Raw genomic sequence first — 125,264 nt, 5'->3', positions numbered from 1 at the left:
CTCCAAAGCCAAACCTGCATCTGTGCTCCTGAACAAGACAGATTGCTATCATTAATGCAAAACACACACAAAAAAAAAATGGATGCACGGATGTCACTCAAGCTGCTTAAAAAAAACCACCTCCAACAACGGTGAGTCATCATGTCAAACTCTCAGCCTCTGGGGAAGATCGTGAGAGAGGAGAAGAAGAAGAAGAAGAAAGACAGACTGTCACATCATCATCCACACACTCAACTCCAACACAAGATTTAGATTATTATTTATATTAACACACTCAAAGCTACTTTCTGTGCTTTGAAGTCAGAGCTTTGGCCGTGAATTCTGAAGCAGCATCTGAGTGTAAATTTTCCTGACATGAACACCCGGGGGGGAAATGCAATCCATGAGCTGAGAGAAGAAGCTTCAGTCCTCTCAGAGAAACCCAAACAGCAGAGATGTTACATCTTGTTTTATGCTGCTCGAGTCAACACTTGGCATATTTTTCATTTAGGGGTACCAGCCTAAAAAACAGAATTCATCCTGCCTGACTGTGAAGACCCACACTGTCTCAGCTGGACAGTACATAAGCGTGTGTAAGCAGAGCTTTATTTTCAACAGCATGCTGTTATGAAATGCTAATTCACAATCCCAGCTTGTGTTTGTGTATCCATGTATTCATTATTAGCAGAGGGCAGGCGGAGTTCTGGATCATAAATGTGTGCAACCACTGGCAAATGATTTCAGGAGGAGCTTTCCTCTTCAGTCGAGTGGAGCTGAGTTGCCACAATGCAGTATTGTTCGGCTATCTGCTGATATGAGCTTTCCTGTTATCCTTTTTCACCTCAGCAATAATAAAATATGGAGGGGTCGCAGGGAGGAATCAATAATATGTTTCTAGTGGGAATCAGAGTCTGTGATGAGAGAGGTTTATATTTCACCAGGCCAGACCCGGGATGAAACTCCAGCCCCGGCCTGGTCTCTGTGGGAATGAGGCAAAGGCAGAGCTGAATACTCCCTATTCATAGATGATGGCCTCTCTCTGTCTCTCTCTCTCTCTCTCTCTCTCTCTCTCTCTCCCTCTCTCTCCCTCTCTGACATGTTAACTGTCTGATGCCTGGGCCATACTTTGAATGCTTTTTGGGGGGAAAAGTTCAGAGCATTGAGATAGTTGGCATTTGTTGACTGAACTTGAAAGCGTTCGGACCTGTCACACTTAGAAGTGAAGTCTGGGGGCTCTGATTAAGATTTGGCACAGACATAAGAAGCAAAGAAGAAGAAGAAGAAATAGAAGAAGAAGAAGAAGAAGAACTGATGAAATAGATGAGAAAGAGGTCATTGAAAAGTCAAATTGACTTATTTGGACTCAAAGCAGTCGTCTTCTAGGACATGCTTCTAGTGTTGAAGTACATAAAATTGGTCTTGGTCTGTAGACCACTTTTTGAAGATCTCTGTCCCGTCTCTGAAATCAAAAGCATTTTAACTTAGTCTTGTCTCGGTCTCTGACTGGGCGGACTCTGGATTTTAAATCAAGACAGGTCAATAGCACCACTCATTGACTATTTTCCCACATTAGTATGTTTAGAAAGAAAACGCCCCTTTCTAAAAAAAACAAATAACTTACTCTCGGAGCACTCTGGTCTCAGGTATGGCTTGGTCTCAGTTAGTGTGGTCTTGACTACAACACTACTGGCTACACACTCAATGGTAGGCCCGATTTTGTGGATACACTTGCTTAGATTACATTAACTGCATCAGTGGATATATCATTTTAAGTCATTAAATGTGGCTGTCCACATTTACCCTTACAAATCTGTAAAAATAGTTGAATGCACAAACATATTAATTTATTGATCATTCAACAAGCAGACAATAAAAACAGAATCTTACTAGGAGAAATGTTTATTCGATGGACTATAATCTGGCATTCTGGGCAACTGACAAGGATAGTTTCCAGCTGTGAGGAGCATATGTGAACAGCCAGGTCGGGAGAATATAGACATTTTCCGGAGTGCAAATGTGAAAACGGCTTAAATTACTTACCACATATCTTCCTGGGAGCTCTTGAGCTCACTTGTCTCATAGGTTGCTCTGGATCGTTGGTGGGGAGGGCCTGCTGCTATGCCCCCCTCTGTTTGTCCCTATCCTTCTTCCTGCATGTCCCTCTATCCCATTTTTCAAGCCCTGCACAGTTTCGGCAGATGGCTGTTCTAACTTTGCTAAACGTGGCTTTGTGCTGTGCTGATGATGGATTAACGCTGGGTCTTTGAAACATAACAATGAGGAAGGATATTATGAACTTCATACTCAACTCTGATCACCAAGGAGTCAAGCAAAGAGAGTAAATAAACATTGGTACATGTGTCTGTGGTACTTACTTCTCAGCTTCTCTAATAGTTTGGAAGAATATATTTAAGGGGGTCACAGTGTCATGAAAGAAGCTCAGAACATAAAACCACAGTTATATCTCATGTTGGGGATTTTGTCTTTGCTTGTGTGGTGCCATCCCACTGCACATGTGGATTTGTGACTCCAGGAGTTGCCCACCCAACTCAATGAAATTATAGAACACATTAACATCGCATCTTTGTGTTTCAAACAACGTGATCTCGATCGGATTTTTGTCCCATCCAAATAGTGAGGGAACTTTCTGGGCTGAGTTCACAGTGTGCAGGGGGGCATTGAAACGCTTTTTAACATAACAGCAGGTTGATCGAAGCTTGATGAGTGTGCAAAGATGAGCAAGTTGCAGGTCAAACCAAACATTAAGTTGCTAGTATTTTGTCAGGTTTGTCATGATGTATCTTTTTTGTTTCCAAGTGCTGCAAACAGGGCCTCACTTGTGTCTTCGAGAGTTATCTAAAGAGCTTATGACAAAAATCTCAAGGGTTGAGAGAATGAGGGTGCATTCACATCTAAGCCGTTTGGTCCGTTTGAAATTAACTCAGGTGCGCTTTGTCAGATGCTTTGTTTGGTTTGGGGTGGAGTGAACACTCAAACGAACTCTGGTGCGAACCGAAGAACCGCTTAAAAACGAGGTTCTCGGTTCACTTCCAAGTGCATCAGATTTCAGTTCACCTTAGGGAAAAACTTGTTCCAGACCAAACAAGGGAACTAAAATGCAGTGCCATGAGGGCTGAATATGGCCGTCTGACATATAACTTTATCTTCATTTATTAATCAAAATACTGTCAACTTGCGCCACGCTACAGGATGCCATTCTTCCACGGTCCTGTTACTTTCGGATCATAGTGCAGCATTAGGCCGGAGGGCAGTATCCACTGACCAGAGCTACAGCCCCAACTAGTGGCAGATGGCTACGGTACACAACATTTAAAATGCTTTGATTCCCCTGACTAAGTGCAGTATGAAAGCAAACTGAACCAAATGAAAAATGTAACAATGTCGCACCGAGTCCACCGGCCTTCATATGTGAAAGGGACCTAAGACACACCATCTGCATACCAATCTGTAGTTGTTTGTGTGTCTGTGCCTCTATGTATGTGTGTGCATTGTGTACTGTATGTGTATGGCCTCGGCATGAGACACTGGCTACCTACTGCGTCCCTCTTTAGTTTCCACCCTGTGCTCAGTTTCACTCTATTTCAGAGTTGGCTAATTAATCATGCATTATTGAGAGACAGAACCAGGGAGTGTAATAGCCTTCACTGCAGTCCCAGCACAATACAGAACCAGGTCTTAATGGCTCCATCGTGTGCATGGCAGAGTGTGTGTGTGTGTGTGTGTGTGTGTGCGTGTTTGGGGTGGGGGTGGGGGGCACTCAAGGTCAGGCTGACAGTAACTTTGAGTGTGTGTGCTGTGTTCATGTGTTTAAAGGTGAGTTCCACCAAACATCTCTAATATTGGACCGCTGGATTGTTAACATGTTTTCTATTAGTCTTAGTCTTGATGCTGCTCTTTATTTCATGTGTTTACAGTTGTTCTTGCTCACACACATTTTCCTGTGATTGTAGTGACTGAAAAGAGAGTTCTGTAATCCCTCTTCCTTGTCTTCCAGGGGAACTAGTTAGTCTGTCAGCGCTACAGGTCACCTGCACTTTCTGTTTCATAGTTCCTCCCTCTTTTCTGTTTTTCTCTCACACTACACTGACTGACAGACTGACCGCCAGTGTCCTCTACACACACACACACACACACACACACACACACACACACATCTCCACCCACACACTTCCCTCCCCTCCTCTCTCCACTGGTGGATAACATGGGGCAGCGTACACGTGCAGACAAAGCTACTCCGTGACCACCCACCCCCACCCCTCTCTCTCTCTCTCTCTCTCTCTGTCTCCTCCTGTGCACACACATGGGTTCTTGCCAGGATGAAGACCTTGCTTCAAGGGTTTAATCAGAAGCAAAGGGACTCTCGTCAACGAGCAGCAGCTCTGAGAAATAACAGAAGTGGAAAGAGTTACAGCCACTCACTTTATAATCAGACAACATTTTGAATACTAATCAAACATGAGGCAGAGAATTTGAAGAAGCCATCTGCCCATTGATTAGTACGACACTAAGGAGATCATTCTGGGCTCGGATGGTGTACATGACATGCATATCAGAATCTATACTGATATGGCTGTAAGACTTTTTTATGAATCCTTTGAAATACCTTGATAACATTTTTGTTTTTGTCTGGCTGGACCTTATATACTGTAGTTCTATTAATTTCTTTCACTCTAAAAAGTCCTAAAATTCTCTAAAAATATTCAAGAGTGCAATATGTGAAAACAGCTAAGGAGAAATTGTTTAAGATATAGACAAAAAGATTTAGCAAAGAGTGGCTTATGCAGGGTCAGAGTCTTCAAGGTCCTAAACTTGATTCCTGTAGAGACGACTTCTCGTACGCTTTACACGAATAACCAACCAACACTGGAGGAGAAACAGAAGCAGCTTTTGCCACAGCTACCTCTGGTTGTACAGCAGTGTTTGTTTTTGTTTGTGATGATGATGAAGATGGTTTTTGTATTATTGATGATGATGGTAATGACGATGGTTTTTTTGATAACGACGATTTTAAGATGGTTTCTATACTGATTAGAGCTCTCAAGAACTGCCGTCAATGTTGTGCTTTGCCTCTGGTCACTTCCTGTCAGCACCTGTGTGTCCAATCAGACTCAAAGCTGATCGTTTGCACTCACTGACATTGTTCCCTTTTTTCTAGATCCTTGCTGGTGTTGTACTTACTCTCTGATGTACGTCGCTTTGGAAGCGTCTGCTAAGTGAATTGTAGAATTGTAGAATCTGCAGTGAAATAAGCCTTATGAGTTTTTTTTCCAAGCATTTCTTCCCTCCCTTTTTTAAACAATTAATACTGGCTCTATCCACTGACACTAGCATCCAATTTTCCCATCTTATTAGGTAAGGTCACAGTAACAGCAGTCATCCTCGGGGCTGCTGTGACTCAGTTGGTAGAGTTGTTTGTCTCTCAACCTGAAGGTCAGGGGTTCAATCCCCAGCTCCTGCAGCCACATGTTCAATGTGTCCTTGGGCAAGAAACTAAATCCCAAGTTTCTCCCGCTGCTTTGTCGGTGGTGTATGTGTATGCATTGGATTAGTTAATTCTGATGGTCACTTTACATTGCAGCCTCTGCCATCAGTGTGTGAATGGGTAGGTGGGACATGCGGCGTAAAAGTGCTTCAAGTAGTAGCTATGCAAGCTCAAGCCCATTTCTCATCCTTGAATGCCCTTCCAAATTTACTGTCTGTTTCCAGTTTGATGCTTTAGATTTTGGTTTATTGGCAATGTAAATGCCAATAAACGCTCCAACTTTACAATGACCAGCAATGGCAAATGTAATGCTCAACGAACAACAACAGGCGGCAGATTAATAAAGAATTAAAATTAAGAAACACTTGAGGTTATAAAAAACTGACCAAGCATTTCATTGCATTGTTCCCACGTGCAGGATGAGTCATAAACAATTCTCAATGATTTCTAGGAAATAGCAATGTCTTAAACGTCATCAAGACATTGATGTCATGTGATTAGAAATCTTTAATGTTTATTAGAATTTCATGGAAACTTGAATATCTTTCAAAGTTTGCCAATTTGCAGGTTTAACTTCTGAATTAAATGATAATAATAAATAAACAACAATAATTATACTGTTATTTATCTCTTAGGGTAACAAAGTGTGAAAAATCTTTGGTTAATAATAATTATTACCAAGTAATTCAAACATTTCTTTCACTCTCAGTTATTATTTTTACTTTAAAAGAGTGCTTAAATTAATTAAATAAGGTTACCAGCTGCTTTAGTGTTTGGTTTCTTGTGTTGTTCTTTATTGATATTTCAGGATGTTATTGTGTTTTTATTAACTTACAGAACAGTTTTATCATGAACGGGAAAAAAATCCAACTTTTAAAAAATGTCTAAATAAGTCTGTTCTAATATTTCATTTTTATTTTATTTATTTTATTTTAAATGTATTTAACCAGGAGAAACTCATTGAGATTAAGAATCTCATTTACAAGAGTGTCCTGGCTTGAATATCTTTCAAAGTTTGCCAATTTGCAGGTTTAACTTCTGAATTAAATAAAAACAACCCCAGACAATTCTAATCAACTAGAATTGTCATTTCATTATGACTCTTACAACACTATTTCCTTCATGTTAGCTGGTATCAGCTTACTCTCCATGTTCACTTCCTGTTTTTTTCCCAGAGGCTTAATCAGTTGACCTTTGACCTCTGATGCACATGATCCTTCGAAGCTAAAGTCCATGCTCTATTTCAAACTCTCCTCTCTGGTTGTTTTATTTTTCTTCCATTTGAACATTTCGACGTACGTATGAACGAGAGGTCAGGATAGTATTTAGAGAAATGCTGTGAAAGCCTCACCTGACCTCAGAGCACGTTGAAGGCACGCAGGCCCGCTCAGCCGCGGATAATCTGCAGTCAGGAGCCAAAATGGAACAAAGTCAAGCTCACAGAGCGAAGCAGTTCGACTCATCTATATGTCAGGCTCCGGTTACATGAGAGGTGAGCGCTCTTCACAGTATTTCTGCCTCGCTGCTCTTCATCTCTGGAAGTGGTCAAACGGATCGCTGACAGGGGGGGGGGGGAGTGAGTGACCTGGAAAACGTGACTCGCTAATAAACACGCTCGGGTGTTTGGCACACTAATGACCTGAGTGTGTAATGTGATACACCGTTGTTTTCTGCCGTGACTAATTGTAACCTCTGTTGTCCAGCTGAGGAAATCCGTCATTTGAGAGGAATTCATGTTGGGACCAATGGATTGTTCGAAGCGTGAGGGAGGTGCTTTTCTGTCTTTTAATAGCTCAGAATGAACGGGGAATCCTATTCTTGCCAGTGATGCCTTAGGTCATGGCACAAGTTACCCAAAACCTTCTGCTGACATACACACATCAGACAGCGTCGCCCTCAACCGGCCTCTTCTGCAAGAAAGATGGATTACAAGGACTTGAGGAACAAAGCTATTTAAGTTGGAAGCCTCAGTCATAATCGGCCCCGCACAGCTGTAGGCCACGCTTTAGACATTAATGAGAATATGACTGATCACATGTGGAGTAATTGAAATTGATTTATCATTTGGGAGTTGGAAGTTAATGGTTACAGGAGTTATAGAGGTTATGAGCGAACACCGGTGAGATTGTGCATTATCACGGAGGCCTTAGGTAGCCCAACAGGCCAACGGAGCAGACCGTGATCAATAGTAGCAGAGACGGACGTGAGAGGCCCTGACAGCTGATTTCAATCCACCAGAGGATGGACGAGTGGAGAGTGCTGAGGCGTTTGTTGACATTCTTGGATTAGACCTACAGGGGAGGTTTGAATTGATGGTAAACATGCGTACTATGGACAGAACAATCTCTGTTAAAAGTTGCATAATTTGATGTTGCATGCCAAAAACTTGAAGATTTGAGTGATAGATACACACAGCCATCACATCTGGCTCATCTGGCTCGGGCTACAAACTCTGACAGGAAGTGGATTATAGCGCCGGTTGGCCCCGATGAGGACAAACCCACAGAGAATATCTATAATCTGCACATCCACAGATCTAATGGGGATCATGGCAGCAGCCTGGAGCAGCACTAAGAGATCTGAATGAGGCAGCCAGCTGTTGTAGAGACCCGGCCAGGGAGCCTAGCCCTGCTAAAGACCTGAGTTTATTGAGCACACTCATGCACTCATGGCTCATGCAGAACTTCTCTCTGCACAGCATTAAGCTCTCATGACAGAATTTTCACAGAACACTATATGACAACATTACCTGTGTGCAAACTGTAATAACAGGCAGCAGTGTTTGATGGCCGCTTGGATTGCTGGAGCATGCATTTGTGTTTTTAAAGTTGCAGTGTTTTCCTCAGTCCCAGTCTGCTGGCACACCATCATAGCACGGCTAAAATAAACCATCTGAAAGCTCTGAGGCTTATAACCCGTCTGTCGCTTACATATTAGGTGGGCAGAGGAAGCATGACTTTTAAGGATAATTCCTCTCTAATAGAACTCAAGCAAAACCTCTAACATGAACTATGTTTTAGGTAGAAAGGGAGATGGAGAGAAAGTGTGAAATAGCCAAAGAAGGTCAGGTTAGCCAATCGTATACTGTGATTAGCAGAGAGGATGTTCAGCGTTTTACATTTGAATTACAATGAAAGGACCTCTACAACCCTTTAGGTTGATTACAATTAAGGTTTAAATTAGTAGCTACAATAAAAAAGGGAGACTTGTGAATTCTGTGATGTTGCTCTCTACTTTTAAAAGTAAAAGGCTTACAACTTTCCTTTTTCGTAAAGCTTATGGTGATGGCTCAGGCTCAGCTCCTAGTTATGCTGCTTTAGGCTTAAAATCTTCTTCTGGTCTTATGTTAAAATGTTCGTTTTTACAGCAGAAATAAACATGTAGTACCAATAGCTCACAATGCAGCACAAACTGAAATTTGGTGGAATAAAGCTACTGTGACTACTGAGGCCAGAGAGGAACATTTAACCTAACAGTACTTGTTCTTACACACTGGAATAACCCAGTGTGAAGGTCTAGACAGGCCTGGGGCTTGTCTTCATGGTGAACCACAGTATCAGATCACAAACATTAAAGCAAAAAATAGTTTTTCTTTCTCTCATATTTTTTGCAGCGCCACAAAAGGGCCCTAAATTCTTAAAACAATATCCTACAGCTGTCACCTCCTCATGTAAGTAACAGTGACGATCTGTTCTTGTCATTTCCCTGCAGCATGTTCCTCAGAAATCACATCCTTCCCAAAATCTTGCTCATGTCCCAGTTTCAGTGTTGTTTCTGTTGCTTGGTTTTAGCCTCAAACCTCAGCCTCACACTCCAGTCTGCTGCTCAAGAGCTAAACCCACCATATGCACTGAAATGTTGCAACCAAAAAGACATCCAATAACATCTTCAAAAAATATGGTTGAACAGAGGGCGCAGTAGTTCAGAAAACCTCTACTTCAAACTTTCAGTGCCTTCTTCCACCAGCTCACAAACATATCTAAATCAGTCAAATATGGTTGGACTGAAATAGATCAAATATGTAGCTGGAGTCCCAAGGACAGGGAATGACTTTGAGAACATGCATTTTATAACTCCAATGCGCCAAGTCATGCTAATTTCTACTGGTTTCATTTTCATGCAAAGCACCACTGTCCCAATTAAAGAGCTCTTGCTATTAAACAGCGCGAGCAGTCAGGCATGTGGCTCATTAGACCTATAAAATTAGCTGTTGTAATTGATCCCTCCTAAGTCCCACCCCCCTAACTTTATGTTGCATGGTAACATTGCTTCGCTGGTTCTGTTTTGCTTGGTTCAACATCGACTAAATGCCTTTTTTTATAAACAAGACAGAAAAATGTTTCTAGTCACAGCTGAAACACAGAAGCAACTTTTCTTTTGTTTAGCAAACAAGCATGGCAAGACTATCGGTCCAAATAACTCCTGCATTGAGTTTGTTCCACATTTTTCTCATCCAGAGCTGTTACGATCAAACACTGCAGCAACCGGATCAAATAAAAAACAAAAAAACAAATTAAGCAGCTCACTATGTGTCATACTTTTCAATTTTGGTAAAAATAATCAAAACAATGGCTTCCACATGGTCCGGATATCTTTTACTTTTATAGGCCCCCTAATAACATCTTTTGCCTGTTTGAAAACAATATTTTCATCGTAGACGAGCCTAGCACTTTACATATCTTGCTAAATCTAACAGGACGGCGGACAGCTTAACAAGATGCAGCAGTCTGCTTATTGGAGCATGGAGGAAAAGAAAGCAGCTACCCAGGAGTTGTTCTCATTTGTTTTTTTTTCACCTCCTTCAACTATAAAAAGGGTCTTATAGGCTATCACACTTGCAGAAATCTCCTGAAAAACTCCTGATATTTGCAGAAGGAACGCAAACAGCCAAATTGTTTCACTCAGACTTCTCCTGCTAGACCCCTAGTATTTTACAGCAAGTCACAGTGAGCTGATGTGAGAATGCAGCAGGATATTATCTGGAGAATTAACCTTGAGCGACCGTCTGACAGGGATAGTCTCCAGCTGTGAAGAGCATATGTAAACAACCAGGTCAGGAGAATGTCCGGAGCAGTCCTCCTGAAATTATCTAGATATTATCAGGAAGGCATATATGAAAACGGCTTTAGAAACATGTTTACTGTCTTTTACGTCTTTCCTCACTAGCTCAGTATTCTACTTAATTTGCGGTTATGGAAGCTAAAAGGCATCAGAATGCTTCAAACTCTATTTCAAGATAAAGCTTTCAAAATAAATTAAGCACTTCATACTTAACTTTTAGTTGGTGAATTCTCCGAGGTGTTTTTTTTTTTTTTTTTAGTTTCTCCAGGCCTGGACTCCAGAGGAGTGTGAGTCTGGAACTGTTATGGCAGAGAAGTTTGGACTGACTGTTGCGTGCGTGTCTGAATACATGAAAGATGTTGAAGGCAGCCTCTGGTGACTTGGTAGTCATCAATAATTTTTTTTTAGTTTTCAAGTTCAAGTTTCATCCATCAGCTCTGAAATGTTGTGAGAGAGGGTGAGGCAGGCTGAGAAATTCTAACGTAGAGATACAAGATCGGGTTAGGTTTGTTTATGACATTTTTAAACTTTGAGCTTGCCTTAATTTTATTTTTCATGTAGTAGAATCTCTTTATGATGACGTAATATATCAGCTGACCGAGCTGAAATCGAACAAAAAAGGCATCATTTCAAACAGAGCCATCAGAAGTCCAATCCCCCTCTGTGGTATTATCTTCAGTGTCACAAAATAAATCAGTTCACTGTCTAAGTGCCACCTCCAAACAACCCAAATAAATATCTGCTAGCTCTTGGTTTGATAAACAAAACAGTGCTGGTCTCCTCAGAGAGTTGAGCTCCCGGAGGCTCACAGAGCGTCTGATGGAGGCTGACAGCCTTCTGACGGAATGGTCCCAGAAAAAAATAGCGCAGCAACAAGGTGAATCACAAATGTGACGGAGCCCTGTACGGATGATGATGAAATCGCAGTATTCCCTTTTCCCCCATGCTGCCTGTCTGTGGAGGCCCTGCTGTAATTGGATGAGCAGAACGCATTTCAAGAAATGTTCCTTCGTGATAGAAATGTGGAGGGTGACTTCAAAGAGCTGTCGCTTCATTTCGACTGTGTGTCAGCAGCGGACACAAAACAAAGGCGGATTATTCTATGCCTCCCAAATTTTTGTGACAGTTGTCTTTCCAGCCGCCAAAACTAATGAAACCAGCTTCTTTTAAGTTTTTTTTACACATATGTAAATATTTTTGATCCACAAAGAGCAAATTGATCCATGAATAAAGTCCTGTAACAGAATGATGTGTTTCCAGCATCATCACTACTCTTCTGATCTCATCCAATATATCTCTTATTCGTTCTTTTACCTGAAGAACTCTTTTTGAAAGGGAAGTATCATGATGTTTAATATAACAAGTGACGAGTTCAGCCCTCACATCTGTCAACTTCAAGGATTTGATTTACAAGAAATCAGCCACTTACAATAAAATAAAGCCTCCAAAACTGAAGTGTTTAACGCACAGTATGTCAAATCCACGGCAGGGGGCTGTCAATCAAAACAATAACAACAGATAATGTCGAGGCTAGCGGGGAATCATGGGAGTGATTCCCTCTGCTACTCCGACCGCCTTCCCGACCCCCCGGTGAAAACGAACTCTGTGTTGTCCGTAGTCAAGACGAACGGGCGAAACCGCCCTGACAAAATGAATATGTTTACCGACGATGGACCTGATTATAATCTACATGACATTTTTTTATCAGAGCAGCACATACAGCAACAGTTCAGCAGCTTTCACCAGCTTAATTAAGACCAGCAGTATTAGCTCACAACCACGAGTAAACTACAGGATTTACATTTAGTAAAAAATAACTCTTTAAATTGTAGACTAATTCACAAATAACATTTGTGAATTCTAACTCATCATTTTAATAAAGTTGTTCAAATCTGTATCGCCAAATCACAGATACTGCCTTCGATGTTATGAACAATGGAACTCTAACTGGCAATAGACTGTTTGGAGCATAGACTATATAAATGTGGACGTAGTCTCAGTGACGCCCTGTGATTGATAGCGTACAGACAGTCCAGGGTGAACCCCACCTTGCGTCCATTGGCAGCTGGGATCGGCTCCAGCCAGACCCAACACCAAATGGGAAAAAGCGGTGTAGATGATGGATGGATGGATGGACTCAGTGACATCTGCCATTGGTTTCAGCAGAGGCATTTTAAAGCAGAACGATGCTGGTCACCATATTAGACATGATTACTCTACTGTATGTAACTTCTGGTCAATAGTAACAAAGACAAGTAGAGTTTGTATCCTACTGGCAAGCAGCTACAACTCGCCCACCTATCAGTCAACTCAGCAGCGCCCCTTATTATGAAGATTTCAGTGGCTCAGTGGGAAAGTGGATCTTGTCTCAAAAGGAAGGTCAAAGGTTGGATACCCAGCTCCTACAGTCACATGTCAAAGTGTCCTTGGGCACTGAATCAAATCGCTCCCACTGCTGCATCAGCAGCGTGTGAGGGCGCGGTCACACTGGCCATCCGTACCATGCTGTACCCAAGCACGATTGCCCCCCCGCAGCGCCATTCCCCCGCTGGCCGGCACGGCCTGCGGTCACACTACACAGGACTATCCGTGCCTAAGCACGATTACCTCTTGTACATAACGTCATAATACAACACATGCACGCTTTATGTTATTATGAAAGCGTGCTCAGTTTACAAACAAGCGGACGAGAGAGAGAGAGAGAGAGAGAGAAAAATAGACGCACAGTCGAGTCCGCAGCCGCACATTGGAGAATAACACAGAGCATGACAGCTACTTTACTGACTTTACAGCTTATTTTAAGCCATTTTAATCAGACACAGCCATAAATAAATTTAAAAATAAAATAGGCCGAGTCCGCGCGCGAGTCCGTGCGTGAGTCTGCGTGGACGCCCGCACATCAGAGAACAACACAAAGATCATGACAGCTACTTTGTGGCTTATATTGTGTCATTTTAGTCAGATACAGCCATGAAACTCTGGATTTCTCCATAATGAAGGCTGTCAGCATTGTTTACCCGCGGGCTTGTGCTCGTGCATGAAGTGTACTGTGACGGAGCATACCTCTCTGAAGTGTGCCAAAGCCAAGGAAGTGTACCTTGCCTGAGCACGATACGGAACGGTCACACTGACCAAACTAACTGGACTTTAGCGTTGAAGCGTGCTTGGGCACGGTACGGATGGCCAGTGTGACCGTGCCCTGAATGTGTATGAATGGATTAGTTAATACTGATGGTCACTTTACAAAGCAGCTTCTGCAATCAGTGTGTGAATGTGTAGGTGTGTAATATAAAGGCGAGAAAAGCGCCTTTCAAGCTAAAGTCCAATTACCATTTCTAGAATTTTTAACCCAGCCAATCAAAGAAAACACCAGCAGGAGGAGCCTCCATTGTCTGTTTTGAAAGAAGTTTAGCTGACTTCACTAAAAGTAATCGCCTGAGCAGAAGGTTTTGTAAAAGTAAAAAGATTGACCAAACAGGGTGAGGCTGAATAAGAGCCTGACTGTCATAATTGGAATTTCAAACATGCAATTAAAAATGTGATTAATCGAGATTAACAACTGAAATTTAGGGATTAATCATGATTTTAAAAATGTAATCATTTGACCGCCCTAAAATAAACAGTTGTTTAAATGAGTGGCGGTGCATTCATTTTAAAACTATGACCGTCCAGTTTCTCAGTGTTGGATAACTGACCCAGAAATCTTTCACCTCGCTGACGTTGTGTCTTTGAAGAAGATGTGCAAAAGTGGGTCAGTCATTTTTAGAGTCACAGATGTTCTCCTGTCCTTTGACTTGCGTGTCCATGTGTCAGAGTCTTTATGCATAAATCACATGAAGCTGGAAACCCAAAACGGTGACCACTCACTGGGGTTCACTGCGCGAGTGAACATTGGGTCACACAAAAACGTGTGAACACAGAAATGTGACCTGATACTTGTTTGCTTGTCAGCTCTTGAAATCCATGAGCCTTCAAGGCCAAAACAAGCCCGTAATGGAAAAGTTATTACCACTCGTGCAGCAAAACTCTCAATAATTGATATTACATGGACACAAACAGACACAGGAGCCTGATGCAGCCACTCACAATTCCCCTCTCTCTCCCTCACTCACGCACACGGCCTGTTTGTGTAAACACTGTACACCTCATCACTGTGGCAATACATCCATAAAAGACCACATTAGCACATGAAAGGGCATCAAAACAGGTGAATTAGAGCCCCCCCATGCTTTCAACACTTCATCTTTCTTCTGTCTCTTCAATCCACAAACTCAAGGCCTTTCCCAGCTCCCACCTCTCCCTGTTTGAAATGAAAGCAGAAAAAGGGATGAAGGGAAAAAAGTGAAAGCTATTCCAGTCAGAGAAGAAGCAGGTACGCCTCAATGAGGAGGAGTGTGCGCTGTGTGTCACAGGTGTTTGTGCTCTTGTCATGTTTCTCCTTGACTGTGCAAGGACGAGATTTGACTGCGTTTTGATTTTACTACCAACTATGCAGAGAGTACTTGTGGCCTCGGGGCCGCAGTGTTCAGTGGAACAAGAAGGGAGGAACAGAATTGCAAACTAGCGAAATAGGGAAGGGGGGGGCATGTTGAATGAGAACATAAATCATCTGAATATCTGAATAAGACATATGGGTCTGTAAGCAGAACTGTGCTCTGAATCTTACAATCAGCAACTTAGCATAGTTGTTAGAGGAGCTGCTCCACATGAGAGAGGAGGGTACCATCAGAGTCTTCAATGTTTCCTGACACAAAGCCGAGAGAAAGCGGATGGATTATTCTAATCTCATACAACCTGCGTTTCTTTCTCTTTTTTTCAAGTTTCAGCCATCATATTTAAGTTATCACATTTTATTAATTAATAGCTGAATATCAGAATGCAGTGACATCACGCGGAATAGATGTGTGAGGTACGGCTTGTGTAAATGGGCTAGTAAACGGTGAATGGACTTGAGCTTGTAAAGCGCTTTTCTAGTCTTCTGACTACTCAAAGCGCTTTTACACCTCCAGTGATTAGTTTGGCATGTGAAGTAGGTGTTTAAGATAGTAAGCATACAAAATATTCAGAATCTGAATCGGCTTTATTGGCCAGATATGCTTACACACACACACAAGGAATTTAACTTTGGTGAACTGTGCTCTCTTTGTACAAAGGTATATAACATTAGAAAAAGTATGAGAGAGCGCAGTACCATCCGCAGCGCCATCTTGGCACATCATTGCATATCACAGCATTTACGTATTTATGTGTCACACATTACCACTGAAATCTGTTTTTGTCCAAACAGGCTGGTGGCTTTAAGAAAGGGCTGCAACATTTGGGGAACTCACATTTTCCTTCAGTTAGCAAAAGGGGCGTGGCTTCAACGCTGTGGATCCACTACTAAGCTCCAATCTGCGCATGTCGAAGCTCCAAATTACGCCCCCAGCGTGATCACCTATCACGGGAGTATTTTGGCTTCCATATTAATAGAGAATCAATGGGTGAAGTTGATTTAAATTGGAGCAGACTTGGTCCATAAAGTCAGAGAACATTAGTTTCAGAGACAAACAGATGGTTTTATTGTTTAGGTTGAAGGACTTGCTGACTTTGTCTCAGCGATTAATTTCATACAATGTGAAAACAATTCCTGAACTGTAATTATTTCAAATTGTCCTTTAAAGAAAGATAAAGAGAGTAGAAGATTTAAGTGGAATGGAGGGCAGAATAAGGCTACATGTGTGTGTTTGTGTGTGTGTGTGTGTGTGTGTGTGTGTGTGTTTGTGTGTAGAAGGGTAATTCAGTCAACCATGTCTGACCCTTAACAACTGTCCCCACCAGAGACAAGTCCCCTCGCTGTCAGCCAGTGTAATCCTCAGCCAGTGGGAAGAGTACGATACAGCGTTCACCCCAACGTCATAACTTTGTGACCTGGAACTTTTTGATTGACCTCGGAGGGATTTGAGATGAAAGTGTGGGGATAATGTGTGTTGGAAGGCTGAGAAGGATGTGTGCATGTTTGTGCGTTTCTGTAATTGTGTGTGAGGGGTGATCTGGGTGTTAAGGTAATCCTGCGGGAATCTGTATCTAAAGCCCCGTTGGATACACACTGATGGCCAAGCAGAGACACCGAGAGAGACAGAGAGAGAGAGAGAGAGAGATGATTGTGGAAATATTAAGTCTGAAGTTATGTAAGAGATACATGGACATCCACAGCATCCCACTACCACTACCTCATGCTTTCTTTCTCCCCCTCTCTCTCACACTCCTACATGTGCAGAGTGCACAGGACCTGAAGCGCAGAGAGAGGTTAATATATTATGACCGATCGCCATTCCAACCTACACATAAACCTCAAATAGACTCTGGACTTCTAGTATGTTCCGAGAATCACAGCAGATGGACGTTAAAGCCACAGAGAGATATGATATTATGGCAGCCTCTGGCATAAGAGCACTGTTGAACTATTCATCAGATTTAGGATTTCTCGCATGAAAAATCTTTTGATCAGTGGAACTCACCGAATATGGAGACTGGCAGGTTGACGGACGTGAGGGGAACAGGCGAATGGTTGGAGCATTATATCATATGACACAGTGAAATGTCATTATTACCTCGAATAAATTGTTGAATGCTAATATTTAGTTGTTGTCTTAACAGTAGCCAGTGGCTGTCAAATATGTTGCTTTAACTTTAAATTTGCTCCCACCCAGTTTTCCTCTTTAATGTGTAAATTATGGATCCACAGGGAGAAATGAAACCAATTAACCCAACAAGCATGTCTTTGGACTGTGGGAGGAAGCCGGAGTACCCGGAGAGAACCCAACGCATGCGCGGGGAGAACATGCAAACTCCACACAGAGAGGCGCCTGTCCGACGGGGATTCGAACCAGGAACCCCCTTGCCGTGGTACAACAGCACCACTGTGCAGCCCCTCATTTAATTCATTGATTTAAAATGTAGTTTTGGTCTTTCTTTCCCTCTCTGTTCATTCAAGGCACTAACTTCTCTGTCAGAAAAGTAACCAACAGGTTTAGCTTCTCCTCCTGTTTTGATCTCTCTGCAAGACTGTGTGTGTGTGTGGGGGGGAGGGGAGGGAAGGTGGGGTGTTACATGCTACTTAGCACAGTAGCCCAGTGACGCTCTGAGCCTCTTGCACAAGTCCATTAGCGAGTCACAAACACAGACATATACGGATTAGGTGTCGTCACACCAAGAGGCAACCGTCATGGCTGCTGGAATGTGGACAGGGTTTCCTCATTATGAGTCGGCTCAAATTAGGGAAGGAAATAAGAGGGGGCGTCAGGTGGTGCTTGGCCCAAAAGGTCGATGATACGGGAGAAGGACCCCCCCACCCCCCAACACTCACAGAGCAGCTGTGCATCATAAACAAGCCAGTGAGCTGAACCTGGAGAGGTCAAGTCAGAAAAAGGGTTGGCACACAGACATGCAGGGGGACAGACTTTAAATCATATCTGTGTTTCTTTAATCATGGGCTTTAGTGATGTCGCTTTGTAAGCAGAGTGTCATTTCTGTCCGAGCTGTTAACAGATTGATTTGCTTTTCCTCTGCATGATATCTGTTTGAGTATTCAGCAGCTGCTCCTCTCAGTGTCTTTGACCAAGGTGAACCATGACTAGATGGGATTTTTTCTGTCTGTCTGTCTGTGTTGGACTCGGAGATCTTTCAGGAGTCAGCTTGTTGGTTCAGCTGTGCAAGAGGAAGTAGCTCTGTGTATGAGGAGACACTGAGCACATGAGCAGGGACGACGCCTGTAGCAGCAGGTGGAATTTAGTCTCTCAAACTCTGTGTCGGATGATAAAGTAAAAATCTACGCTGCACTTTCCACACCGCCATCCCTGTGATTTACTGCGTTCACCTTTGGGTGCTATACAGTCATTCTGTCATCGGCTGAACCCCTGCTCAAAAAATACCTCACGTCTCCTTCTTCTTACAGAAAAATGACTCCTCTCTTCTCACTCGGCTTGTTCTCTCAAACTCTGAAATAAATAACCTTCATGTTTCTTTTCCAACACACTGTTCTTTCATACTTTTCATGGGATTTCATATTTTCGGGTATTATGACCCATGATCCTTTACTAGTTAAGCCTTGTAATGTAGCTGATCTGGGTATCAGATCTTATTTAATGTTGCATTCATTCAAAGTTGCCACACATAGGGGTATTAGCTTATAAAGCCACTAAGCTGCCTGTTTAGACTGTTTTTGGTTTTTTGAAACTCCAAGCAAGCAAATCAAAAAGTTTACGATTTGTCATATGACTTTATGAGAGGTGTGTCTGTGGATTTTACAACAGTCTGCATAAAACAACAACAACAAGGGAAATTGGAGGAAAGCCTATCGGTTTTGACGCGCCCCACGTTTGGAGGCAAAAGTCCATAAAACTTTTTTTATACAGTCCAGGTTCAAACAGCACAAGATAACATGAGATAACATAAGATAGGATAGAATAAGATAATACTTTATTGATCGCCAGAGGGGAAATTCAAGTGTTGCTGCAGTTAAAAGACAAGAAGAAGAGCATGGGGGTGTTGGTGGTGCGGGGGTTGGCGCGTGCGCCCCATGTGTGGCGGCTATGGTCCTCTGGGCGGCCCGGGTTCGAGTCCAACCTGAGGCTTCTTTCCCGCAAGTCATTCCCCACTCTCTCTCTCTCTCTCCCTGATTTCCGACTCAGGCAGTATCTCAGTCTGTAGGGACTTGGGTTGGGAACCGGAGGGTCACCGGTTCATGTCCCGGTGCGGACCAAATCTGGACGTTGGTCTGGTTTCTGGAGAGGTGCCAGATCACTTCCTGAGCACTGCCGAGGTGCCCTTGAGCAAGGTACCAAACCTCCCCCCACCACCAGCTCAGGAGTGCCCACAGTGGTCAGCCCCCTCACCATGACATCCCTCCATTAGTGCATGTCCATATGATCCTGTTTGTGCATGTGTGTATTTCAGCCTATGTGTGTGTTGCGTGACTCATTAACAGAGTGTAAAAACAGAATGTCCCCTTGTGGAGATCAATAAAGTAAATCTTCTTCTTCTTATATCCGCTGTCCTGTCTCTCCAATAACGGCAGAAAATGCCCAAAAACAAAATCTTTAAAAAAGAAAGAAAGAAGAAGAGCATGCATATGAGTGCATATAAAATACAACATATTTAAGACTTTTAACTAGTAAGCATAAAATAAACTTTATAACTGTTATCTGCCATACTATACGAGAGATTCAGACAACTTAGTGTAGTGTGCATGAAATGATTCAGGGACTCATTGACGGGTGAGAGTGATACGAGTTCTACAAAACTTATGAACTGGGTTTGACACTTCAGGATACTGTAGTGTAAAGGAGGCCTGCACAGGACAGTGTGTCTGTTTTGCCCTGTTTTCTCTGACCTGCTATATAAACAGAACGGTTGTTGGAGGCGAGGCGGGCCCCTAATGCCAGAAGGAGGGGGGGGAGTCGGGATGCTGCAGCAGACTGCCTTCTCCTGGAGGACTGCACGAGTCCATCTCATCTCTTAATTACTGTCGTCCCTGAGACCCAGCCCGCTAATAAGTGCCCCGCTACTGCAGCGGGCTGGAGACTCCGCTGAGCTCGAGCAGATGGAGAGAGAGAGACGCCCTCTGCTTCATCGCCAGGCAGAACGCAGAGGGCTCAACTAGGCCTTTCTTGACCATCTGGACTAATACTGAAAGCACATCCCGTACGTACAAACACACACACACACTTTATTTTTGTAATAACACAGGCCATGCTACACCCTGTTCTCGGTCACAGCTGATTTGTAATAACATTTGTCATCATCATCAGCCCTGAGCACCTTCATTAGAGACGCCAGCAGCGTGGGTACCTGGAAGAAAAAGTACAGTACATATGCTGCTGTAGGCTCGACTAAACATGGGCCAGTATTAGTGTTAGGCCTATTACTGTACCCTGCCATACAAGGCTGGCCAGATAAAGTAGCATCCACACTGTAAATAGCAGTGCATCACTGTAAATACTCACAGCTTTAACCTGGTCAGTGTACGTAACTGCCTCTGCGCTCCCCTTTCTGAGAACATATGGGCTAATGAGGATCAATGGCAGATATGGGCCAGCATTAGCACAGACACTAACGCGGCTAATCGCTCTAACTTTCTAAGATGTTCCTCTCTCCGCTGTGGACACAAACACACACACAGGCTGACCTCAATCATCCCTCTCAGGACCTGTGGATCCAAGGGCACAGGTTTTATTTCAAGGCACTTTTGATTAAAGTCAGGCTAGCGCACAACGGCCAAAAGAGTTTTGGTTTATAGTGAACTAATGACCCTTTCCTCTCCTGTCGTTGGCGAGACTGCAACAAAAGAAACACATTTATGAGAGGAGAGTCTGCAGGTGAGCCAGAGTTACTGCAACCCTGCTGTGACCCCCCTGCACTGAGAAATGTAATCTCAGCCAAAACACAAAAAATATTTACAATATGTAAACTTGATCCAAACTCTGAAAGGGAACAGCTGTTAGAACACAGTCAAACTGGAGTTTGCAGAAAGTTAAGTGAGCATAAATGCATCGCCTCAGAAAAATCAATTAGGTCTGATTAATCCTCTCAGTAAAATCAAGAGAGGATTTTTTTTCTGTATTCTCTGCAAGTATGCACTAGATCAATAAATATGAATACAAAAAAAGACACAAGGCTAGAGTAGTTTTGAGTTTGTCATTTGGACAGAAAGAGGAAATAGGAGGGATATTTTCTTCATCCATAAAATTGGATGAACATTTGCACTGTATTTTTTTAATGTCCAGCTACCTGCAAATTGTATAAGGACAAACATCAAAGATTCGGAACATTTTCTTCTTGATGTTATTTCTTTTATCGTGTAAGGAAAGTTTCATTCCTGAAAATTAGTAGATTTTTGCTGACACGGCAAAACAGGTTAATATCATAACAGATGAGATAGACTTTTGGATGAGGTAAAAAATAATGGAAATGATTGACTGTAATGTAATTATTTCATTATTTGCTTATGTTAAAATGTAAAGGTTTTGCAGATTAATGTAATGTGTCGTACAGTTGAGCAGCAGAAGCATTGATTGTTCATTGCACTCTGTAAACGGGACAATAAGTCGGCCCCGCACTTCAGTAATGCTGTGGTCAGCTAACAGCCAATTGTCAAATCCCTTAAGCTCATATAGCCGATGTAACTAGTGATCCAATAGTCTTAAAGGAAACAGGGACAGAAATATGGTTAACTTAAAAATTAATCATAATAAATAGACTTGTGTAAGTATGTTTCAAACCATGTGATATGTTTCTAAAATATCCAGCACGATTATTCACAAGAATACAACTTAAAATACAAAACTCATGTTGTCAATATTTGTTTCATATTAGTACATTTCCTTGTTTGCCCGAATGCGAAGAGGTTAAAAAAAGATTTTTTAACAACTTTAACTTCATAGCAGCAAGCTAATAATCAGGTTTACAGTATGTTAAAGGCACAGTACGTTAATTCTGCCGCCAGGGGGTTCACTCAAAACAATAACAAGAGCTAATGTATTCTAGTACAATTTACATTAAGACTTTTATCACAGCAGCACATTCAGGAACAGTACAGCAGCTTTCAGCAGCTGTTCCCACTTTCTTAAGTAGCGGTCTTTGACGTAACATCCGGTGTTTCCACGGCAACAATAAACATGCTGTGTCTGTTATGGCGGCTCTGTCATGGCAGTCGCCAGGAAAGACACAGGAATGAAGGATTTCTCTGGCTTTGATAACTGTTGGAAATATTTGAGTCGAGGCGAGTTTCAATCCTCCAGACAAACCGTTACATCACGCCCACCTTTCAATCATGTCAGCTATACACGCCTTTCTATAGATAACGTATCGTTCATAAAATCAAAGCGCGGCTGTGTAATAAAAAAAATAAAAAATACCCCCGTACAGTGTGTGCCCATGATGAAAATCACTAATCAGATCTATATCGTTTTTTGTACCAGGCTGTAAATACGTTAATTTCTGTTGTAAAAACGGGGATTTTTGAATGGGGTGTGTATGTGACTTCCGGGGCTCTTGGAGCAGGACTCAAGCGAGCCCAAAAGCACTTCTGCATTAGCATAATTTTTCAACACCGGAGGTTGCCGCTTGTTGTGAAGCAGGAAACACCTAAGCTACTGTCTTATCTGTTTTTATTGACTTTATTGAAAACATATTTAGCTTAAACAAAGTTATGTCTCCTTTGCATTTGCCTTGTTGAAGGTGAGCCAAATTCAACCAACCCTCTTCGGTACATTTTTTTTAAAGAACTCTAGACAAGCTAAAAACAAAAACACCACAGCCTCGGAGCCATCTTTTCTTATTTCTGCTCAGTCTTTGAAAAAGTAAACCACTTCTGCTCTCTGTGCAGGTTCATCTCTGCTTGTTGTGCTCAAACCTGATCAAACTTTCAAAATAATTTAGAAGAACCCGGCAATCTGAGAAACAGTTGCACAGAGAGAGCAGCTTTTATTTTTGTGTGCGAATCCCACCTTCTGAGGAATTTTCCACTGGTGTAAGTTCAAGTCATCTGTCAGTCTGCAGCGACTCCTCAAACTCCCTGTGTCCACCTGTCTGTTGCCACATTGGATCCAATCGTGTGTTTATTGTGGGAGCTGCAGGTTGGTTGAGTGCATTCACTGTAATGTGTTTTTTCTATAGTCTATACTCAGGGGGAAAACTCATTTACATGTGCATGGTCATGTTTTCTGACTCGTATTACTGGGTCTGATTTTCCCATATAACCCTCCTGCAGGTCTGATTGCCTGATGAGAGTATGAAAAACATGCTGCCAGCTGCTGTGCTGTGCTGTAAAGCTTGCCAGCATCTCTCAGTTATATTGGAGTGAACAGCTGCTGCAGACTGGACAGAACAGAAGCATCACTGGTGACAGAAACTCGATTTCAGCTCACCTCAACCCACCTCGCGCACACAAACAATGTCCCGTAAAAACAACAGCAGCTCAGAGTTAATGCAGATAAGTCCCATTAACCTTTGTGAGCTCGTTCCGCTCATCTCTGCCTGTCTTTCTGTATCCCTGGGTCTACGCTGTCCTTCACAGTCTTCCCATCTCTCTCATGAATGTTTGATGGCGCTGCCAGCTGCTCTCTAAGTCTGAGGGCGGCACGTGTTCTTGCTAACAAACACAGGCATTGTTTTTGCCCTCTGTGGAATTTGAAAAACAACAGCACTATTTCATGTTTTTGTAAGAAGTCCAAAAAGACAGGGGTTTTGTTAAGGCAGAATAGAATCAGGCATGCAATGACAGTGCTTTTTTATGTAAAAGAAACTCACTGTTATGTTGTCAAAATACTGCAAACAGCAGCGCCTCAGTCATTTCAAAAACTTTCACAAATGAAGAGTAGGCAACTCTACCTCCCACTCAAATCACCCTGGCTGTGTTTTTGTGTACAGACATTTCATTTTCTGCAGTCTCTGTCTCTCTTTTACCATGTGAGATTTTTTTCAGCAACAGAAGCATCCTTAATCATTCATTTCAGGGCATCTGTTTGCCAATACAAATCGGTTGACGACGGTGTATGTCCTCCTACAAACACAAAGATTTATTTTGTGCGTCAGCGAGTTCAGCTACATAGAAAGACCACAACATCTCCCTCACTCTGTTTTTCCAACCTCGCACAGACCTGCCCACTCAGCGAGAGTTTCCACCTATCCTGACACCCTGAGGAAAGAGCCATATGTCTCCTCTGCGTCGTCACAGCAACAATCTCAGGTCCATCATGCAATTCTCTCCTATCATGCAAATGAGGCAGGGATCCTGACCAGCAGCCTGCAGGAACACAGTCAACACAGCAAAGACTCCATTATAACACAGAACCAGTGGCCTAATGGGTGCACCTGTACGGGCACACTTTGGTTACAACTCTGCAAAATATCCTATATTTCTATATCAACTATCTGAAAGGGTACAATAAATTATACAGCTGCACAAAGCTGCAGAGACACTGTTCATGTTACTTTGAAATGTTAAAGCCAGCGTTAATAGAGATTCATTTAAAGCCATTCTTTGTCTTTTCTTGGAATTTGAGGTAAATTTGACATTTACAATTTTAATGAAATAAAACTTGAAGTATTTTTTTGTCTATTATGTTTATGCATATCATCATGTAAGTGTTAACACTATCATAAAGCATCTGAAAAACTTCTGCATGATATGATCAGGGTTATTTAAAAAGAAGAGAAGTGGGCCGAAGACAAAACCCTGAGGAATGCAACCCTTTGTTTCTCTTCTCTAGTTTAAATCCCTGCCCTCTAGAAATGGATTTGAACCATTTTTGAAAATAAAGGCTTTGTTATCAATTTGAAAACCGTCCTCTAATAATATTACATACAGCCCTCGAAATATAAGGATAAAGAACTCAACTAGGATTACCTCCAACCCGTGGCTGTTTTGTTTTTTTCTACAATTGTCCTCTTTTTGTCCTCTTTCACTAAGCTGGATTAGATGTGAAATGTCCAAAAAACCCTCAGAATCTCCAGGTGGAAAAGTATTCTGTTTTATTTACAAAGAGGGAATGAGACACTGACGATGGCTCCCCGATCAGTTTCAGGAGAGGAAACTGCTATCCTCGTTTATAGAGCCAGACAGCAGAGGCTGCAACTTAGAGGAAAAGTAATGAATTATCAGCTGCAAAAGTCTCACTGACTTGACTTCTTTTGAAGGAGTTATGCAAGAGATTTGTAGATTACTACTCCTCATAGTGCTGTAACATGTTTGTTGTTGCCAAACAATATGAGAAAGAAGAATCAGGCTGGTGTGAATTGAAACCAGAAAAAGTCCACAGTCCACTCAAGTTTCCCTTCTCCTCAGTCTCAACCAGTCGCCCATCGGCCTCCTCTCCAGTCGTCCTCCTCTGTTCTGACATTGTCCAGGGAACATATAGACAGATCTGGGTCATGGAGAACCTGAGGCCAGCAGCTCCCATTACTTTACCTCCAGAGTCGGGACCTCGAGGCCTTGAATGGGATTCAAGCATCAGACTTTGGCTCAGACAGTTTTTCACCGTCAGCAGAGCTGATCAGCAGAGCTGCTCCCAACTAACACAGCAGTTAATATAAATGATGACTTCTGGACACACTCGTGGGTCAATAACACATTTTTCCAACTCAGTGCAAAGAATTACGCAGTGGCTAAAAATGCTTATTTGAGTTCAGTGTGTTTATGTGGGTCACAGCGGTGCAAAGCTTTTACTCTTGGCTGTAGATTTTGTTGGTGCTGGATTCAAAGGGCCAAACTTTTTACAGCTTCAAAGCCTGTAAAGACTTTTATCGAAAAGTACAAAAAGAAACTCTTTCACAACTTAACTCCTGTAACAAAGTAAAGCATGGCTGTTCTCGAACCAGTAATCCCCTCAAAGTTATTGATCCAACTGATACAGCAGCTCTTTGTTACAGTTACAACCTCTGAGTCTCAATGGCTTCTCATTTGGCTCACTTTCTAGAAGACTCAATGTCATGGGTGGGAAGAGTAATACGTTCAATACACACAAGAAAAAATGGTGATACTTGATTATTATTTTTGTTTTGGGCCACTCAGTGGAAGTAGAACAGGAAAATAAATCACCTTACAAATGCGTTACAGTGAATATGTTAGCAAGCAGTGAACACAAAGCAACATTAACATCAGTTTAAGTCATGTTTCTCCAAAAAATAACAATATTCAATAAATGTCTGGCTCTTCAGACACTAAATGTTTGGGGCAAAAAATAATTCCATCAGCTCGTTGTTAACTTATCTGTAAGGCTAATTGTGATGCTGGTCAAGAAGTAGGAGAAGTTTAGCTGACCTTTTTCACAGAAATCAGATGTCTGCTGATTGAAACGTTCAACACTGTTGGGTTTTATTTAACAAAAGTTAGGATAACTGCAAAGCCAATGCTATTTATCTTTGGGTTGTTACTATAAGCTGCTGTTTACAATATTAGTGATTGTCTTTTATACCATGTTCTCATCACCAACCTGCCAAATACCGCAGCTGGGTGAGTGGAAGTATGCTTCAAAACAAAGCAGTCAGTGATAATATGAGATGTTTTTTGGTTAGATCTTTGAAATAAGTTTCCTGGGTAAGAAACATTTCACATTTTCACGCGTGTTATGACTGTTCACAGCAGTGCTGCTCGTCAACAGGAAAGGCAGACAATAGCATGGGCTGACAAACGTTAAACCACAGCAGTGGCTCAATATGTGTCAATATGAGTTTTCAATGACATTAGGAAATCCCTAAGGGGGCCCCATCTGACTACTCTAGTATATAGAGAAGTAAATGACTGAATGTTGCTCGCCTAGCCTTAGATATATGGGAGAGACACTTGACATCACTTCCTGCTAGCGTTGTATCACTGTGTTTGTTCTTTGACATTTTAAATATTCTTTATATTTATATTTGAAATGAAAAAAAAAAATGAAAAAATAGTTTGCATCTCACATTTTTTTGTTGTAGTCAGGTTATTGTTAACATAATGCTGATTGCTTTAAGGGGCCCCATGTGATTTTTTTTGGCCAAGGACCCCTACAGACTCCAGAATCGCCTCTGACTGTGCAACAATAATAAACACTTAGTTGACTTTATAGACCTGTTGTTGTAATGTTGAGGAGCTGAACAGTTTGAATAGGTGCCAACATTATGTACATGAATTATGTAACAAGCTAACATACCTTTTCTTCATTAAGTACCTTAAAGATGTAACCAGTGTACGTATACATACTTCACTTCAGCTTGTTACGTATAACTTAGAATAAAATACATTTCTTCACAGAAGGTTTCACAGAGGGATCCGAACCAGTCTCCACCATTGAACACCATCCATCTTTACCGCTTCTCCTGTTTCTCCCGAGGATTCTTCTCGCCTTGAGGGGGGCTGCAGCCGATACCAGCTGTCGTTGGGCTGTTTGCTGGTCGATCACAGGGCTGAGATATAGAGACAGACAACCAGCCACACTAACATTCATGTAGTCATTCATTTAAATAAGGAGCATGTCTTTGGACTGGTGGAGGAAGCCGGAGTGCCTGGAGGGAACTCGTGCCAACTCCGAACAGAAAGGCTCCTGTCAGATGGGGATTCGAACCAGGAACCTCCCCGCTGTGAGGCAACAGCGCTAACCACGGCACCACCGTGCAGCCCATTAAACAACAGTGTACCATAATATTTATCAATGCAGAATCCGAATCACTTTAAAAATAAGTTGTGATAAGAGATTGTTTTCAGTCTGAAATGAGACTCTGAGTGTAGTCTGTTATTAGTCTGTATTGTTTGTTTGTAGAATAACAGACACTGTGATTATGTATCCTGTAACACTGAAGCTAAATTAACATGTAAATGTGTTTTTCCACAACCTTTAGGTTTATGACTTCTGTACAGTTTTACATTGTAAAGCCTATAATCCAAAGAGTCTTAGTAGGATTCTTCCTCGATGACTGAAGAATTAACAGTTGTTTAATTGTGTATGTAAAACATGTGTAATTTATTCATCTTATTCATGGTGACAATAAGGAAAGAAAAACCCCTTTCCATCCTTTGGAGCTTAACCCTTTATAGATTGCTATCAGGTCTTAAGCTCCCCAGTGCATGCTGGGATAGCCTGCTGCTTCCATAAATAGCAATAAGTACGTGAAAGAATGGAGGTGTTGTAGAGATCATGCAAATGTATAACAGCTCATAAGACAGTTACAAAATGTGATGCATCATGCAACCGTGTGAGAGAACTCCACATGCTTGGCGGTATATAGTGCACATTAAATGCAACAAACACTCATAAGAGGCTTAAAGTCAGGAGCTCTTAGTAATCTGAACTGCCAGCATTGCTTAAAATAAGGTGATTGGTCTGAAAACTCCCAATCAGGTAAGTGATGCTTCACTGTGACTCAGCAGGGAAATGCACTGAAATCAGGGTCTGCATACCTCCATGTGCAAAAAACTGGAATCCAGACTCCACTCTTGTTTTTTTTATGTACAGTTTATGTAAGAATGTGCAAGGCATTAAAATCAGTCTCTCCGAGCGTCTTTAAAAATCTGTATTCGTACACATGCCCTCCAGGCATACTGAAAAAAGGAGCACATCCTGAACACCCCCCTCCTGCATTATAGTATCTACAATGTCATGCAGTCTTCCTCATCTTACGGGAATCGCTGGTGGAGGATAGAGACTTACCTCAGACAACCTTTAGAAATGTCTCTCTGTGATGACACACTCAGAGGAGATTTATCGAAAAGGTTGCACGTGTTTTCTAAAACAAATGCTTTGTTTTCGACCTTGGGACTTATCAAAGCCAGAGAAATCTGTAATTTTATATTTGTAATGGACCATGTCGCAAAATGTTTATCGTTGCCAAGGAAACAGCAGATGTTACGTCAAAGACCTCAGCATAAGGAAGCGAGAGCTGCTACTGAAAGCTGTATGGTAAAAATGGCTGCTGTCTTAAAGTTGATGATTTCGAATGTTCAATCCAGAAGACCACTAGAGTTTTTGTTTGCCAATTTTCTGCAACTCTTTTCACTTTCAAAATGATCCTAAAGTAGGGGCGCTGCATAGCATAGCGGTTATGTGGGGCGCCCAATGTATGGAGGCTATTGTCCTCAATGCAGTGGCCGTGGGCTCAAACCTGACCTCAGCCCTTTGCTGCATGTCATCCCCCACTCTCTCCTCCTCAGCTGTCCTTTCTAATTAAAAACAAACAAAAAACACAAAAAAATTATCCTCACGTTTTTGTCACAGGACAGATCAGTGGGCTTCATTCACCAACCGTTCGTCAGCACAAATTTGTTCTTAAATCCTACTTAGGAACTTTTTAAGAACATTTTGGGACTGCAGGATGGAACTGGTGATTAAACCCCATCCTTCCACTTGAGGGACGGCCGATTACCACTGAGCCACAGCCGCTAGTGCACAGCTCCAAGGAAACGTTCAAATTGAGACTTGATAAATTCATCATAAATTCTGTTATTCAATATAAATGTTGATTTTTTTTTTTGGACATCCGGAAGTAAGGGTACATCCATTCTTTCCTCCCTGATATTAGCCGGTGTTCACCATGGCCTCAGGGCAGAATCACTTCCTCGGCCTCTCCGGCCAATCCAGGTGCAGGATGTTGGGATCCTTGGTGATACTTATTAGCCTTATTATTGCAGAGTCGTGTTTAAAATATCCTTTAGGCTGGTGAGTGCACAGAAAAATGTTCAGCCAAATGATCTACTTTCTGAAGAGTCTTATATCTTAGAGCGATAGATAATGTATGGATGGACAATAATTAGTGCATTCCATAACTTACTGTGATGAAATATGTGGTAAAAGTGCATTAGAATATCTAAAAAGGCAACTGCTGGCACTAAGTGAGCATTATTAACACTTTATGGACATTGATTCTTGTGCATCCCTTTCACTAACCAATAGGCTACATTTGAAAAATGTAACACTGCTGTTTGTTTTATTTCCCCAATTTAAACACAGAGTTCATCCAGTCACAGCTTCCACACAGTGGTGACAAATAAAGAAATAACCATGAACTTAGCTCATGTTCAGTTTCCTGTAAACATACAGATCTAACAGAGTAACTTATTTATATGGTCATAGGTTGTAGCAGTACTGCGATGGCAAAGGCTGCTTTCATATTTTGATGGATATTATTGAAAGATACAAAGTGGACAGTCACTGTTCAAGGGTGGGGCTTAGTGATGGGGAGGGGCTTAGTGTTGGGTCAAAGGTTAACATTTTTATGGTATTTGTACATCTGTCGACTGATTGGTCATATCTTAATATTCTCTGTCCTGAAGGAGACTTAACAAGGACACAGTAAGTTAAAGCAGTGGGCGGGAGAATTGAGGGCAAAGGACCGGGTACACACACACACAGACACCCACACACACACACACACACACACACACACACACACACACACACACACACACACACACACAAAATCACACAAATAACAGAAAGAGAATTTTTGGCTGGGTAGAGTGTGTCTCCTGGGTCTGCAGGCTGAGGTAAAGAGAGAGCTTGTTTTCTTCTCTTCTATCCATACTTGCACACAGCAGTGCTCCCTGCAGGCTGCAGCTACACCTCAGTGTGAAGGCAAAGACCATAAAAAACACACACCAGCCTGAGAGAGATTTACAGACACAGAGTCCCAAACAAAGCAGAAAGTAAAGAGTAGATTTGAATATTTCCCCCCCCTGTTCCATAACGTTTTCAAAGTCAGGCGTTTGTGGGTCACTGCGCTGTATCTGACCAGCCTTCTGAATCTGATGTGTGGATCAGAGAGAACGTACGGCGCTGGCTGCACGGGTCATTGAGCAGCTAAAAACATGGTGACTGCATGCAGGGTTCAAATGAGTGGAAACATTTCTGACTCTTTTCTGAACCTGAGCCTGAGGACTGTCTGTGTTCAGTACATTTATCGCCGTACCTCGACATCTTCCTCGTGAGGGCACACGGCCCCGCATGTGATGTAAGACTACTGTCTGGGATAGATTTGTAAAGAGAAATAGAGGGATGATTGTGCGTGCTGCGTGTGCGTTATGTAACTTGCAGCCAAAAATTCTCCCCGAGGATTAGACTCAATAGAATGATATTCACGGTTTAATGTGTCTGAAAATGGAAGCTGCAAGGATGGGAGCGGCTCATTTTTTGATTATCAAAGCGACTCAGGCAGATGTAATATTTTTTGCTGCATGGTCATGTAGCGCCTCATTAGATTACATTTGGTTACACTTTGGATGACGACTATGACGAGCACCACAAAAGCACTTTGTGCAGTTGACAGGTTGAGTGCAGCTCTTGTTGGTTTAAGCGTGTGTACCCATGCATGGATGAAAGTTGGAGTGCAGTGTAGAGCAAGGGTGCAAGGACAGTGTTTTTGGGAGGTTGGACGGATGTGTGCGTGTGTGTGTGTGTGTGTAACTGTAGGCTGTGTGAGACCCCATTGAGCATAGTTCATTTGGGAGGGCAGGGTGACTCATGTCGCCCGCTGACTCTGCTTCTCAAAATACATTTCTTTCACTTCTCCTTTCTCACCTTTATTCCCGCCTGCTCATCTCACCTCAAAGGCCCTCTTCATGTGACGTTAGTACGGGAACCAATTTTGAAATAATCTTTTCTGCCTCACAATGTTTGTAATAATGACATACAGACGGGCTGACAGACGAGCAGCTGCAAGGGCAAATACAAAAGATTCATTCTGAAAGTGTTCACGGCACCAGACAGAGGAGCCATAAGAAAAGAAAACGAACGCACAGACAATGCCAACCCACTGACTATCATCACCTCCGCTGTGCAGACAGCAGGCGAGCTTAGCAGGCCACTTGGCTGTACAAATATTGCACTCTATACAAGGACCCTCGTGTGTGGCCTGTCAGTCATTTTATCCAATTTTCCAAATGAGGATTTGTACTAACATCTCAGTAGTGTGGCAGTAATTCAGTGTTTGTTTATGTTTAACATGTGAATGTCCTGTGCAGCCCTGACTGGAAAACTGTTAATCAACGGACCCCTCATCTCACCCAATGACAGCTGGGATCAGATCCAGCCCCCCACCGACCCCAAACTGGAAAAGTGGTATACTTAAAGGATGGATGGATGGACGGACGGACGGAAGGATGGATGAATGATGGATGGATGAATGGATGGATGAATGGATGGACGGATGGATGGATGGATGAATGGATGAATGGATGGATGATGAATGGATGGACGGATGGATGGATGGATGAATGGATGAATGGATGGATGATGGATGGATGGACGGATGGATGGATTGATGGATGGATGGACGGAAGGATGGATGAATGATGGATGGATGAATGGATGGATGGATGAATGGATGGACAGATGAATGGATGGACGGATGGATGAATGGATGGATGGACGGATGGATGGATGGATGAATGGATGACTGGATGGATGATGGATGGATGGATGGATGGATGATGGACGGATTGATGGACGGATGGATGGATGGATGAATGGATGAATGGATGGATGATGGATGGATGGATGGATTGATGGATGGACAGATGGATGGATGGATTGATGGATGGACAGATGGATGGATGGAGGTCCTATGTGGTTTGACATTGCTCTTGATTTTCCTTAGAGGGAATAGAGCGTCATTATTTTTGTCTCAATATTACTTTATTATTTTTTCAACGTGTGTCTTTGTGTAATAAAAATGGTTTGCATTGCTCATTTGGTGTCTCAGGGAGTAAATTAGCATATATTTAGTGTTGTTTTATCTTCTGCACAATTTTTAAATTGCTTCATTTTCAGTCTGAACACCACTTTAGACGTAGTTGGGGTTTTTTAATCAACACACATTCTTGATTCGAATTTCTTTAACTTTTATAGGTTTAAAAAAAAGTCTCAATAGCCGTGGATACTAGCAGTGGTCTAATCAGACAAATAAATCTGTGTTCATGTGTAGTGACTTTAACATGATGAGTCTCTCTTATCTGTGTGCTCTGTTAATTACACAGGTGAGATGTTAGAGAATGACTTTAATTCAAACATCTGTTATCATGAGGATTTGTGGATCCATGACATTTGTTGATTATGAATAACTATGTACCGCTGCTGTACATGGGCTTTGATTTAATCCCCTCTTTCATCTCTTCACATGGAATAACTATCTTTTCATTTCCTTTCTAACAACTCCTGTCTGTCCAGTTATTGTCTTTGCTTGCATCCAATCAGATGTATCTACTTAAAGCAATGCTCTCTCTCATGTTTTTTGAAATCCTTTGCAGGTAATACGGTCACCCCTTTCTTTCAAAAGAAGTCACAGCACTTGTATTTACCTTCCCTTAACCCATCTTTAATTTTTAACTGTCAAACCTCTGAAACCTCTGAAAAATCATACTCCCTCTCTTATCACCTGTAACAATTTATTCTGATGTTTCTTATACCGACTTAATTGTGCTTTTTTAAATCAGCGCACTTTTGAGTCAGCAAAGGCATCCTTTTACAGAATATCATTTAGATAACACGTCCTTACTGAAGCTCTTTGGCTGTAATTAAAAGCATCGTATTCTGTTTTATGTAACAATCACACTAAATAATACATTTAGCCCACACTGCCTGACCACATAACCCATATTAACAGTTTATTTACCACCTTGACTGTACAGGGATGGAATAGATATAAACTCCTCATGTTAGTCTTTTATTATCTTGGCAGGCAGATAAGAGGACTGACCCTGCTCTCTTTTTTGTCTCCATCTCTCATCAACATGATGCTAGAAGCAAGTATCAGTTGACTTTTCATAGAGACTAAAATCAGGTCGATATGACTGAGAGTCATAATTGTATTAAAATGTTTGGTTATTTTTGGGTATGCCTTGTGTTCTGTGTTTCATTTGTGCGTCTGTCTCTGTGCTCTGTTGAAGGTGTCCATCCTTGATCGGGGGAAACGCTGACGGTGCGCGGCAGCCTCTGATTGGAGGGAAGCTGGTACTGCGCCCGTATTGGATGATACCTGAGGGCGCCCTGTTTTAAAAAGAGAGCTGAAGAAGCTGAACGTAGCCCTCCGTCTTCTTCACCTCCAACGAGAGACAGTAGTTAACTGTGTTGGTGTGAGATTATTGTTTATGTTGTGCAGTCCTGATTCTGTAGGGGAGAGTAGCCTTTTTCTTTTGATTAACATTTTCTGATGTTTTTCTGTGAGGGAGCTAAACAAGATGCTTGTGTTTTCTCTTTTTTTCCTTTATTTCATTCGTTTAATTCGTTGTTTTGTGGTTAATCATTGGGAGCGAGGAAGGAGAGGGTCACTTTTATGATAAGGCTGGTTTCCCCTAGGCTGGTCGTAACAAGGTGTAGATACATTTGGGATGCCAGCAGCTCACTCTGTAAGGACTCGGGTTGGGAACCTGAGGGTTACATTTTGGGATTCTAAAGAATTTCAGGGAATATGCTTTTAGATTCTTGCCTGATAAAAAAAAGTGTTTTAAGAATTGACTGATTAATTTCCATATTTGCAAAAATTTTGAAAAGAAGCTCATCAAATTGTTTGACAACTAAGCAAATAAAAATAATTCCTAAATATTCCTTCAACACTACATGCAGTGTCTTGAAGCTAAGAGATCGCCTTTAGGGCCCATATGAAAATGTTGATTTTTGATGGTTCTTGAGAAAGAAAAGGTCAGAAAGCACTCACTGGTAATCAGTCTGTGATTTAAAAACTCATGCTTTATTACTTATAAATCAAAATGTTTTATTTAATTGAATCATTAAAAAAATATTAACACATTAAAGGCAGGGTTGGTCATTTTTGAAAACTAGCATGGTCCTTGTTGTTGTCAGAGCCGTGTTCACATCATGTTTACATGGAAGGGACGACCTTGTGTGTAAAGCTGTTTAAGTCAAGGACTAGAGAAAAGAAGAAAAACAAACTCACTGCTTATTTGAATGTCACGTAAGCGTCTTTAGATCACAGTTATTCTGTGTCAATTTATTTGCAATATAAAGCTACGAGTTAACCAAAGAGTGCTAACATTAGCCTGCTAACACAAGAATCCAGGTCACAGGTGATTGCAGCTCAAGCAAAGGACAATTTTGTTCATCACTTGTGCTTAATGGTGTTTAATTATGGAGCTTTCTATTTGATAACTCCTTGCGAACTTGAGTAGGGTTTGGAGGTGTGTCGCTGGAGGAGAGCGGAGGCTTCAGAATATCAGAGGTGTCACCAAACATCAGTTTGTTTTGATTTGGTGCTGGTGCTCAAAGGCGACATCTACTGATCAAAAAGTCGCACATTCTTCCTTTAACTTATTTATATAACTTTGACTTTATGAGAAATAAAAGCAAGAAAAAATGTGTTTGTATATTTTACTCTAGTTTTTAAAAATTCTCATATGTTGGATCAATGTAGGCCAAATAGTTATGTGTGCTGAAGGTGGCGTTTTAGGATTCTTAACAGCTTCACATATTCTGTCAGCTCGGTTCTAAGAGATCTAAGAGACACACACTCTCGCACAAAGAGACACAAACCCCTCTGGTGACAGAGATGATCGTCAGAGGACGGGGGTCCTTGCATCATGTGAGGAAAACAAACAGAGGGGAATGACAAAGAGGAAGCAGGAGGGTGGAACGTGAAAAAAATGATGAGAAATAATGAGAGGACAGAAATAGTTCTGTAGATGCGTTTGTTTGTGTGTGTGTGTGTGTGTGTGTGTGTGTGTCTGAGGGGACTCCAGCTGTGTGTTTATCCTGCACCAGGGAAGACTGTGTCAAGCCAGCTGAGATGACAGAGCAGACGAGGGCTGTGACACACAACGCAGGCGACATCACTCAAAGGTGTGTGTTGTTTTACCCTCTCTGAAGTGTGTGAGCATTTGTGCGTTACCCATGATTCATGCTGAATAGACGCATCGCAGCAAATCTGTCTTGAGGAGAGGGAGAATTTCTGCGAGCAGCTATTTCTACCTCGTGCCTGCTCGTGGTGAAAATGTGGCATTAGGCAAAGTCAGCACCCAACTCATTACACCCGTGTGACCTTCTGTGAAATATATACACACAAACACAAACACACACACACACACACACACACACACACACACACACACACACACACACCCCTTTTACAGCATTTACCTCAGAGCTGTGTTACTGTAAACAGACATTTGCAGACGTATTAGTAGGCCAGTTCACCTGGAGCATCCTTGGCAGCCGTTTCCTCTACAGGATCAAGAGGTTATGGTTGTTGTGGGACCCGGGTAACCCCCCTCCCACCCCTCCCACCGCCACCACCCCACCCCTCCACCCCCATGTACGACCCTGGAGCTGCCATCTGGCTTGCTTACATAACAGCAGAGTCTGTGAAATGGTTCCATTAGGGTTATGTAAACTAGCCGAGGATATTTTTCTCATGTTAGTTAGAGTGGTATAAATGATTGTGACCTTTCTAAACTTGTTTGGAAGTCATCAAAAAATCTGAAGACATGAGCAGGAGTTAACGCTCTGGGTTTTTGAACGTGGGCAGTTCAGTCTCATAAGTATGATTATTGTTTAATAGCTTTTTAAATGCTATTTGTTTGACAAAATCATCTGAATGGGAGACTCAGTTATTTTATACTTCAACTTTTTCTCTGGACCGTTTTAATGAGAAAAACGAATCTCATACATGAAATATTTATAAATATAAAAACACAGCCTTGATCAACACTCAGAGACTTTCACATGTCTTACTTATCTGGTGACCAGGCTAAGCTAATAGTGGCTAATGTAAGCTAATTTAGCAACTTTAGTCTTTACGTTTTTTAGACTTTCTTTCACTTTTTCTGCTGCTACTTAGTTCACTGTTGATGTTTTGAATGTGTGTCAGAGAAGTTAAGGAAACAGTTTGTTATTAATATGTGTAAATATGTTCGTTACCCTGTTTTTGTTTATTTTATTTCAATTAATTGCCATCTTAATGAATTATCTTAACAAATTCTATTCATTTTTATTTACACTTGGAGAGAGTTGGTCTGTGTAAGGTGACCCAGCAGGGGGTCTCTGGAAGTCTGAGTACGCCTGTGAGCTGTGACTCCAAACATAATGATCTTGCGCGCACAAGTTAGATGATAACTTGTGCGAACAAGACAGTGATCTTGTGCACATAAGATAATAATGTGTGTGCACAATATTTATTCATTTTTTTACTTTTTGGGACATCAGGGGCTCCATCGTACTGCAGTTTAGAACACACAGGTTTACAAAGTGATTTGACATACATGCAGCATACACTCTCACCCACCTTTAGATAAGCCTGGGCAAGCTGTATCCTACTCTCCTTGTCTTAATACTTAATGCTATCAACTTGTGCTCACAAGGTATTATCTTGTGCACATCAGATACCATCTAACTTGTGCACACAGGATATTCAGGGGCTCCTTAGTCTACAGATAAAGTTATTATCGTAATTATTGTAAAAAGTCTCACATTTTTATCATTTTGAATCTCTTCAATCTGTGCAAAAATAATTGTGGAACAGTGAAAAAATCTTAGAAACGATTTAACATAAAACCACAAATACTTGTTTAGTCTAAATGTCTGATGGTTAATCGATAATGTGATACAACATGGGGTAACAACAGGTAATCAAGTGACATCTCTGCCGTGCAAACTGCACAACACAGACACACCACTCGGTGATCTGTCGTGTTACTTAACCTCTTTGTCTACCATCATCACTGTGATCCATGACAGCCAGGTGTTCAGCTAAGAGCTTGGGATGAGGTTAAAGCCCCTCTGTTTGTCTGTCAGCCTGCTAAGCACTCGTTCAGCCTCATTCAACAGGCTGAAACCACGGCCCTGAATAGAACAGTGGTGGACCAATCATAGGCGGGGGAGGGGTGCTTTTGTCCTTCTAATGAACTCGCTGGCTAAAGACTACTGCTATGTAGTTCAAACACGCCACCTAGTGTTGATCAAGAACACTTGTGTAGGTGTGTGTGCATCAAACCTGGGATGTGATGCATGATGGGGTTTGGAGGGGAAGCCACATCTACACGTGATGACAAAAAAAAAACATGGTAAAAGAAAAGCAGGATTTTTGTTATGTACCTGTGTCAGACCAAGCTCTGTTTAATAAACCACTTTTAAACACCTTCAGATCAGCTGTGCTATCCTCTCATGTTTGAAATAAATTACTGATTATTTGCCTCTTTAATTTTTAAAAACGACATTTCAAGTATCTAATTCAGCTTATTCTGAAGTCATGCCATGGGACAGATTTAATTTATGATGCTTCCACACCAACACCAGAAATACAAATAAATATTGAAATATCAAATGGACAAACTCTTTTGAATTTGATGGTAAAAGTTCACTATGATCCCTCCAAAAGCATGTTCAGCTTGCTATGACACCATTTCACACAAGAGGGACTAAATCTGTTTTCCTGCGCAAAACTCAGAAAAATCTTCTGACATTTTTGGGTTGAGCTGCATGTGTGAATGCACACAGCCAATTTCGATGTGCGAAAGCAGCAACAAATATTCATGAAAAACAAGTGAGTGAGTGGGCTGGTGTGACGACGTTTATATCACATACTTGTGCACATTGTGAAGCTGCTTCATACTTTCTCCAGCATGTTCTTTTTTTCACTTGTTTGTTGCAACAACCCCCCCCCCCCCTCCCCTTACACTTTTTAAGCTTTTTCAGGAGTGTATGTGTCAATACAGCTCAATAATATAAAATTACGATTTTCTTGCTCAGAAATATCAAAGATCAACGTCATTGTGTCAATATGACGTCCTGAAAAAATACTTTTCTAGCCATCACGTTCCTGTGAACATTTCAGCAGCCTCTGAAGGTAATATCTGGACATTTGGCACACGTGCTACTTTGACACAAAGTATAACTGATTACATTTTGGGGGGGTCAAACATTAAAAGGTCAAGGTCACCTGGACCTCATCTTGGTCCCACTCCAAAGGACTTGATAATTCAGCGAAGCTCAGAGGGAATTCTCATGCAACTGGTTTCCATTTTCTCATCCAGCTGACAGAATATTTTCTACCCTTCACATAAGTTCATGCTCGGTCCACTGTTCCTAGAGGGGTCTTGTGGCGATCACATGCTCTGCAGAGACACAGAGAGAGAGAGAGAGAGAGAGAGGACATTCTCTCATTTTATGTCCCTCCTGTCAATGATTGATTCGGGACATTTCCTGTTTAGTTGAATGTATTCTTGTAATTGTTTTTCAACACTGTGGGATTGTACTGTACTGGTTGATGGAGGTAAATAACTCTGAGTAAATCTAGTTAGTGTTTTATTTGTAAATGACAGAATGAGAAAAAAACCACAATGTGACTCTTGTTCACGTTGCAGCTGTAGCACTTTTGAGAAAATTCAGTTTGACTTGGATTGATTGTATTTGTGGTTTGGCCGTGGTTTTAAAGGACGCATATTCTCCTCCTTTTCAACAACTTTAAATAATTCTCAGAGCTCCCCAAAACAAGTCTGTGAAGTTTCTTTATAAAAATCTACTCTGAATATTTTGCGTAAAATGTGACCTTAAAATGGTAATCTTGTTTACTGTGGTTCTACAATATTGAAAATCAAGCTGTGATAAAGATAAATAAACATTGACAAGCAGACAAAAGTGTCCCACAAAAATTGCTTTAATTTCCTGTTAAAAATAAGGCTAGAGATGCAGCAGAAGTACAAGATGCTGTGTGTACTTCTCGCTTGAACAGAGGAAGTCTTTGCCAAGTTAATGACATTTCTGCAGATAAGAGGGGATGACGGGGACCTGTGGAGGAGGATGAGACTCCATCATGCTGTGGTGGGATGAAGTCGCTCACTGCACTCAGAACTCCTACATTATATAAAACTGATTAATTCAGGCTGTGGACAGGCTGCAGAGTTAACAGGTCTGAAGCCCCCTCCCCTCACAGACATTGTGCATAGCTGAGTCAGGTTATCCTTTACAAAACAAATTCATAATAATGCAACAGCAGTTAACTGTTGTCAAAACTTTAAACCCAAGCCATTTTCATGTTTCATACATAATTCATCATATATATAATTCATATTCAATGTACAAAGTTACATTCTGAATTGCAAAGGCTCAATCGTTGGAAATAAATACTGTAATGGCTAAACTGCAACGATATTTCACTCCTCTCTTGGAGAGAAGACAGACACATACACACACGTGCACACATACACACGATGAGGAAACGCCTCCTCTGACACTGTTCAATACAAAGAGGACAAAAACAAAAACATACCAGTGCAGTGTACTGGTACAGAGGCCAGAAACACACTCTCATGTTGCAAACAGTTCGAACATTTTGTGCACTCTAAAGACATCAGAATGAAAAAAAGTTCATAAAAAATAGACTTAAAACTATTGTTCTGAAAAATCAGATTGCAAATCAAGAGGAGATATTGTCAAATAAACTTCATCATTCTGTACAAACGGGGCAGCCAGAAGCAGCGCTGCAAAACCGGAAATGTCAAAGTTACAATTGTGACCCCTAAATGTCAAGAGGAGGATTAGAGGGGGCGGGGTTTATGCAACCCTCAGAGTGGCTTTCTTTTTTATAATCTTCTCATAGAAACAGGTCCTGCACTTTCTCTTCTCTCGCTCCATGAAAAATATTTTCATGTCCTAATATGAAAGTTTAAAAATATATCTTATCTTTACACGAGGATTTCTTTTACAAAAGCTTGTTTTCCTATCTACATGGAGGCAGACTCAAACATGCTGCTCTAAAAGTGCCATTCCAGAGGAGACACTGGTAAAGTGTTTCAGCATGTGCCAAACTATCGGTCTTTATCCTTTGGTAACAAACACATTCTTCTGAGGAAAAATAAATACTTTTTCACACTTGAGATAGTCAGATAGTCCTTCCAACCCCTGATACATAAGGCAGATTTTTTTTTTTTGAGTGTCTACAAGCGGGAGCTGCTGAGCAAACTAAGAGCAGAGGATGGACAGAAGACAGGAACCTTAAATGATATTTCATTAAATAGTCTGTTGTCTGTCAGTCTTTCAGCACTGGGACCAAAGATAACTCAATGGAAAATAGGGTTTACATTATAGTTCTAAATAAAGAAGGCGCTGCTGCTTCTAATGTTATATTTGATGTTCGTGAACATATTCTTGAGTTCTTTAGCCCACAGTTTGTGCCTCTGATGTTTTATCATTATGTTCAACACGGTCACACATCTTATTTAATGAAAGATAATTACCTGCTCATCTTTGAACACAAGTCTACTGTCACGCTCTCCACTCTTTGAGGCTATACTTAGCTTTAAGCTAAATTCTAAGGTCAGCATGCTACCATGTTCACAACAGTGCCAACATTTTGATGTTCAACATGTATAATGTAAACATCTGCTCATTAGGAATAATAAAGCACAGATGAAGCTGGTGGTAATGTCGTAGTTCAGCTGGTAAAGTGTTGGAGTAAGTGATATTTTGACCTGACAATTAGAGCTCGACGATTAATCTGCCGGCCGATATTAGCATATCCAGTGACTATCGGTATCGGCTAATTTTATCAAAGATATGCACCGATTCTACATTTCTCTACCAGTACAACAGAATTTAATTTTGAGTTTCATCGGATTACACTAGTGGTTCTCTTTCACCAGCAGAGGGCGCTATATGGATTACAAACATTATCACTCTCCAGAGTGTCAAGCGGTGTGCACATACATGAACAGTTACTTTCCAGTTGAGTGACCATCTTATGTTATTTATCTTTTCCACAAGTTTTTGATAACTGCACGTAAGGGATCAACGCAACAAATGAGTTTACATATAAATATATATCTATCTCTAAAGATCGAACATAGATCTAAGTAAGATATCGGCCAATATATCGGTATTGGATTATTTATTCCTCCCCAATACCAATATCGGTATCTGCACCAAAAATTGCTTATCGGTCAGGACCTACTGACAATAATTTCATGATTTAAGTCTGAGGTGGACTGAGTTACAGACGCTGACACTGACAGCCATGCTAATAGTCAGCCTAAAGACCATGACTGTAAGTTAATGCATTAACACAGATAGAATATTTCTGCATCAGGATGGTCAGAAGTGTCTTCAAAGATTCTGGGAAAAGCTTCAGATCAGTGCAATCATATTAAATAATCCTTTGTGATTTTTCAAAACACTGCAAAGCAGATATTCTGTTTCTGGAATTGAACTGGTTACATACACATGAGAGGCATAAACTGGGCATATTTCTGTCATCTTGTACATTTAGATACGTTTTGTGCCATCCTCTGCGCCAACGGGTGCTACCTATAAATCTGATGTACTGCACTGGACTTAAATCAAATCCGGACCTACAGTAGAGACAACCGGCAATCTATTAAATATATATTACATACAATCAAAAGCCAAGTTCTCAAATGAACTAAAACAACATGAAACATTATTAAGAGTGAAACCTGACTGGCTCCCAGACATGACTGCCCCACTTTGACTTGACTTAAAGGGCAACATGGAGCTCACGAATGATTATTTCATGTTTTGACCAGCTGATTCAGAATCAAGTCAAGTCCAGTATGAGCATGCATCGAATTGACTGAAGGGAACCTGAAGATGTCAGGAGGAAAATTCATTCTGTGCTGAACAAAATGAAAAAACAAAATTTCTGTTTTCATAAGAGCTTAAATAATATTAAAAGGAGATAGAGGTGTTATGACGGGGTGAAATCATAAAGTAAAAAACAAACAAAACAAAAGACAAAACAAGTCAAAAATAAATCCATATCATGCAGTTTTTGTGTCTTTCTGTTTGCACTGCACCAGTCCATTTTAGGACTGATAGCTCTGAGAGAAGCTTTTGCTTGTTTCTTTTTTGTTCAGGTTTGAGGAAGAAAAAAAGTGCTGATTAAACTCGTGCCAGCAGAGCAGAGTCGTCCACATGAACTCATCCCTCCACAGCAAGAGAAAAAGGCAAATCAGGCCTCAGGGGTCTGGGGTCAGAGTTCAGCCCTCGCTGGCCATGATCTGCCAGACGATGAGGTGGCTGCGCTCGGCTTTAGCCAGGGAGGGCTGCAGTTTCATGCGGGGGGCCTCTCCGTCCTCCGCCTCGCCATCCTCATCACCTAAAGACAAACAGACATCACGTTGGTCTCCACACCTGCTGGAGGGTAGTTAGCGGGGTGTTTTCCTCAGTTACATGTATTAAACATACCCATCCTGAAGTCGATGTAGCCTTCTCCTCCGCTCATTACCAACACAGACTTGGTTTCTTCCTGAGTTGCGGCATCTGTCGCTTTGTCACCAACTGTTTCCCCTCCACAGGACGCAGATGGGAGCGCATGACCTGAGAGCACAGAGCCACAAACTGAACAACAAACAAGTCCAGATTGTGTTTTTCTAGTGGAGACTTCTGAGCGTAATACTGTATTAGAATGAGATCCCTGCTCTATGGTCCATTAGTTCTAAAGAGTTATTAAATAATCTGATATGCAAACAGGTCATTACAATTAATACACACCCAGGGCCTGCTGATAAGAGGAGTCTCATTTGCCACTACTCAACAATAATTCCCTTCCTATATTAGTGATTGGGAGGAAAACGTAAAAGCACAACTCTTTTGTGTCCAACAGAAAGTACAAAGATTTGTTTAAAGGGGACATAATGTAAAAAACCCACCTTGACAGTGTTTTTGAACATATATTTGGGTAACCTGAGTGCCTACTGACCCACAAAATGTGAAATGAACCCATCCAGTCCTTTGTTTGTGGTCTGCATAAGTCTTTCCGTTTCAAATTTGCTCTCCTTGTGATGTCACAGTGGGATTCTGGTAAAAAAATGACCCTCCCCTCCCCTGGTATCTCCACCTATGGACTCCACCCCCAGCTTAGAACAAAACTTTTGTGCAGTTCCGCCATTTTTATTCTCGCTACAGAGGAGTGATGTCTACTGGGAAAACTCAGGGGGGGGCTCATTGCATTTAAAGAGACACACACACAAAAACAGAGCGTTCTGAGAGAGCTGGTTTATACAGGGTCACAAACCTCCTCTGGTGCTTGATTCATGTTATATTTTGACCAAAGCACAGCACAGATGTTTCATTTAGACCACAGGGGGACTGTTTGAAAAGGTAGAAAAAGGGGTATAACATGTCCTCTTTAAATTGTAAATGGTAAATTTTGAAATGCACATGAGCTTCTGACTATTCTAAACGCTTTTTTCACCGCAGGTCACACCTACCAGATTCACACCCATTCACACTGAGGCTGCCTTGTAAAGTGACCATCAGTATTAACTAATCCAGTTGTACACATTCATCACCGTCTTCAGCCCTTCGATAGGCATCTCCACAACTTTATTTGTGGCTACCAGCATGTGTTTCTGTGTCTGCAGGATGCTGCACTCATGTCCTTTTATGGGCATTAGTGGGCGGGAATCTACAGGAACGCACTTTAACGAACACAAGGAGATGAGAACACAGCTGCTAACAAGTCAGTCCTTTAAGAACGGAGAGTCTTCTTGGAAATCTTCTGAAGTACAACTTAGAAAAAACCTAAGAACATTTTTGAGAAGATATCAGTGAATGAGTCCCAGTGTCTCTCTGATGCTCTTCTACGACTTTGAGCTTAGTTTTTCACACAGACTGAAGTTCTTTCATACTGAAGTCAAATCAAATTGGTCTCGCCGAGTCGGGCATAGATGTTATAGAGACATTGTAGACCTAGACTTGTAAATGACTTATGAATAAAAAGGGACAACTGAGCATCCAGCCTGGCTTTCTTTTTACCTGGGACAGCAGTGAAGAACTTGACGGCATCTCTGTGACCATGGAAACAGAGCTGAGCGTGAGCCATGGAGCAGTAAGGAACGAACGTCCCAGCTGTCACTTTGTCCGTCATGTCGTCACCATAGACACGAACTACACTTCCCGGTTGGTTTCCTGCTGCCTGGGTTGTCTTGTTGGCTGCAAATGGAAATTAGTAAGTTTGAGAAAAGAGAAGGACAGGCGTGGAAGAGTCGAACCATAATTCTCAGTTAAGGTGTTTGAAGCACTTTGAAGAGCATAGCGTGAAAAATAAATCAAGGTCGCTCCTACACTCACTGTCTGTCAGGGGGATGGAGATGATGACACCATTCCCAGTGCCGATCCACAGACGATTAGATGACACCATTAGAGCTGTAATCCTCACAAATGAAAAGCCCAGTTTCCCCGTACCTGAAAAAAAAAATTGTATAAAAGAACACGTTCAAAAAACTAAATCTCAGAAAATGAACAACAGTCTGTCAGCTCCTGATGAGAATCTTTGTGTTTAGTAAAGGATAGATAACATTGAAAGAGTCAACAGACCGAGCATCTTGCTGACGTAGGGCTCGATGTCGACGTCCTGAAGGTGCTGGAAGGTGTGAGCGTGGAACAGCCTGAGAGTGGAGTCCAGTCTGATGGAAACCCAGATACCGTCCCCGTCCCAGGCCAGCTGACGTACCTGACTTTCCTTACGAGGGTGGGCATCAAATGATTTCTGAGAAGAAGCAGATATGACAAAGTGTAAGACAACAAGAAGATATTTCTGATTTAATTGACTTTTCATGGACTAAAAAAAAAAAAAAAAAAAAAAAAAATAGTGGGTTTTTGATCTGATTGTGTGCGGGGAAGGGGGGTGAAGAAGGTGCCTGATACGAATCCCCATCAGACGGGGACTGTCTGCATGGAGCTTGCATGTTCTCCCCGTGCATGCCTGGGTTCCCTCCAGGTACACCGGTTTCCTCCCACAGTCACTAGGTTAATTGTTAATTGGCTCTAATTTGCCCGTAGGTGTGGATGTAAGTGTGCCTGGATCTGTGTCTGTACGTCCGCCGTGATTGATTGGCAATCAGTCCAGAGTGTACCCTGCCGCTCGCCTAATATCGACTGTGATTGGGGGGGCTGGATGGATTGTTATTTAAAGGAGTTTTGTAAATGGCAGGTGTGGATCTATGTTTTCTCGCCCTGCTGAACTCTGCATTGAACACACTAATGTGCATAAGAAGATTTGAGCCAAAATCCACTTTTCCTTTACCTCTATCTTCATTGCTTTGGGCTGAACCACGTAGATCTTGTTCCTGTAGCCGCACCACACCTTGTCATGCACTACAGTCATGCAGCGGATGGAGTGGTGAGGTCTGCCCAGGTCTAACAGGTGGTAGTTGGTCAGGTCCCACTGTCCATCTGATCGAAACAAAGATAAGAAATACATTTACAGATCAGGTTGATTTGACTTGTTTAATGTGAACAGAACACAACATAAGTCCTCACCCTCTCCTCTGTGGAAGATTGCTAAAGTGCCGTCAGAGAGGCCGACCAGCACGCGCCCTTTCACATGTCTGTTGGAGACAAATGAATGTATTCAAACATCAAAGCATGAAGCAAAACGAGAGTGAGATTGAAGTTATGTATAAATCATTCTATGTACTTACACTATACCCAGCACAGAGTCCTTCAGCTTTATGGAGTGCAGGCACTTCTTCCACTGAGCCACAGAGGAGTGGACGTACACACTAGAATCACAGCAGGTTTTTCTCAATCATCTGAATTACTTGAACACTGTCCATACATCTCAGTATTGCAGGGCAGAAGAAACATATGACGCTCACCATCCGTTCTGTGCACCCAGCCACATCGTGGGCTGAACGCTGCTCATTTTCTGAGCCTCTTCTCTCATCAGGTCCTGCTCCTCGGCACTGGAGTTTGAACTCACTCCGTCTTTCAGCAGGTCGCTCTCTCTGGTCAGCAGAGACAACAAGAATTATTATTACAGCTACTGTTTGTACCACTGTTACAATTCTCTGTTAACAACACACCTCCAGTCAGTGGTAATGACGAGAGATTGTTTGTTTTAGTCCTTATCCTTTTCAATAAGTGAACAAATTAAATTCAACCAGCTAGAGCAGGCATCTCCAAACGGCAGACCGCGGTCCGGGACCGGACCAAGTCACGGTCCTATCCGGACCTGTGACCAATTTAAAATAACATGATTTTGAATGAAGTTAAATTTTCATTTTTTTATATTTCATTACACAAAGCATAATTATATTAATAAAGACATTTCTCACTGAAATACAATTTGAAAACTGAGTCAGTAGTACAGCATGAGAAAAAGTAATGATCTTCACAGAGCGAAGATCATGCACTCCTCCACTCCCCCCCTCCCTCCGACAGTCGCGGCACGTGCGTAATAGCGTCACTCAAAAATAGCCAATCAAATCGTTTGTCTACCGGAAGAGCGATGTGGAATGTGGAATGAGAAAATGGCTTGCTCGAAAATTAGGAAAGTTGACCACGAAAACAGAAATTTTAAAAATGAATGGACTGACCAATACCTGTTCATTCTCCCGCAAGGCAGTACTAAACCTTTATGTCTTGTATGTGTTGAAACCGTGGCGCTGATAAAAAGAGGGAATGTTAAGCGGCATTACGAATCCAAACACAGATCCTTTGAGGAAATGTATCCCCAGAAGTCAGAAGTAAATATCCGAGCTGAGAGCTCAGTATGAGAGGTCTACGCGACTCTTCACACACTCATTTACAGGCCAGCAACATGCAAATGAATGCTCACTTAAGATTGCATGGATTTTGGGGCAACATAAAAAAACTTTCAGTGACTGTTGTGAAGGAGTGCTTGAACGCCGCTGCCGAGACGTTACTTGAAGGTAAACAAAGGGATGAATTGTGTGAAAAAATAAAGCAAATCCCAATGTCAGCTTCAACGACAACCAGAAAATCCGAAATATTATCAGATGATGCACTGTCACAGCTTGATGCGGCTGTTCAGAGTGCCCCATGCATATCCTTAGCCATTGATGAGTTCTCAGATGTAACGGATAATGCCCGGCTTTTGGTTTTATTCAGAGGATTAGGTGCCTGTTTATGTTAAATGAAATGCAGACCTAATGCACTTTTAATGTTTACTTCAAATGCAGGCCTTTGATGCCTGTTTTGTTTACTCGAAATGTAGGCCTAATGTACCTGTTTTGTTTACTTGAAATGTTAATATTTGTTACTATTTGTCTTACTTGTTTTCCATGTTTAAAAGTAAGCTATTTGGAAATTGAAAACAAATATTTTTGAAATGATAAGGAAATATGCCGTGCTGATGACAAAGGTAGGCTATTAGGAGGTAGACGTTATGAGGTTCGGACCTTTGTTGGAAGGAATCTTTAGTAACTGGACCTCGTTCAATTTTAGTTAAAGACCCCTGAGCTAGAGTCTTTATTCTTTGTTTATTAGAAAGGTAAGTCTGCAGTCCTACACATCAAACTTGTTTTGTTTTTCTCAATGATGGCCTTTTGTCACTTTAGGGTTTTGAATCTGATTAAAAGAATAATTACTAAGAGTAACTTTTGAGTGTTTTTGTTGCATTACCTCACGGAACAGTCATAACATTTCACTGCACATCTGTATGAGCATGTGACAAATAAAAATCATGAATCTTGAAAAAGCCTGAGCAGCAGGGAGTGACTGCAATATGGGCGAAGGACATCATGGTTTGTATCCTGGTAATTCTTTAAAGTGATTAAAAAGATGTTGCAAACTCCATGTCTGTATACAACAGCTTACATAGGTTACATAACTGAATGTTGTACAGATTTGACGGATATGGGGCACTACATACTTAAATCAGGAGGCCTTTTTTAATAAGCTAATTTGAATAAAAAAATCTCAAATACAGGAAAAATGCACAATTTAAATGAAAGAAATTAGAAATATGTTGTCCATTTTTCTATAATTATAATAATAATTATAATAATTTATCCTTTATTTATCCCGTGAGGGGAAATTCAATTATTATTATTTTTTTAAACATACATTTTGGTTTGGCTCATTATTTTGTGGGTGTTCATTTTCAGAAAATAATGTCAAATTGTTTAAATTAAAGAATTGTAGTGCTCCTGTCATCGTTTGTGGTTTATTTACTTACACAACTCTTTACTGTTGCTTAGGTTTTACAGATCTGGAATCACTTGTTCCAAAGACTTTGCTAGCCTGCAGAACACATTAGTCCATCGATGTAACAGGGTTTAATGTATTGTAATTAAGATTTACAAACCAACAAACATCAGCATGACTTTCATGACCTGACGATAAACAGTGTTACAGCGACTTGATGCTGTTGCTTAGTGTGTATTTTTTAATGGGTTGCTCTAATAAAATGGGCCACTTTATTGAACCGGCTGTAGAGTAACGACATGGTGCTGGATAATGGGCTTCATGATGTTACCTCTGAGAGTAGTTGGCTGGAGCTTCTGCTGTCAGCTGAGCTCCGAGAGGGTCGGTGAAGACGTGCTCTGTGTAGACTCCCCTCAGGCTCTCTCTTTGGTCTGCACAGCCTGAACTGGCCTCTGTCGCCTCGGTGGCTTCCTCTGCTGTTTTGGATTCTGTAGAAGGGATCATCTATCAGTTAAAAGGGCCAGAACATAAATGTAGGTAACAATGGATTCTGACCATTCTGCTTGTTTCTAGTTAAGGTATCAAATGTTGTGAATAAGAAGTGTGGTCATGTTCTGATGTATCCTTGTATTAAACTTCTCTTAGGTTCCGTAAATGTGACAGTGATCACATATCTTACCTTTCCTCGTCAATTTGATCCAACAAACTGTTCAGTATTTATCAAGCTTTGAAATGTTGGAAAATGGCTCAAAGTTCGCAAGAGCGGCAGATGTTCGGTCCTGCTTTTAGACTGTGTAATAAAATCATAAAAAAAGACCAGAAACTTTCTGCACTTATGAGTACTCAGACCTTAGACCTCAGATCTTTCTCTGCTGATGTTCAGGAAAGATCCAGAGATTTTGACCAGCAGATGGCAGTCATGCACACATATTCTGTAGGAGAAGCTGTGTTCATTGCTGACAATGACTTTGTCAAAATAAAATAATACTTAAAATAAAGATAAGGAGCCTCTCTAAACCTGTTAGCAGTTAGCAAAATGTCTCACTGAATTCAACTTTTTCAGCAGTAATATCTTAAATTTTATTTTTTTTAGGTAAGAATAAATAATTAATACAAAATTGTGTTATTTCCAGCATAAATATGTATGTTCATGATTTTTGGACACTTAGAACCTTAATGAGGTTCTTGATGAATTGGATCAGATTATTTAGTAAAGTCCTCAGTTTGTTTACAATGTTACTTCCAATACAGACTGTACATTTGAGCAGCAGATCCCTGTGACATACAAAGTGTGTATTAGCCTCACAGACAGAACTACTGCAACTCCATAATGATCTCAGAAGTGCCCAAACCCCTTTCAAATAAGTTTGAAACTCTGTTGCGTTTCTTTGATTGTCATATCAATGTTGGACTATGGACAACGTATATTATATAACAGCAAAATATTTAAACAATCTTTTCACTTTTGATTGATTGGATTTTTTTTTATTTCATCCTAATGGTTTGTATTTATTATGTGAAGCATTTAGTATATTCTCTGAGTTATAAATCTGCTGTGAGCTGATTTGCTTTAGATTTTAACCTGCGACTATCAAAGCCGTAATATATACTGCTTAAGGTAGTGTGTTGTAGTTTTCTGAGTGTCATAAAACAGCACCATCTTCTTCAGCGCGGTTAGCATAACTAAGTAGAGGGTGTTATTAATATACCCCTCATTAATAACTCTCAAGCAGTGTTTTTTTTAGGCCCAGGGTTAGGGTTATCTCTGAATGCATGCTAGTGTTGAGAGAAATGGAATTAAAAGATAAATATCTCTATCCAGTTTCTTTATCTTTTACCTGGACTGTCTGCGGTCTGAGGAACAGCTGATGCCCCCTCAGTGTCACAGCCAACCACAGTGATGCCTCCCAGCACGTCGTCTGCTCCTGCTGAGATGCTATTGGTCGATTGTGAGCTGCCTTCTCCTGCTGGTTCTGCCTCAGAGTCTGGAGGTACTTCCTCACCAGCAGGGTAGTCTGTCTCTCTTGCTCCTAAATGAAATCACACACAGAAGTTTAAGGAGACGTGGACATGAAAAGATTATTTGCTTGCAAAGAGATGTCAATAAAAACTCTCTCTTCCTACATGTGGACTCTGATACCCATATTAATCTGCTGACCTGGTACACTGGCGATGCAGAGGACGTGGGAGTTGCATACAAAAAAGCTCTCCAGAATGTGTCCAGGCTGGTTTGCATCGATTACAACAGCTTTCGTTGTGGACTGGGTGCTGGTGCAGATCCAAACCAGGGACGACAACTCTTCCTGCTGCCGCAACTCCTTCTGCTGCTCCTGTAACAGCAAAATAAAACATTGTGCGTGTAGCTTACTAAATACTGTATCATCATCTTTTATCACCATGAGTGTCTGTGATACTGAAAGAATAATCTGCGTGTGTGTACCTTGAGTTCCTGATCTAGTTTGTCCAGGCTGCTCTGAGATCCTATTTTCTTTTTAGGGCTCTCTGGTCCGGGTACGTCACTGTAAAACACGCTGGCTCCCACGATAGAACCTCCGTCTCTGGTTTTCCCTCCAGAGAGGTTCACACCAGCAGCACACCACAGCTGAAGCACAGACAAACAGAGATATTCAGAATATATTTGATCTACCAGAAGGTCCTTACTGTATTTCAAAATAAAACAACAAGTAAAGTACTATCAGATTAGTACTAAATAAAATACTTTATAATTTGTGACTATTTCACAGACTTCATCCAGACAGGTTGTATCAAACTACTTTGACAAATCTACAACAGCTATCCAGAGAGACGTTACAGAGCAGAAACACGTTCAAAGAAAAGGCAACAAAAAGTAAATCATTCTTGCAATGCAGATTTTAGAGTAGCTGTCCTTGTGTTACTGGCTAAAACTGAGTTTTTCAGTGGACAGTTTCGGTGTGAACATGCAAACACTGGTCTGCTTGGATTTTAAATTTATAAGATTTAAGGTTAAAATTTATATTTGTATGTATTCATGCAGCTGGAGTAAATACCTTCATAGAAGCATCTTTCTCATCCAGAGGTCGGAGGAAGACAGGAACAGGTAGATTCTTCAGCTTACCCTCAGCCTGACCACCATTAGTCTGAAAACAAAAATACACAACCCAACCATTAGTTTCAGTAAAGAACACCTTGCTATAGATCTACCATCAACTAAGAGGAGCAGACAATCCATAGTTAATAAAAAGGAAAAACAGAGGAGCTGATTCAGGTTTGAGTCATTTTCATACTTTGTATTTTTTAGGGAGACTCCAGCCGTAAGCCTGAACTCTGCCGTCCTCCTTCTGCACATGGGCTTTGACCTGCTGGTACTGAGCCCTCTTCTGCTCTCGTCTGGACACCACATTGTCTGCCGCCACTCTGTGGAAAAAAAAAACAGCTCACTGTAAAGGTTGGTTTTATTGGAAGGCTGGGTTTCCCCAAACAATATAGAAGAAACTCATAGTTGCTGTCAGCAATTTCAATTAAGTTGTCAAAGAATATGTTTAAAAATGCGGCCTGTCACACCACTTCTACATTTCAGTGGTTCAGAAAAAGATTGTTTTGTTGTTCTGAAGTTCTCATTAGTACATCGAACTAGTGATACAGTCTATGGTAAATAGCGGGGAAATTTGAGTGACTCCCAGCTGGACATGCTGCAGTTTAATGTGACGTTTCTCTTTAGTTAAAAACAGACATCAAAGAAGACATCATTGTGCTGTTTTATCTTTGAATAAGTATATCTTAAGTTAAGACTGTAAACAGATCCTCAGCACGAGGAGGAAACAACAGCATGTGTTAAAAGTGTCTCGGACTGACTCACTCCTCATTGAGGAAATCGAAGGCTTTGCTCTTGTCACTGGGCAGCTGCTGCAGAGTGCTGCTCCTCTTCTTGACGGACGGCTGAATCTGAGAGGTCGGTGCGTTGTACTTGACGTTCACTGGGGCTTCCACCGCTGGCTTCTTGGCTGCCGCGCCCGACGAGCTAAACAAACGGCTGAAACTGGAGGTGTAAGGGCGGGGAAGTGGGAAGGGAAAGAGGGGGAGAAAGCACACAAACAAACATATAGTGGGGTGGACACAAGCAGTAGCTCCGGCAGCAGAGGTTGGGTCAAACGATTAAGGACACCAAACTGTCCCATGCTTACACACCATACCAGCTTTCACACGGGTAGCAATCAGAAACTGAAATACACGTTCCTGTTAACTTGTAAAGACCCGACTGGCAGTTTGAATGCTGGAGAGCAGGGAGTGCAGGGTTAATGTGGTGCATCGACTGGGACGTTAGTCAACAACACGCAGCAAAACAGGCCTGGACAATAACACTTTCTGTTTCCCCACTAAGTCTAAAGTAGCACACAAGATTTAACATACCTGGTATGTATGGTACAGCTGACATTTATTATATAAGTCTGTTTCCAACTAACCAGTTAGAGGAAGAATATGCAACATTTTACACATAAATATAGCAGAAATCAAGTATACCTCTGTACATGTCTCTGAGTCATGACTGTCTACAATGAGTGAGAAGCCTGAGTCTCGCTGGCTGTTTTGTTGTCGGAGTCGTGTTTACATCATGTTTTCATGGACAGGACGGCCTTGTGTATAAAGCTGTTTTAGTCAAGGACTAGAGAAAAGAAGAATAACATACTCACTGATTATTTGGATGTCATGTAAGTGTGTTTAGATCACAGTTATTCTGTGTCAATATATGTGGAATGTGAAGCTACAAGTTAACCAAAGTGTGCTAACATTAGCCTGCTAACACAACAATGCAGGACACAGGCAATTACAGCTCGAGCACATGACACTTTTGTCCACCACTTGCGCTTAACGGTGCTTAATTATAGTGCGTTCTAATTCATAACTCCTTTGTGTAACTCGAGTGGAGGGGGGTTGGAGGTGTGACGCTGGAGGAGAGCGGAGGTGTCGCCAAACAGCAGTTTGTTTTGGTTTCATGCTGGTGCTCAAGGGCGACGTCTACGGGATCAAAAAGTTGCACATTCTTCCTTTAATAGTGGACAGTATAACTTTTTTTTAAAGATAATTGAGTGTAGCCACATAAGCACATTTGCTTTGTTTAGACCGAGACACCCCACCCTTATCCTGCCTCCCTCCCTCCCTCCCTAAAGAAATCCTCTCAACACACCTCCTGCACACAGACATCACAACATCAGGCACAGTGAAGAGGGACAAACAGAAACAGGGCAGGAGAGATGTTGGATTGATCAGATTGTGTTTCCATTTTACAAACAACTGTCCCAAACCCATGGCCATAAACCTGCTCCAAGTTATCCCTCAATGTATAATCACACTCATTCCTTATGACACTCAACAAAGGAGAGCCTGGATCACGTTTAGTTTGTCTGTGAGCTAACAGGTGCATTCTCAGCTCTCACTTAAGCTCCTATCGTGACTCAATCGTTTCATAAAGATTTAAAGACAGTTGTGAAAGTAAAGCAGTTCAGATCTGAGATCAGAGTCTTTGTTTACTGGCTCGCTCTCCTCTGTTAAGAGTGTGTTGTCAAGATGAAAACATTGAAAAACCGAGTCACCATGTTAACATGTCAACGATTTACCTACATCCTGGAGAATAAATAAAAACATACAACATGGAATACAAAAGAAAAGCAAGATGAAACATAGAAAACAAAGACATCACGCTGCGGTTGGTATTTCAGAGATGAAGTGAAAAGAAAAGAGGAGCTTACAACTGCCAGAGGCTGGATTTCTTCTTCTCTGGTAGAGACGGGTTCTCCTTCGAAGCCCTGAGAGAGACAGTTCACTTTGAATCAAACTGAAAGCTTCGGATAAGAGATGACAGTTAAGATGTAAAAAAATTAAATTACCAGTCGTTTGTCATCACTACTGTTAGTGGAACATTATGCAGCTGTGATATGAGACCACTATTGAATTATGTGATCGTTAAAGTATCATCAAGTTAGGCCAGCTAACGATGAGATAACAAAGTTAATCTGCGCATTATTCAATCATGTTCACTTATTTAGCCTTTGACCTCTGCAGCATGGTAATGCAGGGGTTAGGACCCCTCCCTCCTCCACACACAGGGTCAAAAAGGCTTTTGTGACTAGAGTTCTTTCCTCTTCACATATTGGCTGCAGCCTTTAAGACATACAGATGTGATTGTCAGTTTCAGCAGATGTCTGTTCATCATGAGTTTGGTTTTGCCAATGATTTCTGCCTCTTAAAGGAAAGTTATTTCTTGCCACTGTAACTTTGCTAAGTGTTGCTCAATGCTCATGATGGATTAACGCTGGGTCTTTGTAATATAGCAAAGAGTAAGGTCTTTTTACCTGCTTTTTGTAAAGTGCCTTGACATAATACTTGCTATGAATTGGGGCTATTCAAATAAAGATAGATTGATTGATTGGCAAGCATAGATAAAGTTGAGCTGAGATACAGATGTGCAGATTGTTTTGTTTAGGGTTTATTCAAATGGCTAGAGTACTGTACACTTAGCCTTTTTATGAATTATTTGATCTTTCATCATTTTGTCTTTGATATTATCATACAAATACAATAGTTATCATACATGTGCTAAAAAGGATGTGTACAGGAACAGGCAACCTGTTTGTCATTCAACCCTGCTCTCAGCCAACTTTGTATGTAACTGGGATCTGCATCAGTGCTCTGCTAACCTCCAAGGACACACGTCATTATGACTGATGCAGTCCTATATTGTTTATGCAGACCTAAAGATTGGCTTATAGAAAATAATCACTCATCAAAATGGAAGAAAAATGTTTTCTAACCAACATTTTCAACTGGTTGAGCATTGCTTTAAGTCCACTGCCTCCGGCCTCACCTGATCATCTCTGTCCACCTGACAGCCTCCTGCAGCTCCATCAGCCTCTCCTTATACTGGTTCCTCTCCATTAGCACCCTGGCCATCTCCACCCTGGTGAAGCGCTTCCTCTGTGCTGTGGGCACATCGCTCTGCAGGTACAAAACCAAAACGTTAATGGATAACACAGAAAGCTTAAGTGTAAATCAGAAGATCATTATGATGGACTCGCTTTTTAATAAACACACTTAAAGCTTTACCAGGCTTTACTGGAATCATGCAGCATTTACATTGTAATAATTGAAAATATTAAAATTACTTCAACATTTAGGTAGCCTACCTCAATAAGCTATATAATTTTTATCAAAAACGATGTATGACACAGTGAGAAACACAAGGACTCACATCATCCTCATTGTCGTTCTTGACCTTATGTTTGGCTTCTTCAAGCTCTGCTCGAATCCTGCAAGCAGGGAAACACATTTTAGGTCTTCAGCATGCATCTTTTTACAGTATGAACTCCAATGTATGATGATGAACAAGACGGCAGTGCACATCAACTCACTTCTTGAGTTCTTCTTCCAACTCTTTGTTCTTCTCTTCTAGTTTGGTCTTGGACTGAGTGACAGCTTCCAGCTCCCCACGCAGACCCTCCTTCTCACAGGACAGCTCATCCACACGCGCTATCAAGTCGTTTTTCACCACATTCAAAGCATTTCTGAGGACGAAATATCAAATTAGATACATTCCAATGTAATTATAGCTTTTGACACAAGGTGGCAGCACTGCCTTGCTGCTCCAATATGCACCAGGGAGAAAATTGCTTTCTTCATGTATTTATGAAAGAGTTTCAAGAGCGTATTCTAAATGGCATCTTTAGAAGTGGTTTAAGTCACCACAATATTACTCTCAGCAGATTTGAGGTTTGCTATTCACTGACAGTGAGGTAGAGCTTCATCTGATTGGCTTAATGGTGTGAATGCTAAGCCCCTGTGTTTCTGTATGAAGTGAAGCAGCTGAGCTGATACTTTAGCTTCTGGCATGCTGAGTGTTAATGCATTATGTGTGCACATTAATTGGAAGTCCTATTCATACCATGTCAGGTATTCTTACTTGGTGTGTTTATTGGACATGTTCATATAACAAATACAATAAAATGAAATGCATAAGTCAGCTGTTACTTATACACAAATGGCAGAGAGCTTTAAAAAGGAAATAAACTACAGATGTAATAGTGAATACTAACTTGGTCTCCAGCAGTTGAGTGTTCTCTTGGATAAGATGTTCAACTTCCCGACCCATACCTGCAAAATGACCACCAATAATGTAAGAACAAAGCGAGGGATATCACCCAGCACTCCAGAAGAAAAAGTGAAATATTGAAGAATCACATAAAAAGAAGTGTTTATGTCTATCCTATACACCAACAGTTCTCACAGTCTTACCTAGAAAGTTGTAGTCTGAGGATCATGCAAGAGACAATTAAAGATGCTTCATAAGTTACATGGTCTCATTTTAATATCTCTATTCAAAAGTATTACTGCTCTACACATCACAGGAGTGTCGTTCTAATCTACTCTTTAGAACTAAAGAAAGTCACAAAAGGAAATGAAACTGAGCTGAGAATCAGAAGCCCTTTTCAGAGTGCGATTAAGGAATGAAACTATGCCGTCATTTTGTCTATTCTTATTGATTCTGCAAACGCTTAAAATTGGCCTCCCAGTCTGTGAATTTACATTGTGTTATGGATGACGAGGCACGCTGTGTAGAGAAACATCAGGAGCTTCACATATACATAAACTCAGACATGCACACACACAGCTCTGTTTCCTCCCACTGGATCTGCCGATAAGGTCTCGCCCCCGTTACTATCTCTGAAGGCGGTACAGAGGGGGAATCATTTCATCCCCCACTTTTCGCCTCCTAGACATTCATAATGAAGGAGAGACATCACAGAGGAGTAAATATCACGCTTTCAATGGGCAGTCTGAATAGGGCTAGTGATACAAAGGAGGAGGAGAAGAAGGAGCTAGCAAAGAGATATCTGGACATACACACCAGAAAAATCATCTGAGAGAATATAAAGCCCGACAGCCAAAGAAAAAAATAATAATTCAGAGAAGGTTGCAGGGGAAGAATAAAGAAGAGACTGTGACAAGATGACAGTATTAGAGGATGCGAGGCTGAGGCAGTTTGAGGATTCTTACCCAGAAGATCCGCCCCCTCGTCCATGTCTCCAATCAGGTCGTTTCCTGCAGACGACAGCTCCTCAAACAGCGAGTCAGTGTTTCGGTCAAACGCTAAATTCTCGATTCCACCTTTAGTTGGAGTGCTGGATGGACAGACACGGGGAGAAAAGAGAGGGATCAAACTGGTTTTACAATGAAGTCATGATATTGAATTCATGTCAAACAAGACTTTTACTACTTCAACTTTGATACAAACACGTTTCACTTAAAATCCCATTAAAAGGCACAATCTTTCCAGTCGAGTCACCATCTTTAAAAAAAAAAATGTATATATCTATATCTACGGATGAAAGATAGATGTAAGAAAGATATCAGCCTGTATATCGGTATCAGATTTCTTTCTCTTTCTAATATCGAGATCGTATCAGCACCAAAAATCTCTTATCGGTCGGGCCCTACTTTCAACATACACAAAGCTGGCCACATGCTGTTCAAAGCGTTGGCTAGAAATACTATTTAAAACTGGTTATATTCATGTCACCAGAAACACAGCAGCAGAATGGGTCCCAGAAAATTAACTAAATTTTCAGACAGGTGAGGGGGAGGGCAAATCTGACAGAGTATGATCCATTTTTGCAGCAAATCTTTTCTTTTCATAAGATTAGTCGTAAGGATGAAACAAATGAACCCATCCTGCCTAATGATTATCCTATAAAAGAGAAATAATGAGAATTGTACCTTGTTCCTCGGCAGCCATCAAGGTCCATGTCCAGCTCGGGAGTGGACTCTATGATGGCCTGCACCTCAGACTTCTCCAGGTCATCAGCTCCATCTGGTTTAACCATCAGAGATACAAAACAAGAGAGTAAGCAAGCTTGTGCACTCCAGCAGGGGGTTGAAATGTCTCGTGGTTAACTCTACCAACTATCCCCTTTGAGGGGTGAAGGACCTGACCATCATGCTCAAGCTTACCCTGCTGTCCTTCTTGCACCGCTGTAATGTTCTTACTGCTCTCTGGTTTCCCGCTGGTCCTATCCAGGTTCTTATTGAGTCCTTCTGAAACTCCCTGTTCCTGCAGGGGCGTGTCCACTGACTCCATGGCGACATCAGAAGCATCAGTAGACTCTCCGCTATGAGGAGACTGTGGTGTGGTTGACTGAGAGTTAGCGCTGAAAGTAGACGACGAGGTGTTGGATTTAGAGGTGCCGCCCTGAGAGGCCATGTTGGATTTGGATTCTCCACTTTTGGAGACACTTCCCTGGTTGGTTTGGGTGCCGGACTTGGCACCTCCACGGTTAACACCTGCCAACTCATCCTAAAGATGGAGGAAGAGGAAAGCAAAGACAGAACATTAAAAAAAAATGTACAGGAATAGCAATGCATATCCATCTCACATCCATATATGGTCACTTCATTCTCTGAAAAAACATGTCAGCAGCCAAATTACAAACCAAAGGTTTAAAAACTGCATTCTTCAAAAACAATTAGTAACGTGAGTGTAGTTTTCTTATTAACAGTCTGTGAATAACAATATGATCGATGTGATTTTAACATACTAATTTATATGTATTTGTTATACTCTCACACACTTAGCTGTATATACAGGCACTGTGAGAACAATTAATAACAGAAAAATAAAATCTCTCCATCCCGTCAAAGCAATGGCAGGAAACACTTTATCAAGGTGATGATCAAGGTTAACTTATTGTTATTTGATTTAGAGCTCGACCGATTAATCGGCCGATATGAGTTTATCCAGTGAGCATCCGTATCGGCTAATTTTATTGCAAATATGCGGCGATATTAATGGATTTACTTACCAGTTAAATAGCATTTAATTTGAGTATAGATGGTTTACACAAGCAGTTCTCTTTCACCAGCAGAGGGCGCTATATGGAGTACAACAAACATTATCACTCTCCAAAGTGTCAAGCGGTGATGCACAAACATGGACAGTTACGTTCCAGTTGAGTGACCAGCTTGTCTACGTTATATATTTTGTTGTGTTTGAGGGATCAACACAATAAATGTGTAAATTATATCTTTCTCTACAGATTTCATAGATCTAAGAAAGATATCGGCTGATATATCGGTATCTGATTTTTTCCCCCGGATATCGGTATTAGTCAGGCCCTAGTTTGATTACATTGTTTTTGAGCAGAGCCATCCTCTGTCCTGCTCCACTTGCTGGCTTTTTCCAAATTTTTCATCCATGAGCTTCTAGAATGGCCTTATATGACAACTTTGAAAATACAATCACTAGCTCAGGAGAAGTAATTAAAGGAACCTGTGCTTTTTGTCTTTCAAATGTATTGCAAGACTATTTTTTTGCACTTTGCCGTTATTGACGGGGCAGATGAAGTGAAACAGGATATGTAGGACGAGATGGTAGGGTAGACATGCAGAAAAGGGCTGAGGGTAGGGACTCTGTCTCATACAGTAGCTTCGATTCAAACTTTTACTATTCTCTCTGTTGACTAAACCAGCACATCAATATGGAATACTATTTAAACAACATCAAACCAGGCACTACATGTAAGCACCAACAGAGTCTCTAAGATTATTTTCATGCAGCTAATTCCAACTAACACTGATCAGACAAAAACATGCAACCAGGACACACCACATTTCACTTTCTAGCAAAACAATAACTTGTTAAAACACAAAAAGCACAGTCTACACACATATTGTCATCAACTAAATGACATAATTTCAGTTATTTATTTTGGCTATTCTGCTTTAATCACACCACAACAGTCAGCAGAACAACCACTAAACAAGTTAGGTAGATGCTGTTGTTAGATTCTCTCTTGGAGGTCTACCTGGTCCTGATCCTTCACACTTTCATCCTCCACTGTGATAGGGGAGACTTGCTCCTCAGGCTGAGGGATATCAAAGATCTTTTAGACAATAATACAAATGAAACCTAAACTAAGATATGTCCCATTTCTATGTAGGAGTTGCATGAACTTAAAAGAACAGAATGAAGTATTTTCCATCAGATCTGACTGGGGACCAACAAAGGAGAACAACTCTGTGGGAAAAGCCTGAACTCCATGGCAACTCTGTTGGGAGCAGTATTTATGTCGTCTTCTGGCAGACAAGGTGAACCGCTTTCTGTGTAAATGAATGACAATCAAATTGATTTGTAGTACCAATCAACCCTGAGGGAATTAATCAGGTCTTAGCAGCTCCATGGGGCGTGCAGAATTTCTAATCCTGTATTGTTTTGATTCTGTAATTCTAGCGGCTTCGGTTCTATATATAGCACAGTGCCTGACGGAAACAAATCAATCAGGACAACAACAATGCTTCCATACTGATCCCTGGGTCACCTTGAAAACAGAAGGGGGGGTTGCAGACTTTCAAAAACACAGAGGAGACTTGAAGCCATCTCAGACTCTGAAGAACGTGACGTTAAGCAGTAGTTTATTCAAACTGTTTGGTTCTCTTAAAGTCATCCCAGCCTCTGTGTGTCTATATTGATGGGAGGATATCCCCTTAAATCCTTCGTATGAATCTGCTCCACTCTTTTGTTGCTATAGTAGCACTGAGCAGCCAATAGCGGGTAAGCTCCCCTCTGCAGCAGCTCTGCCGATAAGGACTCTTACACTACGCTCACATTTTTGTTTTCCAGACACACACCAATGCGCAGATGTTGAGAGGGAAGGATCATTAAGTGCAAATCTTTGAAATATCAGAGGCCGAAATCCCCAAATACTCTTGTGTATCTGTTCTGGGAGTGCCTGGTAAGACTGATTGACACTTGACACGTCCACAGACTGCTTTAATTTACACTTACAGTATATTTAAAACAAAGCTCTATTTTTCTTACACATTTTGGTGTCCAAATTGACAAACAGTACAAAGTGGAATGCTTCAGCCAGCAGTCAGACTAACACTGCCAGATCATAGTACGTCCACTTATAGTGCTTATGTGTAAAAATCAAGATTCTAATCTTCTGAGATTTTAAATATACTAAATTCGATTTTTTTTTTACTAATCAGTGACTCTCTGCTGTGCTAATGCTAGCTCTTTAACTCAGTAGAATGCCAAATGGAGCAGCAAGAAATTCAGTCAGTCTCCCAGATGACTGGAGTAGATCCTGAAGTATTTACCAATTCAAAAATAGACTTTGAATCATGAATGATCCAAAATCTTTTGAATCTAAAATAGATTCTGAATCAAAATCGAATATAATTGAGAGACACCCAAAGATTCCCAGCCCTAAGTGCTGATTTTGTCCACTGACAGGATCAGATTATTTTTTCGTTTCGTCTTATAAAGCATTTGACATAAATAAATATTTTTTGTTGAGTTTAAAAGTACATACTTAATCGTCATTTACACGTCTTAAATCTAATGTAATACTGGGCTCAGACTTACAATAAAAACAGCATACCTCTTATGTTTCAATATGTTTCAGGGCTTACATTTAAAAGAACATTTATTGTCCATAAATGTTCATGAAACAACAAAACACAAACCCTTAAAACATGCATCGAAATGAAGCATACTCAGTCTTAAACCAATTCTCAACTCTTACGATGTCCATGTGACCCTGTACTAGTGTAATAACAGCAAATGAATACTTATTAGGAGGTCGTTAATATTCATGATAGAGCCTTGCTGGCAGCATGGTATCCAACAGCAACAATGAGAAGACACTCTGTCCTTTCCACCCTCCTTTTAGGTGAAAGGCAGGCCCCCGAATGGTACCACTTCCTCTGCTTGCCGGGCTCCAAGCCACCCCGTTACCCCGACACACACAAACACACACACACACACACACACACACACACTAACACACACTCACACAAACTGTTAAAAATTCTGGACACACTGAACAATCCTTCCTCTCTGAATAGAAATGTACTCTTTCTTTGGTGTTCGCTGGCATTGGGTATTTTGTTTCCACAACCTGTTCTAAGTGAACTTGGGATGATGTCATCAGCATGATCCGTGGGAAGCTCTGCTGGACAACTTCAGACAATAACTTTACACTCTATTACAAGTGATGAAAATCTCTATTTTATATGTATCATGGTTACAAAGGCAGGACTGATTGGTCTGAGTGAGCTGTGTTGTCGTTCACGTCATACCTTGAGGCTGGTGTTGGACCGCGGATGGCTAAGGTTGTTGAATCTCCATGGTTCAGAGGAGGTGTCCACAGGTTCCCTCTGGAGGTCAGGGGTCATACCATCAGTCCCAGGAAGTTGGAATATGCCCATGGAGATGGGACGCTCCTTCCTGGATACAAAGACAAACAGAAGAATGGTTTAAAAGAGAGAGGACATTTGTATTGTTATTTTTGTTAGGATTCTCTTACGTAATACCAAGAGGTGTTAGCCTTCAATGGTACTCTGTCAGGCTGAACTTTGGCATAGTGGAGTGACAAGCTAAATGCTAATGTCTGCATGTTATCAAACTGATGTTAAGCTATTAGAATATTTCGCACGTTCACAATCTTTGTCCAAATATGTTGAAATCTACAATTCAGTACTTGAATGTAATGTTAGATTCACAGTTATGTAGGTATAAAACAAAGTGTTATTTTGAATTCAGAAACATAAAAGTGTGGTCAAAAGTCCAATTTATTAAGACATTTTACTTTAAAGTTTTCAAATGAATTCAGGGGATCATCAAAGTCAGTTGTAAACATGAATATAAAAACACTTTGAGCCCTCGTGTAGACGTTGGAAGATGCCAGTTGATAGGTTAAAACTTTGACCAGCTGGTTAGTTGTGTAGGAAGTTATTGATACACTTGATTGTCTTTTGATGCTTTAATGATAAAAAAAAAAGTTATTAGATAAAAAGTTTACACCTATAGAGTCGTGTCAGTTGTTCAGTTCTCTGTTAAGATAAAATAAGAGAAAGATAAGATAAACCTGTATTCATCCAACAACAGAGACATTTACAGCATCACAGCAGCAAAGAGCAAGGATATCCAAAAAAAGATCAGAAAATGCAGGGGCGCCGGTAACCTAGTGGTTAGTGCGCGCGCCTCATGTACAGAAGCGGGCTGCCCAGGTTTGAATCCCGGCCTGTGGATCTTTTCCCGCATGTCGTTCCCCACTCTCTGTGCCCGGTTTCCGACTCTATCCACTCTCTTATCTCTAAAATAAAAGGCATAACAAGCCCCAAATAAACCTTTAAAAAAGCGCGCACACAGTGTATAATTAAATAAACAACAAAAATAGTTGAGGAGCCAAAAACAGAGCTGCAGTTGTTAGATATGTAGTATGAACATTCACACTGAAGCCCTAACCACTGGAAAGATATTCAGATATTCTATGTGAATCTTCCAATCCATCAGAACAATTTTTGATCTTTTGGGCCATTTCAGGACAGCTGAAGAGAGACAGGATATTTTGGGAGGAGAGAGTGGGGCATGACGAGCAGCAAAGGGCAGGGGAATCGAACCAATAGCCGCTGGGATGACGACTTTTGCCACCGTAGGCGTGCAACATAAGATTTTTTTAAATTAAAATATTGATATTTGGCATCAGTAATTCAGTAACTGTATCACATGAGTCTGGAAAAATCATGACATTTAATGGACAATAACTGCCAGGGCCTGAAATCAAATAATTACTTTAGTAGTAAAGGAAACATTTGAAAAGGGAAAGCAGCAAGGGCAAGAACATGTGATTTATACTTGGCAATCAAGTGAGGATGGTATGGGATATATTTCAGACTATATAAAGCAGGTTGGACATGCTTTCATTGGAGAGATTAGTTTTTATGTAGCAGCTTCTGTTTGTCACACTGTCTGAAGACCCTCCGTTTCCTTCTGCTATTCTGAATGAGTAGGTTTCTAATGTTTCAGCCTGTATTGTAGGTTTTTCATTCTTCAGTGAACTGGAAGTGGATCAGAAGGAAAGAAAAAAACAAATTGTGTGACATCGTCATGTCCTAGTCGAGACTTCACACTGAGGTGTTGCTGCAAAGATTCCCCCGACAAAGCTTGATCCTGAAGTTGTGGGGAGAGAAATAAAGCTGCTTGTCTCATAAACTCCATTACCTCCCACCTACTAGCTCAAGCAATAACACTATCCATTTGTATCTGACACCTTGCAGATATACAAGGCCATATTTATTATTAGAAAGAGGTCAGCTAAGTGTCCCTACACAGAAGCATCAACGATTTATAAATGAATATATTTGATGGATGGATGTACACAGATGCAGAAAATACAGCTCTGACTGACTGCAGAAAAAGTTTACTTTTCTCTCTTGCTTTGTTCACACTTTAATACTAGACAATATCCTGAAGCTACATTTGTAAAAATCAGAATGAATAGCAATAAGTTGAAAGTAACTCCTGTATTTTGAAACTTGCAAACACACAGCTCTATCTTGTATGTGTTCATAGATAAACTTCCATTTTACAGCAGCTCTGAGCATATGAAGCCCAATGATAAATTGGCAACAATTAGGAACACACTGAAGTAAATACACTGGACCCTCTGTTACACCAGTTACAAACCAGCAGCTCTTCTCAGATATATTATACTGGGAGAGCAGAACAATGGCGGTCCCAGTGAAAAGAGCAGCCGGCATTCAGGGATGAAAAAACAGCAGCCCAAATACAATAGACACACCACCATATTGGGGAGGAAGAGGTCACATGCAGGCCACTGATGGTCACCATTGCAGTCTTTTGTTGTATTTCAGCTGAGTGGTGAGGGAATCTAATACATGGCCACTATCAGTCCTACTATTTTATAAAGATGTGTGAGAGTTTATTTGGTCATTAGAAAATAATCATATAAACTCTTGTGAGGTGGATGTTACTAAGGTGATGCTGTCTTCCAGGTATGACTCTGCCATTTTTCACATCTTTCTTGACCTACTTTTAGCATGCAGTCTCATACTGTCAGACTATTACACACCCACATGAGAGAAACACTGCGACTGCATGGCTACCAGCTGCTACAGAGCAGCAAGGTGGATACAATTGAATAACACAAGTTAATGTAAAACGCACACAGATACACAGAATACCTGCAGAGTCTGGGTAAGGAAGGTAAGGGAGGCAGGGCAGGTAGGCCACCAGTGGAGACAGAGTAGTGAACCAGCAGCAGCACCGACAGAGAGACCAGTACAGCAGAGTTGATGACCACCGCTCCTCCAACAAAGCCAAAAACAAACAGCAGCATACACCCGGGGCTCATGGCCCCCCCAAATGATGGCCCAGTGCCTAAACAGGGACCAGAAGGTTTGGGGGGCACAGATGATGACAGCAGATAAGGTGAGCGTCACTGAACCATCAAATTGGCAGACCTCTGATTGGATATCACCCTCTGTAAGTTCAAAAAAGCTGTATCCTTGTAGCAGTAGTGGGCTCTGTAAACTGCAGCTCAGTATTGAATCAGACACAGAGCAGGTCAGAGGCAGAATCTGCCAGCAGCAGTCACAACAACAGTAATCCCGGTGGCATCAGCAGCAGTGACTGATTAAAGCCGAGCAGCAGCACACTCTCCCAGCTGGGAGAGGCTGGAAGCTGCAGCAGCAGCAGCAGCTCCTCTCCACCAGTGTCCTCCTCTAGTGGGTGATTCTGTCTTCCTCCTCCTTCCCTCTTCCTTTTCTCCGCTGAGATGAGACGCGGCTGCTGCTGTGCCGTCTAGAACACTCTGACGCTCTCCCTCTCTCACTTTGGTAGCAACCAACAACCCTCCCTCTCTGTCTCACCCCATCTCTCTCCCTCTCTCTCTTTTGGATGCTGAGGCAGCTCGTTCCATATGCCTCCACTCAGGCTGCAGCTTATTGGCTGCAAAACGGGGAGACTGATTAAAAGTGTGAGTGAGTCAGTGAGGGGAGGGGAGGGAGGGAGGGTTGGCAGTGTGTCTTCTTTGACTGGAAGAGAGTGAAGGGCTAGGATATACGGGATGCTGCCTGAATACACAAACACAATACATCGTAATACAATGTGCAGTGCCATTCTTATTAACACTACTCGCACCTCTTGAACACATGCCAAAGATGAAACAAGGATCTTCAACTTAAAGGGGCATGTATCATTATTTCTAAATGAGAATGCAGGTATGTTTAAACATGGGCTCTATTTGTTATATATTTGGGGGTCCTTTATAAAACATTGTTTTAAGATCAACTATATGCAACTTTTCCCCCTTTAATGTGGTTTCAAAGGTCGACGTAATAGCACGATAACTTTCGACATGACGTTTCTTTCATGTCTGATCGCATTAAATTCAGTGTGTGACTTTGGCAACGGGCGGAGGTTATCTCGGGAGAAGTGCCTACAGCTTTACAGCACTAGTTCACACACGAGCCTTCGGTTATTAAAAGAAGCCAGCCAGCCCGTCTCTGTACGGGTTGATACAATGGCTGAGGCTAAGAGGAAGAGGACAGTGACAGATGAAGTTGCAAAGATAAAACAGTTACCAAGCAAGAAGCTCAGTGTACCCTCCTGCAGACGTTAATCATAACAGAACTGGAGGTTACATTTGGCTGTATTGTTATTGGTGTAATCGTTGTCTCATGTTTAGCATCTTTAAACCCAAGTTATGTTTCCGGTTTGCATACATTCAATAAATTAAGACTTTAGATTTAATTTAACACCAAAAACTTGTCGACCTTTAAGTTTGCTGTAGAAGTTTAGAACCTTACAAATCTACTTCAACTGTCCAATGTAGTCATTTAGCTGCAACCCATAGATATCATGAAAACAGTTCAATAAACATAATTCACATGAAACAACATATAGTTACTTTAAAACAAACAGTAATTTCATCTTGCAGAACATTGTTTACGTCAGACTTAATGCTTAGCTTGATTTTGTTGTTTGGGAAAGAGTCAAAAGCCACAGTAACAGCTAACTTGTTCTGTCAACATAATACTCAAAATGAAAATAATAAACAGAGGATTGCTATGTGGGCCACTATCTTTTTAAAATACTCTAACGACAGAGACAGGGACCTATGAAACGTGCGTCTCTATCTGGCCAATCACAGCTTACAAATGACAGGTTGTTGATAAGTGCAGCGGCTGAAAACAAACAATCGTCATCTAAATACCATGCCATTATATATTCACTGTTCAGCTGGCCTTGCCCACAGAGCTTACGACATCGAGGTACGTAATATGGCAAAGAAAAGAAACTGCTATGACCTGGAGAGTGACACCATAACAAGAGAAGTAGAGAGGTATAACATTCTGTTGTTTGGTCTGAAAAACGGGATCAGAAGGCGTCAGAAAAAAACACGTCTGAAGGGAAGAAAATCTCTGCTGCAGTTGACAATCCAAATCCAGCTGAGGTTTCAATATTCAATTTACACATGGGTGATATATAACTTGTATAGTCTAAGCTATAAAATAACAACAGCCCTTTTTTTTAACCTGAATGTGAAGAACTAAGAGAGCTTAAGATCGCAACAAAAAAGCATGTTGGGGCTCTTAAAAGAAGCAGCCCCCATATTGGAGGAGGTCAGCCTGAAACTGTCTCAGACCGAGGAGCAAGTGGCTGCACTGATCGGTACAGCCTTAATATCAGGCATGATCTAAGAAGTTTCCAGCACAGCCTGATTTGTCAACATTGACTTGAAAATGGAAATATACAAGCTGAGACCTGGCGTGGGATTTAAGCATATCCTCTACTCACGTCCAGACTGTGCCAAACATTGTGTGGAAATGACTGTACAAACCAGTCTTCTGTCATACATATGTTTGATAAATGAGGGTCACTGTCATCTGATTTATCGTCTTTTTTTACATGTTATGATTACAGTTGATGATCAACACAGAACGCAATACTGTTAAATAAATAGGCTATCTGGTCAAAAACAGAACATGGTGGAGGGGCTTCCGCTGGTTGCAAAAAGTCTGATTGTATGCTAATCATTGAGAGAATGACCCTATACTTCACCAAGTGGAATAATGTTTAATGATCTAAGAAGACCAAAGAAGAAACACTTAATGCTGAATAAGTTTCTCTAAGTTTAATCTACTGACAATTAAAAAGTTTGTTTTAACCTCCAGGATTCCTGCAGCCGGTAGGTTCTACTCTGCAAGTGAGTGATCCATCACGAAGCTCATAATCCCATGGGAGGTAGATGCTGAGCTGCAGGCCTTAATCACACAGCCACAGCATCCTTTATCTGTCCAACTCAAGTGCATTTCATTTCCTTCCTGCAGTTCGTCATGACAGTCTCCCGCTTGCTTACTTATCAAAATGTCCTTTCAAAATACTCAACATTCTTTGTACATCCAATATCTTCAGTTTGTTGTCTTTTTGCATGCTTCAGTGCTCTGCTTTTTATTATACTGTGTTTTTCATTATTTGCTCGATGTCTTTGTTGAGACAGGCTCTCTGACTGCTTCTGCTTCATGTCTGTGGGAACACAGACTGTATGTGTGTGGGAGTAGAGCTTGAATTGGTTAAATCTGTATCAATATAGGACCTGGAAACTCTGCCTGAAGTCTTCAGCCCTATGACACATCACAGATATACATACATATATGTGACATTGTTAGGCACACAGTTAAAAATCCAAAGATTTTCTGTTGCACTGGAGTCAATTAGGACTGAATACTTCTTTCAGTTTGAGTGAACACACTTCTTATGTTGAAGTTGAATTTGTGTGCGTGGTTGTCTCACCGTGTCCTGGCTGAAGTGCTCGTGCCCGTGCCCGTGCCTGGGTCTGAGGTGTCTGCTGGGGTTACTGTATGCTGGTGTTTCGTTCTCTCCAGATGTTCCATGTAGCTGTGGATCATCTGGAAGATAGGAAATACAAACCAAGTCATTTAAGCATTAGAGTAAAAATGTTACAAATTCTGTGTACTCTTGCATTTTATACATTACACTCTACATTGTATTTATTGTCCTGTGAAGAGTTTTAATAAAGTTACAAAACAGAAATATGGATGTTCCTTTGTGACTCAAAGGAGAAAACAAGACCATCAACGACAAGAAGTATAGTTTTTAAGCTTTTAACCACTGGTGCGGAGTTAGTACCAGTATGCACCTGAAACAGCCTGTGTTGACATTTTCCACTAAAAGGGTTCACCGCGAGTGATACTGTTGACTGTCAAATGAAAGCATGATGCGTTGTTTCAATAGAAAACATAAATAGTGATTATATGGGACACAATCACTTGAGAGATAAAAAGTATTACTTTATCCACAGGGGTTGCCAAAATCAACACAAACTAAAAGTTCCCATTAGCTTTAATAACCAATGATAAAGACTGTTACGGCCCCATCCACACCCCCTCTCCTGTGTTTGTGACTGACCTCTGATTTGAGGTGCTTGTGTGTGTGTGTGTGTGTGTGTTATGATTGAATTCTCCAGGCCTGTTTTCGTTCACCTGCGCTGCCTGCTGGAAAAGCTTGATTGGAACACAGCTGCAGGAGGTATTTAAACCAATCAGAGGACAGCCCTGCGGCCAAACACCTTTAAGAAGCTTGGTCAGCCAGCAGTCGGGGCAGCTTAGCTGTTTTCAGCTCGCCACTGTGACTCTCATTGTCTTTTGTCATTCGTGTTCTGTGGTACTCGTATTATGTTGGACTTGGTCATGTTTTAGTTAGACTTAGGGATGCTGTTAATTTGTTGTTCAATTTGGTTAGTTAAGTGTAGTTAGGCTTTATTTTCATTTCTTTTCACTGATTAGACTTGGTATGTAAAACACTTGTTTAGAGTCCTTCTGTGTAACTCAGTTATTGATTTGAGCAGCACTCGTTGGCCCTTTCAGTTGCCTCACTTTTTGTTATGTATCAACTTTGCTTCTTTTGTAATAAATAACTTTAATTTACCAACATCATCTGGTTTATGTTGCCTCCCTGTCCCCCTACGAGCTGGGTCGTAACAAAGACTTTAAGAGAAGTCTGTCAGCATTAACTAGAGCCCGACCGATGATATCTGCCGCTGTTAGCATATCATGTGACAATCGGTATCGGCTCATTTATACTCCGATATGTGCAGATATTTCTAATTTAAGTTTATTATTTATTTTCACATAGAAATCAACAATTATAAATATGACTAAGTAGAAATAAGTGTTTGAGTGCACTGTTGTTATTCTGGCCAATAAAGATTTTTGTTGAACTGTCAAATAAGAAATCTTAATTTTTAAGTGTTTGATAACTGCATTTGACGGATCACCGCAATAAATGTGTTTTTATATCTATGTTAATCAATCTCTAAAGATCGATGATAGCTCTAAGACAGATATCGGCTAATCAGTATCCCATATCGTTCTAGCCCTAGAAGTAAGCCTGCAAAAATAATGTCAGGCGATAAAGCGGTCAGATAAAACTAAACTTTATTTCTATGCAAGCTGTTGATTATTCGAGATGATCTATTATGATTCACTACACACTTGAAACAGTGGGTGTCAGTATACACTCAAATGTTAAAGACCTATCGCATGTTTTCCATCTAACTTAAGTTGGATTTTTTTTTCTTATTCTTGCCAAGTGAAATGTACATTAAAAAGGAATGTTCTGTACAGCACCAGATGTAAAGGCTGAATTTTATGTTATATCAGGAGAGACTTCGGTCAAAATAAATAGGAAACAATCGACATATTAAGTATCTGTAAAATCTCAACAGCGTGTAGTCCTAGTCATTACTCTGGTCACTCACATATGAAGTGTACTGTATTGTGTCCTGACACAGCTGTGACAGTCAGTCTATTAATAAAGGTGTGCGTGTGTGTGCGTGTGTGTGTGTGTGTGTGTGTGTGTGTGTGTCAGCTTTTATTAGACCTTCATCTACTCTATTCAACATTACTCATGTCAGCTGTGAGCTGCTGAAGCCTGACAGGCTTGTTTGGACACAGGGGCATCTGTTCCTGATGCTCAGTGAATAACAGATCAGGGACGACCGGAGGCTCGACAGACGCAGAAATCATGTTGTGAACTTTGTGTATATTAATACTCAACTGTCCAACCCTTTTTTTGTTTTTAGTTGCTCTTTCTATCACTCAGAACCTGAAAATATAATATACCACAGATATAGTTGGATATTGTGTGTTTATTGCTGATCTCAAACATTTGTGTATATTTGTAACTCAGAAGAGCATACCTCAGTGTGTCTCTGATGGAGAGTGTTATACTCCTTCTTGAGCTCTGCTTCTCTCTCCTCCAATCTGCTAACTACAAAACAAAAGACATCATTAGTACATTTGATAAGAAAAAGAATGAAGTAAAAATGAACAGGGTCTTCACATTATAAATGGTTCTGTGAATTAGCTAATGTCCATTCATAAATTCTTTGACAAATTAAAACTATTCGACAAATTTCCGACAGAAATAAAGTTCTGATATTCAAAGTATTTTTGATAATTTGTCAAAATTTGAATCCGTTGTATCTAATGTGGTCTTAAAAGGTTTGCTGCAATAACCTTTTAGCGCCAGAAGAGGGCCACCATGCATCAACAATCCCCTTCTGAGCTGAAACAGACTGAGATATGAAATTATCATCACTACTCTTTAAAGCTATTTTAAAGCTTAAACACTCAACTTAACATGTCTGCAAAAACACAGGGCAGCTTCTTGGATTCATTTTTATAAAGGCCTAAAATGTTCATGTTAACATCATTGGTTGTAATAAATGTCCAAGTTCAAGATTTTAAACGGCTCTTTCTCTTTTGAAACACAAGAAATCAAATATTTTATTAATGAAACTGTCAAATAGCTCACTAACAGGTAAAAAAAAGGTTAAAAGATCTACACACCGATCTACAGAGCAACCACCACCTTCCTGTCAGCGACACTAAATATCCATCGTCTGAAGCTCTTAGTTGGCATTCGTTTGTAGACAAAATAGCCTGTAAGTCTTGTGTGTGTTTTCAGCTGCCAGCCAAGCAAAACGCCCTCAAAACAAGACACTTAATGTCAACTGAAAATCCATAGAAGTGCTCATGCAGTGAGCGCTGGCTGAGATCAGACGCCACCCATTCACAGATCCTTTCACACTTGATGCATCGAGTCAAAAATAACAGTTTTTCAGGTGTTCAACAAGCACTTGATCAGTGAAGAGTGACAGTTCAGAGAGCAGCTGCACATAACGATGCAAACTGTGATTTGTGTGGTTGTGAGAGAGCTGATAAAAGAGGAAGTAGTGGGTGAGATGTTCATCAGAAATAACCCAGGTCTGATACAAAAGGTGTAAAAAAGGAAGTGATCCTAAAGGAAAGCCCCACATGAAAAGCCTGAATTAGAACGGATCTTTCCTTCAAGAATACAACAAAATAACGAGTGAATCAATAAGTTGAGGCAAACCTGTAGGCCTGCAGATTTAATCAAAATATTATCAAAATAGCAAATTCTCAAAGTGCAATGTCCAAATCTCAAAGACAACATTTTGTTGAAAAAGGAAAATTTGTGATGAAACATCATTGAAAAATTAATTATAATTTTTTAAACAAATCTCATCCCTGCAGAGATATGTCAACATAATGATTTCATATGCTGTTCAGTGAAAATTTAAAAACGTATAGGTGGCTATCATTCACTAATAGTGAAACTTTGCAACCATAAAAGTCTGTAAATAAAATAGTAATATGATTTATATTTGCACCAGGACTTCATGGAGCACAATCTCAACAGGGGATTTTGGGTGCGGCAAACCAAATTAAAAAACTTGATTCAGAGTATTTCTTATCATCGGAGTTTGTTTTTAGAAACAAGAAACCTAAAAATGCTAAAGTCTCACTGCTGCTAATTTGTTGAACAAACATAATCAGAGACAAATGAAACAGCTCAACAGAAAAAGAGGAAGTTTCACACTGAAGGAAATAAAAATACATTTTCTATGAGGTCTCAAATTTTCCCCTTGGTATAAACGATGTGTATGTATCGGCTCTGTGGAGGAACAAAAAGAAGTCACACGCCCCGTCAACTGCAGTCATGCACACGTCATGTGGATTTCTTCTAAGGCCTGAAAACACGACCACACTCTCAGACTTGCAGGGTCATTCTGGTGTTTTTCAACGTGGGCTGTTTTAACATTATTTAGGGTTTTACGTCAGTGTGTTATACTGATCATTTATTGGATCAGAACAAAGCATTTAAAAACAAAACCACCAACACGATGAGACCAACAGTCCAACAGGTAATGCAGCTGCAGAACACAAACTATTGAAACGATTGTTTTGGCCCATGGAGTCTGGTGGCTCTGACGAGGGCTATATAACAGCTGGCTTGATAAAAAAAAAAAAGATCCTACCTCTACCTGTGACAAAAGATTAAATAAAAACCTTGTGTGCAAAGTTTGAATGGGCGTTTTCAACCTTAAGGAGCCATTTTGGAGCCATTAAAGCCTAATTTATGGATTTCTAGCTCAGACAATCTATTACAGTAATTTGTCTGTCATTTGGATCCCAAAGTCACTAAAATAAGTTAACAAATATCAGCAAGACGACACATGCTCCCGTAACATTTACAACGTGTTAAGACTTCAGAAAAAAGACTAAATAAGTAACCAGTAAGTTATTCCTGGAGGTGCATTTAGCAGTCCTTTTAATCTAGTTATGCAGAATCTGAAAATGTGTCTGCCCCCTAAAAATGTGTTTCCTAGATAGAGTTATCATGTTTGTCAAGGCCTAAGCTCCATATATCCTCCTGTTATTCACTTAACCTTTCTGGGCTTGAAACATGTTTGGTCTATTCAATTACAGCTCATTTAGCAGACTTGGCAGGCAAACACTCGTAGTATGTTTCTAATGGCCTTTATTCAGTAACAACATGGCCGACCATCTGCCCTCTGGCACATCAGGCTAACAAACCGTCACAAGACCTGCAAACAGTCGATGCTATCAGGCCTGTGTGTGTGTGTGTGTGTGTGTGTGTGTGTGTGTTAGACTTTCCAATAACACAGCCAGTACAGTCCCTGTAGAGAGATGTACATGTGATGGACTTACTTTGATCTGCATAGTTCTTTGTTTTTAGCTCGAGCTGGCGTGTGTGTGACTCCATCGTCACCAGTCGACACTGGAGGTCTTTTTTCTCTCCATCCTGGGAGTCTTCAAAGACGATGTACCTCTGCATAAGAAGACACAAAGATAGAAATAACATATCACATGTGATTCAAGAACCAGGGTTCCTACATTTTTTAATTTCCAATTAACATTATTTTAAGGAAAAAAATAATCTGGACTGCTTGTTGGACCTTTGTGTCCATACATGACATTTTAGTTCAAGTTTATCGTGCACCTATAAATGCTTAAAATCCATCTTTTAGAACAATTCTACAATTCATTTAGCAGATGCTTTTGTCAAAAGCGACGTACATCAGAGAGTAATGCTTCGCTTCATTTTACTCGGAACTCAGGAAAAAACTACCTCCGACTCGGAAAAGTGAAATGGTACGGCCATTCAATTCGAAACTCGGGCAAGATCCATGTAGACCCAGTTGGTATCGCCGTGCACACAGTAACAGGTAAGCAGAATTACCTGTTTGTCATTTTTAACTAAGATAGGAAGTCAGAAAAACGGACACAGAATTTTCGACTTCAGACTTGCAATTTTAATTTTAAATTAACATTCCATTATCTGTTTGTTTTAACTTTTCAATTACCTTTGACTTTAAAAAAAGGTTAAATGGTTTGATTCTGTGAAATCCAATTTATTCTGTTTCCATGGAGAGTATGATGAAAAGCAGAGATAGAGGTTTCCTTACACAGCAAGTTTAGATTATTTTTCCGAGAGCTACATCATCCATAATCCTTATCATAAACCTATGAGCTGTAAATCTATAAAACTCCCTCCAAGTGAGGGAGTGATGAGATGATTTGTGTATGGCAGCAACAGGAGACAGAAATATCACACATGGCTGTTAGTTCCTCTCTTCAAGTTTGACATCTGCTCAGCTCTGACCTACCTCACCATCAACATCTTTGATATCACTTCTCTAGAGTGTGGATAAAGAATAGTGAGGGCTGTAATCGAGATGTGTTGGACTAAATCCTGCAGTTGTGTGTGTAATGAAGATGTGCTCCTGCCAGCAGTGTGCATATAGCATCTGTCCTCCGTCCATCGTGAAATTCATCTAACTTCTTTGCACGACAGGTGCACAGTGCAGAGGGGAAAAAAAACTGCTACAGCTTTGTGTGTTTGTGCGAGTGTCTGTACCGTAACACACACACACACACACACACACACACACACACACACACACACACACACACACACACACACACACACACACACACACACACACACACACACACACACACACACACACACACACACACACACACACACACACACACACACACACACACACACACACACACACACACACACACACACACACACACACACACACACACACACACACACACACACACACACACACACACACACACACACACACACACACACACACACACACACACACACACACACACACACACACACACACACACACACACACACACACACTTCCCTTTCAAGTTAGAATCAGATGATATCATGTCGAGGTTGTTTTTTCAATCTTCACAGCAGCCTTTGTTGCTAACCTCAGTCATTCTCTCGGGGGATTTTAGACTAAACACTGTCACTGTTTTCAAATCTGGAGAAACAAATATAACTTCCACTGTGGACTGTGGGTTCAACGTACTGGTCACAGCCACCAAACCTTCTCCCCAAATCACATCTATTTTTAATTTTGTTTGTGCAAGTCTGTGTATAGACACGCACGCACGCAAATTCTTTTTAACAACAGGTCAATAGCTGCTCCCTGTTGGCAATTTCATGTTGTTTTTTAATGAATAAAAACTAAATACTAATATTAACATTGTAGCCTGAAAATAGTGGGGAAGCAAGGAACTAATGATGTGAAAATAGGGTGTGGTTTTTATTTCAACAGCAGTAAAACATGCTCCACAATATCACCCCTGTTCTTACCTTGCCTTGAATCTAATCTAATCTCAGCTCTGAGTTTCATACCAGCTTTAGTTTTGCTCTTTCAGCTCTAATAAGGAATAATATATTTGACTTAATAGTTTTTCATTTGAAAATCTGAATGAGTTCAGTTACAAAACTGTAAATATTACATTTATGAGCTGATTCAATTTAAGTAATTGAATTACTATGATATCATAAGCATCTTTGAGTATTACAAAAGTGCTTTATAAGTCTAATATATTATTATTGTCTCAGATCAACCACAGATATCCCCTCAACGTAATCAAATCAAAATCATAACTTTGTCAGTAAACATTAAAAATCATATCTTCAAACATCATAGTTTTCTTTGAACGGTCCAGAAAAATAATATGAAATATCAAATTGTGTTTCAACATGCTGTTTACTCCGCTACATGAAGGCAGGCTAACATTTGCTCATGTGCACTAAAAACAAATAGTTTTTCAGTTACATGGTCCTGGGGAAGTACAAATTTAAATTTTGGCCATGATTTCATGACAGTCGATCCAGTGGTTGTGCAGAGATGTCACTGCAAAGTAAATTCAAATAATGTCTTGGTGTTGCTCAAGGAGAGTCAAGTGTTCAAAGTATTTCAGTGTCATTGCATGCGGTACATGAATCACCACCATTATAACATAAGTATGACAACATCATACTGATAGGCCAAACACAGTGTTTCAATAACAGAGCTTTCAGCAACCGACCAGATTAACAACACACTGTTTGAATGAGAATAAAATAGATGAGAATCATATGGTTTTGTTGCTTTCTTGATAGTTTATTTTAAACATCCATTGATGCCTCAGTTGATCAGCTGAGTCAGGTGTCTGATAACAGGCACAAACTTTGCTGTGGCCGTAAGCTTGAGGTCTTGTGATGTTGGTCCTCACATTGGAGAGGAGGCCCTATGGTCAGGCCCCGGGCAGGGAATGGATGTCATCTGAACGATGAGGATCACCTGAGAGCCCACTAACAAAAAGCCTTTTCTCTATACAAACGTCACACTGAGGCTAGAGATTTAAGGTGACTCTAAAAGTGATCTCTGTAGAATTTATGAACTTCAGTCCTGGATTGGATAAAATGTTAGTCACTGCCTTTAGGAGTGATCTACGGGTCGGGTAAAGAACTCAATTGTATGGATGGACATAAAGTGAAAAGTTGCATTACCGGTATACGCTTAACAAATAACGACGCCCACTCTACTTGACTTGCTGTACTTTATGTTTGAATGTCTCCAATATCTTGTGGCATCTCACAAATAGAAAGAAGTTAAATAATCTTTCCCTTGAACTGAATTTGATTTTGGCTTCTAGGGATTGGTGCTTTCTGGTACCTGTACGTGATTGGCCAGTACCAGTAAGCTCATGGACAAAAGGTGCTCTTATGAGTATTTACGTTAGTCCCTCTTATTCAATGCAGGGCTTTCCATAAGGGCCGGCTGTCAGTCAAACAGCGGGCTATTCACTCGTCAAACCCGCCTCCATATGTGTCTGTGAGTCGAGGCTCAGCTGAGAGGAGACTTCAGAAAGAAAGAAGTGTTATTTACTGCACAAAGAAGCTCGTCGTTACTACGTCTCCTTCAGAAAAACACCTGAAACAAACGTGGCACAAGGTGACGTGTGCACAGTAAGCATTAAACAGTTTTCCTCCTACGCTACGCAGGCATGTATGTGCCTGATGATGAATCAACAAATCAGTGAACTATCTTTATATAGAGAGAGTCACATTTGTCTGGGTAAAATGATGAGAACATGATTCTGATCAAAGAATGATTTCCTGCTCCTCCTAATAATACGGAGGATCAACCGATGCCTCCTCAGCCTGCGGGGGAGCTGTCACTCTGTCACTGTTAACAGAGACATGGTGTTCATTGACTTCAGTGATTTACCTGAGTGCTGTTACCCACAGCCTTACATCAGACCGCAGGACAAAATGCTGCATGCTCATACTCCTCTCCCTCTCTTTCCACCTTGCTCTCTCTTTCTTGGCCTGTGGGAGAGCAATGTGTCTTGATATCATATTATTGAGTAAATATTTACTGTAAGAGTCTCTGAGGTTACTTAAACTGAAAATGGCAAATATTTCCACATTGTTTCAATTTAAAAAGTAATTTTAAATTATAAATGTCTCCTTGTGACATTAACATAAAGTTAATCCCCTTATTGTGGTAAAATGTAGAGTTATATATTTTACATTCACACATTTGCACCAAATAATAAAGAGTAGTGTGTATCGATAAGTATCTGTATCGTTAAGCAGTGCTGTAACAATACCCAGTATACCTACGATACCCATCCAGGTTTTGGCTTCCATATGCGATATGTCTCGGGCTTATTTGGGGCAAAGGGTGAGGGACTTCTGGGGGGCAGAGTGGGGGTCTGAAGGGAGCATCTTAAGAATTGAGGTATTGATAGTGATGCAGCATTTGCCATATAAATCTACTTAGAGCATTAACTAACTGCCTGGCATGACTGCAGACAGCAGGGTTCATAGAGGAGGGGGGGGGGGGGAACCTCTAATCTACACTGGTACATTAACACAACATGAAGACAAGCTCAACAGTAACTGGATTTTTTTTTTTTTTTTTTGGTAATTTCAAACAGCAGAAAGAAAAAAAACGAATGCATTATTCTCTTTACCCACCAATCAAAACCATTAAAGAATAGCAAAGTGGATGGCACATGCCGCTTCACCCTCATTAGGACATCTCCCAACATCATCCTCTCTCACCCTGCTGCTCATCATATGACCCAAGAAGGTGGCGTGTAGATATGACAACGCTCCAGAGAATGAGTGTTCCAGCGTTTAACGTGCTCTCTGCACTTTTCCCCCTACACTGCATGCATAATGCTGCCTTTGTCCCTAAGTGCCAACACACACAAACACATGTGGCTCCAGGACAAGTGTGAGCACAGCCACACAGACAGGGCTCCACTGTGTTGGTACTCAATTGACAGAGAGCGAAATCAACTCCTTGTTCTGGCTCCGGGTTGTTGTCAGGGAATTTGAGAAATGGGAGTAAAGTCTTGGCCACAGATGAACTGATGAAGATGCTCCTGCAGTTATCCACTAGAATTATCCATTTTAAATGAAACAGCTGAAGATGGATGTGACAAACCATGCAACCATTTTGGTACTAAAAATAAATCTATTACAAACAAGTGCTAACTGTGAGTAATCAGAGGCACTCACAACTTGTCATAAATATATTGGCTGGTACAGTGGTTACAGAAAAACAAATGTAAATGGACTTGAGTATGTCCAGCAGAAGTAACTCTTTCCGTTCATACCCCACCGATGAAGCAGCAGGAGCAACTTAGGGTTAAATGTCTTGCCAAAGGACACATCGGACAAGTAGCAGCAGGAGCTGGGGATCGAACCCCTGACCTTCCGGTTAGGAAACGACCGACTCAATGCCGCACCATAACCAGCATCTTTATTAGGCTGCACCTACAGTAGGTACAGTGCTGCTTTGAGCTAAATGCTAAAGTAGTGGGGTGAATTGTTGTGTTTCATTATAAACAGGAAATTGCTGGAATGAATTTGACATAGACTGAAGCACATTTGTTATTTAATAAAAGCTGTTTAGCATTTCTCTTTACACATTTCTATATCATTTAAGTTGGGTTGACATTATTTTAATAAGATGTATTCCAGAAGATTATTGTGTTTTTTCATGTTATGGTTAACTTCCCTTGAAGAATATATGGCTAGTTTGATTTTACATTCTGCATTTGTTTCCTCCTTTGCGGTTGTTCCCCTTTTTCCATGTTTAGCTTCAGGGCATGTATGCACAAGAAAAATATTTTTTTTTCTACCATTGTTAGTTCTATCGCTGATGGCTGGGGAATAAATGGTACAAATAATCCCATAGAAATACAAAAATGTTTCACTAAACACATGAATAGTTACATTTTTCTATGACATAAACAGGGCTGGAAATTAACTATTTTGCTCACAAGCCACTTCGGCTAGTGATTTTCCAGAGTAACTAGCAAGCCACTCACAATTAAGTTGTTGGGATAATCTGTTTTATATGATTAAAGTGGAGTGGCTCTCTCTCTCTCACTCTAGTTTAAGTGTAAGTCACATTAGTAAAAACAAACTCTTTTCTTGTCATATCAGTTTTCCCATCCTAAAAATTAAATAAAAAATGAATTGCATGCCATTGTAACATTCTGTAATCCAGAAAAGGATAAATTCATTGATCTGATATTTCAATAGAAATCTAGCTTACAATGTGCTAGAATGTAAAGACACGGAGGGAAGTCTTTGGATAATCATCCTCTATTTTCATGCCCTGTGAGCCTGTTTTTTTACATTCAAATACATGATTTTGCAAATTGCATATTTGATGTACACCGACTATCATTAAACATTTAATGATAAGATATACGCATTTAGCTCACGGTATCATTGATTGATTGCATATTACAAAAGGTTTCCCTACATTTTCAGATACATTAGTGTCCGCACGGTTTAGGCTACCTCTCATCGTCTGCTCACATCTCTCGTTATTTTCCCGTCTTTTCTTTTCATCATCTGCAGCTGTGTCTCAATAGATGACACTAAAGTATTCTGTGTGATCTTGTAACGCCTCACTTGTTATTATTAGCACCAATGATCATATAAAGAAATGTTCAATATCTTTAATCAACAGTTTTCAAGTTACTAACTTCTTAAACTCATTACTGTTTTGGAGAAATCAGAAGAGACTGAGTTTTTTTTCCCTCCGCCAGGATCTGAATCCTCTGACATTTCTCCTCTCCTCCCGCTGCCGTGGTGTGCGTAGAGAGTGAGTGGTAAAGCAGGCCAGATAGAGAGGGAGAGACTGAATCAAGCGGAGCTGAGGGGCAGGAAATAGGGAAATTGAGAAATTAGCAATCAGGAAAACAGCCAGAGTAAGGATTTAAAATGGGTAGACTCCCGCTCAAATCCGGGGTACTGGCATGGCTTTTGAGACACCCGCAAAGGGGACAGTGGGAGTGACTGTTGCACACAAATGCTGAAACCTACCCGCATTTGCTGTCTGTTAATGTAAAGCCTGGACATAAACCTATATATTATTAAAAATACCAATCACCGACAAAAAGATCATATCGGCCTGCTGCTGGTTGTTTGAGACCTTAACTCTTAACTGACCGTTCCTACATCTTCACTTCTAGCATCAGCATATTTTGTTTTATTCTCAAGCAACTGTTCTACTCATGTCACAAAACAAGAGGCTATGCCACCATATCATACAAGTAGTCTTGAGCTGTCTCTTAATAGAGGTCATAATAATGATAAATGTTTAAGAAGCTGGTGTTATGTGTAAGTAGTCTGTGGTCTTGAGATCCCTGATTGGACAAAAGAACCGAGGGAAGTTCTGTTTTCAAAAAGAATTTCCTGCCTTGCCTTTTCCTCTGCTCTGCTAAGACAAACTACTAAGAGGAGGTATTTAGGCTTAGCTCTTACAACGTGTTTGTTTGGTATGATCAATCTGCTTCTTTTGCTTTAACAGTGACCTGTAGCCCAATGAGCAGCTTATTATCTGGGTCAATACCAGGCTAATAATTTGCCCCTGTTGAGTAGGCATTTGGTAAATTGTTGGAGGAGAGTCGGTTTTTCTTTTTTTTTTATTCTTTCATTGTGTGACTGTTTATCACACAGAATGTAATGGTTCAACTTAGACACAGCTTTTTATTTAACTAAAGGGTAATAATACGAGGCGTTGCAAGGTTGTGTGTGATTGATTTTTATGTTTTGGTTCAAATGCACAAAGAGGTAAGGAAAGAAAAACACTGCACACCAAGAAGCTCCCGTTTAAAGGATTTATTAAGCGACGTTTTGTTTGTGTTCTTTGGATCCAGCACCCGCTGAGGGATCTGCGTGCCTTTTTTGATTTTTCATATTCACAAGTCAATGATGTCTTCATCAGGATGTATAATTACACATGTAGGAGTTGTCACATTTCTCAGATGGTTATGACCGACATAGTTTGAAACCATTTTTTTCAAGTACTGACACTTCTGCCAGTATATATATTTGATTCGAACTCATGCCACAAATGAATATCCCCAAATTGGCCAGAGGGGTGTTTAAGTACACAGTCAGGGTTAAACAGATCTGAAAATAAAGACTTTTCTTTTTATTGCAAAAATTGGCAGAGTAGGTGGGAAAGCACTGAGAGAAGAGCTGATTCTGCAATGCACTGTAGGAGTAACATTTCACAGAAATTCGTATTTATTTTCCTATTTTCTGGATGACTTGGAACTGGAATGATTTTCTAATTATCAGACATGCACAAAATTGCACATATAATTTAGTAAATCTAAAATCAATGTCATGGAGGCAGATTCTTTGGGATGTTGATGTTTTTAGCTAGCCTTGTTGTACAAATGACTGCCATAAAAGATATTTTTGGACTCATGGATAGTTCTGTATTAAATGCACACTTCAGTATTGAGTAGTGAATTATACTTTGTCTCCCTTTGTGTCCCTGTCTGTTACTTTGTGTTTTTGCTGCAGGCTGTCTTGGTCAGGTCTCCCTTAAAAAAAGAGGTTCAATCTCAATGGGACCGACCCATTTAAATAAAGGTTAAATAAAACGTAAAAAATAAAAAGCTAAACGTATACTGTATCCTGAACAGCTCTGTTCATTGACCTCATCCTGACTCATTCTTGACTTCCTATAGGCGTAAATGTCACATCCTGAATTGTGATTGTTCACTCACGTTGCTACACTGACATGCACTGAGGCTGACCTCTCCCACAGAGGGGATGTTAAAGTTAAAGGACGAGACCTATGACATCATTCTCTGCTTAACAACATTACCGATCACACAAGCGTGAGAGCTAACTGGCTGTCTGAGTGAAAGGCTGCTTATAACGTAGATGAGGTATTTAGCACACATCAGTCAGAGGGGACGAGATAAATGTCAGTCCGTAAAATACCAATGGGAAAATCCTGTGTGAGCAGATCTATCTGAATGCTTTAGCAACAAGTTGTGACATGACATAAATTATTTACACACGGCTTTGTGACCTGTTGTGCTCGTCATACAACATTTAACTGTCGAGTTCAACCAAACAGATTGGATAATACTGAGGAGTGTCCAAAAACGGCATGTATTGTACAGACAATTGTATGTTGCTTTTTAAAACCCTCTATCTAATATTTTATGTATGTGTGTGTGTTTTAAACGTTTATGTTTCAATGAGGTTTTATCAATCAACAGTTTGATAACTTGTGCAGTCTAAACCAGGTTGGCCACCACTCACTATCCCACCTTGGTTCATTTGAACATTGTGTATAAATATTGTTGATTGTGTTGTTTTTTGTTCTTTTAAGTAGTTTCTGAACTTTAAGTCTCATAATAAACAAAATATATTCATTTCGATCTGACTGTTTTAATAAGTAAAACATGTAACAATCAAACAACAGGTTTCTTGGTGATTTTCTTTAAATTTTAAATGTCCAATATGTGAATTAAATGATAAAATTACCTTACTATATCACCAGACATTAAGGAAATATGCTATGTTGAAGTGATGGCTTCTCTGACAGCAATGCAGCAGCCAGTATGTCCTCCTCACAAGTTTAGATTCTGGTCCAGAATAGTTACTTTTTGTGGCAGAAGGTAGGCGCTTTAACGGCAGTCCCACACGGTAGTTTTTCCCCTCGCCCCTCGGTTTGCCAGATATGAGACCAGTTATCAAGGCCAACCAAGTGAACTGGTTCAGATATAAAAGATTCTACTCGACCTAATTCTACTCTGCATGTTTCTAATAAGCTCCACGAGCAGAAACGTGGTCAAACTAGGATAAATATTGGTGATGCTTTTAGAAGAATGGAGAGAGGTTACAACGCAGAAAGGTTTTGTGATGCAGAGCTGGCTAAACACTGAAGCTTCAGTGTCCACCACATGGCAAACTTCAAGATCATCAACTCAGGGAGGAGGGGGCAGGGAGAGACAACGATCTCCAATGTTTTAAATTTGGACTGCAGTACCCATTTTCAATGCTAGGGCTCAGACTTAAATATTGGTTGTTTATTCTTAACAATTATAAACTATAATAAGTTTTCAATAGTTGATAAAAAGAGAAATATGGATATCACTTATTTATCACAGTATTTTGGGAACAAACGTTTACAACTATTAGATACATTTAAGAAACATAGTTCACATTAAAGAGCGCGAAAATTGTAATTCTGCAACTTGTTTAAAGCAGGGACCTACTTTAATGTTGGGTTGGAAATAACCAAGAGGTATAAAACTGTTGGGATTGAACCAGTGGCATGGCACATGTAAGAGTGCTTGTTTGGGCAATTATAAGGATCAGATTGTTATTCTAAGGGTTTGGCATCATTACAGAAAGCAATCCTACAGAAGTAGACCTTTTGTTTATGATTCAGAGGCTATTTTTGCAAATAGAAATGGTAATTACATTGCTCTTTTGAAAATCCCAACTGCTCCAGACAAAGCAGTAAATCTAGCTCTTTCCCCATGTTACACATTGCCTTTTTCTCTTCCTCCCATTACACCTCTCTCTGATGGCGGATCAAGAACAGAACTGGCCTTTCTGAAACTGCTCCCTCCACTCTCTCACTGCGGCATGGAGTGAACTCCTGACTCTGACGTCACGCACACAGCAGAGTAAAGAACGTTAAGGTGGAGGGGATAAATACAGCAGCGAGCTCAATCAGCTCAAAATCCCCTCAATCACAGGGAAACAGGAACTTTATACAACCTTGAATTTATGCCACTCAAATAATTTGTCCACATAAATGCCATCAGGCAGACTCATTTAATTTACTCCACAATATGAGAAAAAAAATGTTTGGTGGCATTCATTCTTTTTTAACATCTTCCCTTTAAGTGTTAAAAGTTTGTGCAGGTGATAACGCAGAACCTTTATATACAGAACATCTCCCATGGCGAACAATAGGCGGTGATACACCTGTTCAGTAACAAAGCATCGGTGAGGTCTCGCTGTTAGAGGGTTTAACAATCCACTCTCACTCCACACTCAGAGGTTTTGGAGTGGATAACACTCGGTGGCAGACCCTCCATGGGAGCGCACAAACTGAGTGGAAGTGTGTTGCCACTTATCATGAACAGTAATCATGATCTTAAAAATTGTTACTGTGCGTAATTAAGGTTTGACGGGTGAGACGGAAGTTACACTTTCTCTTTGGTTGAAAGGGAAACTCATCACTCAAAGTCCACAACAGTAATGGCAGGACAGTGTTGGCGAGGTCGGAATGCAAAGCTGAAAGTTATGAGTTTGTCCAAATAAAGAACGTAATGAACAAAACACGTAACTATGGATGCAAATGCTTTCATGCCATCAGCGTGCTTGTTTGCACCATGGATTTAACACAGGCTTAGTCTGCATGAAAGATTACATACTAGACAGACGACCATTGTGAAACAGTCGGTGTTTTAAAAAAGCATGGGTCAGTCCTGTGTAAGAGAATTTAATTCAACTTTTAATTGAACTACAAACAACACAAACACACATTCAGTCTGAATGCAGACCACAGCTTTGCGGTGTAACACAGTTTAAATGTGTCACTGTACTAACATTGACTGCTCTGTTTGCATCAGGTAAAGCCAATAATAGCAGGGTTTCCCCCACACCATGCTGTATTCATGGAGCTGAATGTTAAGTCAATGTTTCGGCCTATTTGTTGGCGGAAGCACAGAGCATGCACCTGGTGAATCACGACCTGATTTACATGAATCTGAGGCTTCACTGTTGAGGTGTTACAATGTAAACTACAACGATGTGCATTAACCCTGTTGCTGTATCAACAATAACAACGAGTCCTTAGAGAAGCTGGCATCCATGGAGGAAAAAAAACTTACAGCCAAAGAACAGTGTGTGCTTCAAATACTATCAGAAACTCACACCGACTCCAGTCAATTGACAGAGCAAGCAACCTGTTCTCTGAAACCAGAAAGCTTCGCCAACCTATTCAAGTAGTCTTTAGTATACCATATTTCCACTTTACAGAAGTTTGTTATTCCATCACATGTCCTCTGTCAAAATGCCCAAAAGTTGGCCGTGGCAACATCGACAACCTGATTCAAAAGCGTAATTCTTCACCTAAAACCTGTTTTGAGAGCTTATGTGAGTGTGCCGAATGAAACCACACATTATGTATTTAGTAATGGTGAGTTGTTCAGGATTAATGAGTTGTGATCTCTAATCGATAAGGCATCACAACAGGGATTTGGCAGATTTACGAATCGGGTTCCGCGTTAAATCTTGTCACACCAAAGCACTCGCTGTGTTTTTACATCTATAATCCGGGTTGCCAATTACTTCGTCAGTGTTTACGGGGATACCCACCTCCTCTGCGTGCTTTCTGAGTGCCTTCTCTCGTTCATACTGGGTGACGAGCTGCTCGTTGTCCTCCTTCAGCAGCTCCAGCTCCACTTCGTGCTCCTGGTTGACAGCGAACACCGAGTCCAGGTTCTCCAGGACCGCGACGACCAGCGGCATCAGCTCCTTCACTACGTCCTCGTCGTATTTCTCGATAAGCCGCTCAAACTCGCGGTATATTGAACTGGCCAGACCCGAGACTCGCTCGGACATCATGGTAGAGTCCCCAGACTCGTCCTGATACAGGACTACTTCGTCCAGCTCCATTTTCTTGCCTCCAACTTGCACTTATTTCCCAGCTAACGTTAATGAGCTAGCCGCAAGCTTCAGCTGGCCAGAGGCTGTCCGCCTTGTTACTCTCCGCACAGTAACGAAACAGTGCTCCTAAAACATAGCTCGATACTACGTACTGTACAGAAACGACACTGTACTTCATTAACAGACTGTTCTCCGTAGTTGTATGGACGGCTGACTTTAAAAGCTTGCTAGCCTCGACGCTAGCACTACGGAAAAGTCTTACTTCGCTCCTGATTAGTTTCCCTGTCCAACAGATGAGCTCCTGCTGCTGCCTTCAAGTGCTGTCGGAAAGACGGCTATAGATGCGGCTAAACGACAAAGCAAAGAACACCGCTGGATGAACTTGATATTTCAGAGGAAAGCGGGTATCAACTACGGTATTCAGCAAAAAAAAAAAAAAAAAATTACAGGCATTAAAATAAGCAGGTTTTCAATAGTTGCTTTTAACATCCGAAATGGCTACTGTCTGCACAACATGTTGTACCTGAATAAATAATTCCATCCGTCTGGATGCTCAGATATATAGTTGCTGTTATGTGACGTTTAGGGGGGCGGAAAACGAGCCGTAGGCTATCAACAAGTTATTCAAAGAGGTTTAGTTGTAGCTGTAAAAAAAATCATTCGACGGCATGCATCTATTAACTTATGACCACTCTAATTGTCTCGCAAACAAAATTCAGTTTTTGACTCACAACATACATTACTTCCATGCCAACTTGAAGCTGCAGTACAAACTAAGCATGTGAGCGCCTGCAATTTGATGTCTTTCTTTCTTTTTTTTTTTTTTTTTTTACTATTTTAGCCATCTTTGATATTGTACAGACTCTCTTGGACTTTCCGCATTTTATCCATGCCAATGCTCAGAAACAGGATTTTACGAGGATCACGTGAAGCTCTCATGTGTTTGTTACGGGACGCCTCGCTTGCGTCACATGCTAAACAGGGTTGATGAATGATATGGTAAAAAAAAAAAAAATTAGTTAATCCATATTGAACTATTACATTGGCATCATTTTTATAAAATTTGCACACACAGCCAAATACGTATATGATTTTTGCCAGGGTATGAATCAATTACAAATGTATTGAAATGTACTGTTTTGAGGGACTGTCTTGTATTTTTATGGTTTAAAAAACTGACTGGGTAAAAAAGGAGTGCTTCACAAAAGCTTTTATTTAGATCAAGGGATCCAATGCAATCTATTGAGGCTGTGTAATAGTTATGCAGGCATCAGTTAAACTCAACTTTAATATAATACATTACCTGAAAAAAAAAGATGTAATATCCATGGCAAGTAAACAGGTTCCCACAAAATGTACAAATACACTCTCTACCTTTGTTATCTTTTTTTGCCAGACACCATGCACTATGAAAACTGCATTTTAGAAAATGCAAAACAAAACTTGCAGTTAATACACTGCAACCATCACTGTCATACTTTAAAGCAAATGTTTGTCTGCATAGGCACTGTTCATCCTGATGTTTTAAATATTGAAACAGATAAAAAGACTATCAACGGTTACTATACAATAAAGACGTAACGCTTCCATTCGCATTTTTAGGTAAAGCTCTCATATCTTCATATTTTGGATGAGAATGCCCCTCAGTCCTGTAAGGAAGACAGTATCGTACACTTTCAGTGACTTTAGGGCGACCTCACCACCACTCATACAAACATAAAATGTTCACAATCACATTACAGTTAAACTGCAGCACTGTCAAATACTGTACACAACGAACATTCAAAGATCATGGCATTAAGTTGCTCATTGAGGAACTTGAAATAAAACAAATTATATCAATTAAATTATGAAAAGTGCGATTTAACAAAAACCCTTGTGCTCCAAGATGTTTACAAATCAGGTGCATTCATGGAGATCACAACATGTCAATCTCTGTGGTTTCATGGCTCTGATTACAATCCAGCCTAGGAGCACAGTGAGTCTAAATGATACATTTCAGATTGCATTGTGCTGGCTGCTGTTGTTTAAAGACGACGGGCACAGGGGGAAGGGTCTGTCGCTAGTCAGGCTGCTGAGTGCTCGGAGCACAGCGTCAGGCATGTGATCTGCTAACATCCTGGGACTGATCAAAACACTCCTGAACGCCATTTCATTGGACCAGTCAGCACGGTACCGGACCTGGGAAAAGCAGGACCTGAGGAAAAGACACAGGAATTAGTGGCAAATCCAACTTTTACTTGTAATTTTAAAAGAGTCTACGGCCTCATTCTACCTGGCTAGTTGTTGACAGTACAGCAAGCTTAACATAAGGCATTTAGATACAACAATCCTGAAATAATGAAAACCGTCACAAAGGTATTATTTTATATATGATCCACTTTTATATGATTAAAATGAATTTAAAAAATGTGCCTATACACCTGTGAGCTGCTGTATTATTTTGACTTTTAATACATTGTCAGATACATTTTTGTTCAATGTTTCACATGACTGTCCGCATCTTAAATCTACTGTAACCTGCTTTTAAAAAATAAACTTGGTTTCTTTTTCTGAAACAATTATTCATATTACTAGTTGTGTAAATAAAATCAATATTGACCTTTTAGAATCTCAAGTACCTATAGCGTTACAGCCTAAAAATGTATCAGTCAACCTATAGAAGCTTCATTACTTCTAACTACCACAAGAGGGCAAACAAACACTTTGTTTCTGTTAACAAAAATCATATTTATAGTAAATGTATTGTCTAGTTTTGTAACTAACTGCAGACAGACCTCCGTGACGGCCCGTCTTCTGTGATATGCAGAATGCGTCCGGGCAGGAACAGAGGTAAATGTGCTGCTGTGTGTGCAGGTGAGTCGTCCGACGCCAGGCTCTGATAGGATGACGAGTGGCGTATGATCAGTGACTCCTCTCCAAGCAGCGGCTGGCTAAGCTCCTCCTCCCTCCTGTTATCCATCTCAGTGGGGAAGTCGTCAGGGTCTCCCCCAAACAGCTCATACCAACACCCCTGCAGCAGGATGCGGTACTGCAACACACACAGAAAAATACTTTTGTTATGACATCTGTGACTTCAGATATCAAAAGATTTACCGGTAGATGTAAAACAGCCCCAGTGTCTGAGCTTTGACTGGATCTCACCTTTGGCTTATTGCAGTTGGAAACTATTTTAAGAATCCTCCTCTTCAGATCCTCCATATTGGGAATGCTTAATCTTAAAAAAAACAGTGAAAGAACATATTTTAGAAGAAAAAGGGAATACTGCAAAAGGAAAACGGTGTGTTAAAAGGAACAGAGGGAAAAAAAGAGTGTGCAAGTTGTGCTCATTTTCTCCTCCCCTGTGCCTGTAATAACAGGGTCGAGCCAAATATAGACACTCTATCATGCTGGAGTCTATAATAGTACAACACGTCTATATTGGCCATTTGAAGACCAGAGTCTGCAGTGCAGTTCAAATATATTTTTGACCTCATTGAAAACCAAACTGTCTACCCACTACATCTTAAGAACTATGATACAGCTTTAATTAAACATTACAGTAACAGTGATGGTGGAGGTCACATATAGGCAGCGTACTAGAGTTTCTCAGGGATTTCTTCATAGATGGCATTTCTATGTTGTTTGAAACTCTCCAGTGAGATCATAACATACTAAAACACACGTCTTTAGATACCTGCAGTTTTGCCAGATATCACTATTCATTTCCAGGTATGACAGTTACAAACATATTAGACACCATATTGGACTTGGATTCAGTTACAAAAGGAAACATTTATTAAATACAAGATTGGCCTCCCTGGAAAAAAAAAAAATCTGCCTCGGAACAAGACCTTGACATCGACTTTGCAACAGAGACGTGGGATTTGGGAACACACTGTACAGTGCATCCACGTTAGTTCACTCTCTCTAGGACACTGAATGATTCAATGTAAAGTCTTCCATCATTTACATCTCACAAAGAGAGGAACTGTCTAAATGTTATCCTAATATAGATCCTACTTCAATAAGATGCCTCCTAAACCCAGCCACAGCTGGACACAGTTGTGGCATCTGACGAGACTTGTAACTGTTGTATCTGAGATTTGTCACTGGTATCCCATTCAAAGATTTCACTCTCACTCGATCTTTTCCACCAACTCTGTAAACAACCTGTCGCCAATTAATCATTCTGCAGAGAGGATCACTCCCATGATTCCCGGCCAGCCTTGACCTCATCTTTTCTTAATGTTTTGATTGAGAGCCCCCTGGTGGCTGAATTTAGATACTGTGCATTTAACTAAGATATGGAGGCTTACGTTTGTCACATTGGTGTGTGAAAATATGCACATTAAGTTCATGGAATGGACAGGAATGTGTATATTTGATCTTACATATAATGTTTGTTTTTCCTAGGAGAAAGAAAAAAACATAAATAAAGTTTGAAAATTAAAAAGCTTTTTCTTACCTGGGAACCAAATCCTTCCCAAGCACAACAGAGACCACAAAGTCCTTGGAGTAATCAGCTAGAGCTTTACTGTACGATGAAAAACAAAATAAAGAACAGGAAATCCAATTTCACAAGAATAAAGAGTTCAGAGAGCATGGGAGCTGAATGTACTGAATCGTACATGTTGGTTTTTAAGTGGGTTTTCAAATAAACAATTTATCAAAGGAGTACATGTCTACTTTGATTTTATTACTCAGACATTTCTATGTTAATGATGGATTAGCGTATTAGCATCACTTATTCCGTCAAATAACTGTACACAACGGTAAATGGACCTGAGCTTGCAAAGAACTTTTCTGGTCTTCTGACTACTCAGAGGGATTTTACGCCACAGACACAATCCACACATACATGCAGGTGGTGGAGGAGGGGAGGGGAGATGGTAGAGTATTAGTACTCTTTGAGAACAGCAGTGGTCAGTGCAGTCATGCAACACAAAAGCACTTAAAACTAAAATTCCTACTTTGTGATTTATGCACATTATTATAACACATGTCATTTCAAGGTTGATGCACTGTAATGCCTTTGCTCATTATCTTGGATTTTTGCAACCAGCGATGATCATTTCATCAGTAAGTTTGAAAAAAATTCTGTTGTCTAATTGCACAACAGGATGTGAAATGTGATGGTGTAGCAGCCCTTATTAAAGACTTTGATTCTTTGATTGAAGATTTGTCTTATTTCTGTTGTTAAACTTAAGAGTGTTTGCAGAAGTGTTATGGCTTCCTACAAGCACACTGCTGTTTTGTGTTTTTATGACATAATGGAAACAGTTATCTACATTTGATAAAGTCAGGAAGAAATCGTGAGAGGCACACTCAAATGCCTCTTTCACTTTCTTCAAAATGATTGTGTGAATAGATAAAAGTTCACTTACAGGTCAAGTTTGTTTTTGTCAAACATTTGCATTGAAAGTAAAACATCTCTTTCAGGTCCTTTTATAAATAAGACCCCTGGGCTATCTACCGTCCTTGGTTCCTATGCAGTTGCAAAAGTTTGACCGTTTAATCTTCCTTACCTGAGGAGTCCCCCTGGTGGAGAGAAAGAGTAGCACTGCAGGGTGGGGAAAGAATTGCGCAACAGGATGGCTAGAAGTGAAGCGGTGCCAGCTCCCAGACTGTGACCAGTGATCACCAGTTTATACTCCTACATACAGAGGAAGACAGGAAACATATCACATGTTCAGATAATAGTGCATAATGTTTGACCTTTGCTTAGAAACAAAGATCTGCAACAGCACAAAAAAAGCAAAAAAACATGATGGCAATTATGCACTTTGGGGCAAACTATTGGATGTGTACATCAAAGAAATTAAGAGTTGGCTGGATGCAGATCAAATGTTTTTACTGCACTATTGATGTACATTTCTTTCCTTACAAATAGGAATTAAGAATAGCCGAAGCAAAGTCTGCAACTGAAGAGTGGTTACAACATCAGTGGCACTTCTTACCGGTGCTATGGAGAAAGCCTGGTTCAGGATGCCATCATTCACCAGCTTCTTGTAGATGTAACCTGCTGCTTGGCACATGCCCTGCAGGAGTCAAAGACAATGCAGCATTAAAATAAGATGTTATCAACAACAAACAGCCAACATGCTTCTGTTTTTTACATCACAAGGTACCTGTTGCAATTAAAGCGATGGGAGAGGGGTAAGGCAGAAGGGTTAAACTAATATCACTTGCAACATACTATTTGAGAAACACAGTGGACATGTCTTCATAGGCACAGTGTGTGTTTAAAAGGACATTTACCTTGTGAGCGTAGCAGGCTCCGGTCACTCCTTCTATAGGCAGGTTCTCACATTCAGCAGACAGGTCTGTCAGGACGTCCTGCAGGACAGACAGACAGGGCTTTCACACTTGCAGAAAACTGCTGAAAAACTCATGATATTTGCCGGAGAAGCTGTATGTGTGAACACAAACAGGAGCAGACTTTTTCGTTCGGACTTCACCCAGAGTTTCTCTAGTTTCTCTAGACCCCCTAGTATTTTTTCCGATGCGAGAACACAGTGGGATTTTCTCTGGAGAATTTACCTCGAGCCAATGGGAGGTGGGAGTGACGAAGGAGAATATCAGGAGACCTGCTGAAATGATCTCGATATTTTCTGGAGTGCAGATGTGAAAATGGCTATAGAGTTAAATTAATGAAAAAAATGGGAAACTAACGGCCCATATGAGACACAAAGTCACAGACGACAGTAAACGGACAAATTCAAATCAGTGACATTTTTGGGGAAGTCCTGTTTTGTGATGTCTCTGTTTGTTGAAGTCTGTACTAGTTGATGTTTTTTGTCCTCACTGTCCTCTTACTCCATGTTTTGGTCTAGCACTTTTCTCACATTCGCACTATAAAAAATGAAATCGGGGGTGTGTTGAACAAAATCCTGTTTGATTATTTCAGACTTGTAGACAAACACAAGAAACCAAATCATGACCACCATAAAAAAGGATCTTTAACCTTTGATGCTTGTATGGATTCATTTGTTGTTACACTCACAGACATGCCCTTACTTACTCATCACACTCTCACTTCCTACTTAACTCTTCTTTTTCTGTATGAGCAATATTTAAGGCCTTTTTTCTCTTTTTAGAAGAGATGCAAAACCAGAAGTAGACAAACGGTGACCTTTAAACATCCATTAAAGAAAAGCCCTCTGTACAGATGGGGAAGTGATTCTGAACATGAAGAAGAGATGAGAGGATAACAGCAGGTGTACAGAGGGACATGTTTCATGTTCACACATGACATGAAAGTGTAAGACTTTAAACTAATCATTTATATGTTTTGTGAACAAATGAGAGAAACAAAATGTTGATAAAAAAAGACTGTCGTGTCATTTTACAATGAATCCTGGGCAGACGGAGTCCAAACTCACCTTCAGAGACAGCGTTCCTCTGACAGCCACCAGGACAGCCTCCCTCTTATGATCCAAAGCCACAAAGAACGGAATCTCATAGATCTGTCAAATAAAATTAAAAACAAAACCGCTCGTTTACTTCAATAACAAACATATTGTGGATGGGGAGAGGGGGGGGGGGGTGAAATGTTGAGACTATGGTGACTTCTTAAGTATCTTCTAGTATTTCTGAGTGGGGAAAGTTGACATTCCTACCTGGTTGTGGACGCTGACGTGGATGAAGTCTCTGTACTGCAGACCAGTGCTGTGCAGGATGGAGGAGAAGTGACAGCCAAGGTGGTCTCCCCCCACAATGTCGTACTCTGCTGCATGACTCCTACAGCTGATACAAACATATGCATTCTAATAAGGGCTGCCTGGGTTACCTAGTCAGTTTCTGCAGGTACTAGTCTAACTTGGCTGGTTTTGTGATTTGCCTGAAGTCCTACTGACTCGGATAAGTAAGAAGTGTCTTACCAATCTCCACTGAGCTTGCAGGGTCCAGTGAAGAGGTTGGCGTAAACATACAGCGGCCAGCCATAAGCCGCTGCAGCAAACTGCATACAGTGAGCTGCTTTCTCCAACTCTGTCTCCAAATCTTCTCCCTGTGAATGGTTTAGGAAGTACAAGCATATTTTAAAGATTAGGGTTATGCTTCACAGACTTACATAACTCATACAGTTTACTTAATATTTTGAACTTCTTTGCAGTCTGCTATAGCGACAAAGACGACAGACTCCTGTACTCACGATGGGGGAGGAAGGACTGTGATCAACTTCGACCTCTGGGTCTCTGCTTCGCTCCATCTTATCCTGCTCCTGGTGCAGCAAAGCCAGACCAGCTGCGATGTCACTGGGGACAAGGTCTGTGTCCTGCAACACCAAAGGAACAAAAACATTTCATGAATGATTCGTTTGCAGAATTACATTTTTTAGTCAGTTTGTTCACAATATATAACTTAACTCATAACTAACTGGCAGGTGTAGAAAAGAGCAGATGAAAGAAAAGAAGGCTCCACTTACAGAGAAAAATCCACTGACGAGCTGGGAGATGCTGGAGAACGCTGCTCGGTGGCTTTCGTCTTGTGGCAGACAGCAGCACATGAGCCGCAGCCGGCTCTCCCACACCTTTACAGCCAGGGAGCGAGCTGTGGAGAAGAACTGGGTGCCCTCGTTGCTCTGCAGGTCTCGTACTCCCAGCGGCTCCATGGCAGCAGGCCGGGGACGCGGGTTACCAAGCGGGTCAAACACAAACACAACACCGATAGCAGTGAACAGCAGGATGATCCAGCTGTTGGGGACACAGAAAGAGAGTTGCTCAACCAAAACACCTGTCTGACTATCAAATGGTGTTATAACTTAGAACCAACTCTAAACAACCAACCTGGCAACGACTGCCGCTATGACAGCTCCCACTGTGGCAGGATCACAGCCTTTGCTGTCGTCAGACACCCAGACAGCTCCAAGACAGGCCCACACCAGCTCAGGGATGTACAAGAGAGCTCGCAGATACACGAGGGCTGGCATGGAGCGCCGTGGGCCGGGGTTTGTAATGGTACCTGATAAATAAATGACCGAAGACTTTTGTTTAACCTATAAAATAATTGTTTGTTTTGCACCACAGATGGATGTTTAATTAGCTGCTATGTATTAAGTGAACTATTAAGATGTTACAAAAGGACAAAATGTGTTTTGGCAGCCTCCAAAAATATATGTTACCCTTACTATTCTATATTTAATTTGACAGTGGAGGTTTTCAGTCACACAAGCCATGGCAATTGAAAGCTGAATCAAAAAAATGTCTAGAACCGAAGAAGCCTTTTGCACAAGAGTTGAAGTGTCTTCAAGATCTCCCCCGAGGTCCAGTTGCCTTTAAATTCAACTTTTAATAATTAATAATTAATTCTGAACAGTTCTGCTTTCACACATTTCAGTATTTCAGGAGAAAGAATGTGTGGAAATATGTGTTAGACAGAATCAGAGCAACTGTCTTGAACACTTCTTTCATCGCATATTGCTTAATAACCTGTATTTTGAAACGTGTTGCTCAAGGCAAAATGATGTGAAAGAATTGTAACCCTGGAGTTTCCACTCCAGCCAATGTTCTTACATGCCTAAATATCTTCACAATGATCAATAAACAACCGATTTACCTTGGGCGCTGACGTAGACAGTGGCAGATAACGACAGGATGATGAGCGCCAACACGACCAACAGTCCCACCAGATAGCTGTGAAGAACTCCTCTTCCATTACAATCAAAATTTCCCTTGTGATAAGTGAACAGGGTCATGGTGCCAATCCACCTGAAGAGAAAAGAAGCAGCTGATAAAAAAAAACAACAACATCGGAGTCAGCAGCTCTCCCATTTTTACCCCCCAGAAGGTGAGAGCTTTCTGGAGCCCAGCTCAATAAAGGTTTGCCAAAACACAGTCCCTCTTAGATTCAAGCAATAACACATGATATGACATCGCTAAAGCTAAATACTCATAATTCCCTTTAACATAGAAATACACTTTTGGTTTATTGTTTGGACTTAACTTGATGTCTGTCTGTGTATGGCCATGCCAGATATCTGCACCAAAGTAAGTACAGCAGAAAGGAAAGGAGACCACAAGGCTTTGACCCCAATTAACTTTCTCCAGTCAGCTCCAAAAGAAGATCAGAGCCAATCCAACTGAGCCAACATTCATTGCATTGATATTATTAAATATCAGGGGCCCAGCCACTCCTGTGGAGCAGGCCTGTTATCATGTTTCACAAGTTAAACTCGAGGTAACCAAAGTGCTCAGGTGGAGATAAAAATAATGTGCCCAACTTACCAAAGCAGACGAAAGAAGAGTTCAAAACATCCGGGGAAAACAAGGTCATCACTGGCAATCCCCCACCGCCGACCAAACACGACCATCCCAGGCATGTTGGGTACTAAAGAGGCTCAATATCCCAGTGATGGTTCTTAACCTGATCACCACCGTGCAGTGGGCTGGTTTCTCTCAGACAATGAACACTTCAAGTCACGCATGACTTCACTGCCGAGGCTTCACCCCCTGTAGTCACATCATCACTTCCTGTCTTGCCTAATCGAAATCTTCGTGTAAACAAGCTAAGCTAACGATAAACAGGATTGTAGCAGATGCCCAATGTTATGTCCGTCCACTCTTCAGTAATTGAGGACGTATAACCTTTACTTTGATGTCAAATACACCGCTTAGACTTGAGACTTGTCAATACGATTAGTAATTAACTAAAAGAACATTAGATAATGTTAATGCGGATAAAGCAGCTAGCAGCATCTGTATCGTTGCGCGTCGAGCTATAGCTGTTAAGCTAGTTAAAAATAAACCAGCTATAAATAATTCAATACGTAATGAAATAAATACTTTTGTTCACTTAGTTTACAAAAAAAGGTTGTTTTGTTACGCGGTCCTATTATCTCATCTTTATGTAACATTAATCACAGCTACATTTACACGACTGGGTTGTTATGTTTCGTTAAAAACACCATCAGTGTCCGTCCGCTGAAGGCGTCCTCCTGACACAGAGACCATCAAAGAAGTGTTCCACTTCCCCTTCTGCCTTCCCCAAACTTATAGCATGTGGGAAAGGCGCCCTCTCGTGGTACATTCAAGCTCTATAAACGTATTTCTTACTGCATTGTCTGTGATCTCACAGTGACATGCCTTCAAAGTCAAAGTCAACTTTATTGTCAATTTCAAAATATGCCAGACATACAGTGGAATCGAAATTGCGTTTGTCTCCGTCCCACGGTGCAATACAACCAAAAGACACAGTCTGTATTTTTAAGAATAGACTTAAAACTTTCCTTTTTGATAAATCTTATAGTTAGGGCTGGTGCTGGTGTAGACCAGCTCTTAGTTATGCTGCTATAGGCTTAGACTACTGGGGGAACTGGCACCCTGAGCTCCTCTCTCTCTCTCTCTCTACATATACAGTACATCATATTACTGCATGTATCTATCTATAAATCTCAGTCACTAACCACCTACTTTCCTGGGAGCTCTTGAGCTCTCCTAGGCTCCTCAAGATCGTCGGTTGACGGCTTGCCAGAACATGGATAGGCCGGATCTTTGTAATATAGCAATAAGTAAGGTCTTTTTACCTGCTCTTTTGTAATGTTAACAGACAAAGAGGAAGGTATTTTACCTGCTTCTTGTAAAGTGTCTCGAGATAACACTTGTTATGAGTTGACGCTATACAAATAAAAGTTGATTGATTGATTGATTAAAGTCTGACCTAAGTCTGACCGGAGCCTTCAGATATGAACACATTACCCCCGTGTTGGCCTCTCTTCATTGGCTCCCTATTCATGCCAGAGCAGATTTTAAGGTGTTGCTACTAACTTTTAAAATATTCAATAGCAGCGCACCATTGTACCTTACTGACCTGGTGAACCCCTATGTGCCTGCCCGAGCCCTGTGTTCTCAGGGGACGGGGTCTTCTGAGTGTCCCAAAGGTCAGGAAAAAGACAGTTGGTGAGCAGGCGACACTGTGGAACAGTTTACCTCTTGACATCAGGCAGGCTTGTTCTGTTGAGGTATTTAAAGCTAAGATAAAGACCCATCTGTTTACTGTTGTGTATGAGTTATGATTTCTCTGTATGTTTTTCTGAGAGTCCGAGTGTGTTTTTAATTGTTTTTAGTTTCTGAAATGTTTTTTAAACTATATTTTGTATTAACTTTTGTACAGCACTTTGACTGAAAGCTTTATATTAATAAAATTATTATTATTATTATGATTAAGTGAAGTATATCTATTATATTATCATGTTAAATTGAATTAACATGTCACCTGTCTTTATCGAGTTTTGTCACTTGAAATCATAGACTGTAAATATTAAATAGTTTAAACTCTGTGAGCCTTGGGGGGCCCCCTACTGGCCTGGGGCCTCAAGCGGTTGCCTGAAGGTTCACCTAGCTCTGGACTAAGTGTATCTCATCCCACACTTTAAACTTCATGATACTTATAGCACATGTGTTGTGGACTGTGACAGGTTTTGTGTTGAATCAGGGCTTGACAGCACTCGAGGTCATACATATAATCTATGTCAAAGCTGGGTATGAACATGGGGCAGTGGTGTGATCTGCATCTGTTTGCGGACCTTGAGAATGAGACTTTGAAATAGACTACATAATTTGGGATTTTACATTTACCAACAGCATAAAATGTAGTTTAATTTTTCTCCTCATATGACCCCGGTAACTTCCCTTTTTTGAATCAAAAACCTTTACAGCATTGTCTGTATTCACTGACCGGTTAGTATATCGTATTCTGCCATGTCTGAAAAGTATTTATCAATAATTATGGCACACACTTTATCTTCCACCCTTTATCATCCGACACGCACTGGTGGTGTCTAAATCATATTTATAGCTATTTATAGGTCAATTGTCGAGATGCGCAGTATGTGGTTCTATGGTGTAATGGTTAGCACTCTGGACTCTGAATCCAGCGATCCGAGTTCAAATCTCGGTAGAACCTGACCTTTTGCCCCCCTCAACAACGGTGTCAGCGTTATATCAAACTAGGTGTGTGGAGAAAGACAAAACTCATTGTGACATTTTAGCACCCACACTTAACTTTATTTGGAATGTCGTCCTCTCGAACTCCGTCCGCCGTAATGACGTCAGTCCAACATGGCGGCACACATAGCTCGACGAGCTTCTTTACTCCGGAGTGTAATCTTTCCACATGCTGCAAAACTGAGGAGTGTTGTTAGAGACGTAAACAACAATTTACAACCGACTATAGGTTACGCGACACGAGGGACTGACATCACACAGGTGAGCTAAATAGCAGCACAATTCAGCCATCGTGTCTTTTGAATTCTGACTACACAGGACCAAGGTAAACAAGGAATTCATTCATTTCTCTTTTAATATCAAACTGTGCGAAAACCACCTCTTGCACAAGTCAGGATTTGTGTTAAGTAGGGCTTAAACAAAAATATGATTTTAATCTGGAAGCTAGTGTACTTTAACCAAGTCTTAAAAATTTAGTTTATTTATTGGAAACAATTAACATCACCAAAATAACAAAAAGTCAATGGTTAAAATGTTCAGACTCAACCAGAGGTTCACAGACATACAGTCAATAAATAACAATCTATCAACTGTATAAACCATAGTATAAACGCACTGTACAATAGTCTTATGACATTGACATGAAAAGGGAAAATCAACTGTTTAACTATTTATTATTGTATATTTTCAGGAAGACCAAGTGCATGTTCCAGTAGGTAAATACAAAAATATATAGGCTCTCAACTGAATCACAAAGAAAATATTTACTTTGTCTTTTTGTATTTTTCCTCATTATATTTCTTCTCCTTCTGGCTTTTAGACCGTCTGACAGTATCTTACAGCAGAAGCAGCGGTCCTGGTGGTCAGCATGTCAATAAAGGTCCTTAAAGTTGATTATTTATAAACGCTGTCATTGCTTGAATAGAGGATGTGTGGCTCCTCACAGCTCTTATCAGAATCCTTCACTAATACTGTGTGAATTCCTTTTTTTATATTGACATCTTTTTTCACAGTCAGCACAAAAGCAGAGATTCGATTCCATTTGCTAACAGCGGAGTGGATCCCAGAAGAAGTTCGACGCAAAATCTTTGAAAAGGTTTGTTATCCCAAGCCCTTGAGTCATGCTTAAAGCCTGAATTGTTGATAACAATTGTATAGTTAGGTTCACTGTTACTTTTCAAATGAAAGTGTTGTACATTATATTTTCATCAGTTTCTCTTTAAGTGTTTTCTAATACTAACTGTAATTAGTATTAAATGAACTCTGATTTTTTGAATTTGTAAAATGTCTTAAAGTAAACTGTTTATTTATTGCTTGGTGTCGCAGAACAAAAACCGAATCAATAAGGCCGGGGAGCTGCTGGTGACCTCAGAGCTGAGCAGGAGTCAGCAGAGAAACCTCACTGATTGTATACAAAAGATTTCTGCCATCATCGCTGAGGCTAGCGAGAAGCCACATGAGCCTACAGCAGAGGACATAGCTCTTCGGGCAGCCAGGTATGACCCAGCGTTACACCAAAAAAAAATGTCTACACACCTTGATCATAAATGTGTTGTTTATTAACAGTTTACTTGCTGTGCAGGTTACAGAAGAGGGACAAGGAGAGACTCAGACAGAAGAAGATTAACTCGGCTATCAAGCAGAGCAGACGACTGGATTTTGAATAATTGATTGAATGATAAATATAAACTTCTCATGCTTGTATTGTCAATACTTACTTATTATTTATATTTCTTCTGTTTTTTTAGGACAATGTATCAAAATGAATGATGCATAAATAAATGTGTACACAAAATAAATGAAATAATAGGAAATGCATTAAAAAATTTGGAATAAATGTGTACATTGGTAAATAAAGGTTAGCAATAAGACATGACCTCAGTCTTAATGAACCTACAATTTGACTTCAACACTCACTGAAACATGTAGCCGACGGAGACCGTCTTTAGGGGCATATTTAAATCAGTTTTGTTCAATAACTTCCATGTTTTATGACTGACTATCCTCAAATAAATATTTATAATTAATATTCACTTGGAGCAATGAGACACACCAACGTTTGTCCAATATTAGCGGTTTTAATTAATTAATATTTAACTATTAATAAATCAATATTTTTTATCCTTTTTCTACAATAACTTCCATGTTTTATGACCGACTATCCTCAAATCAATGTTTATAACTAATACTCACTTGAGGAATAAGACAAACCATCTTTTGTCCAATTTTAGTGGTTTTATCTCACTGAAACATGTAGGCAATGTAGAAACAAAGAGGTAGAGTAAAACTAGCAGGAATAAAATTAGCAGAGGATGGTTTCGATCCATCGACCTCTGGGTTATGGGCCCAGCACGCTTCCGCTGCGCCACTCTGCTCATGAGGGCACCTAAGACATACATTTCCATTATGTATTCGGCAAAGTTGTCTACTGTCACATCTATTGTCACAAGCGGCTTTATTTGCAATGAAGGACAAATAAATGACTTTAGTAGAAATAAACAAGTACTCGAATCAATGCATAAATAAATAAAAAATATGAATAAATAAATTCAGGGGAAAAAAACATTAATAAAACATAAATACAATTATTTTGTCAATGAAAAATATATTTCTATAGAATTTTAGTGTTTTAATGTATTTATGTAAGTAATTACTTAGTTAATTTTACATTTATATAATTATGTATTGATACATTTACACATTAATAGAAACCAAAAACAATGTTTTTTCCGAATTAATAGTAAAGCTCGGCTCAAGCTTTGAGGTAACTTTAATGCTTAATTTGTGTATCTGGATCAAAGACTGCATAATAAATAACGCAGTGATCATCCATAATGCTAATGCTTCAATAAACTGGCCACAAACAGGCTGCGCTCACTCTGCCAGACTGTATGCTCAATTAAGTTTTTTGCTCAGATCTGATTTTTTCTGTCCTGTTCACATGGCTTGTTAAATATGGCCTGGATCAGACTCGTGTGGGAATCCACATGATGACGAAAGTGGCTCGAAGCTGTTTTGAAAAGCTCAGATTCAATGTGACCATGGACTGCAAATTGTTCACACTGTCATTAAGAAATGAGTCACAGAGGAGCAAAATAAATCGGATTCAGGACACTTCCGATTGTAGCATGTATTTTGATGGCAGAAGAATACAAACCGATAAAGATAATTTGGCTCTTACTGCAGGAGCAAAAGTCGACCACGAAGGGACTCGAACCCTCAATCTTCTGATCCGAAGTCAGACGCCTTATCCATTAGGCCACGCGGTCGGAGTATTTGAGCTGAAGCTGCATATGGTAGATATAACTTCAGAATCGTACTGTACACCGGTGTTATGTTCAGAAAAGCATGCATTGCGAGGATTGCATGCACCTCGCGGTACAGTTTTAAAATGATATACCTCTTATCAAAATACATTTCTTAACTTTTTATAGGCTACTAGAGACCGAAAACAGCTAATGATGGACTTCAACAAAAAGCTATGAATTTGTTGTGTTCGCCTGCTTGAGCTTGTACTGTCATTATGTTGTTCTGAGTACCTTTGAATTGTCCCCCGGGGACAAATACAGTTATTTGAACTGAATTGAATATTGTAAGACCTACTACTTACTTGCTTTTCTCCCAGTGCAAAAGACAGGTATGACATTTGGTTGCAGGAACTTAAAGGCCTAATTGAACAAAACCCACCGTCCAAGAACATGTCTATGGTTTGGTGTTCTATATGGTTTCACAGTGATTGGATGAAAATTACCCCCATTTAAAAATCACATCGAGTATTTTGGACCCTGTTTTAGCATACTGGAACTGCCTATCATGGTCTCCTGGACTTGGAAGGTTCTCCAGAGTCTAGACTTTATTTCAGATCCTCCACAGATGCTCAGTGTGCCACTTTGCACAGGCCCAGTCAGAAAAGGGCTCTAATGTTTACTTTGCTTCAAGTGTCCCAAGATTTTGACCATCCCCAAATAAAATTTCTGCTTTTTCAGAAATTAATCACAATTTACAAACGCCATTGTTCTGACAATTGATGCAGTTTTTCTTTTAAATAAAATAATTAACACGTTAAGTGATAGCCAACCAAAACCCATAAGCCACCAATCCACCAAGCAGCACATCTTGATAGATGGCATATATGGACAGATTGGCAGTGGCAGCCAGGAGGAGATGATTGATGCTCGTAAACCACAGAGCAAACATCACCTTAAAAATCTTTTGACCCGAATTTAGGTCAGAAGGGGATGTTGGTTGGCCTTGCGGTTAGTTGGCGCATCCCATAAAGGCTGTTTTCCTTGAAGTGGGCAACCCGGGTTTCGAGTCTGACCTGAGTCTGATCCTTACTTGAATGTCAATGCCCACTCTTTCTCTCCACAATTTCCGACTCTATTAACTGTCCTCCTGTATAAAGGCCAGGTCAGACAAACGATCAGACCATACAGTGTATATCCCGCTAAAGGTCATATTCTGGGTTTATTATCCATTTATTTTATGACTATTGATAACTTGTTTCCTCGGCTTACAGCATTATTGTGAATGAAAATATTCTCAATAAGATTTTGACATTCATTCTGCATATTTCACGGTCATATGTCACTCTCATACTACACTCATATCCTCACTCTGTGTAATTATAAATGCAGTAAAAACAACAACATGGAGTCACATTAGATCAATGTTTTATTGACAGGGGAAATGAGGTCTAGACTCAGTAGAGATATGAGCTATTAATAGAGCAGACCTAGCTTTAATTCCAATATCTTATGAACTAATAATACACACATGTAAACTGGGTAAGAAAAGTAAAGCAAATTAAATAGCTTTGTTCTGACATTTTGTTAGTGACATTCACATACAGGCACTGAAAAAGTAGAAAAAATAAACATTCACGCACAAATAAATACACAGCTACAGTGTAATATGAGCTAGTCTAAATATGCAAAAGATGAGGCGACAGACACGTTTAAGTGCAATAGGTAAGACATTACAGTACAGAAACCCTGTGAGCCTCTATCAGTGAAGAACGGCTCTGGTTTGGCATCGTTTCTTTACACATATTTCTCCATCCACTTGCTTGACAATTCACAAGAAATGAGCAATCAACCTGCTATCACTTCAAACATCACAGTCGTCAAACAGAATTTCTTAGCTGCAAGAGCAAGAAGAAAAACTTTTACATGATTCCTCCCTGATTTCCGAACAAAGTTCCAGCCAAACATGCATCTTTCTTGTTCTTTCCACACACATCAGCTCCAGACACGAGTGTAGGATTCCTCGGGGTGTCCGCTCTCCCATATGTGAAACATTTCAAACTTGGCTGTTACTTCAACTTCGCTGAAGAACCAGATAAGAAATTAGCTGTAATAACATTCATTATTATAACCCAGGTTACTCTAAAAAAGGCATAGGTACTGTAAGTTGTGATAAAAGGTGCAATATATTTGCAGGTTAGTTTATAGTTTGGTAAGACTGCTAGGTGTTAGACAAAGCCCTGGGTTTAAGCCTTATACTGGTTGCACAATGTGTATATGTGTATTAGTAAAGGAAAATAGTTTCAACACTTGTATAAAAAGCTCCTCTGGATATTTTATTCACACATGTAATTTCAGTTTTCTCTACTTCTTGCATTATTTAAAAAGGCTCCTAATCCCTGCCTGTTTATAATGTTGATGATGTACTGTTGTAGTTCTTTGAAATCAGTCTTGGTCTCAAGACAAGACCGGTCTTGAGACCACTTTGAGAAGGTCTCGGTCTCTGTCTCGGAATCAAAAGCATTTTTACTCGGTCTTGTCTCGGTGTCCGACTGGGGGGGGACTCTCGATTTTAAATAAAAACCACCACAAATAGGCTATTTTTCCTCGTCATTACTGGGATCAGAAGGAAATCCCTTCACAATAACTTTTTTATTTTTTATCCTCCAGTTACAGCCACAGCCTTCCCGGTGTTAAGGTCTAAGTGTGTGACACACCTGCTGCACACAAGATGATGATTTTTCAGTGATATTTATGGTCTTTGTCTGGTCTTGGTCTCGCCCTGCCTTGGTCTTGGTCTCGATCCCTAAATGTCTTGGTCATGTCTCAGTCTCTGAGCACTCTGGTCTTGGATATGTCTTGGTCTCGGTTAGTCTGGTCTTGACTACAACACTATAATGATGTCTTCGTTCAATGTCCTCTATTGCAAACGCAACGACAGTTATGCCTCTTTCATTTTTTATTTTTTATTGACTCGTCTATTTCTCCGACAACTAAACATGCTTTATCTGGTCTGAACCTTTATTACACAGCTCACTTCAGGATGTTTATATTTTGTATGATGAGTGTTCATAATGCCCAGGAAATAGTGAACATAACAATCTCCAGAGATTGTCTTTTGCAAGACAGCAGCCTTATTTAGCACTAGTAGGATCTTCACTGTTACACAATCAAACACAGATTTAACTACCTAGCCTAAAGCTAATGTTGATGTCACTCACTATTATAAATAAAGGCCTCTGGCATCTCAGTTAGCAACGTTACTGCTGCCCAAATGGGCTGAAGTAGTCCAGTTGAAGATATACTTCATTACTTTAACACAGTGTAGGGAGAAGGTATCTATTTTATACATTTAAATTCAGTTTCTAGTCAGGCTACACTTCCTCAAGTTTTACAGTTAGCATGCCTTTTTTTTACTAGCACCCCCAAAAGCGTCTTTGAAAAATAATGTCTTAAAGTTTTCATCACTTCTTCAACACTTGAAAAAAAATGCTAATTTATTTTCTTGCGGGAAGTTGACAGCAATGATACCATCTTCATGTCTGCTAGCGAAAACAGCCAGTTGTCGGTTAGTTTGCTAAGCTAACGAGTGAAAACATGGAGTAACAGCACTGCATTGCTTATTTTTCCAAGGCTAACAACATCAGCCTCTAAAGCTCACCAATTAAAAACAGCTTGTGCTTTCTGCTTCCTGTCAATAAATAAATTGGTGTAAACCACCAGAAAACCCACAACTTGTCATTGACAACAAAGCTAGGCTAGCTGTCTCTGCTAGCTGGCTACTGATTGTAGCCTCATATTTAGCATTCAGACAAGATCATCTAATTATCAGTGAGGAAGAAATACATTTCTCAAAATCTCTAGATTACAGGGTGAGGCACAGCAAACATTTTTAAAAAGCAGTAGTAAGGTCATACATAGACACCGCAGCAAAAGAGTAGACATGTAGATTACAGTCTTATTAAATTTTAGCACTGCATTAATCTCTATAATATTATATGTAAGAGGCACCTCCAGATAATTGTTGAGGAAGGCAGCAATGTGGCCTGAGAGGATCACATTAAGCTTACTCTAATTATACATGTTAGTAGAGTCCATTATAATTATAATTATTAATTATAATAAACTTTATCTTAATATTCAATTTAGTTCTGCACTCGTGTGTTAATCAGAGGGTCATTCTCTGGTGTATTTTTGTGTGACGCTCTAACATTAGTGCACTTGAGGCTCATGAGAAGCATATTGCTATTACTGTGTTACTATGGTTACTGTGGGGGGGGACTAGTTCTCAACTAGTCCATTTACTTCGTATTAGAAGAATGAATTCCGCAAGTTTTTCCGCAATAATGTATTCAGAATTTATCAGAATTTTATGTATTTTTAAGCTTAAGTTAGATCTTAAAGATGTCAGTTTTGCTTCTTTGGTGGCTCTTCTACCCATGAACAGAATTTAAAGGTGTGTTTTTGGACTTCAGTTGACATCGCCTCGCAGAGATCTAAGCAGTGTCGCATGTGTGGCATTAATCATCTGTCAGTCACAGAATTGGTCTGTTGTTTGTTAAGTCAGAGTGACCTTCTTAATGGAATCAGAAACAGTATACTAACCTGTTAGTATTACTCCATGGGTGTATAAGGAGACTTGCGACGCTAACAGAGACTGTTACTCTAAGAGTAGCTTGGATTAGGTCACCTCTACTAAACAGACTTATAAAACCGAAAAATCTTTGAGTTAATTACGTCAAATTCTACCCCTTATAAAAGGCCTCTCTTCTCAAATCTCAGCACTTGACTCTGTAATAAGAACACGCCTTTCCTCTCATGAGCAAACCAGTATAACATTACTGTTTACTAGATTTGCCAGATTTGCCTGACTTGCTTGCCTTAGCACTTTTGGTAGCTTTGATGTCCATCTTGGTCTTCTGGATACGAGAGAAGATCTCTTTAAAAAGGGCCTTGTACTCTGGAGTGTTCTGTCCCAGCCGCTTATCCACCGCCTCCACCTGCTTGCTGATGCTCTCGATGGCTTCAGGGGTTGAAGGCGACTGCGTAGGGGTAGAGGGAGGTGCTGGGGTGGGGCCCATGGCACAGTCTTTCATGGACGGGTCTCTGGAGACGGGTCTGGAAGTCTGGACACCGGCATGACACAGGCTCTCCTCATGGCGCCTGCACTTCCCCAACAACTCCTCATACTTCTCCAGTAAAGCGTGATACTGCTCGTCCACCTCTCTGAGGATAGACATCCCCCTCTTCCTCACGCTGTTGGCGTGAAGAGCGTAGCTGCCTCTCCTGCGGCCGGACGCATCGCGGGCCACAATGGCGTTGAGTGCCGTGTCACTGCAACTTTTCCTCACGGGGCTGGACTCAGGGAGAGCCTGTCCTCCAACGCCTCCTCCGCCCTCTGTCTCCTCCCGAACGCCTCCTCCAGTCTCCCCTACCTCCACCTCCAGGAAGGTGTCCGTCTCCGGGGTACTGTTGAGGACAGTCTGAGTAAGACCTACGCCATCATCCTCGCTGCCCAGCAGGAACGTCCGAGCGCGACGCAGCTGCTGCAGCTCTTGGAGCTCCACCTCCAGCTCCCGCACCCTCCCCTGGCAGCTCTCAGCATCCTGGGAACAAGGACAAACACAATTTCAAATCAATTCTGCAGGTTCCATGATTTTCATTTCACTTCCAATAAAGGTCAAGTTTAAGACTCTGGCTCAAGTAATTGCTTCAGCAGTCGGCTTCAAACAGGTTGTCATGGCTTGCCACTGAAAGCACAGAGTTGTGTTGTATGGCAGCATTTAGACAGAACCTCAAAGAGTGTTTTCTTTGTTAGGGGTAAAACAGGAACAGCTATAACATCCCTGTAAATACAGTTATCTCACCTTCAGAACACAGGAGTTTCTTGTCTACTGCTGCCTCGATTGTGTTGGAAATTGTCATGTTTGGGACTCTTTTTTTTCCATTTTGGTTTAATTACTAGTGTGGGTCTCATTATTTAGTGTGGTGTGTTTATACTGGGGTGTTTTCGGGTTTAGCTTTGGGTAGGATTTTGGTTGTTTTCTGTGCTTCTTGTTTTTGCTGCAGAGTCTGGGAGGTGTGTTGTCAGAGGCTGAGGTGCTCGTTAGGAACATCTGCAACTCATCAGGTGCAATCAACGGCTGCTGATATACTCCCTCTCAAGAGTCGTCTGTTTGGCAGTTTGTGTCTGCTACTTCAGCGGTATCTCTGCTCACTATATGAGTGCAAGTATGTCTAGTTTTCTAGCGCTTTGCCAGTGATCAACAGTGCCTAAGCACAAGTCTACCTACAGTGCCCTCATCACCAGGATTCCTGTGCATTATTTCTTTAGGCTGTAATATATCCCTTCAAGACAATGTTCCATAATCAAGATGCACAAAACCTAACTTTTGGAAATAAGGGAAAAATCAAAGTATGTCAAATCATGCAAAAAGTATAATTGTTGAATTACTTAACACATTTCTGTGACTAAAGCCTGGCTCACACTGCAGCATACTCGGGCCAATTTGAGGTCAGATTCCTCCTTCCCGACAGTCGCAAGACTCAAGACTGCTCAAAACAGATTATCTGCCCAGATTATCTTGTAGTGTGAGTGGCACAAAGTTCCAATCTTAACGTCCCCGATCTGCTCTGCGATCGTCGGGGACGGCCCGATTTATGTCAAACATGTTTGATGTTTAGGATCTAAAGTCTTGACGATAACGTCATGAACGCGTCTGGCGGAAGTCGCGCACGAGTACAATATAGTCACGAGAGACAAGGGAGGACTGTAGTCATGGCGACCAGTGGCAGGACACAACCCGGCGTTTCTCTATTCTGAAACATTGTATCCATATATCTAAAACTTTTATACAATCCTAGAAAAGTTGAGCCAGGCTTAAGTTAATTTCAGCAAATGAACCGTATCATTGTGGTTTTGATTAAGAGTCCCAATCTGCACTAACCTGGACTCGAGTCTGCAGCCGGGAGAACTCTGCCAGTAGGAGGTTGCACTCCCTCTCCACGCCCTCTCGACGCCCCCTCTCAGTCCGGACAGCCGCTCGCAGAGCCGACACCGCCACCCTCAGATGCTGGTTCTCCTCTTCGCACGGTTGAGGTTTCACATCCACAGAAAAACTCTCCGCCCTGCCCACTACAAACTCATCCTCGTACCTGTGAACATGTCACACAAATATGAAGTTGAAAACTAATGAAGTTGGTGAAGTTGAGGGATTAGTTGTTATAAATGACAAGTACCTGGGTGCTGTGCAAAGCTCCCTCAGACAAGGGAAGGAGTGGATGGTCTTACGTCGCTCTCTCTTCTCCCTTCTGACTCGGAGCTGCTCCATGGAGCGGAGCTGCTCCACCTGCCCTGAGAGAGACTCCACCTGGTTCTGCAAAGTCTCGATGGTTCCTGTAAGCCTGTCCAGGAGGTAGAGAACATGTTTAGAGAGTGGATAGGAGGATGAAGGAAAGGAGGAGCAGAAAACGTCTGGTGGCACTAACCTCTCTATCTTCTGATGCGAGGCCTTGCTGTCCATCACCAGTGTGTGATTGGTCCGTTCCAGCTCTCTGGCAGTCCCGTCCAGCTGCTCGTACACTTTGGCATGCTGCTCATTCATGTCCCGAAGAACGTCCAGCTGCTTAGACAGGTACTGTGGGACGAAAACAAATGCATGCTCGTCTCTACTAATTCCTATACAGAGAGTTTACATAAATCCACACAACAGAGCAACAATCTCAGAGAACATCGGATCACAAAAAACAGGTCAAGAAGATGACTTATTTTTTGTTTGTTAATTTTGTTAATTAGTTTGTTTGTTTTAATTTATATATTTCTTAAACCATTTCAATTTGACAAAACAATCCCACCTCAATATCACTAAGAAGCCTGTCCAGTTTCAAAATTTCTTTGCAGTTGGCTTTAAGCATTTATATAAAATGATGGACGTTTGAAAATCCTTTGAATCTGATTTTTTTCTGAAGGTCATGTGATGTGATCAAAAGTCCCAGCATAGCCAAAAAAAAAGTCACCATGAGATATGAGGGGAGACTTTTTTTGTTTGTTTTGTCCATGGTTAAAGCCATTTTAACCCTAACATTTTAAATGTTGTTATTCCTCATATTTTATTTATCCAATATAAACAAGTACATTAACCATTCACTGTTCTGTAACTCAGACAATGTGGGAATAAAGGGAGAGTAACAAATGCCCCTTCTATTAACTGTACTTCATGCATATGTTAATAAAAATGAAGGAATAAAATAAATGGTTTGGTTCAAGGAGTGGGGGAACTGGTTTTGTTTAGAGATGCATGATTGGGAAAATCAGGGCTGATACCAATGTTTGAAATAACTATCTAGCCGATTGCCGATTCCCATGTTTGTTTCATGACTTCTTTTGTTGTCCGACTCCCACAATGCAACATTTTCTCTCATTCGCTCATGAAAATAAGTCAGAGTCAACAGGTGACTTCATCTGCCCAATAAAAACCCTCTTCTCTGAATTAGTAGTTAGGTGAACTAGATCAGCTTACAGCCAAACTTTGATTTGGAACAACAAATGCCAAATTATGAACCGAGGTGCCGATGTCTGTCAGCAGGGCCAATTTTGGCCCGATACCGACGTTGAACCGATGCATCGGAGCATCCCTAGTTTTTATACTTAACAGTTATTTCTCAAAATTCACATTTATAAATAACAATAAAAAAAAATCTTTCTCTGGAAAGCTCTTAACCTATATCTGTCAGTCATACCTCGATCTCTTGCACTTGCTCTTCATTAGTGATGTACATCTGCTGCAGGGAGTCCTCCAGCTCCTTGTTCCTCTCCAGAAGAGTCTTCCCCAACTCTGCCGCCAAGTGGAGGTCTAAAAGTCAGACACATTTAAAGAAAAAGGTCAACAAGCAAGTCAAGAGTGAAGAAATAAATGGAGTAGATTAAGCTGGATGGTTAAAGACCATAGAGTGTATATTAAGATGAACAGAGAAACAGCCGCCTTGGAGTGAAGCCAAAATATGTAGAGCTCCCCCAGAGTGAAAGTTGAAGAAACCCGATGGTTAAAAGTGGTTTAACCTTCTTTATTGTTAGAATATGACAAACTATACTTGAACAGAGAAACATTTAAAAATCATAAGCACAGTGCACGGTGCTGAAAAACGCTGATATGACAGTTTGCTGCTGGGGAGTAACACTTAATGAGCCGGGGCTTGCTGAGGGTCCATTAACACTCGTTTGGGACCGTCATTTCTTTATTTCGTTGTGATCTAACCGTAGACTGTAAATATTAACCGGTGACATTGTTTCAAATGCTGGAAAAGGTTTGTAGTGTTTAGTCTTATTCTTCTTCTCTTTATTGTTGGGAGGCACCTAGCGTTTTAGGGGCATTTAGCGCCCCCCTTCCCAGTGGTTGGTTGGTGTAATTACAGACTTAAATCTATCAAACTTCTATCGAATATTTGTTATATTTCTTTTGATACAAAATGTTTTTCCACCCAGGGAGGAAGAGGAGGACATGTCAGAGAAAAGATAACAAAAAAACTAACATTAGTTAGTCTTTGAACTTTCTATAAATATGTCCTCTTCTGGCTAAATTCTGCAGTTCCACCAACCAGCACCTTTCTGCGCTTTTTCTTGACTCCAAAGTGCGTCACCTGTGCAATATGTCAGCGACTGTCACATGACTCATTTAGCTGTTCTTTATACAGCTAAAGGAGACAGATGAGGGCTGTCCATATTAATAAAAGTCAAGAGTGCACAGAAAGAAAGGGGAAAGAAGGCCATGAAGAGGGGGGAATATTAATAAGACTGTGTGAAAGTGAAAAAATTGGGGAAGAAGGATTGAGAAGACAAGAAGGGAGAATTTAATCTAACAAAAAATAACCCGCTGTCGTGATTAATAGAGCCCTTTGTTCTATTTTAGGCAAGGTTATAACAGGATCTGACATAATGATCAAAGGGGCCATCATGTCGTCTCAGTCTGCTCTGGACTGGTTCAATTATAGAGGGAGGTGTGCAGGAGGACGGAGAGACAGCACTTCTCCCTGCTGCATGTCTCCCTGCAGGTCCTCTTCTCTCCACTGACTGAACATGAAGGTCAGAGAATGATGCCAAGACTATTCAGAGAGAGGCCCCTGCACTGAGATTTGAAAAGAGAATGAGTGAAACGCTGGAGACTCAGACTGGGAAATATGTAAATGTATGTATGTGAATTTCTATAATTGCAAAGCACTCCTGTGGTTTTTTTTTTTGTCCTTCAGGCCTGCTAATGCGTGTCCAAATTACGATGAGTCACTGTCATCATGCTTTATTCGAACTGTGCTCTGACTCAGCTGTATTGATGTTGATGGCCTACATTGCCGGGACTGAGTCAGCTAAATGTGGTCTGCGACCTCTCAGAAAGAAAGCAGAGGACTAAAACTGAACAGCCAAGGAAGTCATCTCTCATTCAGCCCTGGCTCCGTCTTTAATATTGAATGTTGCTCACCAGGACGGATGCCAAGTCCTGACTTTTATCACTGCAACATTCACCATCGGTGCAGCTCATGGAGCAAATAGAGACATCATGCACTTCACCAGGCGCTCATATATATGAACTGAGGATGCTCAGGTAATTTTAAATGACACAGGAAGAAAATGGTAAAGTTCAAATTGAAAGAAGCCAATGTGACCCAGCGAATCCTTGCCTGCAGTGCCTGAATTAGTCAACTGTTTTTTAGACATTTTTTTGAGTATAGCAAAACTAATGATTCATTCTGACCCTTGTATGGTTACTCTTTATTCTCCTTCTGATGAAGATGATTTTTAAACTGGTCCTGCATGTGGCTTTGAGACATGCAGAGGCGCTGCTTGCCCCAAGGCAGGCAACTGCTTGAACATTAAGTATGAACATTACCTCAAAATGCTATGAGAAATACACAGAATTATCATTAAAAAAAAAAAAACAAGCGTTATGGATATATGGATTCTATTTTAGCACCTTTCAGCTTTTTGTTTTGGTTTTCAAATCTGTTACTTTCATTGGTCCTCTCTAACTACTCGCATAGACTTGTTTCCGTGGCAACAGGCAGCTGTTATCGGCTTTAAAAGTTAAACAGACTGAAACAGCGTGAATTACATTTACCAGGTGTCCAGAATCACAACTATGAGTGCTCGTTTTTCTCATTTCCTTCTCAATTAGTTTATAGACAACGTAATGGGCAGATACCCTGAAGCTGTGTCAGTGTGTGGACGTCATTGACAAATTAAATGATAGAAACGTTAAAATGGGTATTGACAGATAAAACAAAGTGGGATTTTTTTTGAGTAATTAATTTGCCATAGGATTGGACACTGCATGTTATTAAATCATGTTCCTCTTCTACCTGGCAGTCCTCACCTCCTTCAATTAGACTAATGAGGAGGAAGCTGAGCATGCTGTTGCCAACAGTTCCATATGGACTTATCCACACACTTCCCTCTTTGCTGATAACTTAATGAATTCCTGTGGGGCTTTGGCATCAGCTGCTCAGGTACCACTGGATTCTTCTGTGCTGGAGAGAGAGGAGTCCAACCACCCAGCTGTTACTCTCTGCCAGGAGGATTTCACTAGGAAGGCCCCGGGGGACTTCTGTACGATACAACCAGAAGCACTGAAAACTTTCAGGATGAATACGCGCAGCCCACTGAATTTTATACAATGACCACAAAGGCCTGAACGAAAGTAATAAATATCATCATCTATAATATAATGTTGTGATGATGCAACATTTCTTTTATTTTTAGCTGCCACACAAGGGGAGTTAGCAGCACGCTGGTATTTTCATTTAGCTACATTTTCAGGATTTGTTGTTGACTGAAAAAAAAAAAAAGAACTGAGAAAAAAGATTGAAAAGACACGATGGCAAATGCTGTGAAAATACAAGACAGCTTGCTAGCTTCTGAAAAATATCCAGCAAAAAACAAACAGATAACACAAACACTGTGTTAGAATCTGCATTAAAATGTCGATTTCTCTACGGCCGCCGAAGATGAAGAGTGAGCTCTGCAAAGCCAAACGAGAATACAGGAAGAAGGAGGAAGACGAAGTGAGAGTGGAGGAGGAGAAGACGGCCAATCAATACAACTCAGCGCACTCACAAACAGGCCGATATTCCCCACAGATAACTGTCTGTCTGCTCCACACAGACCTGAAGCTCCACCCAAACAGGATGAAACCACTGAGGCTGAAGCTCAGGCGTGATCACATCATGTATGACGGATACATTTCCCTGCATGCGGAAAAGAAACCAGCTGCAGCCAGATGGGACTTTTTGTTCAAAAGATTCTTTAGCAATTTACAATCAGTTAACTCCAGGGTAATTTCAAGTGATCAGTTCTCTACAGATATTGCAAACCGCTTCTGAACGTGTCTTTTTAAAGCAACACATGGATGTGTGTGCACATGCAGACAGGAAAATCCATTTCCACGCTGTCTGTGGTGATGTCTTCCACAGGCAGTGTTGTTTTTGTAGGTGGATGTCACCCATGAGAATCACTGGAATGTGGAAAGCAGGACTTCTCCTCTCCTTATTGTACCGTCTCACAAAACCGACTTCTTTACACGATTCAAGACACATACAGAAGAGAATGTGAAGTGCTTCAGCAAACAGCTTTTCTGACCAAAAGACTGATTTAACGCTGCAACATGAAGCAGTTGGACCCTTTGCTTTATAATACTTTGTGCTTGGTTGGTTTAATTACTGAGTATTTCAACAGTCGAGGAAACCTCTCATTAGATTCGAGTCAAACAAACAAGTGTCCCGTCTCAGCTGGTAGAGCCTCATATTTACTCCTTGGACCTGGGCCAACGGCAACTCTGGCTAGCACACAATGGGCCCAAACAAAGACGCATCAAAATAAGATGACCGCATGTTAGGGCCGGAAGAGGTGAAATGCGTTATTTCTAACAACATCATCTAACCGTTTGTATTGCCACAAGGGGACATCACATCACTGTTCCTCAGTAATGAACAGCTTCCTTCCCAAAAACTATAAGAGAATCTCTTGCCAATAGTTGAAGAAGATGAACACCACTCTCTCTCTGGTCTACATATGGAGCAACCACCAGCAGCTAGCTAGCATAGCTTAGTCAAGGTGAAACAGTTAGCCGTCTCCTCTCTAAAGGCCCTGACAGTGACACACCAAGCACATAGCAAAGAACTAGTGGTGACGCCTCATGACGCCTTTGTCTTGGCCAAAAAGTTGCACTTGAACACACCGCAAAGACTACAGCGACGGCGTAAGAGGAAATAACTCTCCATGCCAGCAGGTGGCAGTAGTCCGTTGACAACAGAAGACCATTTTCACACCACTCTTGTTGTAGTAGGTACTAATCGAGAATAATGTCTGATAAAAAGTTGAAAATGGCCCTGGCGTTGTCAGTCCTTGGTCTTTTAGTGGAAAAAAGAAAAGAAGAGGCGACAAATAAGGAGAAATCTCACTAATGGGTGAAAGCATGGATACTACAGCTGCAGGCTCAAGAGGCTTTCCTGAACCTGTGTCGAAAGCTGGAAGTAAATGAATCCTCCGAACAGCCAATCAGAGAGATTCCTCTCACCAACCGCGCAGACGCCGATTCCACATGTCGAATCGGCCCTAAAAAGGCCGACGGGTAGCGACAGAGTGGGACACACCGCAAAAACTGGGGCGTTGATCGCTCACCGACGGTCCAACTAGGACAAACAGCTGACGATCTCGTTGGTGAGTCAGGGCCTCAAAGGTTCCAAAATAAACCCATGAGAAGATTTACCTCACTGTGACAACAAGACTTGAGGAATTAGGTGCAACTAGGCAGGACATCACTGCCTTTAAAACTAAAATATTTATTCCGAAACCTCCTTTTTGGTAAAGAAAGACAGACTAAGTGTCAAGCAGTCTGATTTTGAGTTGTGTTTAGGATATTTTTGTCCAGTTTCCAACGGAGACAGGCTAGCTTTTACCCTTTCTTTATGCTGAGATAGTAGCTAAATGGCTGTAGTCGGTGGCTTCATATTATTTGGTTTATCAGCAGCTTCATGCTACGTAATTTTGCAGAATCACAAGGCTACTAAGAAAGGCATAGTCAATTGAACAACTAATTATCTGAACTATTTTTACAACACTACAGTGAGGAAAAATGGGTGCCAGCAACTACTTCCATTCTTCAGAGAAAAGCGACTTTTTCCTATGAACCCTCGTGAAAGGGCCTTTTTTTTCCACATCAGAACTCGGGTCTTACTGATCAGCCTGTCAGTGATTCCTGCATGAAAACAAGACACTGTAACACAATCACAGTGGTGTCCCTCCCTCCCTCTCTCTTTCTCTCTGAAGGATTCGTGGCATCCTGAAATGTCGCACAAAAAAACACAAGCTCAGGAAGTCAGCTCTTTCAAGCTCTGCTCTGCTCTTTAGAGGTCTGACGTCCTCTCAGTCAACGCAGAGCTCTCAGCATGGACACTCAAATAAAGACGCAGGTCATTTTTACAACGGCCAGCTTGACATTTTGGAACGTTTGTCCTCTCTGTGTTCTTAGATTCCTCCTCAGTAAGCCCAAAAGCCTATAGTTTTATCCTGAAATCCAAAGACTAGTGACAGGAAAAGATGTAGCCAACCTAATCCAGAACATCCTTAGTGCAGGTGCATGTCTGCCTATTTTGGCCTGCATGTTTTTCAGTTCAGTAAAATCGCCGCATCAGCACCTTTTCAGCTCCGGAAATGTACCACTATAATTACTTGCCATGAGGAGGAGTGATTAAGAGATGAAGAGAGGCAGGAAATGAGGTACGTGGTGCAGAGACAGTTAGGATCTCTGTCTGGGATGAGTCAGTTTGTAGGGAAATTATATAATGGAACCATGAACATCAGCATGAGACTGATGCAAATTTTAAAAAAAAACATCATGCCTTGACTAAGTTTCATTTACACAAATTTAACCCCAGAGCCTGACCCATGTGTTGGTATAATACGGGCCTAACAAATCTATATTGGCATTGGCATATATGTGAAGTATTTATATGTATTTGAAAACCTTTTAAAAAACAATAGAATGCAGATGAATGCTGGGGGGGAGTTTAAATCATAGACTGTAAATATTTGTGGACGAACCCTGAGTGATGTCGCCCGTCTGTTACGGAGGCAGCAAATGAGTCTAATCGACGGCCGCATTCCACGTTGGAATTGCTGTCTTAACAGATCAGGATCAACCACAGACTGTAAATACTGGTTTAAATTAGTGTCATCATGTCAAGGAGGGTATAGGGACTTACTCTCTGCACTGTCTGCAGCACGTGTAGCTGAGCAGATCATTGAACGCACTAGTATTGACTGACATGTATAATAATGTTACATATTCTCGAACAATGTTGGTTTTCATTAAGAGAGCAACCATCTGAGTGTCTCTGCATAGTAATATCCATGCAACGATAAGGTCTAGTTTCATCATAGCTAAACAAACATCACCTCAGGCCTGTTGAAATCAACATCGATGTCAAACTGAAATATCCCAGAAATGGAACGGCTCGCCCGATAATCTATGGTAATTCAATTCTATTACACAAACTTGATTTATCCATTAGGAACTGCAGTTGTGTAAACAAGCATCAGTGCACACAGCACAAAAACAACATCACATATCAACATCTAAAGTGCAATCAAAGAGTCCTGAGTGGGTGGAGCTTGTACGTCTGAAACAAATGACGCCTGATGGATAAGCGATAAAAAAACACTGCTGAAGATTGTAGGGTTGAAAATGAACAAATATTCAAGTTAACTTGTGAGATATATTAAAAAGCATGAATGTGTTTGAATAATGGCTGCGATCATTTCTTGAAAATAAGATACAAGGTACGACTGTGGCTCAGGTGGCAGAGTCGTCTTTTAACTTGAAGGTCGGGGGTTTGATCCCCAGCTCCTGCAGCCACATGTCCGATGTGTCCTTGGTCAAGACACTTAACCCCAGGTTGCTCCCACTGCTTCGTCGGCGGAGTGTGAATGTGTATGAATAGGATGAATTACTTCTGATGGCCACTTAACATAGCAACCTCTGCTGTGTTGATAGAATGTGTCGGTGTGTCATGTGGTGTGAAAGTGCTTTGAGCAGTCAGAAGACTAGAAAAGCGCTAAACAAGCTCAAGTCCATTTACCACTTATGATGACCTCATTCCAAATGTAGCTTCCTGTACATGAGTGATTGTTATAGTGCCGCTGAACGGCAACATTAAATTACCAACCTTTTCTGTTCGGGGTCGTGTTATGAGGTATTCATGTGACACACACACACACACACACACACACACACACACACACACACACACACACACACACACACACACACACACACACACACACACACACACACACACACACACACACACACACACACACACACACACACACACACACACACACACACACACACAAACTGTACATGTGATTAAAAACACTTTCAAACCTCACTGACAGAAACCTTTTAAAATGATGTTTGAATGCTCAGTTGACAGCCTCTTCCTCTATAGGCCACTCAAGCTAGTTATCTCTATTCAAATATAAAAGGCCATGAACACCCCAGATGTGACGATCAGTCCCTCTCACTGTCGGCGTATGGAGCAGGTGGCCTTGATGCAAAGAGAGAGGTTAATGAGCTGACTGTGAATTAGGTTAATAAGACAAAGAGTGAAGAGAGAAACCTTCCTGGTGGCTCCGTGTTTTTTCAAGGTTGCGCTGATTTTTTAAGCACTCGAGCTTCATCGGTTTGATAGAAAATGAATCGTTCACACTTTGGATGAATGTTTCGCTTTTTGTTGTTTCTTCGTGAGGATTTGGCCTCCATGTGTTTGGACTTAGTGTTTTAACTTGTCTATATATTAAAGTAGATTTTTATATTTTAGTGTTTAAAGGCCTTGTTTTTTCTATAGACCCTAAACTTATTTAGTGACCAGCGAATCATTCGAGGGAGTTCATAAAAAGAAACATTAACACCAAGATGTCAAATTACTACATTACATTTCACTGCACATCTGTATGAGCATGTGACAAATACAAATCTTGAATCTACATATAGGTAATAATACAGAGAAAGATGTTGTCACAGTCTGGAACAGTTATCCAATTATTACAAAAATGACTCTGCGTGGAGAAAAAAAAGTGGAGCTTGATAAAACATGACAAGCAATAATACTTTAGCAGCAGGATACAGTCGCTTTTTTCAAAATAAAAGCTCAAAATGTGCTATACGTCGCCTTAATGCAGTTGAGACTTGCAAAACAAGTTGTATCTGTATTGATTTGTAAAATAAAGAAAAATAAGAAGACGGTCCTTCCAATATAGAAATAAATCAAATAGGTGGTTAAACCTTGACCTTGATTTTTCTACTGTTTCATACAGAGTAGTCCTACTTTTGTAAAGTCTGGTCTCTGTATTGACATATTAGGCTACATGTAAAGAGGAATTACCATCATAATCTCGCACAGGCCCTTTATGGACCCAAACCTCAAGATACTTAACAGATACAGGCCAGAAATTGTTCTTTAATCTTTAAAGCAATTTGAACTTTTCCACACAGTGCAGCCTTCTTTCCAGTCGTATATTACTGCTCTTTAGGGTCGAACATCCTGTCTGATGCTCCCAGCAATCTAAGGCCCAGCTTGGCATGCTTTCAATGCATTGTTGTCCAAGGAGCACAGCCTGCTCTTTAAAGGCTGCTTCAATGTCTGATTACATGGAAATGAAGCGGAGGACATCTCCATGACATCTCTGCCGTCTCTCTACTCGACAGAGAGTCTTTGTTATGTGGAGGCCAGCTGACCGGTGAGCTTACAGTGAGGATGCTGCAGGCAGAGGAGGATGGTGTCTTATCTTACCCTGCTCCAGGTCTTGCTGGTCGTACCATGGCTCTTCCTCTTCGGTCACAAATTCCTCCATTCTGCCTGAACTGAGCATGGGGAACCCACGGAAAACCGCAGATACGAGTCCCCCCCCCCCCCACTCGGTGCAAACAATGGAGCTCCGGCGGGCAGGATCCTCCAGAAAGCTAGAGCTCAGCTGTGCCTCAGCCGGGGGAGAGTGTCGCTGTGTTGTGGCTCTACGTGTTTCCTCTGTGTGTTTCCTCGGTCACTCCCACCTCTCTCCCTCTCATCCCCCCCCTCCCCCCTCCCCACCCCAACACCTCCGCCCATCACCGGCCCATCCCGGCCCTCAGACCATCCGCTGCTTCTTCCTCCGCTGCTGCTGCAGAGGAGCTTCAGACGTGGCAGCGATGTTGCAATAGCAGCACTTCCTTTCTCCCCCGTTTACAGCAGCAAACTAACGATGCATTCAAGGGATGCTCGTAAACGGCATTGTTAGAGTGTTGGTCCGACTCATCAATTATTGGTCAAGTGCGCACTCTATATTTTTGCTTGAAAAGATGACTTAAAAAAACATGATTTAATGCAAGGGCCCATCAGTATGAAGGTAACCAAATTCTATATGACAGGCTAAATGTAATATTTCGGAAGGCATCCCATTCCATCCAGCAATGTTAGGGATGCCAAAGCTGTGCATGAAGACTACCTTTAAAGTGGATATAGTCCATACATCAGTCATAGATGAAGCCAATAAATCTAGTAGGCTACTTTAGACCTGCATTATTTCGAACTACCAACAGGGGGAGTAGTCATCGGTTTAAAAAGAAGTCTGATTGTGTAGAGGTAAATTAGAATAACCACCTTAAGGAAACATATCCCTGAGTTTGTGGGGCATCATTTCTAGTAGGGAGTCTTTTTTAATATCAAATTAAGTTTATTTTGTAAAGTATGTTCCCATTTAGAGGAGAGATACATAATAAGTCAGGGTATGTTTTTTGACTATGTGTCTTCATTTTTGACCACGTGTAGGCCTAGAATACAGTAAGTGATACACTTTTTTATTTTGGTATGTACATTAAGATTATAGCTATTTTAGAAGACACTGAATGATGAGCTTCTATGATTTTATTTATTCAGTCATGTGTGTTACAGATTTTTGGGGGGGCTTTTAGTGCCTTTATTGGAGAGATAGGACAGTGGATAGAATGGGAATGACTCCTGGAAAGGCGCCCCAGGTCAGATTTGAACCCGTGCCGCCCACTTCTAGGACTATAGGCTACAGCCTCTGTACATGGGGCGCACAAACTAGCCACTCAGCCACTGGTGCCACACATGACAGATTTTAAATTACACCACATCAGTTAATTTATAATATTTCGATAGGAGTTAAAATAGCCTAATATAAGAAAAAAGGTTGAAGAGAGTGCTACACTGGGTCAAAATATGTAGAGGAATCAGGTGCTCTTCAAGAACAGGGGACAGAAGTCAAATAAATAAATGACAAAGTTCATTGTGAAGAAAGGCAGTCTAAACTGAATGTCTGAGGCACCATGATGTAGTATTAAAATCCTTTATTTAACAGGGATGTGTCAGGACATAAATGACAGAGACAAAGGACAGGTGCTTAAATACTATTAAGATGTCATGTGACAGAAGTGACAGACACATTGAAAAGGTCACAAAAAAATCTATATGCTAAAAAATGCATTTTAATTTGAATCAGAAACTTCTTTTGACAAACACAAGATAAAAAGTCTGCAAAACTGGTCAGACATTTGATGACAGCGTTCACTGCATCACTGAGCACTGCTAGGTCAGAAGCAAAAAAGTGTTTGGTTGAAAAAGAGTCCAGCTCGGTATGATATGCAAACATTATGCAAATATTACAGCCTCATTTGTCTAAAGCATTTTGAAAGTGTTGTGGAAAGTGAGACTTAACTGTGGGTATAATAGATGACTGAACTGGTTTAATAAATGTTTTGGTAACTGCTGAAAAATAATTATTTGAACTTCTTTTGCAGTGTAGTATGTTGTTTCCACCACTAGGGGGCATGGTAAGGTTTGATCACATGCCACATCAGACATCTCCCTGATTACTTTTGCTTGAGTGAATACAGTAAAAACATCAGTGCATCCTTTTTTATGACATCCTCATCCTGTTATTGTCAATTGTGATTTAATAAATTATTATATTAATGAAAAACGAGATGAAATGTTTCTGCCAAGGAACACTGCTCTCTGGAAGAAAACTAAATTAAATTTGTCTGAAGACACTTGATTTAAAAGACCCCCCTTCCAGTGTTAATATGTGTAATGCTGTGATATGTGTCTCTACAAATAAAACTAATAAGTGGACTTTACCACAGAAAGGCCATATCAGGGGGGCTGCTTTGGTTCAGTGGTTAGAGGCTGTGTCCCATGTTCAGAGGCCACAGTCCTGAATGCAGCAGACCCCGGCTTGACCCTGACCCTCGGTCTCTTTAGCCTAGTCAACCTCCCTTTGTCCTCCTCATTTACCCTTCCTTTCTTTAGCTGTCCTCCCAATAAAGACAAAAGTAGCCCAAAAATAAAATCTTCAAGGAAAAAAAGGACAGCAGACAACTGAAGAGGATTGTAGTGGAGACGTGTTATGAGGGTTATACGTACAGGACAATGTTGTCTAGACCAGTGTCTTTCAAAGTGGGGACCCCCAGGGCGCTAATTAGTGTCCTAAAAATTTAAAATCAACTAACATTATTTTTGACAATAATAACACAGGCAATTCTGGCCAACCAGAATCCAGCTGCCGCTATTATTGACACTGATATAACAGAACGCTGCCGGGCCGCTGAAACTACCTACCTCCTCTTTAAATGTAAGGTTAGACTGCCTCTAACATAAGAAATACATGTGGAAAGTAATGAATTAATAACAAGAGACAACATCATTTTATATTTACCATTAATGCTGATTATTGTTAAGATAGAAATGATAAATGACTTATTTTTTACAAAACAAGATATTGAATTAAATGACTGAATAACAAGACGGGTTATGGAAATAAGGACATACATTAAGAACTTGTATGTTTATTTGTTTGTATCTGCCATTGCAATGTACTAATAGTTTACTACATTTTGCAAGAGAAGGATCACAGCCAGAGGTCAATGCTACACAGTGGTCCTTGGTATGCAAAGTTTGGGAACCCCTGTTTTAGACAAGAACAAGCGAGTCCCAGCCTTTGTGTTTGTTGTCTTAAAAGATTAAAAAACTGATCTTAGCCAGTTATCTGGCTTTATATGAATTTATCGAATTACATTGCCATGCTTTACCCAGCTGTCAATTTGAATTGGTATCTATCAATCTGTATTTTCAATGAGCTGTACGAAGCTGCAAATGTAACCCAGACCAGTGAATCTGAGAATTGTGGTTGAATAACTTGACACAACAAATAGTTGCGTTATGGATACCATCTGTCTGGATGATGACTGCAATGAAATAGTTTTGATGGTGGAGTAAGGATTAGATCTGCGCTGCATGTTTTTTTGTGTGCTGTATGACTGTATGTGTAACATTATGTGTTAAGAGTCTACGTCAAAACCAGGAAACATTTTGTGAGTGTCATCCTCCTCCTCTGTTGAATCATATCTTTTTCAGTTATTACACATTCTTTGTACACACACATGCATGGTTAAATCGTCCAACACAGTCACACCACACTGGAGGGGATTTTTATTTTGTTTACCAAGGGTTTAAAAACACAGAGGTTTGACTTCAGAGCTCATTCAGAGTAGCATTGTCTTGGCTGAAAGCAGAGGGAACACGTTGAGCAATACAAATGGATGTCTG

The 125,264-nt window shown here is 40.8% G+C and overlaps 4 protein-coding genes and 2 non-coding genes across 13 annotated transcripts; 2 read left to right on the top strand and 4 right to left on the bottom strand.

Annotated features, from left to right (window-relative positions):
* Nucleotides 1-39,634: 39,634 nt before the first annotated feature.
* Nucleotides 39,635-87,874, bottom strand: spag9b (sperm associated antigen 9b). Of its 8 annotated transcripts, none has more exons than XM_061029050.1 (29): nt 87,155-87,874; nt 74,806-74,926; nt 71,967-72,037; nt 69,539-69,654; nt 63,019-63,166; nt 58,888-59,230; nt 58,654-58,747; nt 57,934-58,058; nt 56,973-57,030; nt 56,292-56,444; nt 56,132-56,189; nt 55,748-55,878; nt 54,633-54,689; nt 52,745-52,924; nt 52,173-52,302; nt 51,936-52,025; nt 51,347-51,508; nt 51,065-51,236; nt 50,745-50,936; nt 49,238-49,394; nt 46,614-46,742; nt 46,437-46,517; nt 46,276-46,343; nt 46,040-46,188; nt 45,331-45,502; nt 45,079-45,198; nt 44,770-44,946; nt 43,198-43,350; nt 39,635-43,108 (listed from the first exon to the last, which is right to left on the bottom strand). In XM_061029050.1, exons 1-29 carry the CDS (start codon nt 87,452-87,454, stop codon nt 42,990-42,992), a joined length of 4,026 nt encoding a protein of 1,341 aa, XP_060885033.1. In that variant the 5' UTR covers nt 87,455-87,874; the 3' UTR covers nt 39,635-42,989. The 8 variants fall into 8 exon arrangements, with proteins under 8 accessions (XP_060885033.1, XP_060885035.1, XP_060885034.1 ...); XM_061029052.1 differs by having other exon boundaries at nt 54,636-54,689; XM_061029051.1 differs by having other exon boundaries at nt 45,085-45,198; nt 52,745-52,926; nt 54,632-54,689; nt 87,155-87,872.
* Nucleotides 87,875-88,640: 766 nt separating this feature from the next.
* Nucleotides 88,641-98,367, bottom strand: daglb (diacylglycerol lipase, beta). Its single transcript, XM_061027926.1, has 15 exons — nt 97,651-98,367; nt 96,983-97,134; nt 96,214-96,388; nt 95,853-96,120; nt 95,580-95,702; nt 95,308-95,435; nt 95,047-95,173; nt 94,810-94,893; nt 93,686-93,763; nt 93,385-93,465; nt 92,953-93,080; nt 91,893-91,961; nt 90,590-90,662; nt 90,223-90,476; nt 88,641-89,642 (listed from the first exon to the last, which is right to left on the bottom strand). Exons 1-15 carry the CDS (start codon nt 97,743-97,745, stop codon nt 89,444-89,446), a joined length of 2,034 nt encoding a protein of 677 aa, XP_060883909.1. The 5' UTR covers nt 97,746-98,367; the 3' UTR covers nt 88,641-89,443.
* A 1,888-nt stretch (nt 98,368-100,255) lies between these two features.
* Nucleotides 100,256-100,327, top strand: trnaq-cug (transfer RNA glutamine (anticodon CUG)). Its single transcript has one exon. It is a non-coding gene; the product is annotated as a tRNA-Gln (tRNA).
* A 116-nt stretch (nt 100,328-100,443) lies between these two features.
* On the top strand, nt 100,444-102,244 carry mrpl58 (mitochondrial ribosomal protein L58). The gene is made up of 6 exons (XM_061028757.1): nt 100,444-100,629; nt 101,060-101,084; nt 101,189-101,248; nt 101,382-101,464; nt 101,695-101,864; nt 101,951-102,244. Exons 1-6 carry the CDS (start codon nt 100,483-100,485, stop codon nt 102,033-102,035), a joined length of 570 nt encoding a protein of 189 aa, XP_060884740.1. The 5' UTR covers nt 100,444-100,482; the 3' UTR covers nt 102,036-102,244.
* A 1,320-nt stretch (nt 102,245-103,564) lies between these two features.
* Nucleotides 103,565-103,637, bottom strand: trnar-ucg (transfer RNA arginine (anticodon UCG)). The gene has a single exon. It is a non-coding gene; the product is annotated as a tRNA-Arg (tRNA).
* Nucleotides 103,638-106,316: 2,679 nt separating this feature from the next.
* Nucleotides 106,317-121,729, bottom strand: LOC132955176 (cerebellar degeneration-related protein 2-like). The gene is made up of 6 exons (XM_061027927.1): nt 121,452-121,729; nt 112,353-112,465; nt 111,102-111,250; nt 110,853-111,017; nt 110,561-110,768; nt 106,317-109,219 (listed from the first exon to the last, which is right to left on the bottom strand). Exons 1-6 carry the CDS (start codon nt 121,528-121,530, stop codon nt 108,452-108,454), a joined length of 1,482 nt encoding a protein of 493 aa, XP_060883910.1. The 5' UTR covers nt 121,531-121,729; the 3' UTR covers nt 106,317-108,451.
* Nucleotides 121,730-125,264: the final 3,535 nt, after the last annotated feature.

This window comes from Labrus mixtus, chromosome 21 (genome assembly GCF_963584025.1).
Source record: "Labrus mixtus chromosome 21, fLabMix1.1, whole genome shotgun sequence".
Lineage (NCBI taxonomy): Eukaryota > Metazoa > Chordata > Actinopteri > Labriformes > Labridae > Labrus > Labrus mixtus.
This window is presented reverse-complemented; position numbering and strand designations above follow the sequence as displayed.

Coding starts and splice junctions, on each gene's coding strand:
- mrpl58 (XM_061028757.1), top strand. CDS start 100,483: ATGGCGGCACACATAGCTCGACGAGCTTCTTTACTCCGGAGTGTAATC. Junction 100,630..101,059: donor GAGGGACTGACATCACACAG/GTGAGCTAAATA, acceptor GTATATTTTCAG/GAAGACCAAGTGCATGTTCC. Junction 101,865..101,950: donor ATAGCTCTTCGGGCAGCCAG/GTATGACCCAGC, acceptor CTTGCTGTGCAG/GTTACAGAAGAGGGACAAGG.
- LOC132955176 (XM_061027927.1), bottom strand. CDS start 121,530: ATGCTCAGTTCAGGCAGAATGGAGGAATTTGTGACCGAAGAGGAAGAG. Junction 111,018..111,101: donor TCGCATCAGAAGATAGAGAG/GTTAGTGCCACC, acceptor CCTCCTGGACAG/GCTTACAGGAACCATCGAGA. Junction 109,220..110,560: donor GGCTGCAGACTCGAGTCCAG/GTTAGTGCAGAT, acceptor CCTTGTTCCCAG/GATGCTGAGAGCTGCCAGGG.
- spag9b (XM_061029050.1), bottom strand. CDS start 87,454: ATGGAGCTGGACGAAGTAGTCCTGTATCAGGACGAGTCTGGGGACTCT. Junction 69,655..71,966: donor TCCATCAGAGACACACTGAG/GTATGCTCTTCT, acceptor CCTATCTTCCAG/ATGATCCACAGCTACATGGA. Junction 45,199..45,330: donor CTACGTCAGCAAGATGCTCG/GTCTGTTGACTC, acceptor TTTTTTTTTCAG/GTACGGGGAAACTGGGCTTT.
- daglb (XM_061027926.1), bottom strand. CDS start 97,745: ATGCCTGGGATGGTCGTGTTTGGTCGGCGGTGGGGGATTGCCAGTGAT. Junction 96,389..96,982: donor TGTCTACGTCAGCGCCCAAG/GTAAATCGGTTG, acceptor TTTATTTATCAG/GTACCATTACAAACCCCGGC. Junction 94,894..95,046: donor ACGTCAGCGTCCACAACCAG/GTAGGAATGTCA, acceptor TTTATTTGACAG/ATCTATGAGATTCCGTTCTT.